The sequence below is a fragment of the Mauremys reevesii genome, linkage group 3 (assembly GCF_016161935.1).
Source record: "Mauremys reevesii isolate NIE-2019 linkage group 3, ASM1616193v1, whole genome shotgun sequence".
Lineage (NCBI taxonomy): Eukaryota > Metazoa > Chordata > Testudines > Geoemydidae > Mauremys > Mauremys reevesii.
In genome coordinates this window covers 193,150,486-193,294,664 of record NC_052625.1, presented here as the reverse complement: position 1 = coordinate 193,294,664, position 144,179 = coordinate 193,150,486, and the positions used below count along the sequence as shown (strand labels likewise).

The 144,179-nt window shown below is 46.7% G+C and overlaps 1 protein-coding gene and 2 long non-coding RNA genes across 3 annotated transcripts; 1 reads left to right on the top strand and 2 right to left on the bottom strand.

The window, feature by feature from the left end:
- Positions 1-14,199: 14,199 nt before the first annotated feature.
- Positions 14,200-16,540, bottom strand: LOC120402193. Its single transcript, XR_005597053.1, has 4 exons — positions 16,491-16,540; positions 15,846-15,982; positions 15,541-15,702; positions 14,200-14,338 (listed from the first exon to the last, which is right to left on the bottom strand). It is a non-coding gene; the product is annotated as an uncharacterized LOC120402193 (long non-coding RNA).
- Positions 16,541-46,453: 29,913 nt separating this feature from the next.
- LOC120402081 lies at positions 46,454-52,689 on the top strand. Its single transcript, XR_005596956.1, has 3 exons — positions 46,454-46,572; positions 51,611-51,759; positions 52,584-52,689. It is a non-coding gene; the product is annotated as an uncharacterized LOC120402081 (long non-coding RNA).
- Positions 52,690-70,157: 17,468 nt separating this feature from the next.
- TNFRSF21 (TNF receptor superfamily member 21) lies at positions 70,158-140,721 on the bottom strand. Its single transcript, XM_039532067.1, has 6 exons — positions 140,653-140,721; positions 114,748-115,402; positions 112,405-112,908; positions 93,316-93,581; positions 73,186-73,408; positions 70,158-71,632 (listed from the first exon to the last, which is right to left on the bottom strand). Exons 1-6 carry the CDS (start codon positions 140,704-140,706, stop codon positions 71,403-71,405), a joined length of 1,932 nt encoding a protein of 643 aa, XP_039388001.1. The 5' UTR covers positions 140,707-140,721; the 3' UTR covers positions 70,158-71,402.
- Positions 140,722-144,179: the final 3,458 nt, after the last annotated feature.

Sequence of the window (144,179 nt, the reverse complement as noted above, 5' to 3'; positions counted from 1 at the left end):
CGGGAGTTAGGGGCCCATAATCCCCAAGGGTCATGTGGGGGTCACATGCCCCACCCTCCAGGTTTGCTGCTCACTTGGACTGAGCATGCTCAGTAACACTGCTGAAGCTGGCTGCCCTCACTCTGCCCCCCAGTTCTCGGCAGGCATGGGTCATCTCTGCCCACAGCAAATGCAGGAAGGTTACTGCCAAAGTCTGAAGAGGCTGAACTGTACCATATCAGACCACAGACCCACAATCAGCAGACGTGTTTTTACTGGCAGAAAGTCAGTAAGGAAATAGCGGCCATTTCCTGAAATGTGTCAGTGTCGGTTTCTAATGCCATTTCTGCTGCACTGTTTCGGGTTGACCGGGGGAAGTCACTTCACTGCTCTGTGCTGCAGTGTCCCCATCTGTAAAATGGGGATAATGACACTGACCTTGAAAGGTCTGAGGCCTTTTGCTGCAGCCATATTAGGAGAGCAGCAGCCATGAGCCAAGCAGCAGAAAGTCACATTCTCAGATTCCTTCTAAACTATATCAAAACAATGCAATACCGGCCTGTTAAGAAGACGCTCCACCTAACAGTACCCACCATCACCAGATAAGCAAGGAATCTCTTAAGATGTTTAAAGAAAACTTGCATCCAGACTTGCATCCGAAGAAGTGGGTATTCACCCACGAAAGCTCATGCTGCAAAACGTCTGTTAGTCTATAAGGTGCCACAGGATTCTTTGCTGCTTCTACAGAACCAGACTAACACGGCTACACCTCTGATACTAAAGAAAACTTGGTTTGATGGCCTGCTGGCTGGCACAGAATCACTTAACAGTTGTGCTTGTAAAATCAATACTTTTATTGTTTTGCCTTTATTCTTCCTGCTTCTCTGTTGATCATCTGTATGGTCTCGGTCTGCTTCTTTGATTGTTAGTTATGCAAATCAATTAAGGTGGAGGGGTATGATTGGTTAAAGAATTTTGCAATATGTTAGGATTGGCCAAAGAATTATTTTGGAATATTTTAGTAAAATGATTGGTTAAGATATAGCTAAGCAGGACTCAAATTTCACTATCTAAACTGGGGTCCAAAAAGGAGACCCAACGGGGGAAGAAGAAGGAAAGACCTGAAGGAAGAAGAACTCAGCCCCCAAGACGCAGCCTAAAATCAGAACTGCTAAGACTCCTCTGCAAGACCGTGATATGCAGCAACCAGAACCCAGACAAGACCAACCTCTGGCGAACAGGGAAAGTTCGCCTGCGTGAGCAGGCTTGACGAGCATAGCATTGTATGCTCAGTGTGTGTATTTTGCTTGGTAATTAATAAATAGAGGATAAGGATATTACTGTGTAAGGCTCTTTCACTGGTAAAAAGATCCTGCAAACCTGTAGAAGAGTACACCCTGAAGGAGCCCATGGAAGGGTAAGGGTGGGTACTTAAATGAACCCGATTGCACCCTGAGCCCTAGGAATTTGGTATGGGTGGCCCTGAGCCCTAGGAACTGGGAAAGGGTGGGGGTGCCTAAGTCAATCAGGTTACGCCTTGAGCCCTAGAAACTGGGTAAAGGAGGGTGCCCTGGAACGTGGGGGTAACAACCTTTGTAAAGTGCTTTGAGGTCTGCTGATGCTAAGCACTAGATAAGAGCTAGGGATTTTATTACTGCTACTTGGGGGAATCCGCATGATATCCTGTCACATGACCTGGGTAGAGGATGAGCAAGCCATGACTCCAGACAAGTGCCACTACGGAAGCAGGGTTGGAAAGAGTTACTAGAGTGCAGCAGATGCCACTCAAGAATACGTAGCCTGGTGCCTGGGTTTTGTAGGCCCAACAAAACTTGTCATGCAAATGGCCTCCTGTATGCAGCTCTCTACAGCAGTTCCCAGTGATGGTTTGGATGATGTTTTTCAGTGGGAAAATCCTCTTATTCTACAGAGCCACACTTGCTGCTAAGAGTTTGTGATTAGTCAAAAACCCACTTGCCGAGCAATGTTGGATAGCAACCATTAGCAAAACCCATGTTTATGGGCAATTCATGAATGGACAAAAACGAACAAATAAGTTGTCTGCAACAAATACTATCAGAGATTCGGAAGCCGGTGATCTGGTCTCTTACATGGCTCATGCCATAGAATTTCCATCAGAGATTCCATCACTGAGCCCAAAAATTTGTGATTGAGCAAGAGCATTCCTTGCAGCAAGACATTCAGTCCTGATTAAAGAATCCACGTAATGGAACATTTACCACATCCCTTGGAAGCCTGCTCCAATGGTTGGTGACACTCACTGTTAATCATTTGCATCTTATTTCCGGTTGGAACTTTGTGGATTTCAATATGGCCATGTCCAGCAACAATGCGATAGTTATGTTGTTCCTATTTTGTCTCCTATTTCATGTTTACACCTGTTCATGTTTAATATTGACACTTGCATATGGGTAAGACTTAGACAGAGCTATACCTGGGATGAATTTGAGCCACAGAGGGTCTGTCTACACTGCAATTAGACACTCGTGGCTGGCTCTTGTCAGCTGACTTGGGCTTGTGGGGCTCAGGGGTTGTTTAATTGCAGTGAAGATGTTCCCTCTTGGGCTGTAGCCTGGGCTCTGGTATCCTCCCAACTCATAGGGTCCTAGAGCCTGGGTCCACCCTGAGCCTGAACATCTCCACTGCAATTAAACAGCCCCTTAGCTTGAGCTCCATGAGCCTGAGTCAGCTGGTACAGGCCAGCTCTGCATTTTTAATTGCAGGGTAGACAGACCCCAGTCTTCCTTTCTCAGGCATATCTGAAATCAGCTTTAGAACCACTGCTGGAAAAGCGTGCGTTCTTGGAATGACTTTACACCATTGTGAGGGGAAAAAAGTAGCAGTAGTCTTTCAAGCTCCATCCACAAACCAGATTCCACCCACTTGAGACATCAGAATGAGACACCATTCACACTAGATGTTGAAGATCTTTCAATGATCCTCCTCCCCCTCTTTTTGGGCACTAGTTTTGATCAGCAGAGAAATCGTTAACAGTGTTGACAGTTCAGTCATCACCAGTGGGCATCTGAGTTAACCTCCCTGAGATGAAAAGGGGTAGTTCTCAGCTCTCACTGATTCTTTATACATTTACTGAGAGCTATCTGCAAACTCAGGGCTTGTCTACACATGGAAAATTAATCCAAATTATCTAAAGGTGTGAATTAAAAGTGGGTTTGTTACGCTGCATTAAAGCCTTCATTTGGTTTCCCTTAATGCACTTTAATTCTGAATGAGTGTCCACACAGGGGCTTAATGCAGTTTAACGAATCCACTTTAAATTCACACTTTAAAATTTATACCTTTCGGTAATTTGGATTAACTTTCTTGAGTGTCCCCATGTAGCCGAGCACTTAAACCAGACATCACTGCATCAGTAGCACTGGATTAATGTTCTGAAGGTTTTCTTGGCATTAAGACTAGAGAATTACTTTAAAAGAAAATAAAAAATAAAAGCTTAGATTCTGGAGCAGAAAAGCAGGTCAGGCTATGCCACACTCTACTGTCAACTGAAGCTGTCCCATAAACCTGTTTATTCAGATGTAAAATGCTATAGGACCTGTCTAAGCAAATGCTATGTTGAAGTGCACAGATAAGATCTAAACAACTGACACTACCAGTAAAATAAGCAGGCAACTCTGGCATTCAGAAATACATCCAGGAAGTTGGCAACGTTTACAGCACCAAAAAATTAATCAGTATGTTTTTATGGCTCCAGCCTCTTCTGATAAGTGGAACAGTCATGTGGGCTGTTTCCAATTATTTTAGCACAAGTAAAAAGTCTGATTTTTGCTCAGCAATGGATTTCAGGTCTTTGCACTGGAATTGCTATTCTGCATTCATTTGCTCTTGCATATTGGCTATTTGAAGGGTGGTTCTGCTCTGATTTTGTGGCTTTGCAATATTGGCCCTGCGGCCTTTGATGTTTATTGCCTCTTACTGGCTTCAGAAAAAAAAATCTGCTCAGTTCACAAGCTCCGAGAAGTTTGGGTTTGGTCTAATTGCCAGCTCTGTAAACTCTGTCTGGAATTCTGAAATGACCTGAGTCTTCCTGGACTCTCAGTAAAACACTGAACACATCTAGATGCCCCAAAAGTACACCAATAGTTTAATGATAATTATAGTGATTTGCATTTGCACAGCACCCTTCATCTCTGCATATCGATGTACTCTACAAACTAATTTACCCTGACAAGAAGTTAGGTAAGCGAGACAGCATCACATCATCCTCCACTGAAATGCAGCTCTCTCTGAGGCAGAACACAGCATTCAACTATTAAATCATTTGCTGCTTAACAGTGCACAGAAACACTAACCTTTGGCTTGCTCATTTATGACAAGTGATGCAGCAGATGACATAAGAAGATGTAAGGGGTAAATTGGCATTCTGTCATAATCTCTGATGGAAGACTACCCGTAATACTGTTACTCCTCCCTCTAACACCAGCATCCCATTCTGACACCAATGATGCCCCTCTGCCAATCAGTAGCAGATATCCAAGGCCTTCCCAGGGGAGGAGAAATCAGTGATACAGAGTCTGGTTATTCTCTACATGTAATTTGGTTAATATAGATACACACACACACACGTATCAGTCCTGGAACAGGTGGTCACAAAACAATGTAGGGCAGCCTGTTTTTAGGTTTCAGAGCAGTAGCCGTGTTAATCTGTATCAGCAAAAACAATGAGGAGTCCTTGTTAGTCTCTAAGGTGCCAGAAGGACTCCTCGTTGTTTTTGCTGTTCTTTTAGGAACCCCAGCCTAACACCAATGCTTTGTTCCCTTGGAGCAACTCTCCCTTAAAAAATTATTCTAATCAGAGACCAGGGCAGAAAGCAAACTCTCCTGCTCATACAGCTCCCTCTACCCAGAACTTGCATAACAAAACAGTGTGTCTTCCTAAGGCTGAACACTTGCTCACATGCTAAGAAAAAGAACTTAGAAGACTATGTATAACAGTGACACCTGCCGCAATATGGCACCATGGCTATGAGCTCCTCTAAAGTCTATTATACTAAATTGATTCTTTATCTAACACACACACCACTATATGCCCTAATTTGCATGTGCCGCTGCTGCAGTTACAGTAATGGTGTGTGCAAACGACCTGATTACACATCTAATAGCTCAATGACACGTGCAGATACAAATTTCACATGCGACGGTCGTAGTTGGGTGTACAAAGAAGTATGCAATTGCCAGTGCATGATTGTCCTAAGTATGCAGGTTCCAGTGCTTTGTCTAGTCACGTTTCAAAACACTCAAGTAATGGGACTTCCACTACTCCATTTGGGATACTATTCCCATGTTTAACATGGTGTCTCCCAAGCCGTGGTTTGTCGACCATCAGTGAGCTGAGCAGCACCTACTGGTGGTCCACAGAGAGCTTGCTGTCCACATGGTGCCGGCTCCTCTTTGCTTTCAATTGCAACGTCCAACGCAAACAGCTAAAATTAAATGTTTTGCAATTTTCCTCTGCCACCTAGTGTCATTTTTCCATGGGGCTGCAAACGGAAGGTGGGCCATGTGATTGCAAAGGGGATGAACGGTGAGGCTCATGCAGTGGTGAAACCGCCAGTTCCTGGCTCGCCATGGACTGTGTGTGTGACCTCAGGCAAGCCACTTGGGGTTGGTCTACACTGCCATTAAACACCTGCGGCTCGCTCATGCCAGCTGACTCGGAATCACAGGCCTCAGGCGAAGAGGCTGTTTAATTGGGGTGTAGATATTTGGGCGTGGGCTGCAGCCCGAGCTCTGGGACCCTCCCACCTTGCAGGGTCCTAGAACCTGGACTCCAGCCTGAACCTGAATGTCTGCACCTAATCTTTCTGTGCCTCAGGTTCCCAGTCTGTGAAATGGGCAATAGTACTTCCCTTCTCCTGCCCTTGGTCGGTCTTGTCTATTCAGATTCTCAGCTCTTTGAGGCAAAGACTGCTTCTCACTAGGAATATGCCCAGTTGTAGCATAATTATGATTTGTCAGGTTTATTACAGTGGTGCCGAGGTGCAAGGAATTCGTGCAGCCTGCAAGTGAATGAGGACAGCTTCCCCCCATTGGTCGTTGCCCACCAGAGGCTGCCCACGCTGACTATATAAGAACTTGGCAAGTACCAGTCAGTATCTGCCAAAGGCAACGGCTGCCTGGTTCCTTACCGCTAGCTGCTACGTAGTGCTCTCGGAATAAAGCCTGACGCAGCTTCAGCTGAACCTGAGTCTGTAGAGAGGGTTATGTGGTTCCAGGGCACGAGGGGCCACCTGAGGTCAGGACTCCATTGTGCCAGGCACTGCATAGAATAAGAGACATAGAATAAGAGACAGACCCTGGCCCGAATTACTTAGAATCTATACAGACAAGACAGATGAAAAGTGAGGGGAAGCAGAGAGATCAGTGTGGGCAGCAAATGGCCATGTGAGTTGTGTGATTTTTTTTTTTGCTTTTGACTAGCTATAAAACTTCTTTCGGTGTGGTTATGTTAGGAGGGGATTAGCTAGCTGGAAAGACAAAGGCAAGGAGAGGGCTGGAGACCATGGGAGAGCGGAGTGGAGGTGTTTGCACAAAACAGCCAGTGAGCACCGGGGAGAGGAGGTTCACAGATTCATAGATACCAAGGCCAGAAGTGGCCTCAATGATCTAGTCTGACTTCCTGGATAACACAGGCAATAGAACTTCCCCAGATTAATTTTCCAGAGCAGATCTGTTAGAAAAACATCCAGTCTTGATTTAAAAATTGTCAGTGATGGAGAATCCACCATGCCCCTTGGGAAATGATTCCCATGGTTGAAAATGTACACCCTACTTCCAGTCTGAATTTGTCTAGCTTCAACCTCCAGCCATTGGCTTGTGTGATAGCTTCCTCTGTTCAGCATGCACAGTGCAGAAAGGAGCCCCACTGGCTCACTCAGGAGCTCTGGGCACGACTGTAATGCCAGTAGTAAGCAGCGAGCATGATAAATAGACCATTGCTCTGCTATTGTGTAATCTGCACTATGAAACATTTTGAGAATGATCTGGTCTAATAGCTCTCACTGGTGCAAATGTCTCTAATACAGACAGGACTTGAATGTCTTCTGTGTTGTATCTATCTGGGGACAGATCCTTGACTCCCCTCTGTCTGCTAGGGGCTGCCCAAAAGGTGGCATGGACAACTGTCAAGAAAATCCCTGCGTGGTTCCCAGACCATTTAGTTGTGTAGAGAATATGAGGGGTGTGGCTAAAGTGCATTCTGGGACATCCCAGCTACTGGACTGGCCCCTTGGGGGCTATTGCACCTGGGTGCAACTTTGAACAGCCCTGAGGTCACTCTAAATTGCACTGAGGGCTAAAACAGCCTCAGGATTGGAGTGAGGGAGTGTAAAGGTGGGCCCTTTTCTCCGTCTTGTGGTCTGTGCTATACACACCCAAGCCAGACCCCAAAATCTGGCCACCTGTGTTTGTTTTCATTAGAATCTTTCTCTCCCCCATCTGAGAACCTGTTTTCCCATAATCTCCCCCCTCCCCCGCGTCTACTCTCTGCTGTTTTCTCACAACTTTTCCATTGAATTATTTCACCTCTTGCTCCCTTTTTCCACAACTGTGCATGAGCAGAATGCAAATTTCATAACTTCCAAGTTGATCATTGGACAATGTGATACTTCAGTGCCTTCAAAATTAAGCGGGGGGAGGGGGGGCTATTCATCATCTTTATGTACGTTTTAATCAAGCTGATGCCCGTGTTTGATCCATGTCCTATAGGCAGGAGGGGACACCTAGTGGTACAAATGTACTATGCTAGAAAACGATAAACATGGATCACCATTTGCAGCTATTGGCTACTAGATCAGTGGTTCTCAAACTTTTTTCCTGGTGACCCCTTTCACATAGCAAGCCTCTGAGTGCGACCCCTCCCTTATGAATTAAACACACTTTTTAAATATATTTAGCACCATTATAAATGCTGGAGGCAAAGTGGGGTTTGGGGTGGAGGCTGACAGCTCACGACCCCCCCATGTAATAACCTCACAACCCCTTGAGGGGTCCCGACCCCCAGTTTGAGAACCCCTGTACTAGATCATTCTGAGCTCCATCTATTTTCACACTCACTGCAGTGGAGTCTACAACTCAGATCAGCACGTATTACAATTCAGAGAGAAGTTAAAATCTCTGGGAAAGTCTGCAAAGGAGAACTTGTTGAAGGCACAACACGACAGCAGAACTAGAACAAGGATGCCTATGTAACCAGCACTCCTCCTGGGTGTCGTGTTCTGTCCCATCTAGTGACACCAAGACCACTTAGCGAGATTAAGGAGTTTGCTCTATAGCCTTAGCTAACCGGCAGTTTGCTTTTAGCTCATGCGGTAGATGCTCATGAACTAAGCTCTAGAGGTCCCAGATTCGATCCTGCCCACCGATGACCAGAGTCTGTCGGTATTACACCTCTGTCTGAGAATTCCAATGGGAGGGACTGAAAACTTCTCCTGCTACCTCTCTAGAGCACTGCGGGGATACAAAAAATTGGATTCGCAGCCAGTCTGCATCTGCAAGAATCAACTTCTATCCCACCTGTAATCCGCACTCTGTCTCTTATCTGTATCAGCATCCGGGCTGCACCAGCATGCTACCTCACTCTGCCTCTCTGGAGGAGCGTCTATCTGTGTGCATGTGTGTACAGTATAAGAAAGCTATATGGCTTAATAAACGCACACACTATTATCATATTATACAACAGGCATCAGAACAAACAGTCTTTTACATACAAAATAATAAAATAAATGTCAAGTCAATGCTCAAAAGTCACAAACTGAACTATAAAATAAAAAGCCTAGTTTGCTTGTGACTTATAAAAAGTCATCACACACAGCGCTCAGCAATCTCAGGTTTTTTGCACCAGCCCTTTGGTTTAGGGTTGGTTTTCCCCTGTAGTAATTCGTGTGTTGAAGAAACTAGCCGTGTGCTTCCATCTTGGGGTTTGCAGTCTTTCCCCAACAGCTGGGATGTCAGGGGCTGAGAAGGGAGCCTTCGCCTCCTTGTCCTGTAACTATCGGTCGCCCTGCTCGATGGTTCCTGCTGCGGTTTGCAATATTCCATTGAGTTAAAGCCCCACTGAGGTCTCAATCAATAAAGCTGTGTGCTGCATGTGGTGCAATGTGTTACCGATGATGAGGAGGAAAAAAATGCCTTGAGTACTAATGCCCATGGTGTCACTAGCCTCTGTTTGCAGGAAGCTGGGAATAGGTGACTGGAGATGGACGATTTGATCATTACCTATTCTGTTCATTCCCTCTGAAGCACCTGGCACTGGCCACTGTTGGAAGACAGGATACTGGGCTAGATGGACCTTTGGTCTGACCCAGTGTGGCTGCTCTCCCATAGTTTCTCTGGCAGGCTGCGTGAGTGTTTTAATTGAGCACAGAGCCCCCCAGCCTACCTTAGGGGATTATCTGCAGTGCCCAGTGTGAGCTGCTGATAAAGAGGTAACTGAAGCCGATGATACTCTAAATTGCCCAGACAGTGCAAGGGACAGTGAGTCTGTTCTCCCTGTGGAAGCATGCAAGGGGAGGACTATTGCAGGGCTACAGGGCAGGGCAGGGCATCCTGCTAGCAAGGCTGTCGGGGGAAGGGGGGAGCAAGTAGCAACAGGTGCTCTGTGACTCCACCTCAGTTTCCCCACATGGGTGTAGGATTGGGGTGCAGGAGGGAGGGGGAAGGGGCTTTCCAGCCAGCCAGCCAGGGCTTGCCAGCACTGAGCTCCAGCACTCTTTCAGTACAAACTAAGCACCGCAGGGCTGTATAGAAATCCCTCTCCAGGGCATTTCATTTCCCTTAGGCTGACGTGGTACAGCTGCTCCATTAAATGGGTTTCTAGGTTGCAGGTTCCCAGTTGCAGAGCTGTGTCAAGATACCTCTCATTACGCGACGCTCGCTGCTTGTACTTCCACCTTCTCTGGAAGTAGGAGCTGGAAGGCGGGGAAGCAGCTGTCTGCAGCTATGGCTTCCTGACTGCAGAAACCACTGCCTCCCTCTCCAACTGACCTGTTATGGCAGCAATGGAGTCGGGAGAGGGTTCCTAAATTGCTTGGCTGCTGGAACTGCGGTGATTGGAGCATGGGGGATTTTGCTGCCTGTGTTGATCCATCTCTTCTCCTTTCTCTGTATACAGTGGGGGAGCGAATATTTAGTGTCTACGGGGAGAAGATGGACTTTGCTGTGTGTGTTGGTCTGTGTCACACTTCTCTCCCTTTGCGGGAGGGAAGCTTTGTGTCTCTTTGAAGTAGATGCAGGAATCTCATATCCGCAAGCAATCAGTGATCTGCAAACATGGTGAACAGTGCAACCATACCCACGGATGCGGCATAGCCACGGATGTAAAGCGGCTATCCGCAGATTTGCAGGGCTCCACCTATCTCCGAATCCAAGCTGTTGGCTCAGTAGCACGGGCCCTTTGAAATAGTGAGACAGGTTGGAATAGTAGATTACAAAGTTCACCAGCCCAGAAAGAGGAAAGACCAGGGGAGCTGGAGCTAGAGGTACTGGGGGTGAGGCATCACCCCCTGGCTTGAAGTGGTTTCCATCATATACAGGGTTTAGCTTTGTTCAATGGCTCTCAGCGCCCCCAGGCTACAAATTGTTCCAGCACCACTAGGAAAGCCACCCAGATATACCATATCACCTGCTTGAAGGCATGGAAAGAACGGGAGGGATGTCTGTTCCCTCCTGAGCCCAAACTCAGCCCCGATGGTTCCCCAATTGGGGACCATATCAGTCGGGGAAGGCTAACAACCCAAACAGGGGCAGCAGTTAAACAAACTCATCAGCACTTTCCCCTCTTGTTTTCAGCACCACCAGGCCAGACCCACCGAGTGTTCTAGCATATAGAAACCGAGCCCATCCAGAAAGGGCCAGCAGGCCTGTGACCGTTACCCAGAGAAATGTGGGAACTCTGCAACAAGAGTTACAGAACTGGGAAGAAGTGACCCGGGGAAAACATAGTTTGGGATGGCTCTATAACTGCACCGGATGCTTTGATAAACCCCAAGCAGCCCGGGGTCAGGTTCCAGCGGAGTTGGTGGGTCTACGTTCCCCAAACCTATCTCCCCGACCCCCAGTGACAGAACCTCTGGGGGAGCAATTGAAACATGCAGGGATGATTGCCAGGGCCCCCTCTAGCCTGACTTTTCTGGCAAAAAACATAAGGCCATAACCTGAACACTAGGCCAGCTTGTCATTGGACCTTCCTGCTACAGTCATAGACTCAAGATTCACCAGTGGATGTGGTAAACAAAATAACACAAGTATATAGGGACAAAATCCGCACAAACTGAGTTACACCTGGCAAGGGACATAAAAGGCACAATAGAAGCAGTTCTATAAATACATTAGGAGCAAGTGAAAGATTAAGAAAAGTGTAGGTCCACTACTTTGCAGGGAGCTAATAAGAGGTGACGTCAAGAAGGCTGCCCCAGACTTCACTAAACTAGTTAATAGTAACCAGATGCTTTGCACAATTCATATAACAAGGGGGAGAAAACACAAGCCAAAACAGGGAAAGACATTAAAGAGTATTTAGATAATTTACATGGATTCACACTTGCAGGGCCTGATGAAATTCACCCTAGGGTAAAGTTGTATTTACTTTGCATACAACAATAATTTAATTATATATTATAGACTTATTGAAAGAGGCCTTCTAAAAATGTTAAAATGTATCACTGGCATGTGAAACCTTAAATTAGAGTGAATAAATGAAGACCCGGCCCACCACTTCTGAAAGGTTGCTGACCCCTGGTCTAACCAGACACTGTGTCCCCCTAACCACACCAACATAAGCCCTATGCATCTTGTGGAGGTGGAGTTATTATGCTGGTGTACAGGGCACTTACATCAGTGGGAGCAAGACTGTAGTGTGTACACTGACATCATTAGGTTGACATAAGCTGCCTTCCATCAACCTAACTGTGTAATAGCAGCAAAGAGTCCTGTGGCACCTTATAGACTAACAGAAGTTTTGGAGCATGAGCTTTCATGGGTGAGAGCATGAGCTTTCATGGGTGAATACCCACTTCGTCGGATGTCACATGCATCCGATGAAGTGGGTATTCACCCATGAAAGCTCATGCTCCAAAACTTCTGTTAGTCTATAAGGTGCCACAGGACTCTTTGCTGCTTTTACAGATCCAGACTAACACGGCTACCCCTCTGATACTTAACTGTGTAGTGTAGATCAGGCTTGAGCCTCCACAGAGGAAGAAGCTGAGTGTCCAGCTAGCCTCCTTCCACTATGTCTTCTTCAAAGAACTGCTGTAATTGCCCTAGCAGAGCATATCCAGGTATCAGACCCCTTTGGCACATCTGTGTTCCTGGAAGGCTGGGATCGTCACTCTCCAGTCATGATGGAGCACAGCCAGCATGGTCACTCATCTTCCCAGTCTCCAGCCCCTGAACCTCCACAATGGCATGATCACTGCAAGATGCCGTTGGTGAAGACCAAAGTTCATGCTGGTGCCCAGCTCACAAGCAGACATCAGCTGCATGTCTTAGTCTAGAACTGTGCAAAATCTATACTGCAAAGCCCTGTGCACCACGTGGAACTTGGCTTTGTTACAAACTCAAAACTCTGCCAGGCTCACTGATAGGCTCCTGGGAAACATGAAAACCTCTTGAATGGAACTGAGTCCAATTTGCAGCCTAACCTGGGATGATTTACGGTTTTGACACAAAATTGGGGGAAACCCAAATCCAGCCTTTCCTGCTGTTCAGGGGTCTTTGGGGTGAGGGCTATTGGTTTGAGCCATATCTAACCAATTCTCAGAAGGTGTGAACCCAAGCAATTAGCACGCACATAAAGGGATCCCCTCAGCCTCCACCAGCTGGATCTGCTGAGTGCCATGCTCAGGGACATTTCGTCTTGACAAGGTACCATCCACTTGCACCAGCACCAAAGCAATGAGTTCCCCTCTCTTTCACCAGCGCTCATTCATATAAAACAACACCAGGCCAGAGATGCAGCCGCAGCATGTGTTTGAGTCTCTCATTTGTCACTGCCTGATTGGAGGAAGCCTTCTCCACTGCTGAACCTTTGGACGTAATTTTGGTTGATGGGAGTCTCAACCAAAATGCCAGATCCATTGTGGAGTGGTACTGAAATCAGAACCAGGATCCAGATCCAAATGTTACAGTTGGCCACTGTAGTAGTTACCACTGCAGTCAGAAGCTACTAGAACCATTTACCTTTATAATCCTGACCCAGGTGAGGTGACTGGAGCCAGGGAATAAAAGTCACTGCATACCTGATTTTCATTACAGCTGTTATTTCTGTAATTGTAATCACCTGGATCAAATCCCTGGATCAGAACAAATCCAGATCTAAATACTGTGTCTCTGGCCCAGGTCTGCTTAACATGAACACCCTAAGGATCACACAGGAGAATATAAGAACATCATTCCATCTGTGTGCATAACACTGTACAAAGACCAAGGGAATCTGAATGTTAAAATAACCATTTCGTGAGACAATGACTGAGGATGTGCAGAAGATAGAAGTTCCATTTTCCAAAGGGTTGCAGGGAATTTGGCTTTGTTTATGAATAGACACGAAAAACTGAAAATGTCTAAATTTTCCACAAAGAAAAACTCCCCTAAAAATAGAGTTGAGTCATTCCAAACATTTTCTTTCAATGTCAATTTTTTGTTTTTGTAATTATATTTGACTATAGAACACAAAATCAAACCAACTGCAAAATGAAAAAAGGGTTTCAAAACAAAAATCAAAACAATTTGTTCCAAAAATGTCAAAACAGGTGGTTTGACATTACTGGAACCTTTTCCCCCCGGTTTCCTCCAAAACAAAAATCCAACAAAATCAACAAAATGGAGCATTTCAGTTTCTCTGGACCAGCATCTTCTGATGCAATGTGGTTTCAGTGGAATTTGTCCAACCAGTTGTACAAACAAGTTCATCATTTTGAGAGGGAGTTTCATATTCTGAAGAAAGCTAGACACACAGGAATTGCGGTCCATTTAGTGCCATTTTTCAAGTGCAGTTGCATCCCAATGGAAGTGCCAGGATCCTCACTTACAACTGGATTAGAGAATATTCAGCAGGGAACAAATCTGTGCTAAGAGCACAGCTGTATTCCTAGGAGTCAGGTTATTTTCTGCTCAGTTACAGTACCTCACTATGGCAACATTTAAAGTGAAATCATTCTGGAACTCAGCAGATACCTGTATTTGTGTTTATTTCAACTGTTACTTACAAACAAACGCTAAAATTCAGATGAATAAATTCTGGACTGGCCTTTTGTTCCATCCCTTGTTTTCTTTCTGGTGCATTTGCTGTTCCGGTTTCAGCCTCCAGAGGGCAGTGATCCTTCAAAAAGATGGTACAGAAAGAAACAGCAGTGAAGCTGAAGCCAGATCTGTTGTTTACCAAGCAGCAGGGGAAAAAACAGGGAAGGGAATTCTCTGCAATTGTTCATTTTCTGTGATTATTCCTGTAACTAAATATTTGACCATCTCTCCTAGTCACACTATACCTGAGGCTAGTAAAATGGAGTAAGGATGAATCCCATCCAAGAACATGGAGAGAACATGAAATATTCCATCCTGATGATTTAGACATAGATCTACCCCATCTCCCTAGATAGCATCTTTTTTTTAAATGATAAGAGCACCATGTTCTAAAATCAGAAAGTAAACTTTTCATGCAAATTTCCTCAGCAGCTGATTTGCAAGCCAGAATTTGTGTATGTGATACTGTCAAGCCCAGCATGTTTCTTACACTCAAATTATTCTTTTTTTATTTAAACATACACAAACCATTCCTTTGTAAGCTGCTTCAGGAAAAAAGGGGCCTACTTCTCCATTGCCCTGTTCTTTGTGTCTTCAATTACACCAGCGCAAAGTGGGCATAAAATGCTACCAGATCAGAATGTGTGGGTGTAAATGTCCACCCAAGGTACATAGTCACAGAAAATCAGGCCTTAGGATTCCCGTAATTAAGGCCAAGACTTTCAATGGCTGTGGATGCCTCAATTTTGGATGCGCACATTTAAAAGACCTGATTTTTCAGACAATGCTGAGCACCTGCCCTCTGAAAATCAGGTCCCTTACTCAGATTGGGCATCCAAAAATTGAGGCATGCAAAAGCTTTGGTTACTTTGGAAAATTTTGGCTGGACATCCTCCTCCTTTCTACCAAATTCATTGCTGCAGAACCAGCCTCCACAATAGACTGGAATCTGCTCACAACACCGGCGTATTGTGTTCATTCTGTGCCTACTTTCATGCCACCTTTCATATTTGTAAAAGCCTCCCAATTAATGTTCCTCAAGCAGCTTCCTTCTCTTCTGTCCTAAAACTCTTCAAGCTCTGCCTGTTCCACAAAACACCTGAGCCATAATACCCTGCTCTGTTCTGCACCGGGCTGATTTACACTTTGAAGGCCTGATTCTAGGAGACGATGGGCACCCTCAGTTTCTGTGAAAATCAACAGGAGCTCAGCCTCTTCCAGGATCAGGCCTTTGGATGGATTGTTCAGTGTGTTTAACATATTGTCCAGGCCGATGCACACCTTTGGCCCTCTGTTAATAACAGCAACCACGGCGAAAGAGATGGAAGATGTCTGCATACAGGCCCGGGTGATTCTGGGTGCGCTTTGCAGAAGCAGCAATGTTTGAGGCGGGATTTGAAGAGAAGGCAGGAATCCTTCGCGCTGGGCTAAGGAGGGAGCACCCTGTGTAGGAGAAGGCATTCAGATGGGAGTGAGACCAGAAGTGAGGAAGGTTTTCTTTGGGGAATGAGGGAAGTGGTAGGAGTGGAAGAGGGAGATGGGAGAAGTAAGACATCCCTTTATAAATGGGGGAAATTAACACTTACATATAGATCCAGTGTTGAAGGGATGGGACCTGGGATCTTCAGCATTGAAAGCAGAAGGCAGCAGCACTTGAACCAAAGAAGTAACTCCGTCATCATGTGTAAACGGTAGGTTCTACACCATGGGGTGCTGCATTCCACTAGAGGGCGATATAATCACATGCACTAAGCCAATGTGCTACAAAAACATTCCCACCTGTCACTGAACTCTGTCAGCTAATTAAATCATTAATTTGAAGTTTTTATTGGGTCCCATTGTGTGCCCCCTGAGATTTTTGGTTGAATGATTGCCCTGATTCTGCCAAGACACTACTGTCCACTATAGAGTTCTGGAACTTTCCTCTAAAGTATCCGAGACAAGCTCCTGGACTATTCGGAGCACGGCTCTGATCCAGAACGGCAATTCCTCTGTGACTAATTCTACCAAAGTTGATGATCTACTATTACCACACAGCTAACTATGATTCAGGGTGATCACAGCTGGCAAAACTGAGCCCATTTGTTATTAACGGATATTCTCACAGCTTTTTACTCATGCTAGCACTAGTGGGACTACAGCACCATAGCTACAGAGCATGTCCGTGTAGTGGAGATGCAGCCTGCAGCAATGGAAGGGGTTTTGCCATCGCTGTAGGAATGTTTACTCACCTCCTTGAGTAAAGGTAATTAGATTGACGGAAGCAGCGACCTAAATGCACCTACACTGGCAGTTAGGTTGCCATAGTTACAGTGTTCAGGGGTGGGGTTCATACTTCTGAGCACTCTAGCTGTGTCAACCTAAATTTTCTGTGTGGACCGGACCTAAGAGAAAGGGAGTGGGGCTGTATTCCGCCACCATCGTCACCAGCAGAATTGTTTACTAATGGTCTACACTAAAAAGTTAGGTTGATGCAGCCATGTGAAAAATCCACAGCCCTGAGCAAAGTAGTTAAGCTGACCTAACCCCCGGTGTAGACAATGGTAGGTCAATGGAGGAATTATTTTGTCGACCTAGCTACTGTCGTTCGGGGAGGTGGATTACCTACACCGAGGGGAGAACGCCTCCTGTCACGGTAGGTGGCGTCTACATTGAAGTGCTACAGCAGCACAGCTATAGTGCTGAAATGGTGCCGCTGTAACATTTCAAGTGTAGACAAGCCCATAGGTCAGTGGTTCATGAACCCCTGGGGATTCGCGAAATGTTACAGGGGGTTCTCAGGAAAAAATTCCCTAATGGCGGACAGCGCTGTCCCTAGGGATCCTGGGAGCCCCTGGACCTCCAAGAGCTAAGCAGATCAAAGCAAGCATATCTATCACACTGAGGAGATTTAAACTTCAAGACTCCTTATAAGAAATGGAAAGGGAGGTGGATATTTTTTGCTGTTTTTAAAATTAAATAGGTAGCTAGTATTGTTTTTTTAAATTATTATGAAGAACAAGTTTAAGCTTTGTTGTAATGTGCATTGTTTGCCTGGACTGCTCAAGACCTGAATGCTTGTGCAGGAGGAACTCTTTGAGCTGACTTCTTAAATACCTTCATGATGTTTCACATCTGATACTCCTTGATGAAACATAGGAGCCTTGTCTTATAACAGACTTATTCAAAGTGATACAAGCTACAAAAGTGAGATCTTGGAAGAGTGTTGACATTTTCATAATGTAATAAAAATACTGTAATGATAAATAATACTAATAAATAGTGTGTAATATGCATGTCATAAAAACAAATTTTATATTTCCCAGATCACTGCTTTTATAATTTATACTCAGATAAAGGAGAAAATCCCTGGAAATATTCATTTTTAGGAGGGGGTTCACGAGACTGGACATTTTAGTGCAACGTGTTCACAGGTTGTTGAAGTTTGGGAACCACTGCCTTAGTGCCAATTACAGAAATATCAGTTACATTTGTGCAAATCCTTTGAAGGCAATGCAGTTGCATAGGTGGAACTGAGGACCCAATTCAGCCTGAAAAACCTGCAAATGAAACCAAACCAAACCAGTGATCACGCACAAGACGGAAAGAAGCCAGCTTGACAAATTCCAGATTGAGGCTATGTCTAGTCTACACACAGAAGTTGTACGACTTTTAACTATGCTGCAGCACATCTTCCATAGTGTGGAATGAGGGTGTACTGGTATCAATGATCTCTTGGAAGGGGAATAAGCTCTACTGGTATAAGAGACCTTGATACCACTATAATATCCACACTACAGCTCATACCAGTATAACTATAGTGGTAAAAAAAAAAAAAAAAAAAAATCACATCCTTAACTGATGTAGCCCTACCAGTACAAAATCAGTGTGTAGACCAGGCCTGAGTTTGGAGGTTTGGCAGAAGAAAGAAACACATCTTTTTAATTTAACGTGAGTGTATTTGATATTGAAATAATCAAAACACAGGAAACCAGGAACCCATATGGAATTTTTATAGAGTTGCTTTTCAGAGCAGACCTGTCATTTAAAGGGTTTTATACTGAACAAGGAAAACAAAAATATCAGGTGTTCTAGGGCAACCAGGTTGTTTTCCGAGCAAGCTTGCCTTTGGGGATTTTCTAAACACCGAGTGATCTGGGGGTTTTGTTTGTTTTCAGCCTTAATGTTGCATTAATACTTGCATTTTCCAGATTGCCAGGCCACTGAATCCCGAGAGGGCTATTGCACTTGGTGTGTGTAGTTTATGCAATAGTTAGACAGATTTCCAGCTTCCATTCTAAACCGTTTTCTCAGATGCTCAGATCTTTTAAAAAGACAAATCTCTTTGGGGTTGAAATTTTTGCATGTTTGATCTCATCCCAGTGCATGTGCGTGTAAACGCAGAGCAAACCACAACAGGTTTAATGGCCTGGTGAGCACAACAAAAATCCATACATTCCTACTATATGTTGTATCAGAAATTTTCCACTCAGATCAGTTGTCTGAAGCGAGGAACTTAAAATTTGTCTTATTTTGTAGAGCTCCTTGAGATATGAAATTCAAGACAACTTTGCTACATAGGCATTAGAAATTTTGTAATTAAAAAAATGCCTATCCAGGAAGAATAGGGGGGAGGGATAGCTCAGTGGTTTGAGCATTGGCCCGCTAAACCCAGGGCTGTGAGTTCTATCCTTGAGGAGGCCACTTAGAGGGGGGGCAAAAAAATTCTTGCTAGGTGTAGCAGGGGGGGCTGGACTAGATGACCTTTAAAGGTCCCTTCCAGTTCTAGCAGATTGGTATATCTCCAATTATTATAAGAATATGTAAAAGATGCTCTCACATAAGGATGGATTATCTATATGTAAACATTAATCATTTTAAAGCTGCTATACCAATTTCATTCCAATGTGGCTCTATTTTGTAAATCTCTTTGAGATTTATAATTCAATCCTATTTGGAAAAAAGTCATTTTAGATTTAGAGTCAACAGTGTTTAAATTCTACCATTTGAAACTTACTTTATTTTTTAGATCAGTTCAAAGACTTTGTCACTGTCTAGAGAACAGGACTTTATTCCCACTGATGAAATAGTGCCGGAGGGCATTAGAACAGGAGCTTGTCATCTAACTGGCTACGGAAACTGATTAAAGATCAAACTTTTCATAAAAACTAATTAACCAAATTTAGTGCTGGTCAAAGGGGCTGACAATGGAAAATTATGTCCTCTCTATTCACAGAACAGCTATGACATAGGTAACAGCAATGCAAGCTTCTCCACTCTGCCTAGCACTGCCAATCCTCCAGGCATAGGCACTGACTCTGTGGGTGCTCTGGGTCTGGAACTCCCATGGGGAAAAAATGGTGGGTGCTGAGCCTCCTATCAGCTTCCCCTCCCCCCCGAGCGCTTCCTGCCCACCAGCCAGCCCCACTGATCAGTGCCTCTCCCCTCTCTCCCTGTGCCTACAGCCCGCCACAATCAGCTGTTTTGCAGCATGCAGGGAGGCTGGGAGGAGCAAGGACTCAGCGCGCTCGGGGGTGGGGGTGGAACAGGGCAGGAAGAGGCGAGTGGGGGTGGGGCCTTGAGAGAAGGGGTGGAATGGGGGTGGGGCCTGGGGCAGAGCCAGGGGTCGAGCACCCCCTGACAGTTTGAAAAGTCGGCACCTGTGGCTCCAGGATTGTCCTAGAGTCACCAGAAATGAAAGATGAATCTTTGACTAAAGATTATGTCGTGTGATGAAACCTACAGGAAGACATCTGCCTCAACGATGTTCTTCAGACCTGATCTGCAGGGACCCCATTCAGGACTGTGCTTTGAGATGATCTTCATCTCCTCATAGAAATCTGTACAAGCATTAAGCTAGGTTTAATGAGTGCAGAATTCATTCCTCACTGTGCCAGAGGACTCAGCCTTATCTATCTTCAGACTTTGTATTGACACCGATCACCATGGTATCGGAGCACCTTCCATGTTAATAGACCATCATCATGAACTCCCTAATAGGTTTCATAACATCTTCAGATCTTCTCTCTTCCCGGGTTGGGGAAAGATTGTTGTTGTTTTTGCTCATTACATTCTTCATTCCAAAAGGTTTATAAGGCTGAAAACATGCTCCACAAAAAAGTTCCTGGCTAAAACAGCAAGTCCAGCTTTCATTAGCTTCAGGAGACTCTGTGCATTAGCTCACTGAAGAAAGCAACTCGTGTCTAAACGGGAGTCATAGTCCTCGTTTGTTATTGATGGTGGTGCAATAGTTCACAGTGAGTGAAAGTCTCTGCACAAATCATCAGGATCAAAGGGGACGTTAAAAATGTCACCTACCTTTGCTAGTTCATCACAGGATGACGCAGAAGTATCCTTGAGACATTTCCAGCTCACTACGGCTAATGATTTTCAAATCACAAACGTGCCAAGTGCCTGACTCATGTCAGACTGAAACCATTTACTGACGACAGGGCTTGTCTGTAATACAGTAAAGCTTCAGAGAATATTTTCCTAATTGCCTGCAAGAAACTGATCAAAAGTTCCTTCAGACCTTATTGAATCCAAACTGTGGGCTTTCTGTTCACAAGCTGAGCGCTGACAGCGGATGTCAAGCTATGTAAATTGGGTTGCAATAATCACGTCTATGTCTTAATTAGGGAATCTCTGGTGTTTGCTGTAGGTAATAAGGTCTCAGAGCAATTCCAGAACTTTGGGATCAATTTTAAATTTAAACCAAGGCTGCCAATGTGGTTTGACTAGGACTAGGGTTAAACTATATAGGATTATAGTGGTGACAAATGACTTTAGACCACAAAGCTTTTTGAAATCTACAAGCACTTAGAAGGCTGGTTATACTGGCTCTAGTACATATCTCTGTTCATTTTCAGAAGAATATTGAAATTGCGTCTTTAAATGTAAAACACTTGCCTGAAACCTCAGGATTAAAATTCTGGGATTTCAAGAGGGAAAGTTACCCTGGGATCCTGGATAATCATTCCCTTCTCTTAACACACTTGCTGGGGAATGACATGAATGAGTCACACCTATAGAACACACTGCCAGTTAGCACCGTGCTCAGTTTATCTTGTTGGTCAGAGAAACTCCAGCTGTCCCAAGCACATTTTTCTCTCTCTCAGCTGCATGTTTCCCAGCAAAGACCACATGCAAACCACTGCTACAAAAAAGGCTATAGCATCAACACCGAACACCTCCTAGTAGCACTGGAGAGCAAATTCATAGCATGATTGAAATGCTAGTGCATATGTAGCATTGCTTGAAAACTCACTGCAAACAATCAATGCAAGCTTCTCCTCGGCATCGTAACTCATGATCTTCCCCATGGGTGAAATGAATCATTTAAGTCCCACTTTTATGGCCGTCTGTCATATCCAGCAATGACATGATGGCATCTGGTGTGCTCCCTTGTGGTTTGATCTGCAAGGCTGGATAAACCTGTCACTGGGCCCTAGGCAAACATACACTTCTGGGCCCCTCTACTGGCTTGCTAAATTCGATGCGGCTGTGGTCTGGATTTATAATACACCTGCCTGGCACAGCTGCATTAGTGATCTATCAACCCAAGCAGTCCAGCTACCGCTGTAGGGATGTTGCTTAGTTAACCCTCTTTGATCTAGGTCAGTCAGTGATGGGCTCTCGCTGCACAGACACGGCCCTATTAACCCCTTCATATCTGGCCCCGGAAGTGTCCCTGCTGCTCCTCTCCTGGCCACCTCCCCCAGGCAAGCACTCACTGCAGCGCTCCCTGTGTGTCGCAGGTCTTGAGGCTGTCTCTGAGTGGAGTCCTGTGGGCAGAACGGAGGGGACGGGGCTGCTGGAAGTGGGGCAAGGAGGGCAGGCCCCCGGGGCACAGCCCTGCTGCTGGAGCCAGCCTCACAGCAGCAGTGAGGAAGAGGAAGGGTTGGCCAATGCATTGCCCACTCATGTTAAGCCCAGTCACCCCTCTGTGATCACAGGCACCAGGTTACAACTCCACTCACTCAAACTTGCCCTGCCCACCCCATCCGAGTCACAACCATCGGCACCAGGGATGCGGGGGAGCCAAAGGGCCAGTTCCCCTCACACACATACACTTTTTAAGCAGGGGGAGCCAGGCCACCCACCTTTGAGAACCTGAATTGAGCCAGGGCATGACAAGGGGGCAAGGGCGGGGCTCCCAGACCCATCCTCCCCGACCCCTGACCAGAGCTGGGTGGAGTAAGAGCAAAGCATCTTCCCTGCTGGCATGTCAGAAAGGCAGCCAGGCCAAATTTGAGTGAGTGGGGTTGTGACCAGGGCCGCCGGGACTGTAGAAATGAGGGGACCAACGGGCATTGCCAACCCTGTGCCACTCAGATGGGAGCCCCTCCCCATGAATTTGGGCCCTAGACACATACCTAGTTTGCCTCTGGGTTTATCTGGCCCCAGCAAAGAGATGCCCCAGGATTTGTGCTGGTTTGCTGCACAGGGCTGGATTTCATCCCATGTGCTTTATAGTGTTATGCAAGATGTGAGGATTGTACAAAGGCTTCATGGGCTTTGGCCGAACGACATAATTGCTGATCAACAGAGCTGCCCCTCCCATAATTAGAGGGTGCTTTGTCAGCAATAAATGCTTTAACATTAGTCATGTGTAAACCAGGCTCCACCAATGCATCCACCAAACAAATGCTCATTTATTTTGGGTGACTCATCAGCCAGGTTCACCCTAAGAAGCAAACAATCTCTCCTTTATGGTGCAATAGCTATGGAAAAAATCTCACTGCCAGAGGAGAGACTTGCGGTTACTTTTATTACTTGGCATCTATTTGCGCCTGCAAACAGGATCTTTCACTTCCCTTGCACCACCTGCTTTACTAAGCGAGGTGCAAGGTCTTTCTCAGTCACTCAGCTGCTCCCAGCCGGGCCCTCCCCCCCGCTACCCTAGCTCCCGCTACCCTCGCCCCACACCTCCAGTCCGAATCCTGTTGATTTTGGTGAAAGTCGGAACACTGGAAGAGCCTGATTTCCACTAAATCCATTGTGTGTGGGGGTGAGGGGCCCAGCTGGAGCTGGGGGTGAGGGCTTAGCATGAGGGAGGGGGTGAGGAGCTCAGCTGCAGAGTGCCTATCTGCAGTGGGGTGAGAGGCCTAGCCGAGAGGGCTTGCTGGAGCTGGGAGGGATGAGAAGTAGTCGGACTGAGGAGGAGCTGGCTGGGGAGGAGTGAGGGGGCCAGTTTGGGGGCAGGAGGGGATAGACTGGAGGTGGGCAGCAGGCCAGAGTTGGGGGACGAGGGCCCAGCTGGGGTGACCTGGCTGAAGTGGCTTCCAAATGCCTGATTGGCACTAAAATTGGGTCCACAGAGTGCCTATCCGGTGCTGCAGCCCCAGGAAGCTGCCTGGCGCTCGAACCCAAATCTCTAACTCTGCTCCCCTGCCCCAGGCTTCTGGGGGGCACTGCCTCAGCCTGAATCCCGAGGCACCAGATGGATTGGATGTGGTTTTTTAAAGTTACCGACTGGCAGAGAAATGCCGTCGAGGTGAGCGTAGGGCCTGGCTTCGCTCGGCCAGCTAGCAGTCTTAGCCTATGCTGTGGCTAAGCAGGAGACTGGAATTCCCAGAGCTGTCAGGTTCTGTGACGACTCCTTCTCCTGAGGGGACAGGCCTTTTGTTGGTCCGGTTGGTTCCACCCACCATCACAGGATTTGCACAAACCAGCACATGTCACCAGCACTACATCAATTTAAATTAAAAGAGAGAGAGGAACAGAGCACAGAGGGAATTATTCGGGGGACACTGCCATCATCCATGGCTGCACTTGCTTCTAAACCCACCAGGCCCAGATTTTCAAAAGCAATGAGTGATTTTGAGTGCCTCCATCCTGGGCTGGTCCGCCTGAGATCCCTTAATTGGGTCTTAGAGTAGCAGCCGGGTAGTCTAGATCTGCAAAAAGAACAGGACTCCTCATTGCACGTTAGAGACTAACAAATTTATTTGAGCATAAGAAAAGAAGCTTATGCTCAGATAAATTTGTTAGTCTCTAAGGTGCCACAAGTACTCCTGTTCTTTTTAATTGGGTCTTGTTTTTCAGAGGGCTGGTGAAATGTGAAACTCAAAAACAGAGTCACTTAAAAATCACAAGTCACATCGTTGTAGACCGGTGTGTTGTTTCTTTTATTTCACACCAGGGCTGATTAGCCATAGATTCTCATCCCCAGTGTGCAGATCTTCTGTCTGGCAAATAAACACTCAGCACAGCATGACAGCAGCTGGGGTTTTCTGTGTCTCTCCTAATGGCACTCCTGTAAGTTCCAGGCAGCTTCCTCTCCTCTGTTTTCTTTACAGTTTCCTGGAACTTCCCTGGTAATCACACTCCCATGCAGTTGTCTCATTCAGTGCCATGCCAGGTGTATTACTCCCAGAAGCAATCATTAACTAAGTGTTCTTCAGAAACTCTAATGTCCTTGTTTTGCTTTTACTTTCAAGATCACTACCTTGGTTCACTGCCTGGTTAACCCTCATGGGAGCTTCCTCAAAGGAATTGTTTTCCTATCCAAAACATTGAATAAAAGCCAGAGGTCCAAGTTCCCATCTGGTGTAAATCTGTAGAGTTGCACAGACGTCAGTGAACACTATCTGAGGATCTGGGTCAGATACTGGATTTTGCTGCATGTGCCATATATACTTATGTTTCAATTTACAAATCTGGCATCCTGTGCCAGTCCAGGGCCTCTGGAGTGCGTCTCAGATGCATCAGAGCAGGTGATCAGACATTCTGATCAAGCCAAATTCTGCATGGCCGTGCACATATGGTCTCCGCAGCATAAAAACACCTGAGCTGCTGGCATTATTTATCCCATGCCATGAGTGAGCACGGCCCTTTAAAGACTCATGTAGGAAGACAAGGGGCCCCATGGGCTGGGCTCCACAGCTGGACTACATCTCCGCTCTTCCAAAGGGCAGACCATGGTGCATCATCGGAGATGTAGTCTGACCCCGGGTCCAGCCTACAGAGCAGTGGTCCCATGGGCGCCATGGTGCCCGCCGGGGCATTTATGTGCGCCCGCCTAGTGCCCAGCAGGAGAGAGAAGCAACGGCCCTGCGCCTGCTGGGGACAGAGAACTCTGGGGTTGCAGGCATCGGTGTTCTCTGTCCCCAGCAGGTGCAAGGCCCACCTAGTGCCCAGCAGGGGAGAGAAGGAGGGCCCCGCGCCTGCTGGGGACAGAGTACTCTGGGGTTGCAGGCTGCGGGCGCCGGTGTTCTCTGTCCTCCCGGCTTCTCTCTGCACTGCCCAGAACTGGTGCCAAAAAAAAACCCCAAAACCAAAAACAACAACAAAAAAACGCTCTGACTCTGCAGAATGGACGGAATGCCGCCCCGTAGCATGTGCTGCCCCAGGCATGTGCTTGCTCCAATGGTGCCTGGAGCCGGCCCTGTATGTGAGTAATTGTTGGCGCCCGCCACACTCTTCTGAAAACATGAATGTGCTACTGGCCACAAAAAGGTTGGAGACCACTGCTATAGAGGAAAATGGGAGCACAAGACACTAAAACTACAATTCCCACAAGACACCAAAGCACCTCCCACAGGCAAGCCGCCGAAGGTGCCTGCCTGCCATGCTTGGGGCAGCAAAATACCTAGAGCCACCCCTGCTCACACTGGGAGTCTGTAGCAGAACGAGGAGAGGAGCTCAGGATTCTTGACTCCTAAGTCAGTACCGTAGCCACAAGACCACTCTCCCATTCAACTACAGTCAACTAATAGCTTCATAGGCTGGGTAAGGCCTTTATGCCTTACTAAGGGGGGCAGTGATGCTAAGAGGTTAGAGATTAAGGTGACCAGGGTTCTATTCCCAGCTTAACCTCTAGCCAGCTGTATGACATTGGGTAAGTCACTTCACTTCTCTGGGTCTCAGTTCTCCCATCTGTAGAATGGGAATAATGACAGCAGTCTCCTTTGTAAAACACTCTGAGTTCTAGCAATGATGAGAGCTAGGTATTATTATTGTTTATAAAAGGGAATGGGAAGACTAGGCCATAGAAAGTTCCCACCTACACATGAAAATATATTGAAAGGACGACAACCTCGCTCTTACTAAAGAGGTACAAGCACTGCGGAATCCAGTCTGTCAGATTAATATCTTGTCCAGGAACCTTCTGGTTTCCCCACTGAGGTCTGAAGGTTCTGGCAAAAGCCATTATGTGGGGAAGCTGGTTTGGAAAATAAAACACATTGTAATTAGTTCCTTTCGTATACAATTAAAATGAGGTTAATCAAATACATGCTGGAAACAGAGACTGAAATTGACATTTCAGCCACGAAGCCTTCTCAGGGTCATATGGAAAACAGGAGGAACCAGGCACCAGCGCTCACATTTTTTAAGTTATTTAGGCATTGTTGCACTCAGCACAGAAAGGCCTAAAGTCTAGATCCTCAAAGGTATGTCAGTGCCTAACTCCCATTAGGGATCTGGGTCTAAGTGACTAAGGCCTGGTCTACACTAGAAAATTAGGTCAGTTTAACTACGCTGGTCAGGGCCGGGAAAAATCCACACCCTTGAGCAGCGTTGTTAACCTATCCTACGTCCCCGTGTAGACAGCGCTAGCTTGATGGAAGAATTCTTCCATCGATCTATCTGCTACTTTTCGGGGAGGTAGATTACCTATGCGGCTGGCAGAACCCATCCTGTTGGCGTAGGTCAGGGGTGGGCAAACTTTTTGGCCTGAGGGCCACATTGGTGTTGTGGAACTGTATGGAGGGCCGGGTAGGGAAGGCTGTGCCTCCCCAAACAGCCTGGCCCCCACCCCTTATCCGCCCCCTCCCATTTCCCACCTCCTGACTGCCCTCCTCAGAACCCTCAACCCATCCAACTCCCCCTGCTCCTTGTCCCCTGACCGCCCCCTCCTGGGACCTCTGCACCCCAGGACCCCACCCGCTATTCAACTCGCCCTGCTCCCTGTCCCCTGACTTTCCTGATCCCTATCCACACCCCCAGACAGGCTCCCCCGGGACTCCCACACCTATCCAACCGCCCCCCACTCCCTGTCCCCTGACTGCCCTGACTCCTATCCACATCCCCTGCCCCCTGACAGCCCTCCTGGGACTCTCACACCTATCCAACCTCCCTGTTCCCTGTCCCCTAACTGCCCTGACCCCTATCCACATCCTAGCCCCCAGACAGGCTCCCCCGGGACTCCCACACCTATCCAACCTCCCTGCTCCCTGTCCCCTAACTGCCCTGACCCCTATCCACATCCTAGCCCCCAGACAGGCTCCCCCGGGACTCCCACACCTATCCAACCTCCCTGCTCCCTGTCCCCTAACTGCCCTGACCCCTATCCACATCCTAGCCCCCAGACAGGCTCCCCAGGGACTCCCACACCTATCCAACCGCCCCCCGCTCCCTGACTGCCCACCCAGAACCTCCACCCCATCCAATTGCCCCCTGCTCCCTGTCCCCTGACTGCCCCCTGGAACCTCCTGCCCCTTATCCAACCCCGCCCCACCCCCTTACCATGCTGCTCAGATCAGCTGGAGCTCGCAGCCCCGCTGCCCAGCCAGAGCCAGCCACGCCAACCGCGCTGCCCAGCAGGAGCGGCAGGCCAGAGAGCTGGTGGTGCGGCGAGGTGAGGCTGCGGGGGAGGGAGGACAGCGGGGGAGGGGCTGGAGATTAGCCTCCTCGGCCAGGAGCTCAGAGGCCAGGCAGCATGGTCCCGCGGGCCGGATGTGGCCCACAGGCCGTAGCTTGCCCACCTCTGGCGTAGGTAGTGTCTGCAATGAAAAGCTACAGCAGTGCAGCTGTGCCGCTGGAGCGTTTTAAGTGTAGACAAGCCCTTAGACAGCTACGTCCCATTTTCAAAGTGACTTAGGCACTTGGGCCTAAAAAAACCTTTAAAAATCTGGCCCTAACATCCTAGCCAACCTCAACCAGGAGTTCAAAATGACGTCACCACAAACTATTTCTTCACTGTGCATATAGTTTCCAAATGCTGCCCTGAAAAATATTGACTTCGTCCTACCATCTACAAAAGGCCAGGAATCCACACAGTCCCAGAGCTGGAGCGTTCCAGCCACCCTGCAGCATGGCCCAGTGGCTAGGGTACAGGGAGTTAGAGGACAGGCCTTCTTTTCCTAGGGCTCCCACTGATGCTGGGGGGCACTGATGCTCAGTTTCCTCATCTGTTCAAATGAGACTGGTGAGACACATCCTCCTTTATACAGCACTGTGAGGGCTCTGACTGTAAGATGCATTTGTCAAGCTCAACAAATTGCTACCTCAAAATATTTGTACTACTCAGAAAACTCCCTCTCTCAGTACTGGCCACTCCTGTGATAACCGGCGTTTTCCTTCTTGGCCTAGTTTCTGAAGTCATGTGATCTCATGAGAATCTCAGCTTCCAATGAAATAAAAATACTTTCTAGCACTTGGCGTTACAAAGAAAAACTTGGAGACATGACCTTTAAAGGTTCCAAACTCAGAAGGTCAATTACAAGGACCCAACGTATTTTTTTTTAAACTGCATGTTTTTTAACTGATCTTATGATTTAGGATGGGAACCAGCTCTTGATTTTGGGGTCAGCCATCCTGCAGTCTGACAAGTACATGGCTGTGATGTTAATCCCCTGAATCTATGCTGTAGAGCAGGGGAGCTTTTTAAGCTTCCTTGGCTGCAGCTGATGTTCCCCTTTGAAATGTTGGCGAGGCAAAGTGCGAAGCTAGTGGGAATGGTCTGAATTTGCTGTGATGCAAATGCAACAGTCTGGCAAACCCTTGTTCATTTGACCTGTCTGCGTCCCTCCCGGGGAATGTCCAGGGACCATGTGCATAGAAGTGGGAGTCAGAGGTTTATCTCATATTTTCCATCACAGAGGCTGTGCTATCTGGTGTTGAGCAGGTGCCTAAGATTAATCATCATAAAAAATGGACTAGCGTATTTTATGCTGAGTCATATAATGCCAGGGCAGGGAGCATCCAGGTTCACAGGGCTGGGGTGGGGAGTGCTTTGCTATAGAATCAGAGAATATAGGGGTTGGAAGGGACCTCAGGAGGTCATCTAGTCCAACCCCCTGCTCAAAGCTGGACCAATCCCCAACTAAATCATCCCAGCCAGGGCTTCGTCAAGCCTGACCTTAAAAACCCCTAAGGAAGGAGATTCTACCACCTCCCTAGGTAACCCATTCCAGTGCTTCACCATCCTTCTAGTGAAATAGTGTTTTCTAATATCCAACCTAGACCTCCCCCACTGCAACTTGAGACTATTACTCCCATCTCCCAGAACCATCTCCCACTGAGAAATTCTGCTCTCTGCCACCAGATATGAAAGGCGTTACTCACGCAGCTGTCTGGGGAGCAAATGACCAATATCTTATCAGGGCAGGCACTGTGGGCATTAAAGTAATTGAGTTCAGTGTTCACTGCTAGACAGAGCATGATGTGTTTTCTGGGGAAAGGCCAGTGAAGGGCCCTGTGCCAAATCTTTAATTATAATGGTGCAGGAGGGAGCGAGAGCAACTGCACATCCATTGCTCTGAAAAAAGCTTGCTGCACAAATTGAGGAGGGCTGTCAGATGCTGGCTTGGCTCAGTGCATGGGTTGACTGCCTGTTAGTGGAATGATTGATGAAAGGACTAAACAAGCCTGCAGAGAATCCAGCTCCTACGGGGAGGCATCTGAGGAGAACCGCTCGGCTCCTCCAGAAACAGCTTAGCATTGACACCTGACTCTGCAGATCTTTGCCTTCGCTAACAAACAAGCTGAGCTGCTGTGCAATTGACTGTTGCTCTCATTAATCCCCAGGAAATGGCCTGCATCACCCAGTGCTATTGCTTAATTAGAGAAGCCGATTGCTTTGCGTTACACAGGGAACATATATCACATAGCAATATTCCTTACATGGCAAATGGCCATTTAGTTGCCTGGTAAGCGCTGTTAATGTCATAACAAAACAGACATGCCCCAGACACCACACCATCTAGAATTGCTACCCAAGATCAAGATCCATAAACCTGGAAATCGACACCCCACCATCTCAAGCATTGGCAACAGCAGGATTGGATGGGCTGTCTGTCTGGGTCAGGCTCTCTGCTACCAGCCTATGTGCTAGCCAGCACTCCTCCACCACTGACCACTTCTTGACCACAACTGACATGTGATCATCCTTAAATCTTCCAGAGAAAACATCATATGATGGAACTATGGACTCACTTCTCCCACACAACATAGGACACAAAGATGGACTACACACCATCATCACACACAATATCCCCGATATCATCACGAACTGCTAAGACTTGTCTCACCCACAACTATTTATTTCACATTTGGTGACATATATATATCACACAATATATATCTGTATTGGGTGCACTCATGGGCCTAGTATGCCATGCCATCATGGCTACCTTATCTTAGAACTCCCTTAGCCGCTCCCTTTATCCCCGCTCCCCTTCTCGTTCCCTAATGCCCCTACTCTACATGACCATCATGGACTCATGGATCAGGAATCTGGACTCCATCAAAAATCAGCCAATTTCAATCCCACCATCCCACCACCACCATCCCACCATCAACCCCATTTCCCCAATCCACACAAGTGGTCCATTTCTGTCTAAATAAAACTGCATATATAATAACACACACCAATACCCGAACCCACTATATAACACTTACTTACTTCCACACTACCCCACTTCATCCACACCACACACCACATTCCATACAGCCTACAAGAGCTCTAAGATACAACATCATTTTGCTCAGCCCAGAGACAGAGACCTACACCTACTCTATCAAGCATTCTACTCTAAAATACCCACCTGCTGAAGTGAGTGAAAAACAGATTGAACAGAAAGAGACAGAGCCAGCAGAGTACCTAAGAAGGACAGACCTAAAAACAAAATAACAGAGAAAAAACAAAAAACCACTACCAACTAGCCCTCCCAACTAAAAAACTAAAACCATCATCATCCATAATTTATATATAAAGATAAAGATGACTCACACTCACACACAGGGAGACACAGACAGGCCCAGTATAGACAGCAGACTCCCTCCCAAAAGCAAAAACAATACAGCAAGCACACATACAACAACAACAAAAACCCAGGAAGGAACCCATCCTTGCAAAAGCCCGATGCCACTCTGTCCACATATCCCATTCAAGTGACACCACAGAGGACTAATCACATCAGGGGAGGGGGCACCTGCACATCTACCAACGTGATATATGCCATCATGTGCCAGCAATGCCCCTCTGCCATGTACATGGGCAAAACCGACATGAATCATCACATAACATTCAAAAACCAGTGAGAAACAACAACCTCTTCTACTCAACCTCACAGAGAGAAGGTGAAAATTTTTTTGCAAAAAAAAAAAAAAAACAGAAAAAAAAGAGAAACTGCTGAAAACTGATTAAATTATTAATACTAGATACAATTAACTGTGGCAAACAGAGACTGGGGGAATGGTTGATCATTACACTAATTGAAAATCTATTTCTATGTTAAAGTTCTCCTCACACCTCTATGGGCCATCTTAATTATCACTCAAAAAGTTTTTTTCCTCCTGCTGATGATAGCTCATCTCAATTGATTAGACTCTGACTCTGTTGGCATGGTACTTTTTCTTTTTTTGTTCTCTGTGTCTGTAAATCTCTCCTGTGTGTGTGTTGTGTTCCATTCAAAGAAGTGAGCTGCAGCTCAGCTAGCAGCATGCTAAAAAAAAAAAAATTTTTTTCTTGTTACAAAAAAAACGCCTCTGTTTTTTTGCAGATACAGACTAACACGGCTGTTACTCTGAAACCAACAATTACACAGGCTGTCTCCTACTATCAATTTTTAAGCGGCATCTCCCACAGATTTCAATGGGGAGTTCCAGTTAAAAATCCTTAGCACAGTAAGATCCCAGGTAGCAGGCTTATTGCTGACTTTTACATTGGAATGTAGCCATTGGACCAAACCAAGCCATAGTCCAGAATCCCATAACTGCCTGCTGAAGGATTTCTTGCACCCTCCTCTAAAGCATCTGGTACTAGTCATTGATGCAGAGAGAATATTAGACTATATGGGGGTATGATCCAGTATGGCAACACCTGCGTGTCAAACCTCCTCCTGACTTTTGGGCAGTTCAGATCAGGACTGAACTTTGCATCTGGCTCTTGTCTCTATTCCGAGCTGACCGAGATCCCAGACATGCACCGGACTAGACACTAGATTCTAATACTGCGGTTCAAACTTCTCTCTAGAACACTGTTACACGGGGAGCTGCCCCAAATAAATCACTTTCATTTTGCAAACTTGCCTAAGCTAGATCTGAAATTGTGCTGAGGAAGAGAGGAGGAGAGGGCGGGGGTCATCCCTATCTTCCAACTCTGCCCGGTGTTGAAGTCATCTCCATGTGGTTGCAAGATTCATGCATTCTCCAGGGGTGAAAGTGAGCCGGTACAGCATACCGGTAAAAAATGGCTGCCGGTACCGGCCCCGTACCCAGCTGATTTTAAAGTGCTGCCGGGGCAGCACTTTAAGAACCTGCTTTAACATCGCTGCCTCTTTTGTCCCCCTGCCCCCAGCCACTGATGGGGGGAGCAAAAGGAGCAGCTGCCCCAGGTTGGGTGATTTAAAAGGACCCTTTAAATCACGGCTGGCCCCCCGGGTGGTGTGGGCCAGGCAGCATGGAAGGGCTGGCTGGGGGACCCTGACCCCCAACCCCGCCCCTTCTACCCGGTGGCCCCAGACCAGTAAGTCTTCAGTGTTACTTTCACTCCTGGAATTCTCACACCTAGTTCCCCACCCTCAAAGTATTATTTGTGTTTACAGCTATACCCCAAAAGGGTGCAAATGCCACTTTGGAACAAACAAACCATAAACAAACACTTTGCTCCATTAGTAGCACCAGGTTAAGTAGAGAAAGCCAATGATTATATTACTGTACAATGTTTCTCTAAACAAAAGCTCACAGTTGTAATGATTATTGTATTGCCTGCGATATTTACATGGCTAGGATTTGTAAGCCTCTTAGAACTTCTTAAAGACCTCATTTAAAAAAAATCACCTTTAGATTTGGGGGAAAGTGAACTAAAACAGAGGCAAATCAACAAAATGTTTTGCTTCTTGCAAAACAGGCACTAAAAGTGGCCCTGCAAAAGCGCTGCCTGGATATATATTTGCAGAGCCCTAGCTGGAATGAATGACACTGGGAGCTAAATGGTATTTATGAAGGAAAATCCTATTGATTTTACCAGGTAGGAAAACATGACAAAGTTGAACTTGTTGACCAAGTTGGAAACTTCAACATAAAGGGCTCCATCCACCCAGCGTTCCTTACTCAGGTACAACACTCCAAGGCAGTCAATGAGGGCCTTTGTAAGGAGTGCAAGACTAGGCTCACAGGTGGAGCTGCTAAAGATCCTGCAATCTTTCTTTAATGAAAACTCAGTTCCAAACCACCTGTAGGTTCCCATGAAGTCATTAAAACTACCGCCAATAAATTAACTCTCATGAGCCCAAAAGAACTTAGAACTGGAATGAATAGCAAGAGGGAGAGATTTCTCTGCAGAAGATAGTGATTACAAGGAAGGATGATCTTGTAGCTAAAGTACAAGCCTCAGGATGGTCAGAAGATCTGGGCTCTGTAGCTAGGTGTGCTGCAGAATTTCATTGTGGGACTCAGGCCAACATTGTCAAGAGAGGACCCTGATTTGGTGTGTCTCCATTTTTCAGGGTGCACCTTAAGACACATTAAAGGACCACAAAGTAAAACTATTTCCCCATGTTTATTCCCCCCCCCCACCTACACTGTTCCTCACAACTTCTTGTCAGCTGCTGCAAATGGACCATTTTGATTACCACTACATAAAGTTTTTTTCTCTCCTGCTGGTAATAGCTCACCTTAACTGATCACTCTCGTTAGAGTGTGTATGGTAACACTCATTGTTTCATGTTCTCTCTGTGTGTGTATATATATATATATATATATATATATTTCTTCCTCCTGTATTTTCCACTGCATGCATCTGATGAAGTGGGCTGTAGCCCACAAAAGCTTATGCTCAAATAATTTGATTAGTCTCTAAGGTGCCACAAGTATTCCTGTTATTTTTGCGGGTACAGACTAACACGGCTGCTACTCTGAAACCTGTCATTAAAGGACCACTCCCCCAAATCCAATTGCAGTCAGGTAGGGACCATCGAATTGTGGAGGTAAATGCGTGGTTACGCAGGTGGTGTCAGAGAGAGGGCTTTGGATTCTTCCACCATGGGATGTTGTTCCAGGAGGTAGGATTGTAGGAAGAGATGGGATCCACCTAATGAAGAGAGAGAAGAGCATCTTTGTAGACAGGCTTGCTAACCTAGCGAGGAGGGCTTTAAGCTAGGTTTGCTGGGGGATGGTGACCTAAGCCTGGAGGGAAGTGGGATACCGAGAGGAAACACAAGGAAGAGGGTGCAACAGGGGAGGCCTCCTGATTCATACTGAGAAAGTAGGGCAATCAGCTAGTTATCTTAGGTGCCTGTACACAAATGCAAGAAGCCTGGGAAACAAGCAAGAAGAATTGGAAGGCCTGGCACAGTAAAGGAACTATGATGTGACTGGAGTAACAGAGACTTGGTGGAGTAACTCACATGACTAGAACACTGTCATGGATGGGTTTAAACTGTTCAGGAAGGACAGGCTGGGGAGAAAAGGTGGAGGAGTTGCACTGTATGTAAGAGAGCAGTATGATTGCTCAGCGCTCAACTGGAGAAAAACCTGTTGAGAGTCTTTGGGTTAAGTTTGGAGGCGAGAGCAACAAGGGTGATGTCGTGGTGAGCGTCTGCTATAGACCACCAGACCAGGAGGATGAGGTAGACGAGGCCTTCTGCGGAAAACTAACAGAAGTTTCCAGATCGCAGGCCCTGGTTCTCATGGGGGACTGACATCTGCTGGGAGAGCAATACAGCAGTGCACAGACAATCCAGGAAGTTTTTGGAGAGTGCGGGACAACTTCCTGGTGCAAGTGCTGGAGGAACCAACTAGGGGCCTTGCTCCTCTTGACCTGCTGCTCACAAACAGGGAAAAATTGGTATGAAAAGTAGAAGGGGTTGGCAACCTGGGCAAGAGTGACTGTGAGATGGTCGAGTTCAGGATCCTGACACAAGGAAGAAAGGAGAGCAGCAGAATACGGACCCTGGACTTCAGAAAAGCAGACTTTGACTCCCTCAGGGAACTGATGGGCAGGATCCTCTGGGAGGCTAATATGAGGGAGAAGCACTGGGCAGCACAGTATGGGGAGGAGGTGAGCAGACCTCAGTGGTGAAAGAACAGGTTAAGGACTATTCAGAATAGCTGGACATGCACAAGTCCATGGGGCCGGATCTAATGCAGCTGAGGGTTCTGAGGGAGTTGGCTGATATGATTGCAGAGCCACTAGCCATTATCTTTGAAAACTTGTAGTGATCAGGGGAGGTCCCGTATGATTGGACAAAGGCAAATATAGTGCCCATCTTTAAAAGAGGGAAGAAGGAGAATCCAGGGAACTACAGACCGGTCAGCCTCACTCAGTCCCTGGAAAAATCATGGAGCAGGTCCTCAAGGAATCCATTCTGAAGCACTTGGAGGAAAGGAAGGTGATCAGGAACAGTCAACATGGATTCACCAAGGGCAAGTCATGCCTGACCAACCTGATTGACTCCTATGATGAGATAACTGGCTCTGTGGATATGGAGAAAGTGGTGCATGTGATATATCTTGACTTTAGCAAAGCTTTTGATACTGTCTCCCACAGTATTCTTGCCAGCAAGTTACAAAAGTACTGTGTACAGATGTGGTCTCCTCACCTCAAAAAAGATATTCTAGCACTAGAAAAGGTTCAGAAAAGAGCAACTAAAATGATTAGGGGTTTAGAGAAGGTCCCATATGAGGAAAGATTAAAGAGGCTAGGACTCTTCAGTTTGGAAAAGAGAAGACTAAGGGGGGACATGATAGAGGTATATAAAATCATGAGTGATGTTGAGAAAGTGGATAAGGAAAAGTTATTTACTTATTCCCATAATACAAGAACTAGGGGTCACCAAATGAAATTAATAGGCAGCAGGTTTAAAACAAATAAAAGGAAGTTCTTCTTCACGCAGCGCAGTCAACTTGTGGAACTCCTTACCTGAGGAGGTTGTGAAGGCTAGGACTATAACAATGTTTAAAAGGGGACTGGATAAATTCATGGTGGCTAAGTCCATAAATGGCTATTAGCCAGGATGGGTAAGAATGGTGTCCCTAGCCTCTGTTCGTCAGAGGATGGAGATGGATGGCAGGAGAGAGATCATTTGATCATTGCCTGTTAGGTTCACTCCCTCAGGGGCACCTGGCATTGGCCACTGTCGGTAGACAGATACTGGGCTAGATGGACCTTTGGTCTGACCCAGTACGGCCTTTCTTATGTTCTTATGTTCTTATTGGATGAATGAACTATAAGCTGTCTAGATCGTCAGGCTCAATGGGTAGTGATCAATGGCTTGTTGTCTAATTGGCAGCCGGTATCAAGCGGAGTGCCCCGGGGGTTGGTCCTGGAGCCGGTTTTGTTCAACATCTTCATTAATTATATGGATGATGGGATGGACAGCACCCTCAGCAAGTTCACAGATGATACTAAGCTGTGGGGAGAGGTAGATACGCTGGAGGGTAGGAATAAAGTCCAGAGTGACCTAGACAAATTGGAGGATTGGATCAAAAGAAATCTGATGAGGTTCAACAAGGACAAGTGCAAAGTCCTGCACTTCAGATGGAAGAATCCCATGCATTGCTACAGACTGAGGACTGACTGGCTAAGCAGCAGTTCTGCAGAAAAGGATCTGGGGATTACAGTGGACGAGAAGCAGGATATGAGTCAACAGTGTGCCCTTGTTGCCAAGAAGGCTAACGGCATATTGGCCTGCATTAGTAGGAGCGTTGCCAGCAGATCGAGGGAAGTGATTATTCCCCTCTATTCAACACTGGTGAGGCCACATCTGGAGTACTGTGTCCAGTTTTGCCCCCCCCCCCCCACTGCAGAAAGGATGTGGACAAATTGGAGAGAGTCCAGCAGAGGGCAACTAAAATGATTAGGGGGCTGGGGCACATGACTTATAAGGAGAGGCTGAGGGAACTGGGCTTAATTAGTCTGTAAAAGAGAAGAGTGAGGGGGGATTTGATAGCAGCCTTCAACTACCTGAAAGGGGTTCCAAAGAAGATGGAGCTTGGCTGTTCTCAATGGTGGCAGATGACAGAACACGAAGCAATGGTCTCAAGTTGCAGTGGGGGAGGCATAGGTTGGATATTAGGAAAAACTATTTCACTAGGAGGGTGGTGAAGCACTGGAATTGGTTACCTAGGGAGGTGGTGGAATCTCCTTCCTTAGAGGTTTTTAAGGCCCAGCTTGACAAACCCCTGGCTGGGATGATTTAGTTGGTGTTGGTCCTGCTTTGTGCAGGGGGTTGGACTAAATGACCTCCTGAGGTCTCTTTCAACTCTATGATTCTATGATTCAATGGAGGCTGTAGGTGGAAACTGGGCCTTTCTAAAGGAAACTGACACAACCAAGATCAGCTGCCCCTTCTGAAAATTAGTCTCAACCACTCTGTGCCTGTTTCCCCACCTGCAAGCTTGGGATAACAAAACCTGCCTCCTTACAGGGGTATCAGGAGGTGTTTGTAAGCCCTCGGGAGAGCCTTGAGGGCAAGGTATTGCAGAGGTGGGATTTGCAGAATGGCTCAACATTGGCTTAACTCTGCTCCCATTGGTACCCAGGGGAGTTCAGACACGAGAAATCCAAAGTATTGTTATTGCTCTTACCTTTCTACATTGTCCGGGATCGGTCAAAGCACCCCGGCACCTCTTTCCTATCCTCAGTCGTATCACTGCCTGGGAACAAATCAATCATAGCCGTGAGTTGCCTTTGCTTAGTGACCCACGGATGGTTCAGAGTTCGGGGCAGTTCAGATACCTACTTGGAAGTTTATTATTAGTAAAAACTGGGCCAGACACCTCCAAAGCACACACCCTTCTGTGGGATTTCCAGCACTCCCTGCTTTTGGCTCAGCCTTTCTTCTGCTGCTTCCGTTCCTACAAGCAGGGCCGGTGCTACCATTTAGGTCAACTAAGCGGTTGCCTAGGGTGCCAACATTTGGGGGTGCCAAAAAGCAGCACCCCCAATTTTTTTTTAAAGTCTTTCAATGGCTGCTGTGCTGGGAGGGAGAGGGAGTCTGAGCCGCCGGCAGGCAGCCCAGGGGTTCCCCTGGGTCAGCGCACCGCCGCCGGCAGCCAGCCCAAGAGTTCCCCTGGGTCAGCGTGCTGCCAGCAGCCCAGGGGTTCGGGCTGCTGGCAGTGCGCTGACCCAAGGGAACCCCTGGGCTGCCTGCCGGCGGCTCAGACTCCCTCTTCCTCCCAGCGCAGCGGCCGCTCCATCCCATGCGATTCTTCTAATTGCCGGCGGTGCCGCCGGCGGCTGGGCAGAGCTCTGCTTAGCGCACATGACACGAGCCCGACAATGGGCGCGACAGCAGGGCTTCTGGAGCAGAGGTGAGCTGGGGTAGGGAGGTGCCGGACGGCTCCCTGGGGGTGGAGCTGCCGCGGGGGGGCGCCTCAGGGCAGGAGGGGGAGCTGCCATGGCGGGGGCGCCTCGGGGCGGAGCTGCCGCAGGGCTTGGGGGGGTGGGGCGCAAGGTGACAGTTTCACCTAGGGCGCGAAACTTCCTTGCACCGGCCCTGCCTACAAGAACCCAACAACTGCAAGAACATGGAAAATAACGGGGATAGCGCAAGACTGGGGCTGAGCAGGGTTTCTGCTCCAGGCACTGTTGCCCTCCTAGCCTTACTTAACATGTCAGATGCGCCTATTCCTCTTCTCTGCAGCAAACCATTCCTAGTTCACTCATATTGAACCTCCCAAGGTCTGAGGGCTTTACAGCAGAGGTGGGCAAACTACGGCCCGTGGGCCCCTTCTGCCAGCCCCTGAGCTCCTGCCCTGGGAGGCTAGCCCTCGGCCTCTCCCCTGCAGCCTCAGCTCGCCCCACCACCGGCACAATGCTCAGGGCGGCTGGACTGTGAGCTCCTGGGGCAGCGCAGCTGCAGAGCCGTGACCTGAGCCAATGCTCTGTGCTGCGCAGTGGTGTGGCTGGCTCCAGCCGGGCGGCGCGGCTGCCTGTCCTGCTGCTCTGGGCGGCATGGCTGTAGCGCTGCCAGCCACCGGTGCTCCAGGCAGCGCAGTAAGGGGGCAGGGAGCAGGGGGGGTTGGATAAAGGGCAGGGGAGTTCGGGGTCGTGGTCAGGGGGCAGGGGTGTGGATAGGGGTCAGGGCGGTCAGAGGGCGGGGAACAGGGTGGTTGAATGGGGGAGCAGTCAGGAAGGAGAGAGGGGGGTTGGAAGGGGCCCTCAGGCTAAAAAGTTTGTCCGCTCCACTTTACAGAATCGCAGTGCCGTGGATTTTAAGGCCAGAAGGGAACATTAGAACAGTGGTTCTGAGGGTTTTATTGACTTCAGTGGGAACTGGAGGGACTCGCATTTAAATCAATCAGCAGCACGTCAATATATTTGAGGATCTGGGCCCCGGTGCTTTATAATACCATCCCAAATACGAGAATTGATGTGGTTCTTTGCTTGATCATCAGATACCGCAGACAAACCAATTAATTGTTTTTTTTTAATAAAATAATGATCTCTGAACAACTGTTCCCTTCAGACCCGCAAAGAAAAATAGAAGTTTTCAAGGTTGGCCTATTTTAAAAGCTACTAAGGTTGACATGATCTCTAATATCTACAGCTTTGTTTTTCACCCCACCTTATCTCAGTCTCTTTTGGCACTTGTCATTTTGCACCCACGCTTAGCTACCTGAACCTACCTGCTTATCAGGTTGTTAGATGCTTCAACAACTAAGGCCTGGACCCTGCAAACAGCTGCACCAGGGAGGTGCTGGGCCCCAGCTGCCTGGAGCAGCTTGTAGGATCAGGGCTGTGGATTGATCCTGTAATTATTTGTTTCTGTAAAACTGCAGATGCCAAAGGGGATGCCAGGTTTTAAAAAACATCCCTTAATGTTCTGGGTCTGTGCTGTGCTCTGGGCTTTGTGTTTTTCATTTTAAATAATTGAATTTAGAAGAACAAAAAAAAAGACCAGTTAGGGAGGGGTGGGGGGAGTTGTTTGTTTGGGGGTGGGTGGTGGTTGTTTTTTTTCTTGAGAAGCCCTCCAGCAAACAATGAACTGCTGACAAGTGTGGCCTGAAAACATTTTTAACCACAGTACGTGACAACTGCACCAGCAAATCTGCTGCATTAAGGAGGATCCAATTTTAGTTGTGCTGCCCATTGCGGAGAACATTTTTGCAAGGCAGGAAGAGGGGGGGAAAGAGCAAGACAGAGCATGCTTTTAAAGTATCCCAAATGGTACAGAGCTTGGGGTGGGATCCATAAAGGTACCCAAGGTGTATGTCTACATAGCAATTAGACACTTGCAGCTGGCCCGTGCTCAGAGTCCCAGGGGCCTGGCTACGGAGCTGTTTAATTGTGGTACATGTTTGGGCTCAGACTGGAGCCTGGGCTCTAGAACAGGGGCGGGCAAACTCTTTGGCCTAAGGGCCGCATCCGGTTTCTGAAATTGTATGAAGGGCCGGTTAGAGAAGATTGTGCCTCCCCAAACAGCCAGGCGTGGCTCGGCCTTCTGACGGCCCCCGTGGGACTCCTGCCCCATCCAACCCCCTGGGGACTCCTGCCCCATCCAACCCCCCTGCTCTCTATTGCTCGCCCCTGGACTCTCCGCCCCATCCAACCCCCCCTCCTTCCTGACTGCCCCCCACTCCCAGACCCTGCCCCATCCAACCACCCCTTCTCCCTGACCGTCCCCAGACCCTCTGCCCCAGCTGCACCCCCACACCCCATCCAACCCCTCCTCTCCTTTCTGACTGCCCCCCCGACCCCTGCTCCCATTCAACCCCCCTGTTCCTTGCCCTCTGACCACCCCGACCCCATCCACACCCCTGTGACCACCACCCCGAACTCCCCTTCCCTCTATCCAACCCCCTGCCCCAGGACAGGCAGCTGCGTTGCGCAGCACAGAGCACTGGGTCAGGCCTGGCTCTGCAGCTGCCGGGGGAGGGGGGACAGCAGGGGAGGGGCTGGGGGAGCCTCCAGGGCCAGGAGCTCAGAGGCTGGACAGGATGGTCCCGTGGGCCAGATGTGGCCCGCAGGCCGTAGTTTGCCCACCTCTGCTCTAGGACCATGCGCGGGTCCCAGAGTTTGGGCTGCAGCCCGAGCCAAATGTCTACACTGCAATTAAACAGCCCCTTAGCCTGAGTCAGCTGGCCCAGGCCAGCCACAGGTGTCTAACTGCAGTGTAGACACACTGTAAGTCTTAGGTTTAAGCACCTAGGTCCTAGTTTTGGCTGTGGTCCAAAAATCTCCCGCTGAACCTTGTAGGTGCCCAAACTCACTCAGCGCCTGAGTTTCAGCCTCTGAGCATGAGCACTGCCTCCCTCTTGGTGTCCCGATGCCTAGCCCCAGACTGAATCACGAACCGGGGGAAGACAGGCATTCAGCTGCCTGTCTTATGTGCGGGGCAGGGCCGTCCTTAGGCCTAGGCAACGTAGGCAACTGCGTAGGGCACCTGAAAATTTGGGGGCACCACTGGGTCTTGGTGTCCACCCTCCTGGTTTTCCTATCCCTGTTCTGACCCTTCCTGCAGGCTCCCACAGCTGCTGCTGCAGCCTGGTGAGTCTTCCTTGGGAGGGAATCTAGTAGTTAAAAGTGAAAAAGCTTCCAGCCTGCCAGACCTATTAGCACAGCGGTTCTCATACTGGGGGTCGGGACCCCTCAGGGGTCGTGAAGTTATTACATGGGGGGTCACGAGCTGTCAGCCTCCACCCCCAAACCCCGCTTTGCCTCCAGCATTTATAATGGTGTTAACTATATAAAAATGTGTTTTTAATTTATAAGGAGGGGTCACACTCAGAAGCTTACTATGTGAATGGGGTCACCAGTACAGAATTTTGAGAGCCACTGTATCAGCACAACATTGAGACTGTTAAATAGCCATTCAAGGGGTAATGAAGCCATTTAACAGGCATTTGCCAAACCCAGGTATACACTGACAGGTTTCAGAGGGGTAGCCATGTTAGTCTTTTATCAGCAAAAACAACGAGGAGTCTTTGTGGCACCTTAGAGACTAACAAATTTATTTGGGCATAAGCTTTCGTGGGCTAGAACCGACTTCAACAAATGCCCACAAAAGTTTCTAGCCCAAATAAATTTGTTAGTCTGTAAGGTGCCACAAGGACTCCTCATTGTTTTTACAGGTATACACAGTCAGGTTTTGAATGTACTGACAAAAACAGTTGTGCATTACTGTAATATTTACTCAGAACATGTCAGTTTAAAATAGTTTAAAATTAGCTTTAAAAACATTTCATTGGTGAAGATTATAAAATCACAGCTCTAAAAAATCCTTGCATAGACTTTTAGATGCACAATCATCTTTAGCCTTAAATGCTTGGATCTTCAGACAGGTAGTTTTTTAAATAAATCCTTCAAAAAAAAAAAAAAGAACAAAAAAAATCTTGCTTCCAAAGTCTTCCTGTCCTTTCTCTCCATCTCTTTCTCCCTTCACCCTCTCTGCCCCCAGCCCCCCATTGAAAAAAGCCCTTAAAGGGACAACAGCCCTTCCCTTCCAGATAGCTGGACAAAGAGTTTCCCTTTCTTTACTTCTGACTATCCGATTAACTAGTTTTAAGAGAACCCTCCAGGAAAATCAATAACTTAGTAAGATATAAAATCCTTTGTTATACCTAAAATCTTTGGAAACATATTTTTTTAAAGTTGGTGAAATTTCATAAACATGTCTGTTGGTAGAGAGATCATATAAAGTAAATTAGTGTTCCCTTTTTCTAAAAGCAATGAACATTATTATGAACACACTAAACCTCTGTGACTGATAAATTTAAAATAATGTCTTCGTTTCAGTGAGTTAAATATGTAGTAATCTGGAATGATTACTTTATGAAGGCTTAAGAGTACATTTAAAATATAAAATCAGCTTAGAAATACTGATTAAGAAAATATAAAACAGAGAAGAGCTGCATCATGTATTCCATTATATTTAATGTTGTATTCAGCAGGACAGCTGACTCACCCTTACTACAAAGTTTTTGCAAATAAATCTCTGACAAACTTCAGGGCATATGAAAAAAACGGTGACTGACATTTTTTATTCCCAAATTTAGTGCTTTTAATTAGGTACCTTCTTCATGTCCATTCTGCGTGAGGGAGAGGGTACGGGGTCTCTGCAGGGAACTGTGACTCTCCGCCACCATGAGGCGGGTTGGGTGTCTCGTTATCCTTTGTTGTCTCGTCGTCCCTCCTCCCCCTCCCCCACCAGGCTGCAGTCGGGCGTAGGGCCCCATAAATCCTAAGGACGGCCCTGGCGGGGCCCAATCTGGTAGGCAGCTTCAGAGCACACCAACCAGATCAGGTCCCATTCGATTTCTGGCTGGAGACAGAGCCTGCCTTATAACTGTTAGCCCAGTGCTCCGAGCACTCACCTGAGATGTGGGAGACCCAGTCTCAACTCCCCCCTCTCTGCCACAGGGGGAAGAAAGGGTTTGAATAAGGGTCTCCTACCTCTCAGGAGAGACCTTTAACCAGAAAACTATGGGATGTTGCGGGGGGAGGGGCTCGATCGCTCCTGTTGTAGCTGTTCCATTATGGTTTAAATCATGAAATAGTCATTGAGCTAGAGAAAAAGAGCAAGAGAGTGGGAATGACTGTAGTCCAGTGGGTAGGGCAGTAAGGGCACCCCTCTGGGAGGGGGAGACCCAGGCCCCGTCCTCTGTTCCAATCATGCTTTCATTATGTATCCACAGCGAAATGGCTTCAACTGACGGAGGGGCCTGCCCCTCCCTCCCCAATTTTGTGTAGCATGAGGCAGGCACCGAACGCATTCCCTCAAGCACAGGCGCTGACTTTCTCATTTCCCCAAGGCTGCTCGACCCGCTTCACCCTAGCCCCTGCCCCCACTCTGCCTCTTCCTGCCCTGTTCTGCCCCCTCCCCCAAACACGTCCCGCCCTCGCTCCGCCCCTTCCCCCCAGCACCTCCTGCATGCTGCTAAACAGCTGATCCGTGGGGGGCGGGACGTGCTGGGGGGAGGGGCAGGAGCTGGCCCGTGGGGCTGCTGGTGGATGATGAGCATCCCCTATTTTTTTTCCATGGGTGCTCTGGGGCCTCAAGAAATGCCTAAGCCCCATGGAGTCAGGCAGCAGGTGCCTGTTCATGGGTTGCTATTCGTTAAGCAGAGCTAGGTGCCTATCTCAGAGAGGGGCGGGGCTTAGAACACACTCCTCTCATTGACCTCTTCCAGTGGCTCACTTAAGAGGTTCCCTTTTGTGATCCGATTCGAAGGCGCCTACCTCTCCTTGTGCATTGTCTAGGGAACCTACACACCTAAATGGGCTTTATGGATTGCAGAGTTGTGCCTGTGATTTTCTAGGTATCTCAGCATTGCAATGCCCTAGTCCCTTTGTGGATCTCACACTTAAAGCTTCCAGGGGGCTCAGTAACATCATGTATGCAGCCATAATTCTCCTTAGTAGCACATCTTTTCACTTGCTTAACGAGAGCAAAAATGAATAGTTAGCAGACTCATAATGGCAATCAAGGCTGAAAACAATCTAACGACCAGGCTATAAAATCAGTCAGGCTCGTTTTCTCCCTCTCCCCTGTTGGAGCTGTTCCACTTGGCATAAATAATTAAACAGTCACGGGTGTACAGCGAGAATCCACAGAGCAGGGACTCGAACCTGGGGGTCTGTCTGTACTGTAAGTGAGAGGTGGGACTGAAGCTCATGTAGACCTACCCAAAATGGAGCAGCAGGTGCTTCAGGGTGGGCTGTACAATCCCACCTGGAACACGGGGTAATTACTCCAGGAGGTAGCCTATGCTGAAGCATGTGCTGCTGCACTTTACCTACTCCACTATCTGAATTAAAGCTAGCTCTGGCATAACCACTCAAATTGCCCTCACACTCGATGAATGACTGCTGATACCCCGTGTCTCTGAAATCTTACATGACTTCCCTAACCACTGGGCTATTGGTTGGTCTCTTTCTCACACATATATATATAAAAAAAAAATCTCCTGGAGCTGAAAAAGCATTTTGATGAATCAGCATTTTCTGACAGACAAATGATTCATGGATAAATTCACAACCAGCTCTAGTCTGCGTCACAAAGCCTGTGGAGACCGGCTTAGGGCAAGTCAAGGATTGTGCAAGACAACCCTCAGACGGGCATAATGGGAGCTTGTGGTTCAGGAGCAAGGACCGTCAGCAGATCTGTGACAGGAAGTTGCATCTGCTAATGAAATTAGTGCCTCAGGAGCAGTGAATTCACCCGACATCGCAAAGGATATAAACTAGACAAGTGAAATGGCGAGGAACCACAGAGACGGGGAAAGGACAGTCACTGGCTAACTAATGAGCCTTATTCCTTAACATAATTTCATAATTTGACATTCTCCACCATGACTGTAAAATCAGCCCAGCATGGGCCAACCTACCTGGGACCTTCAACACTAAAGGAGTAAGGCCCAGACTCTCAAAGATATTTAGATGCTTTAGACCCCAACCTCTTGTATGGATCAGCCACTAGAAGGGGACAAAGGCCGGCATTGTCCTAGTGTGGGTCGCAGTGATCCATGATTTCCCTACATCATTCACTCCGACATTTCAGCAGCCCTAAGGACAGTGTGAGGAGAAGCCCGTGCTGTCTAACATTTGCTCCACTTTCTTCTGAGAAATACTTCTCTGGCCAATTCCCAGATCCTTCCCCCACTACTGGAGTGATCTTCCCTAGCGGGAGTGGGTCACTCAGGGTATGTCTACACTGCAGCTGGAAGGTGTGATTCCCACTGTGGGTAGACAGCCTCGTACTAGTTCAGCTCAAGCGAGGGAGCATGCTAAACATAGCAGGGTGGCTGTCTTGGCACTAGAAGTGGCTCTGTTGAAACCAATCTAGAGGAACGTCCCCATACTCACATCTGTCATTGGGGTTTGCTGTTAGCCCCTTAAAAAAACCAAACAACTAGGATGTGTGGGTGTTAACAACCAAGGTATTTATTAAACCATTGACAGTTCTAAACAAGGTAAACCAGAGGTAAAGCAAATGAATAGGAACACAGGTAAGGCATCTTACCTTATATCACAACAGGTGATATAAGGTAAGCAGAGGACCGGCAGTATGCTGACTGCGACTGAGGGTGAGTTCTCTCCCCTAGGACGGGACGTGGGTAAGAGGATGGAGGATCAATGGACCACTACAATGTCTTGCAGCTCTGGGGATACTCACGATGACAGGACAGCTCCGGACTCCATCCAGGAGAAGGAACCCGCAGGTAAGGAGTGGATCTGAGGATGAGGTGATGACAGCTCTACTCCAGCGATGACTTGGCTTGTAATGCTCCTGCGAGTTGTGGGTGTGTGTTTGTCCTCCGTGGAAGAGTGGCAGCTGGTGACACACTCTCTGCATGCAAGTGAGAATCACCCTCCCACAACCAGATGAAAGAGCGCATGCTCAGCGTACTCCTCTGAGGCAATCTAAAGAGCTGACGTGTCTGCTGTGCTGTCCAACAGTGGCAGCAGCAGCACCTCCAGACTCTGCCACTCAGAAGGGCAGCCCCTACCCTCTGCTGTGCAGGCCCTTATATGCTCTGCTGTTACTGGGCAGATCATGGCTTGCTTGGTTTCCCGCCTTTCGGTAGAAAGGGCAGGAAACTACACCTGGGAAGGGGGAAGACGGGCAACCAAGATGGATTCCCAGTTGTTGTTTGGGCATTTCAAGATGGCGCACCTAAGATGTTAAAGTCTTTCCCCTACAGGTCAGGCTAGCTGTCTGAGTCCACGTCTGCCTGACCCCCCAGGTCCCAGCGCAGGCAGTTAGCCTGACCTGCTGCCCATGCCGCAATGCCCACACTGCTGTTTTTCGTGCACTCGCTCCCGCTGAGCTAGCACAAGTCTGTCCGTCTGTGCAGGGACTGGCACCTCCAGATGCGGGGTAGAGGACACATACCCCAGAGCCCAGAAGCCAAATAAAGAGCCAGAGGGGACAAAAGGCCATTTGAGGAGGAGAAGCAGCAACAGCTGTAGGCTGAGGGAAACCCCAGAAGAATGGCATAAGACATATGTTTGCCTGCAACCAGGAACTAGCTGTCTGCATGCAGCTGTGAGCTCCTCACCGCTCCCGCCCGGTCTGGATAGCGGAGTTTCTTTACTGTATGAACATGAAACAAGCACTAAAATTCTTATAATGATCTTGTAAATTACTGACAAATACCAGCCTGGATGAAAACCAGTTTACACATTCAGGGCTCAGTCCTGCAAGTGCTAAGCATCCTGCATTCCACACACATCAATGTCACTAAAGCAAGGAAGACCAAGGAGGACAGAATAAGAGACATGAAGATAACAAACTGGGGACACTCAGGCCTAGATCCTCTAAGCTAGTTGGTGCCTAAATCTGATTGATTTCAATGGGAGTGGGGACCCAGATCCTTAAGCTCCTAACTTCCATTGAAGTCCGTGGGAGTTAGACACCTAAATAGCTTTGTGAATACCACCCTAGGTGCTAAACGATCTGGGTGGGCTTAAGTACCTTGTAAAATTAAGCCCTTAGTGTGGAATGGTTACATAACTGAAAGTCATTAGTACCTACCCAATAATGGCAATTGAAACTAATGACAATTATTTGCATTACAGTAGCACATAGCTACCCCAGTGGAGATCAGGACCCTAAAGTGCAGTGCATTGTACAAACACAGTAAGAGAGACCCTGCCCTGAAGTATCAGAGGGGTAGCCATGTTAGTCTGGATCTGTAAAAGCAACAAAGAATCCTGTGGCACCTTATAGACTAACAGACGTTTTGCAGCATGAGCTTTCGTGGGTGAATACCCACTTCTTCAGATGCAAGTCTGCCTTGAAGGGTTTACAATATAAACAGACAAAGAGCAGAAGAAAGGAAGTATAATTATCCCCATTTTACAGACAGGCAAGGAGGCAGAGAGAAATCAAGTGATTTTCCCAATTTCCCACAGGTGGGTTGTGGTGAACACTGATCTACCGACTCCCAGTCCAATGCCTTAAACGTAAGACCATCTTCCTCTGAACTACTACTGGCTTACTGATGGATTTTTAATACCAGTTGTTAGCCACAGGGTCTTGATAAAATTAACATCAAGTCAATGGCTCTCCAAATGTCCACAAGTATCCTGTTGAGAAGCTATTGTTTCTCTCTCCTTTTTGCTTAACTGATAATGCCTTGTATGGAAACAAATGCCCTTGTTAAGAATTCATCACCTCACCGCTGTTTTCCTGCTCGAAATCATAATCCTGTTTGTAACAACACAATTAGTTGCTGTGGAGATTATGACGATGTCATAGAGAACTATGACTTTGGGTGGGGAATAAGCAACAGATTTTCTCACCCCCCGCCCAACATCGTCTTCTTTATGCAAGTCTCCTGATTAATGAAGAATGAGGAAGGCCCCTCTGGATAACACAAGAAGCAGTAAGGGTATCTTAAAACCACAGTTTCCCATGGAACATCAGCAGCTGTTTTACTGATTGTGAAACTAACAGGTTTTTACATTGGCCTCTGGGTTCATAGGACACCAGTGAACATTAGACAACTCCAAAAAGCTACAGAACATGAGCTTGTCCAATAAAAGGTGTGTTCTCAGCTCTTTTATGCCTGCACATACGTAATGAACTTGGAGAGGGAGCTTTAATACAGGAAGTATAGTAGGACAGCGAATGATCCATACATCATCACAGAAGAAGTAAGCACACACTATTCACCGCAACCATCTTGAAATCAGAGACTGGGCCCCAAGCCCCAATCAGCAATCACTGTGCTTTGGTGCCACTTAGACCCAGACTGGAGCTTGTTTCTCTGGCCCATGTCTAATTGGAGATTTTTAATTGGAACAAGGTTATCACGGGGCAAGTGCCACTTAATTCAAGAGCATTCAGAGTCCCGGGGAATGAGGAGGAGGCAGCAGAGATGTTATGGTTTCAAGGAGAAAGTGGAAGAGTTCGCTGTTCAGCAGGGATGCTACTTGCTTCCCAAGACAGCCTGTGCCTTCATCTCTCTGTGATCCAGCCTCAGGCAGTTGTACCAGGCCAGAACTCCCACATGTTGCCACATTCCTTCCAGTCACGTTCACTCTATTCTTTCTACCAGGCCACGGATTTCATTATCCCCGTTAAACCCGTTTGCCATATCTCCAGTGACGGCACAAAGGAGGTCTGTTTTCAATCATTTATGCTCTTTGTTATGTAAGGCAAACACAAAAGAGAAGGAAAAAGACTTACTTTTGGTTCCAATTTGTAAATTCTCTCTGTTAGGGCTTTTGCTTAGGAGGTACAATTGACCCTGCCTAGTGGCAGTGCAGTCTAGTGGGTAGAGCACTGGACTGTGAGTTAGGAGATCTGGATTCTGTTCTATTCTATTCCCAGCTCAGTCACTGACCTGCTGGGTGACTTCAAGAAACTCACTTGACCTCTCTGTGTCTCTGTTCCCCTTCCCCTGTGTGTGTCTGTCTTATTTCGGTAGTGACGTCTTCAGGGTAAAGCGTGCCTCTCAATGTGTTTTCATACAGCGCCTGGCACAGAACTCTGAAGGCACACTATTAAAGTACACTTGTCTCCATAAGAGTTCAATCATTCCTGGTGATGTGTCTCTAAGTCCATACATGCGGATTTAGGTTCAGACAGCTTGACCATATTCTTCACATGCACAGAAAGTGTTTCCTTTACCTCTTGTCAAAAAAGACAGTTACCTTTTCCGTAACTGGTGTTCGAGATGTGTTGCTCATGTCTATTCCACAATAGGTGTGCGTGCTTGCCATGTGCACCAGTGCCAGAAGTTTTTCTCCTAGCAGTACCCATAGGGGAGTGCCCCTAGCGACCCCTGGAGTGGCACCTCCATGGTGCGGTATAATGGGCACTGCGCACTCCCCCTACCCTCAGTTCCTTCTTGCCAGACAACTCCGACAGAGGGGAAGTGGGGCGGGATGTGGAATAGACATGAGCAACACATCTCAAAGAACGCCAGTTACGGAAAAGGTAAGTGTTTTTTCTTCTTCGAGTGATTCAACACTAGGTGATTCCAAGCTATATCTTTGGAGGTGGGTAGGAGTTCACAAATTCTTGGGATGGAGCACAGCCCTGCCGAACCTGGCGTCTTCCCTTGTCTGGGAGACGATCACATAATGCGAGGTGAACATGTGAACCAAAGACCATGTGGCAGCCCTACAAATGTCCTGAATGGGAACATGGGCTAAAAAGGCAACCAACGAGGCTTGCACCCTAGTCGAGTGTACCCTCACAATTGACGGCGGAGGGAATCCTGCCAGGTCATAACAGATATGGATGCACGAGGTGATCCAGTTGGAGAGTGGAGATCGGCCGACCCCTCATGGGTTCGGCCGAGGCGATGAACAGCTGCGACGACTTCCTGAACGGTTTAGTCTGCTCCAAGTAAAAGGCCAGAGGCCGTCTCACATCCAGTGTGTGGAGGTGGCGCTCCTCACTGGACACATGAGGCTTGGGACAGAGGACTGGCAGGAAAATGTCCTGACCCATGTGGTAGGCGGAGATCACCTTCGGGAGGAATGAAGGATGTGGGCGGAGTTGGACCTTATCCTTATGGCACACTGTGTATGGGGGCTCGGAGGTCAGGGCCCTGAGTTCCGAGACCTGTCTAGCTGACATGATCACCACCAGGAAGGCTACCTTCTACGAGAGGTATGACCAGGAGCATGTAGCTAGCAGCTCAAAGTGGGGAGCCATCAACCAGGCCAGCACCAAGTTCAGGTCCCACTGAGGGACTGGGGGCCTAACGTACAGGAAGAGATGATCTAGTCTCTTAAGGAATAGGCCAGTCATAGCATGGGAGAATACTGTGTGCCCCTGCACCGGCGGGTGAAAGGCTGATATGGCCGCCAAGTGCACCTTGACAGATGAGGGCGCCAAGCCTTGGGCTCTAAGGTGAAGGATGGAGTCTAAAATGAGCTGGATCGGGGCAACCATGGGGGAAACGCCCCGCTCAGCCACCCACCAGGAAAACCGAGACCACTTTGCCAAGTAGGCTCGACGCGTGGAGGGTTTCCTGCTTTCCAACAGGATGCGCTGAACCCCTTCTGAGCACATCCTTTCCTCCCAGCCTAACCACTGAGCAGCCACGCCATGAGGTGGAGTGCTGCTAGTTTGGGATGGAGGAGGTGGCCCTGGTCCTGGGAGAGCAGGTCCGGGCAGGATGGTAATGGCCTTGGTGGGGCGACTGCCACGCTCATGAGGGTCCCATACCAATGTTGCCTGGGCTGTGCCGGGGCAATCAGGAGGACCCAGGCTCTGTCCGTCTTTATCTTTTCCAGGACCTTGCCCATCAGCAGGATTGGGGGAAGGCAGAGAGAAGCTGGCCCGACCAGGACAGGAGGAAGACATCAGAGATAGCACCCACTCCCAGCCTCCCACCCCCAGAGCAGAACTGGGGAAACCGCCAGTTCTGCCGAGTTGTGAACAGGTCCGCCTGGGGAGTTCCCCACTCTTGGAAAAGTCTGTGCACCACCTCTGGGTGTAGAGACCACTTGTGCTGAGAGAAGTCCCAGCTCAGGCAATCCTCCCGCGAGTTCCGGGTGCCCCGTCGGTGGTAGGCCTGTAGGCAAATGTTGTGGGCTATACACAAGTCCCACAGCCTGAGGGCTTCCTGGCAGAGGAGTGGGCCCCACGTTGCCTGTTGATGTAAAAGGTTGAGGTTGTGTTGTCCATGAGAACCCTGACCACTCTGCCCTCCAGGTGCGAGCAGAAGGCCATGCACACCAGCCGGACCGACCTGAGTTCCTTGACATTTATATATAGGGCAAGGTCCTGCGCAGACCACAGACCTTGGGTCTGAACATCCTCCACATGCTCTCCCCACCTCAGGTTAGATGCATCGGACACCAGCTCCACTGATGGGGGCCTGCCCCTGAACGGGACCCCATGGAGCATATTCCCTGGGGAGGACCAAGATTGTAGGGAAGCAATCACTGTCTTGGGCACAGTGAGGACCTTGTCCATCCTGTCTCTGGCCTGGGAAAACACCGAGGCCAACCAGAGCTGTAGGGGCCTCATCCTGAGTCTGGCGTGGCGAACCATGTATCTGCACACTGACATGTGACCCAGGAGCTGGAGATACACCCTGGCTGTGGTCACGGGAAACCTTATGACTATGTTGATGAGCCCTTTCAGGGTCTCGAATCTGCCCAGTGGGAGGGAGGCCCTGGCCGATATCGCATCCAGAACTGCCCTGATATAAACTATGCGCTGTACCGGGACTAACATGGACTTGGTGTCATTCACCAACAGGCCCAGGGTGGTGCACATGGACAGGAGGAGCACCACATGATCCCACACCTGCGACCGGGAGCTGCCCTTGACCAACCATCCAGATAGGGGAAGATCTGGACCTCACGACATCTGAGGTAGGCCGCCACCACAGATATGCGTTTTGGAACAGTGGACCGGCCAAACCGGAGGACTGTAAATTGGTGGTGCTCCTGCCCAACCATGAAATGGAGGATGCGTCTGTGCCCCTCAAAGATATGAATGTGGAAGTACGCATCCTGCGGATCGAGGGCGGCGTACCAGTCCTCGGCATCCAGGGAGGGGATGATGGAGGCCAGAAAAACCATGCGAAACTTGAGCTTTACCATGTACTGGTTCAGGCCTCGCGAGTCCAGGATGGGCCTGAGCCCCTCTTTGGCCTTTGGGATAAGGAAATAGCGGGAGTAGTACCCCTTGCATTTGAACTCCGCTGGTACCAATTCCACCGCTCCTAAGACAAGGAGCCGCCCCACCTCTTGCTTGAGCAGGACCTTGTGAGAGGGGTCCCCCAGGAGGGGCAGAGGCGGAGGGTGGTTGGGCGGAGTAGAGGTAAACTGAAAGGGATAGCCCCGGAAGACGGTGTTGAGGACCCAACGGTCTGAAGTCAGCCGCAATGACGCCGGGAGAAAAGCACACAACCGGTTGGAGAAGGGAAGCTTTATTGAGGGTGGATTCCTGGTATAAACTGGTAAGTCGCCCCCAGGCATCTCCTCAAAACTGACATTTACCCTTGGAGGACCCAGGCTGGGGAGCAGACTGGGACTGCCTCTGTGGGTATTTCTTATAGTCCTGTGACTTTTTATAAGGAGTCTCATATTTAGAGTGCGTGGCCTGGGTGGGATCCTGCTGAGGCTTAAACTTGGTCTTGTCCAGAGCTGGGACATAGAGGCCAAGTGTCTTAAGCATAGTATGGGAATCTTTCAGGCTGTGAAATTTCATGTCCATCTGTTCTGCAAACAGGGCCTTGCCATCAAATGGGAGGTCCTGCAATGAGTTCTGTGCTTCACTGGACAGTGCCGACAGCAGGAGCCATAACGCCCTCCTCATGGATACTGCAGAGACCATAGACCTTGCAGATGTATCTGCAACATCTGACGGTGCCTGCAGGGTTGCCCTGGCAGCCACTGTACTCTCCTCCACCAGAGCTTTGAACTCCTTCTTGTCACGCTCCTGGAGGGAGTCCTCGAATTTGGGTAGAGAGCCCCACAAATTGAACTCGTACCGACCCAGAAGAGCCTGATGGTTCGCCACCCTTAACTGGAAACCTGAGGACAAATAAACCTCTCTCAAATAAGTCCAGCCTCCTTGAGTCTTTATTTTTCAGAGTAGGGGCTGGTTGGCCCTGCCTCTCCCTGTGGTTGACTGACTTGACTACCAGGGAGTTGGGGACAGAGTGGGTGTACAGGTATTCATGCCCCTTGGCGGGCACAAAGTACTTCCATTCTGCCCTCTTAGAGATGGGGGGGGCAAGGAAGCTGGGGTTTGCCACAAGGCGTTTGAAATTTTTGCCACCCCTTTGTGGAGTGGGAGGGCCACCCTGCTCGGTACTGAGGCTGATAGGACGTTGAAGAGGGAGTCCGAGGGTTCGTCCACCTCCTTGGCCTGAAGGTTGAGACTTGAAGCCATGCTTTTCAATAGCTCCTGGTGGGCTTTAGAGTATTCCTGCGGGACAGATGGAGGAGGGCCCATAATCGCCTCATCAGGGGAGGATGAGAAAGTGGGTGCGGTACTCTGCGTACGCACTGGAACCGGAGGTCCCACCACTTGGTCACCCTCCAGGCACAGAACCGAAGAGGCGTGCCCCACCGACTCCTTTCTGGGAGGCTGGGAAAGGGAGGCCGACGGTGTCTGGAACCCCTGTCAGTTAGAACCCAGCCAGACGACCTGGTGGGGGTCGACGGTGACCGGCGTGGACTACACACGGAACAGTTGCTGAGCGACGAATGGTGTCAGAAACATTCCCTTGACTGTGAGTGGTACCGATTAGGAGGCGACTGCGGAGATCCAAGCAGTGGCTTGCCTCTGGACCGGGGAGCCAACGGTGGCAGTGCCCCTGGTACCGGCAGAGACAATGTCCCGGGCCACTTGCATGGCATCCAGTGTGGCACCTGGACATCTGGGGAAGCCTGCACTGAATGGGCCGGGCTCAACCTGAGTCGGAGGCCTGGAGGCCTACAGGGACCGAGAACTGCCCAACGTGGGTCTAGTCTCTCCCCCAGTCTTACTCCAGTGCCTTGGTGGAGAAGACTTCTTTTTAGTCTTCTTGGTGTGCCCCGTGGATGGGAAGCAGTGCCGACTGGTGGAAGGCACCGAAGGGTCACCGCGCACTGACGCTGCACTACCCGGTGCTGACTCGGAGTGGCGCACTGGAGTCGGGGTCAACACCGATTCCATCAGAATGGCTCAGAGCCAAATGTTCCTTTCTTTCTTGGTCTGAGGGTTGAAAGATCTGCAAATCTTGCAGCGATCGCTGAGATGGGTTTCCCCCAGACAGTGTAAACAGTCCGTGTGTGGATCACTGCAAGTGTCACACGACAAAGCCCAGGGCATGGGGCATGGCCTGACCTGGGTGCACTAAACTAAACTAACACTAATCTAAACTACTTCAACTACAAGTACTCCTAACTATGAATGAACAAGAGTTCAAGAGGAAAGCTGCAGACAAGTTGGAGCAGAGCAATTCCGATGCACCTTCACTAGTGGCGAGAAGGAACTGAGGGTGGGGAAGTGCGCAGTGTCCCTTATACCGCACCATGGAGGTCCACTCTAGGGGTTGCTAGGGGCACTCCCCAATAGGTACTGCTAGGGGAAAAACTTCCAGCACTGGTGCATGTGGCAAGCACGCACACCTGTTATGGAATACACATAAGCAATAACTCAAAGAAGAATAACTACTTGCTTGGCATTTCTCTTCCTGCTCAGCCTTCCTGGTTCAGAACCATGCTTCCTCTTTCCTGCTTAATTAGCATATCCACAATCTCTCTCTCTTACCAGTCTGATCTGCTCCTGTCGAGCTGAGTTTCATTTCCCTTGTAAAACCCTTGACAGTTAGGCCTGGTCTACACTGGGGGTGGGGGAGAAGGTCTTGATCTAAGATATGCAACTTCAGCTACGAGAATAGCATAGCTGAAGTTGACGTATCTTAGATCGACTTAGATTGATTTACTTCGCACCCTCGTGGTGTGGGATCAATGGCTGCCGCTCCTCCGTCGACTCCGCTTCCACCTCTCGCCCTGGTAGAGTTCCAGAGTCGACGGGGAGGGCGTTCGGACACGATACATCGATCCCCAATAGATCGATCACCTGCTGATAGTGTAGACAGGTAGTGTAGACATACTGGCAGGTAGTGTAGACATACCCTTAGTCAAGCAAGGACTTGTTAGAGTGCTTCCAATTTTGCCACCACGGAGGGCAAGGATGGGGCACCAAAACCCCTTGACTATGACAGAAGAGATTTTAGAAACCCAGGGCCTGATTTTCTGAGGTGCTGAGCACCCACAATGACAAGTGAAGCCAGATAGAGCTACAAGGGCTCGGCCATTCTGGACATCAGGCCCCAGGTATTAAGAATGCTCCATTTTAAAGAAGAACTGCAAAGCAAGCACGAGTTAAATCCAGGTTTTTCCACTATCAGCTGAAAGACTCATGTACCAGAGGGCATTCAGCAGAAAAATAAGTTTTAACTACCCCTTTTTAAAATCCCCTCAGAATTTCTGTTGGTATGGCCAAGGTCACTGTAACATTACAAGTAGCATGGGGTTCAATGGGAGATTACACATTTGGATGTCACACAAAGTACCAAGTTCACAAAGGGTTAAATCATTTACAAAAATGAAAGCTTATTTCTGTGTTGAATAGCCCCAGCCGCTTGGCCAGTGAGAACACGGAGTACAGAAAGCTGAGCTCCAGTTTTGCTGTGCACCGTGCCTTTAAGACATCGAAACATTAATCTGTTAGCTGAACACTGGCTTTATTGCCCATGTCTGAATGAAAGGGCAGCAATCAAGGCCCCAGGGAGCTGTTGATTATGATGAAAACAAACCGGTTACAGAGAACTCTAACGCTATTAAAACCACACAAATCACCACACTTCTCAGGCTAAACTGCTCCAAGCCAAACTTGGATCAATGAGGCCCATGGTTCTAAACTCTCAGACACATTTCAAATGTTATTTACCTTAAGATAGTGACTGGGATTGAAGATTGTTTTATTATATCATCCAGCCTAACCCCTTGGATCAGGTCTACCTCCTGCACCTTATGTACCATCTCTAAGGCCTGGTCTACACTGTGTGTGTGGGGGGGAAATCGATCTAAGATACACAACTTCAGCTATGTGAATAGCGTAACTGAAGTCAATGTATCTTAGATCGACTTAGAATTACTTCACGTCCTCGCAGCACGGGATCGATGGCTGTGGCTCCCCCGTTGACTTTGCTTCCGCCTCTCGCCAATCTGGAGTTCAGCAGTCGAGGGGAGAGCGATCGGGGATCGATTTATCGCATTCGCATCTACACTTCACGGGATAAATCGATCCCTGATAGATTGATCGCTACCCGCCGATCCGGTGTGTAGTGTAGACGTACCCTTAGACTATGTCTACAGTAGCGAACTTACAGCGGTACAGCTGTACCAGTGCAGCTGTGCTGCTCTAAGATCGCTCGTGTAGCCACTCCATGCTGACCGGAGAGAGCTCTCCTGTTGACATAGTAAACGAGCATTGGTAGCTATGTCAGCAGTAGAAGCTCACACCGACATAGCACTGTGCACAGGAGTGCCTATGCTGGTAAAAAAGACGGTTACTCACCTGTAGTAACTGTTGTTCTTCAAGAAGTGTTGCTCCAATCCATTCCAGTTAGCATCTCGAACTTTTTACCCTAGCAACACCTGGCGCCTGGAGTGGCGCCGCTATGGCGCTCAATATATACACCAGCCGGCCCGTCCGCTCCTCAGTTCCTTCTTGCGGCTACTCCGACAGTGGGGAAGGATTGAGCAACACATCTCGAAGAACAACAGTTACTACAGGTGAGTAACCGTCTTTTCTTCTTCGAGTGATTGCTCCAATGCATTCCAGTTAGGTGATTCCCAAGCCTTACCTAGGCGGTGGGGTCGGAGTGAGACGTGGCGGAGTGTAATACCTCGAGACTGCTGCACCAACGCGTAATGGGAGGCGAAGGTGTGGACCGAAGACCAGGTGGCCGCCGACAGATGTCCTGGATCGAACGTTGGCCAGGAAGGCAACCGATGAGGCGCCTGGTGGTACACGAGCCAGCTTATAGCAGGTCCTGATACACGCAGTGACCCAGGAGGAAATCCGTTGAGAGGATATTTCATGCGGTCGGCAACCGCTACAAACAGCTGGGGCGACGAAGAAGGCTTCGCCCGGCTCGATGTAGAAAAGCGCGCCTGCGGACGTCGAGGGTATGCAGCCGTTGCTCCCGAGGCGAGGCATGCGGCTTCAGGTAGAACACCGGGAGGAAGATCTCCTGGTTGAGATGGAAAGCTGACACTACCTTCGGGAGGAAGGCCGGATGAGGGCGAAGCTGCACCTTGTCCCCATGGAAGACCGTGTATGGCGGGTTGACCGTAAGAGCGCGAAGCTCAGAGACTCGTCTCGCTGATGTAATGGCGACGAGGAAGGCCGTCTTCCAAGAGAGGTAAAGCAGGGAGCACGTGGCTAAGGGCTCAAACGGAGGGCCCATCAACTTGGCCAGGACAAGATTCAAGTCCCAGGTAGGCCTTTGAGAAAGCGGGAAACCATCGGGTTCGAGAAGATGGACCGCCCTTCCACGGAGGGAAGGAAGGCCGATACCGCTGCCAGATGAACTCTGAGGGAGGAGACCGCCAGACCTTGCTCCTTAAGGTGCCAGAGATAGTCCAGAATGGTAGGGACCGTGACCAGAAATGGATTAAGACCTCGCTGATCACACCAGAGTGCAAATCTCTTCCACTTTGCCAGGTAAGTGGAGCGAGTGGAAGGCTTCCGGCTCTCGAGCAGGACTTGCTGAACTGCTGCAGAACAGCCCCTCTCCGCGCGGGTCAGCCACTCAGGTACCAAGCTGTCAGATGGAGGGACTGCAGGTTGGGATGGCGGAGTCTGCCGAAGTCTTGGGTGATGAGGTCCGGCCACAACGGGAGGGGGATGGGTTCCCGAACGGAGAGCTCGAGCAGCAGGGTGTACCAGTGCTGCCTCGGCCAGGCCGGCGCGATCAGAATGACGTGAGCTCTGTCCCTCCGAAGCTTCAGGAGCACTCGGTGCACGAGCGGGAACGGAGGGAAGGCGTAGAGGAGGCGATCCGTCCAGGGGTACAGGAAGGCGTCCGACAGGGAGCCCGGCGAGCGACCCTGGAATGAGCAAAACAGGTGGCACTTCCTGTTCTCCTTGGAGGCGAATAGGTCGACTTGGGGAAACCCCCACCTCCGGAAGATCATCTGGACGGAGGGACCACTCGTGGGAGAGGAACGACCTGCTGAGATGGTCGGCCAGCGTGTTCTGCACTCCCGGAAGAAAGGACGCTTCCAGGCGAATTGAGTGGGTGACGCAGAAGTCCCACAGGAGTATCGCTTCCTTGCACAGGGGGGAAGAGCGGGCTCCGCCCTGCTTGTTCACGTAGAACATCGCGGCGGTGTTGTCCGTGAACACTGTCGCGCAACGACCTTGCAGGTAGGTGCAGAAGGTGCGACAGGCCAGGCGGATGGCGCGCAGCTCACGAACATTGATGTGGAGGACCACTGGCCCTGCGTGTGGAGGTCGCCCAGGTGAGCCCCCCAACCGAGTGCTGAGGCGTCCGTGGTCAGAATGACGGACGGGCGAGGAGGGTGGAACGGAACTCCGGCACACACGACCTCTGGGTTGAGCCACCACTTGAGGGACTCGAGGGTCGTCCTGGTGACCGTGACCACCATGTCGATGGGGTCTCGATGCGGCCGATACACCGACGCGAGCCAGGACTGGAACGGACGAAGGTGGAGCCGCGCATACTCGGTGACATACGTACACGAGGCCATGTGGCCCAGGAGACGGAGGCAAGAGCGCACCGTCGTGGTAGGGAAGGCGGCGAGGTCCCGGATGATGGAGACCATCGTCTGGTGCCGAGCGCGAGGGAGACAGGCTCTGGCCACTGTGGAGTCGAGAACCGCTCCGATGAACTCCAGCCGCTGTGTCGGAATCAAAGTGGACTTCTCGGTGTTGATGAGAAGACCGAGCCGATGGAACAGAGATATGATTTGTGACATCTGATCCATCACCAGCTGTCGGGACTGGCCTCGAACCAGCCAGTCGTCGAGATACGGGTACACGTGCATCTGACGACGTCGGAGGGCTGCGGCAACGACCGCCATGCATTTGGTAAACACCCGCGGGGCGGTGGACAGCCCGAACGGCAGGACTGCGAACTGGTAGTGAGTGTCGTTGACCACAAACCGGAGGAAACGACGATGGGGAGGATATATCCTTCATGTCGAGGGCGGCAAACCAGTCTCCCGGATCCAGAGAGGGAATGATGGTCCCCAGGGTGACCATACGAAACTTGGGCTTGAGCAGGTATTTGTTCAGCTCGCGAAGGTCCAGGATAGGACGCAGCCCGCCTTTCGCCTTGGGGATGAGAAAGTAACGGGAGTAGAATCCCCTGCCCCGTCTGTCCTGAGGCACTACTTCTATGGCACCCACGCTCAACAGAGTCTGAACCTCCTGTAAGAGGACTTGCTCGTGAGAGGGGTCCCTGAAGAGGGACAGGGAGGGTGGGTGGGAAGGCGGGGGCGAAACAAATTGCAGGCGGTATCCCGACTGGACTGTGTGGAGCACCCAGCTGTCCGATGTTAATCGGGACCACGCCGAAAAGAAATGGGAAAGGCGGTTGTAAAACAGAGGGGAAGGATCCGGTAGGGAGAGTGATGGGCCGTCCTCGAGCGTCCCATCAAAAGGCCTGCTTTGCCCCCTGAGGGGCCTTTGAAGCGGCCTGGCCCTGGTTGCGTCGGTTGCCGGATGGACGACGGCGATTTTGGGCCGAACGTCGGCTGTTATACGGGCGATACCGAGACTGGTAGGCCGGTCGAGAGGGCTGCGGACGGAACGGCCTACGCTGCGTCGCTGGCGTATGCATGCCCAATGGATCCTAGAAGAGAACAGCCCCTTCGTATCAAAGGGAAGGTCCTGCAACGTGTATTGGACTTCCGGCGGCAGGGTGGACGACTGCAGCCAGGCAATATGCCTCATCGTGACCCCCGAGGCTAGGGTCCGCGCCCCCGAGTCTGCAGCGTCAAGGGCAGCTGAGATGGAGGATCTAGACGCCCTCCTTCCCTCCTTCAACATGGCCGTGAACTCCGGACGGGAGGCCGACGGTAGGAGCTCGGTAAATTTCGCCAGGCAGAATGTTGGCAAGGAGGACCATTTGGTTGGCAATCCTCATTTGCAGGCCCCTGCCGAATAGACCTTTGGCCTAGCAGGTCCATACGCGACTTGGGCGCGGCCGTTGACCGTGTCGCTCCCTGTCATTAACCGACTGTACTACCAGAGAGTCTGGGGTCGGATGCATGTACAAGTATTCATAGCCCGTGGGAGGGACAGAGTACTTCCACTCAACCCCGCGGGCTGTAGGGGGCACGGACGCTGGCGTCTGCCAGATCGTGGTGGCATTTTTCTGCACCGTCCGTACGAACGGAAGTGCCACCCGCACCGGCATGTCAGACTCGACCACATTGGTGATCGGGTCCTCATCCTCGCGCACCTCCTCTATGGGCAAGGCCATCGCCGTCGCCACCCGACGAAGGAGGTCTTGGTGAGCCCGCACGTCAATGGGGGGAGGCTCCTTAGCCGCTGCCCCGGCCACCGCCTCATCAGGCGAGGATGAAGAGGACAATCCCTGGACGGCTGTTTCCGAAGGCGGTTCCGCCACCTGCCCGTCGGAGGGTGCGGGTTGCGCGTGGCCCTGGGACTCTGATGGAACCGCGTCCGCCGCAGGTGGCGAAGGGGCCGGTCTGGATACCGTCGCCTCCGGGACTCTGCGCTCCGACGCGGGGGGCCGTGGTGGAAAAGGCGCCCCTTGGGCCTCGTACTGAGCCCATGGGACCCAGAAGCCCCACGGTTGAGTCCCTTGAGGATGGTCTCGTGGGGTGGGCGGCAGGAGTCCGTAAGCGTCCGCGCCGGAGGCAACCGACGCGGGTCGAGAAGGCCATGGCGGTGCCGAGGCGGATGCCGAGTGCGCTGCCGAATGGGGCAATCCGTCCCCGGGTGGCCGAGAAGGGCGGTACCGGAAGGCGATCGAATGGCGTCCGCCACGGGCGCCGGAGCTCGACCGCGCCGAGCTCGACCGGGATTGAGATCGACGCCGGAGTGCCACGTGAGTCGCGTGCCGAGCGATGCCGGACGGCGATCTACGATGGTGCGGACACGACAGTGACCGGGATCAGGCGAGGGGGACCTATACCGCACCGGCGAGCGGCGCCGAGATCGTGAGCGCCTGGATGGAGACCTGCCACAGGACCGGGAACGGGACCGGGACCGAGAGCGTCGTCCATGCTGGCCTTCCAGGGACGGTGGCCAGGTCATCCTAGCCGGCTTCCCCGCCAAAACCACGGCCTGCACCGGCGGTGCCGGGGGCCGGAGGCTTGGTGCCTCGATGAGGTGGATCAGGTCCCTTGCAGAGGCAAACGTCTCCGGCGTTGATGATAGCCGGGGCTCAACCGCGGACGGTACTGGGGAGCGTGGCGGTGCCGGACTCGACGGGCCTTGCGGCGCCGGAGTCAAGGGTCCGGGCACCACTGGGGCCGCCGGCTGAGTCACCGCTCTGGCAGAGTCCTCCGAGCGGACTTGAGCTAGCGCCTTCGCCAGCCTCTGCTTCTTCTGCGGCGAAAGAGAGCGGTGCCGGGACTTTCCAGCCGCCTTCTGCACCGGTGGGGCCGCAGAGGTGGAGCGGCTCGGTGCCGCCGGCGCGCTCTGCACCGAGGCAGTTAAGTGTGCCGCGCCGACGGTGCCGGTGGTTGAAGCGACGCTTCCATGAGGATCTGCTTAAGGCGGATATCTCTCTCCGCGTTTAAATGTGGAGCAGATCGAGCACTTGTCCGTTCTGTGCCCCTCGCCCAGGCAACGGAGACAGGCATCGTGCGGGTCCCCGCTTAAAGCCCGGTGCCTTGGGCATGAGCCCGCACCGGGTGAGGTAGAAAGGGGAAGACCCCCCCCTTTCACCTTATCTATATACACTATACTATACTATACTAACTACTAAAACTGTAAAACTAACTACAAAAACTAACTATATACAAGAGAGATGTAAACGCTAGGGATCGTGGAGAACGAAGAGCACTCCACAGTTCCAACTGGCCGTCACGGGCGGTAAGAAGGAACTGAGGAGCGGACGGGCCGGCTGGTGTATATATTGAGCGCCATGCGCGCGCCACCAGGGCGCCAGCCGGCCCGCCGGTGTTGCTAGGGTAAAAAGTTCCGAGATGCTAACTGGAATGCATTGGAGCAATCACTCGAAGAAGAACTTATGTTGATCAGGGATGTGGGTTTTTTCACCCCCCTGAGCTAGACAAGTTTTGCCGACATAAGTGGCAATGTAGAAATGGCCTTCCACTCCTCCCCTGAGCCCATGCTCCCCAGGCACTTTTTTGAACATCTTAGGCTTGGTCTACCCTGGGGGAGGGATCGATCTAAGTTACTTAACTTCAGCTACATGAATAACATAGCTGAAGTCGACATACTTAGATCTACTCACCGCGGTGTTTTCACTGTGGTGAGCCGACTGCTGCCGCTCCCCCGTCGACTCTGTCTGCGCCTCTCACGGTGGCAGAGTACAGGAGTCGACGGGAGAGCGTTTGGAGGTCGATTTATTGCGTCTAGACTAGATGCAATAAATCAAGCCCCACTGGATTGATCACTGCCCGCCAATCTGGCGGGTAGTATAGACATATCCTCAGTGATGCCTCATCGGTCACCCAGGTGTGGCCAGACAGCAGTGAAAAAGAAGGTGTTAGGGGGCTTATTCCTTCACCCTCTCACTTCCCTGGTCCTTCTCGCATGAACAGAGAGCAACAACACCCGAAGTCCAAAGGCGCAAACAATTCGATGTTTATTGTGGTGAACTTCCAGCCAGCATGATTCCAGTTCCCTTCCTTAGTGTCCTCCTTCCCAGCTCTGAGCCTTGTCTGTGTCCGTTTCTGTTCCCATTTCCCCCTTTAGCAAAACATGATTCCAATTCCCCCATCCCCAGTCCCTCTTCCCATTCCCCCCCGCACACTTCCTGATTGACTGCAGACTATATAGTAAAACCTGAGTTTTGCTTAGCTATACCTTAACCAATCATTTTACTGAAATTTAACTAACCAATCCTAACATACTGTAACATGGTTATTTAACCAATTATATCCCACCACCTTCATTGATTTACACCCAACAAAATTAATTATACAGCAGACAGAAACAATTACAGAACCAGACAGAGACCATGCAAATAAACATACAAAATAATACAGAAGTGAGGATTTTACAACTACATCTATACAGACATAAGGGTTTTCCAGCTGTCTATTGATAAGTGAGTTCTTGCCAGACAGGATGCTATCAAACTAAGTTTCCTTTTAGATCTTCTAGGCTCTTCCCTTTCTCTGGAGGTGATAGGATATCAGGACAGGATTGTATTCCTAACAGCCCAATAGCACCTTATTTCAATGTGACTAGTTTGGAATGTGAGGATGTGACCATACACTTCCCAGCTCATGGCTGCCTTTGCTGCTTAGCCGAAGAACCAGGCCTCAGACTGTCAGTTTGATTCTTTCTTTTATACCTCTATAACTAGCTAAGTGATAAGAATACACCTAAATTCTTAAAGTATAGGCCTTTGCAGACAGGCCTGAATATCTATATCCTAACAGAAGGCAACAGAGCTGGGTGAATGATTGTTTTTCCATTTTGCTTCCAGCTCTAGGGGAAAAAAAAACCAAAAACAAACAAATGTGGTTCCGGTTGAACTGAATCCCAAACATTGCACAAAGTTTTAGCAATTGAAATAAAAAATATCTGTTCCATTTGACTGGAAATGGATCTCCTCCCCCACCCCCTGTTATTTTTAAGTGGTTGAATTCACAAATGACGACAGCAGCAGCAGGATCCACCCACCTTGTGACTTTCAGCCCAGGGGTTAGGGCACTCACCTGAGATGTGGGAGATCCAAGTTCAAGTCCTTGCTCCAAGGATTTATTTATAAAAAGTGGAACAGCTCCAAGAGGAGAGTGAGAATGGGAAGTAGGCACCTAAATACCTTTGAAGATCTGGGCTCTAGTGGGATTTTCAAATGTGCCTGGACACTTAACTCCCTTTGCATCACTTACCTGCACCTTTAGGCACCTAGGTACCTTTAAAAATCTGGCAGCTAAATCACTTATATGTTTTTAAAGCTTTTACTCAATGATTATTAAGGCCTGGAGTGACTAAGGGAAAGTCTACACTAAAAAATAAAGTCCATTTAAGTTACGTTGACACAGCCACTGCAGTAAAATAAAATTGATTTTTCATGGCCGCACTAGGCTCCTTCCATCGGCAGTGCACACTCTCTCCAGGGGCGCTTCCACCACTTTAAATAGACAGCGTGGGGCATTGTTCACTGACAGCCTGGAGCTGCTGACAACTCCCAGCTGTCAGCCCCACTGGCATGGCTCCGGGTTGTCAGCCCCTGGATAGCCAGAACAGTCAATGCAGTGTCTACGCTGACACGGTGTGCCGCCCTAAGTACATCGACCTAAGCGCTATGCCTCTCGCAGAGGGGGAGTTATTAGGTCAGCGTAGTGGGCAAATTGCAGCAGCAGGCACGACATTGTAGTGTAGACGCTCACAGAGTTGGGCTGACGTAAGCTGCCTTACGTCGCCCTAACTCTGTAGCGTAGACCTGGCCTAAAGCAGAGAAGAAAATACAAGGGCAATAGTCGGACAAATTGTAAACAGATTTCATACGTGTGTGTGTGCAAATTCCCTCTTAAGAAGGTGAATGGAAAGCCTGGTACTGTAACTATGGAGAGAGGTTGTCACTACTAACCAGTTCTTGCATCACTAAGTTGTTAGACTGCTGTTGTTTGTGTTTCACCTTCCTGTTTGGTAGCAGTAACCCCGGAAACTCCCTCATTATGCCATCAACGGTAGCAATGATCAACAAGCAAGTGGAAAACCTGAGCAGAGCACCAATTCAATGGGATTAATTTAAACAGTCTCAGTAATCTGCCCAGAATGAGTTCCCCTCATTGCTGGTCAGCCTCACAGTAATTCAGGCCTTCCCTACTCCAACTTGCTATGGCCCTTCCACACCCTGGCAGCAGAATTTGTCTTTTAAAACCTTGCAGATGATACCCCAGTTCTTCTTCAGTTGCCCCAGAGTGGCTCATACAAAGCCAGGGGAGCTAGAAAGAAACAGAACAGAAAATGGCACATGACCAAGAAGCTAAGACTGGCCTTGAGAGAGTCATAAATGATGCACTTATCACAATGGCTAAAATTGGCACATCCTTTACCCCAGCTGTGAGCAGTGTCTGATACTAGCCCAATGGCATCTATTGCACTGCACGGAAGATTAATCTGAACCACAACTGAATGTAACTAGTTCCAATACTCATCTGATGTGGCCTGTTGGCCTGTATAAGGATGGTATCTGGGGTACCCTATTGTTCTATATGAGCTCATGGTTCAGAGATTCTTCTGGTGCTGCTTGACGAGAGATGGTCTTGTGACATCAGAGGCTCATCTCCAAGTGGATTATTCACACAAATACTGTCCATATATAGTTCTCCCTACACTCTGCACTCTATCCCAAGACTGTGGCATAGCTAATTCACAATCAGAGGATGCAAAACTATCTGGAGAGCAAAGTTTTCAAAAGCACCTAAGTGACTTTCAATGAGACTTTGGCTCTTCGGTCATTTAAAAAATGCAGCTCAGGCTTTGAAGTCACTTAGGCATTGTTAGAAATTTTACCCGAGATCAAATCCCAGCAAAACCAAACACCCCATTGATTGGCTGAGGCAGATGCGCTAAGTGCAACAGTACACAAGGCACCGCCATCTTCAGTGGGACTGTTGCAAAAGGCTAGTGTGGTACAAAAGGCCACTTGTCAATGTCCTTATCTGAGGCTTGAAACTAGGAGAGCAGTTTTCACTGACAAACAGTGAGGTTATCACCAGTTTGGAATCTCTTTCAACTGCAGCCTCCTAACCTGTTGAGCTGCCAACTCTGCTTGGTGTGATGCAATAACCCAGCCGCAATGTCACACAAGTATATAGCGTCGGCTGGCAAGAAGGCTGCAAAACCTTATCATGGGAGGTGAGCAGAGGATGATCCTGCTCACAGGCTGTTTGCTCTCTACAGTTGTAATTCTTAGTGTCTTGTTTACTGGACTAAGTGGAAAAGCAAAATACTTAGAGACCTTCTGATGGAAGGCTCTATACAGAAGCAAAGAGCTTCCCATAAATGCTTCTGGCAGCCCAAGTAAATACAAACAACCCCAATAGAGCTTGGGCTAGTGTGAAAGTGAAGGCATAGATCAGGGGTAGGCAACCTATGGCACGCGTGTTGAAGGCGGCACACAAGCTGATTTTCACTGGCACTCACACTGCCTGGGGTCCGGGCCACCGGTCCAGGGGGCTCTGCATTCAATTTTAAATGAAGCTTCTTAAACATTTTAAAAACCTTATTTACTTTATATACAACAATAGTTTGGTTATATATTATAGACTTATAGAAAGATCTTCTAAAAGCATTAAAATGTATTACTAGCACGTGAAACCTTAAAGTAGAGTGAATAAATGAAGACTCGGCACACCACTTCTGAAAGGTTGCCAACCCCTGATATAGCTCATACCCATCACCTAAACTGTGGAGTCAGTCTCTATGACAGTTATCTGGGGAAAGGGCCTAAGGAACTTGGAAAAACTAAGGGAACTTGATGGGAGGAAGGCAATAGGACTAACTTGAAAGCAAAGCTGTTGTGGGAGCTGCCTGAAACCTAAAGGCTGGATTTATTAGGAGGGTGATTTCCTACCCAAAGCAAGTGGTTCAAACATTCCAAACTAGATGTCTCAGATAAGGCTTTAGGCCTATTCCACCAATTCCCCTGAATCGGGCCCCACGCCTAAGAGGGCCCCACGCCCAGTGAGAATCCCTTCCCTGGCTAGAGGTGCCTTTTTAATTTTTACTCACTTGGCGGCGCTTCAGGTCTTCAGCGGCACTTTGGCGGCCGGTCCTTTGCTCGCTCTGGGTCTTCGGTGGCGGGTCCTTCAGTGCCGCCAAAGACCTGGAGTGAGTGAAGGACCCGCTGCCAAAGTGCCGCCAAAGACTTGGAGCACCGCCCGATGAGTACAAGCCCCACGTGTTTGGGGTTTTTTTGTTTTGTTTTTTTTATAGTCATCCCTGCTGGGGCCCCATCGAAACTGTTCGAATTGGGCACCGCACTTCCTAAAGCCGGCCCTGTTGGCCTGATTGACTCATTAAGTCTCACTGTACACAAACCTTCACAAAATACCACCACCACTGGCAGAGCAGTGTAGGGAGGTTTGCACTCACTGCGTGCGTTGTACCTGGTCTGTGGCTAGACAGAGGGCTTCAGTCTCCAAGGCCATCAATCCAGCACTAGAATGCACCTTATTCCCCCTCTCCTGCCCCCATAAGGTCCCCGAAAGATTCCTCATCAAGCTGGTAGCCACAGCTACAGAACTACATCACTGAGGTTGCAAACAGGGCATTCTCCCAACTGGTTTGTTAGCTTCTCTGAGGCAGAGCCCCCTACCTCTGCTGGGGGTGGTGTTCAGCACTGGAGCAGGTGTATCAATTACAAATTACACACCTATCAAGAGTGCATGCATGACTGACAAGCTGGCGCCTGGGCTGTTACTTCAAATAGGAAAAACAGTGGCACAATGTGTAGGCACACCAGGAATAATTACACTGTGCAGGCCTGGTGCTCTCTCAAATGCAACAGAGACTGGACAGCTAAACTAAGGCAATTCAAGATTGAAGGGTGAAAGGGGAGGAACACAATTTGAAATGGACACCTCTGTTCTGGCAAAACCAGCCCTGTTCAATTTGTACAGATGCAGATCAATGGGGAGGAGTAAGCCACAAAGCTCTCAGCAGCAGCAGTTTTCGGACAGCTGTTTTGCTAGTTCAGTTTTGTCTGAGCTTCACTGGTTTAACCACAGCTTTGACCACACAGGGCAGTGAAAGTTCAAAGTGAAACAGTGAACAGGTTTCTTTCCCATCTCCTTTGATGTCCAAATATCTGTACCTGAGTTCCAGGCCCCACAATAATTAGCTGCACCCCATGAAATGACAGCGTTCCAGCCAGGCAGCGTCGTTTATATGGATTTTGGGGGCTTCACTTTGTGCCTCCAGGTCATGAACGAATCAGTCCTACCCAATTGCTTGAGACCGTCTCTACAGACGAAGAGCTGGGGAGGTTTTAGTCTGAAGCACGGTGGTGTGATAAATTGAACACTGACAACCATAAGCACACGTTGGCCACTGACCCATCTCCCCACAACTTAACATTCCAAGTCTCCGATCAGCTCTAAGCTACTTTTAAAAGGCTGCCTAAAAAAAGGTTTCCACTTTGTTCCATTTCCCCAGAGAGCCTATACTGGTCGAGCTGGGAAATATCCAGTTCTGCACTTCGGACAGGCCTATGGCTCAGCAAGTTAGAAAAATAGGGCGGTTTATACCACTGGAAAGGAAAGATGCCCAGTTTTCCAGCATTCATCTTACTGTGGGAAAGTCCTCAGATAGTCTGCTTTCAAAGTACTCCATGTATATACTGAGCACCTAATTTAGGTGATAAAGTAAAATGGTGCTATAATTAAGATCTACTAAGTGTGTCTCCTCCAACTGAACCCTGGGTTCTCCTAGTACACCCCTACCTACCAAGGGGTCCATATACTAGAGTTCCTTAACATGGCTTGATTCAGCCTTTGAGAAATGTAGCCACCTACTAGCCAGAAGCCAACACGAAAAATAAACAGATACCCCTCAATTGTGGGAGGTAACACGGTGAGAAGTCTCCTGCAAATGTGCTGGGAACAAAGAGGATGCTACATTTTACCAAGGTCAGATGTGTTCACCTCTGCCTTTGTCGTTTACTACGTGCGCTGCACCAGACTCAGCCTTCTAGTGGTGGCAAGTTATGTTCAGTCTCAGGTAAACAGAGGTGCAGCAACATAACCTGGTGGCGTAGATCATCTTGGCAAGGTTCTTGTTCAAGAGGAAAGTGCGGTTTTCTGGCACAAGGCACCACGCCTCACATTTGTGGCAGTCCGCATATCCAAAACCATCAACACAAATGAAGAGAAAGTGTGAGCATTCTTGGGTATGAATTTAATGCAACAGTTTCACTTAAGACAATCACCCATTATGCCTAGATCACGTACGCAGAACTTCAAACCAGGCTACATTCTTAGAACTAGTTCAAACGCCCCAGATCAAAACTAGGGCTTATTGAAACATATTCCAATCACCTTATTTATAGCAGTGATTAGGAGACATCCCACCCACACAGCGAAGCATCGCAGAAGTTAACACAGAAGCACGTCAAGTAACAAACATCTAGTATTTATTAATAAATTAGTACACTGGAAGGCAATTTTTCCATATCAGAACCTCCCCTCCCCTCAACCTCACCCCATCCCAAGGTAGCAAATGCCATCCTCGTATTATAGTTCTTCAAACTGAGCATATTACAGACTGTTCATTACGGGAGCATAACACTTGCAAATATAATCAGACCATTCTTACAACACAGCCTTTCTAGTTTTTGCTTTTTTCTTGTTTTTTTTTTTTTTTTTAAATAAAAAGTGAAGTGTGATTTAAGAGACTGCTAAGACCAGGCAAGGTCTCTGGAACCTTACCTATTAGCCAACATCTGTATAAAAAAACCCCAAACAAACAAGAGACAACTGTAAAAGCATAGCTCAGGAAGTCTTATGATCACAAGGAGAGTGTCACCGCCAGGGCTCTCCCTCACCTTCCACAGTTCAGCACCAGTGCTGACTGAGATGATCTATATGGGGCCTGCTTATCTTCTAAGTTGCAAGGCAAAATACTCCTTGTTGCGTGTGGTACATTCAGCTGCAGGCCAAGTGACTGTTATAGTCTTGAAGGCTGGAGGAATTAAGCCATTTATTTTCTTTAAAACATTTCCACTTTAGCTTAAAGGAGCACAAGTAATCAAGCATTTTATGCATTGTCCAGGTGAAAACCATACAATAAATAACTGTGCTAGTAAAATCTCAGCAAGGAATATAAACTATACAATAGTACATTTTAAAAAAAAGTCAGCTCAAGAAAAAAATAAAAGCTAGCTGCATTAGAGAGTAACAGACAAAACTCAATTCTCATGTTTTCCCATTTTCCACCAAGGAGAAGAGGGGACAAGGGGAAAGAAAGGTTTGTGAAGAGGAAAGCTACTTTGGAATAAGACAGATTTGACAAAAACTAAAACGAGTTAAGAACTATTCCAGATTCAATGTGTAAGTTACACCAGATTCATGGTCTTTCGTTAATGAACTTTGTTTTAAAGTGCATAAAATGATTGACTGGAATGAAAACAGAAAAATAATTCAGAAGGGGACAGAGGGAACAAAGATTTTAATTCTGCAAGAAAGTTAAGCATGAAAGGGGCAATGTTTGCAAACTGCCCCTTCCAGAAATGAGAGAGAGACCTTGAAGAAAATACTGGCCATGTATTCTACAAAAAACCAGCCTGCATATTGTCACTTGTCTTTAATGAGTGCCAAGCTCATACTAGCAAGATTCAGAGTGTGCGGTGGCCAATGTCTACAATAGATCGGGAAGGTGACTATAGACAGAGTCCAGCAGTGTTTGGCTGGCTTCCTGGCTCTTGACTCCAGCAATTTCAAATAGCCTGTCCAGCTTATCCTCTGCCTGTGGAATCTCTTCAATCACATGGAGCTCCTCAGGAGTTAGGATGTGAAGCATGTCGTCAAAGATGGGCTGCAGGTCACAAGGGTCCAACCGCACCTGACGCAACACTGTGTCTTTCTTTTCTGTGAAGGGAAGGAGGGACTGATGGTTAAGGCACCATTTGTGGAGAAGCATTCTCCCAGAGAGGAGAAAACTAAAAAATAAATTCACACCTTGGAGACCTCACTCCCCGTTCCCTGTCTCTAGGGAGCAGGTCACAACTTGTGCAGAACATGAAAAACGTGGGTGGGTGTTAGTCATAGAAACTAGAGATGGAGAAAGCCTATTGAGTCACCCAATCCAAACCTCTGCCACAGCGGCATTGTTCCCTACAGCATATTTGCTAGTGCTGAATTACAAATGTTGAAAATCACCGGGAAAGAAGAGAGGCCAAAAGCCAGAGAGTGTTGCATTCTGTTGGTTTCATTTATTTTAATGGGTCAGATTACTTTGTGTACTCAACTGTAGATGACTTCAGTTAAGTTCTAATGAGTCATGCATCAAATTACAAGTGACCTTAAAGGATTTTTTTTTTTTTTTTAAAGAAAAAGAAAAGGAAAAATTACGACCTGGAATTCATGCAACCAGGAAGAGGCTCAAGCAAGAAAGTCTCCCTTCCTTGGGATCTTTCAGATGTCAGATCTCCTAATACTGACTAGGAAAAGAGGCAAATGCCGTGGGAATAAAAAAAGTCCAAGGGAAATCACTGTGTTGAAACCTAGTCTGTTTCGAAGACAGCAAATTTAAAATAAATTCGGGCACAATCCTGGCAATTCTTGTGGTTTTATAGCCATGTTTCCCCCCCATTTAAAAATCTCTCTCCCCTTATGTGTGAAAAACCTTTACAAAGGGAAGGAAATTCATTGACTGAATACCCAGGGAATACAGTCAAATCAACTGTAATGCTGGACCCAATGCAACATCAAATAGCATCAGTGGGAATTTATCCATTTCCTTTAATGAGAATATGATCAGGAGCCATGAAGACACTAAAAAGCAATCTCCAATCAGAGATCTTAGATGTTATGTATAGAAATCTTAGACAAAATTTAACAGAAGAGTGATTTTTAGGTTGAGTGTCCCTTTAAAGCAGGGGTTCTCAAACTGGGGGTCGGGACCCCTCAGGGGGTTGCACGGTTATTACATGGGGGTTGCGAGCTGTTAGCCTCAACCCCAAACCCTGCTTTGCCTCCAGCATTTATAATAATTGTGTTAAATAGATAAAAAAGTGTTTTTAATGTATGGGGTGGCGGGTTGCACTCAGAGGCTTGCTATGTGAAAGGGGTCACCAATACAAAAGTCTGAGAACCCCTGCTTTAAAGCACTTTGTCCTTCTACTCAGGTCTTTATACCAAGTCTACAACAAAGGTATCTGGTACCTGAATCCCCATATCAAGTGCCTATACTGTCAACTCATAATAGTCTCTCCAATTAATATTCAAATTGTGTTTATTCTAGTGACAACGTGCTCCCAATAACTTACTAATTTCTTCTCCACATATCCTGGCTACCTAGTTTTACTGGATGCAGCAGAGAAGCAGTCTCCCCTCCTATGGTCAGACGTTAGCACTTTCTGCCTTTTATATTGTTCTGAAAACACATTTAAACTTGCGGACTAGTGTGCTGACTTGGCTACCTTTGGTAATAAAAGAGCCTGTTCGGCTGAGTGGAGAGGAGCCGCTGGAAGTTGAATCACAGCGCAGAAGAGGTTCCGATTCATCGACGAAGAAGCCCTTGTTCTTCTCGCAAGGAGACGGTTCCACGGTGAGGATGGTGGCATCAGGTGGTTTCGGATTCGGACTGGCAATAGGACTGAGCGGGCTGGGACTCACAGGAAGGGCCAGTTTGTCAGGTTCTAGCTGTGAGGACAAAAGTTGATTATGATTTGTTAAGCAAAACCTAAAGCAAAGTAATTCACATCTCAACTTACCAAACAGGGACAGCAGCCAGGACATTAATATTGCAACTTTAGGTAGACTGTAGCCCCTTCTCAGTGAAATTAAGAGTAAATACTTAATAGTGCCACCTTTTAACAGAGTTCACAATATTCTGATCAACTTCTCCCCAAGGAAAACTGAAAGTGCTTAATGTGAATGTCCTGTTCTCAAAGAAATTTCTCTCCCCACAAACCTGCTGTCCCAACAAATAGGGAACAAAGCGGAGAGTTTGAAATGATGGAGTCTAAATTAGCTGTTATCACTCAAGAAAGATCTTGGAGTCATTGTGGATAGTTCTCTGAAAACATCCACTCAATATGCAGCAGTAGTCAAAAAGGCTAACAATGTTAGGAACCATTAGGAAAGGAATAGTAGTATGATATTGTCTGTCTTATCTACTATATAAACCCCTGGTATGCCCAGACCTTAAATACTACATCCAGTTCTGGTCACCCCATCTTCAAAAAGATATATTAGAATTGGAAAAGGTACAGAGAAGGGCAACAAAAATGATTAGGATATGGAACAGCTTCCGTATGAGGAGAGATTAAAAAGAGTGGGATTTTTCAGCTTGGAAAAGACAACTAGTGGGGGACATGACAGAAGTCTATGAAATGATGGTGTGGAAAAAGTGAGTAAGGAAGTGTTATTTACCCCTTCACATAACACAAGAACGAGGGGTCACCCAATGAAATTAACAAAACAAACAAAAGGAAGTACTTCTTCACACAATGCACAGTTAACGTGGAACTCGTTGCCAGGGGATGTTGTGAAGCCCAAAACTATAATGAGGTAAACACAAAACACCACAATGACATAAGTTCATGGAGGATAGGTCCATCAATGGCTATCAGCCAAGAGGGTCAGAGATGCAATCCCATGTCCTAGGTGTCCCTTGCCTCTGTTTGCCAGAAGCTGGGAATGGGCAACAGGATGGATGATGTGATGATTGCCTATTCTGTTCATTCCCTCTAAAGCTAGCCACTGTCGGAAGACAGGATACAAGACTAGATGGATCACTGGTCTGACTCAGTGTGGCAGTTCTTATGTGGTGGAAAACGTTACCAGGATTTGGTGTACTTACATGTGTATCCAAGAGAGATCCGTACTTGTGTTAGAAGAAATTACAAATATACTGGCCATTTAGTAACCCATATACCTATTCAAAGGTGAGTCACTATAGATTATCTTCATGTTCTTTTCATTCCTTTGAGAGATCTTAAAGCCAGAAGGAACCATTAAATTGTCTATAGTCTGAAGTCATCTAGAGCACAGGCCATTAAAATTCCACCCAGATCTCTCTTATTGAGCACAATAACTTCTATTTGGATAAGGCGCATCTTCCAGAAAGACATCCAGTCTTGGTCCAAAGACATCAACCTATGGAGAAGCCACCACTTCCTTGCGTAGGTCATTCCAATGCTTAATCAGCCTGACTGTGCTTATTTCTAATTTGAATGTCTGCTTCCAGCCATCAGTTCTTGTTATGCCCTTCGCTGCTAGATTAAAGAGGCCTTGAATAACCAGTATTTTCTCCCTGTAAAGATACTTATACACTAATCAAATCACCTCTCAATCTTTTTCATAAGCTAAATATATTGAGCGCCTTACATCACACCGTAAAGCATTTTATCAAGTCCTCAAATCATTTTTGTAGCTTTTTTTGTACACTCTCCAATTTATCAACATTTTCCTTTATCCCATTTTCTTTTATCTTAAGCTATAGGTACTGAGAGAGAGATTTAGGCAACAGCACTACTGAGAATATTTTAGGACTGTTAACATTCAGTTCTGTCTGTCTCAAGTCCCATATCCTTACTCATTTCACTTGGTAGCAGAAAGACCAATTTCCAGACGAAGCCAGTTTTATTTAACTTGTGTGCACTGATAGAGAATAGGGAGCATAATACCGCATGCAAGGCAATTTATATTCCATGGACTAACTAGATACACAAGCAATGAAGCCCGTTTAACTATTCCGCTAGATTAATAATAAAGGCTCAAAATGTAGATTTAGATGCCTATTAAGGTAACTTCTTAGCATTGCTAGCACAATAGCATTTCATAGCCATACCGGAACCCTACTCTCTAGTACACAAAGGAAGTATGTAACAATTTTTGCGTGTTGTGAGCTCATGCAGATTGTTTAATGCAGCCTAGTTCTGCTAGGCCTTTTAGGTGTTGTATTAAGTAAGAAGTTTGCTCTAGTCAGCCCTCTGCATATGCTGGAAATGGTAAAATGATGTTTCTGGTATTAGCTCTGCTGCCTGACCCCCTAAGACACATGACACCTGCAGTCACTCCCTCACATTCATACAAATGTCTTATGCACCTAATGGACAAAGAGGTATTTGTGTACACAGTGTGGTTCTCAGGAACTTTGCACTGATCTTTCATACTGTGAATCACATTAATGTAATTCTACATTCTGCATGTGCAAAGAATGTACCGCCTACAAATGTCCACTGGCCGCCCACCTCACTTCCATCAATTCAGGAAATTAACTTGTAAATCCTGTAATAAAAGGACGTCTTTCAGCAGGAGACAGAGGATTGTTCTACTTCAACATGTTTTATTAATATATTTACAGTGGTGGTTGGTTTTGGTTTTTTTAAAAGAGACTTTGTAATCGCTATTAAAATGCCATGCATGATTCTGCACTATTTGTTCTTAACTGAGAAAAGACCACCAGTGAGAATCAGTGTAGTAAACCTGGATGCTTCCAAACACAGCATCCTACAGGATAGGGATTTTACCTTTAAAAATAATTTGACACCAGGGCTAACTTCTAAAACGGTACACGTTCGATTTACCTGCTCAACACCCAGGTGCAAGCCTATTTTTACCCACAAGAGATGTCTGAAGAACAAGAGGCATGAAGAGACAAGACCGAAAGGATCAGAGATGTTGAATACTTAATACCTCCTAACACTTCTGTAACTAAATACCAAATAAATCACAAACAGTTGCTAAAGCATTCAAAAAGGGTGGTTTTCTAGAATGCAAAAATCCTCAGAGCCTGACCTGTTCTGAACACAGTTAGCTTATTAGGCAAAGTAAACAGGTTTCTGGAACATGTGTTAATGTTTAAACGATGAGGGAAAGAAAGCAGAGTGGAGTGACAGTGTTTAGAAGGAGAGTAAAACACTGCTTTGGAGAACTATTAATAGACTGACTAACTTAGATGAACCTGCTTGCAAGTCTTATTTTTAAAAGCACTAGTCTAGAAAGGTGCTGTCCACTTCCTGGCCTAAGCTGGGGTCATAGCATTGTATCCAGCTGAGTACTGCCCCACAAATAGCTATGTTTCAGAAGCGGGAAAAAGAATTCCCGTACTCAGTTTATCCAGTTCCATGGGCTCCTTGGAGAGTGAAGACGCTACTAGAATCTGTGGCCAGCTGATCATAAATAATCTCCTGGGTAAGACACTGGTCTGGGATTCTGGAGATCTAGATTCTATTCCCAGCTCTGCCCAGGCTTTCTGCGCAACCCTGGCCAAGACAGTTTCTATGCCTGGGCTATTCCATTTGTGGAAAAAGAGGGGGAGAATACAACCTACTCACCTTACAATCGGTTACAGTTTATGGATGCTTAGATAGAAGGCACTGTGGAACTCCTTGGTATTCTCATTCCCTTTTACCATTCTACAGGGGAGCCTTACATTACTCATTGCAGTAACGCTTTAATAATGAGAGAAGCAAATATCGTCTGTAAAGTGCAGAAGAGGCAAACAAGAGCAATCTCGCTGCATGGGGTATCACCATGTCTAATAACAAGCAACAGAGAGTCCTGTGGCACCTTATAGACTAACAGACGTATTGGAGCATGAGCTTTCGTGGGTGAATACCCACATCATGCGTCTGACGAAGTGGGTATTCACCCATGAAAGCTCATGCTCCAATACGTCTGTTAGCCTATAAGGTGCTACAGGACTTTGTAGCTTTTTACAGATCCAGACTAACACGGCTACCCCTCTGATACATGTCTAATAAGAGAGGCATTCACTACCCCGACGCGCACAGTTACCTCACCAAGCAGTTACACATTTGTTTTTCATACTGAAACCAATTAACCGCCTTGACGAATCAGTAACCCTCTGCAACGAAACATGATTAAATTGCACCATTTTTTCTTCAGTTACTGCAGCTAGAAGTTTGCATTGCACAAAACTATCTTCCACTTTTCTGCTATTTCAGGCTCTTTAACTTCCAAGCTCCAAAGACTTTAGTGACTGCACCACCCGCTATGTCTGTTCAGTCCCTAAACGTAACGTGGCAATGGGAACTGGCACCAAGGCAAAACAGACAACTTCAAGCTCATTGTCCCAGACACGATGGGATTAGTTCCTAGCTGGGAACAGAGAGGCAACAATTTTTTAAAATTCCCTAGAAGGCACTTAAAATGGCCTGCTGAAATACACAAGACTTGTTGCCTAAAGGCAGCTGTGAGGGCCTTCTTAAATGACCTTCAGCCAAACGACCATCTGCTGACAGCATCCCTACAGCCTATGTTTTTACAGCTGGTTCTTTATTTTGGCTGAAAATGTTTGCATTGGCTTTATTACACTGCAGTATTGGATAGTCTTCACTATCAAAGATCAGTTCAGCTGGCTGATAAGTTATGTATTAACATCTGTGAACAATACAAATGTACTTATGCTCATTCATTTATAGCCCCTTCTAGAGCACTCATCGTGGTACCTGAGCGATTCAGCCAGCAGCGTCTGAAGTTCAGTGATCTTAAATACAGAGGGAAGGAAGACCTATGTCTGAACCACCTCTACACTGAACTGTAAAACCAGAGGAGGAACATGGAGGACTTTACCTGAACATCCTTGCCCACCCTCCCATCTACCTGTACCATTACGCAAGTTGTGGGCAATATCCAGATGAAATTGACAATTCTTTCCCATTCATGATGGCTGCCAGATCTTGTTGGCTTATTAACGATATCCCAGAATTGATCATATTGGCACATCACCGGCATCTCCAGAGTCACAGAAGACTTAGATTTGCTAGGCAGGGAATTTAACAAACGGTGCTGGACTTCTACTCATTTTAGCTTTGCATCGTCCCTTTGGATTATTCCTTAAATTTAGCAGTAGCTTTTAGAAGCACATGGTGGGACAGTCAAATTCACCTGACGAGTGCAAGAAAAGCAACTACTTCAGGGCTCTTAACTCTAGCTGGAAAGATCATCAGGTCCGCCTCATGCAATGAACCTTTCAGTTTTCTGTGCATGCCCGCAAACTGCCACGGTCTCTTACATCAATGGTTATTCTATTACAGCCAGGGCCATATGACTCATTGAATACCTTACTTCATAAAAATGGAGGGCTCTGGAAGTTAAGAAAAACACTGAGCTCAGCTAAATTCAATTCACGCTTGTACAAAGCTGCAATTCATACTGGGATGTCCGAGGACTCAAGTGAACTCCAATGTGCATTTGCAGCCCCCTCATGGAAGGGAACAGGCAAGGAACACGTTTTGACACAATAGCTGTTTGGATTTTTCCCCGTAAAAGACACGTGTTGCACTCTCTGCATTCCCTCGGCGCGAGTCTAGGTGTGGGCGCTTCGTTAAGGAACGCATCAAGACTCTCTCTTCACCTTACAGAGATCTTCAGACAGCATAATGGGTTTAAAATTTATATGCAGCTCATGAACAAGCACTAACAGATGAATCTGTCTCACTGGAACCAGATCAGCACTTGCATTGTTTTTGTTATTAAACTAAACAGTACAGCAGACTAGACATGCTTCAGCAGGCGCTCATTGCAAGCAGGGATGATCTTACCGGAAGGAACAGAAGGCACAGCAGGTGGGAGGAACAAGACACTGTGCACTGCCAGCGAGACTACAATGAATAATCTCTCAAAGCACTTAACTCCCATTAAAGCTAATAAGCCCTCCATGTACACATGAGGAAGATGCACCCCAATACATTGTGGGCATATTCAACTGGCACCAGATGGGCTGTTTTACAATCAGACCGCTAAATTAAAGTTTCCAGATTATCTGCACCAGTGGAGGAAGTTAGGTGGGGTCACTTAATGTCCACAGCTTGGCAGTTTTGATCACTGTTTAAGGTGTAGGGGGTGGGAGTATACACTGGATTAAGTTCCTGCACAGAATTTCAAAGGAGGAAGACATTTAAATTGTGATTCTCTTCCCAACCCTCTTCAGCGCTCCAAGCTCATTTTTATCAGTAGGGGAACTTCACACCACCCCCTCCAAGCTAGTTTTATTAAGGGAAGATATTTTATTTTATTTCTGAAAGGTCTTTTTAATTTAAAGTCAGTTAACTGCTACCATTAACTGGTCAGCCAGCTGAAAGAGAGAGAGTTCTGCTGTGGCTACTGAAAGACAAACAATTGGCTTCTCCCTCTTAATACACTTCCACAATTTTTCTGGCTCGAAATTCAGAGACTGGCCATTTTGAAAGAAATTAAAAGCGCCAGGAAGACTCATACAAAATCTTCACCTCTCTCCTGCACATAAGAGCCAGAAAGATGACAGATTGTGTGCGCAATGCCAAACACCCTCGCTCTTAGTTCTCCAGCTCAATACCCTCCTTCCCTCAAAAAAAGCCACTTAAAAATCCACGTTTTCCCCACCACCTCTGATTTCTGAGCGTGTCCAGTCTGGGTGGCCACTGCTGAAATGTTAAGCTCTCTGGGGCAAGGGCTGTATTTGTGCCCTGCAGAATGCCAAGAACATGGTTAACATCAATAATGATGTTTATTGGGAGACGTCTTCCTGAAGTGTGCATGCAGGACTCAGTTTTAATGGTATTAAGTTTAATGAGGCGCCAGCCATAATTAAGAGTGTTTGTTCCGATACTTTGTCACTAGTGTAGACTAGACACACCATGGTTCTATCACCGGATTAGGGATTGTCATAGTACAGGTCAAAATCTTGGGGTTTGTCTACATTACAAACAGACTCAAATCAGAGCAGCTGGTTACAATACTGGTTGTATCCTAATAGCCTTGAACTTGCCAAAGATTTTGTAAAAAGATTACATGGGCACTACAGGCATCAACCACACCAACCAGTGTAGATCCAGAGGAGGATTAGTTCGAAATCTAGGCTAACTACGTTTCCCTAACATGTTTGGAGAACAGCACTGTCACACCCACAATGCATGTTCTCCCTCAGTTCATACCAAGTCCTTCAAGGTCTTGCACTCCCACCCCTAATAATTCACTGGAAGGTATATCCGTGTTCAGACAGATCACATAAACAGATTCCCCAAACCCCAACTGATCAACCATAATCTCACACACTCTTATCTCATCTAGTTTGATGCAAGTTTTCCCTAAAGAGCCGCCTTAATCTAAATTTAGGTCTCTTTACACTCCACTTGGGTACAATGGGTGGTTAAATAAACTGCATTCCTGAAATTCAGGGGAAAAAATATGTTTTCATGTACCCTTCTTATTTAATTGGCTGCCTTTGCATTTCAGATACTCACTACACCCGTGGCCCTAAAACTTGTTTTACTGGTGATCCCTTTCACATTGCAAGCCTCTGTGTATGACCCCCCCTTATAAATTAAAAACACTTTTTTATATATTTAACACCATTATAAATGCTGGAGGCAAAGTGGGGTTTGTGGTGGAGATTGACAGCTCGCAACCCCCCATGTAATAACCTCGCAATCCCCCGAGGGGTCCCGACCCCCAGTTTGAGAACCCCCACACGACACAGACTGACATCTGTGTCCTGTTTAATTCCTTCCCATCTCGAAGGGGGGTTGCAAGTGAGGAATTTAGCTGTAAACCCCCTTATAAAAGTGCCCAGTTCTGTTTTGCTAAAAGGGGAAATTAAGTAAATCATTCATGAACCAGGAGTCTGAAACAGCAAAAGATTTCGGCTACGTTTGAAAAGAGCTGCTGAAAAGATCCAGACCAAAGGGTTTTGAGCTCTGATAACAGGAAGTAACAGAACTGAATCTCGGAACAGCTATAGGCCATTTGCAATACTGCTTCATATGGAACTTTCACATCCTCTTTTCCTTCACCATCCCCCAGGTGGGGAAAGCTGCAGAGAGACTGAATGTCACATAGTGTGTCAAGTGCTGAGTCAGCAACAGAATCTAGAGCCCTGATACTGGGAAGATTCAGGAATACCTTTAGATTGATGCACTGAACTCCCCTGCACTAGCCACCCCCTTTAAAACAATTGCACTTGGGATAAGAAGTAGCATGGGCCTCAGCTGACATGAGTAGCAAAATTTGCAGATGATACAAAATTACTAAAGATAGTTAAGACCCAGTCTGCCTGGGTAGAACTACAAAAGGATCCCTCAAAACTTGGTGACTGTGCAACAAAATGGCAAATAATTTAATGTTGATAAACGCAAAGTAATGCACATTGGGAAGCATAATCCTAACTATATCTATCTATATATAAAATGATGGGGTCTAAATTAGCTGTTACCACTCAAGAAAGATTTTGGAGTTATTGAGGATAGTTCTCTGAAAACATCCACTCTGTGCAGCGGCAGTCAAAAAAGCGAACAGAGTGCTGGGAATCATTAAGAAAGGGATAGAAAATAGGACAGAAAATATCATGTTGCCTCTATAGAAATCCATGGTACGCCCACATCTCGAATAGTGTGTGCAGATGTGGTTGCCCAACTTCAAAAAAGATATATTAGAATTTGAAAAGTTATGGCTGCCATATAAGGAAAGATTAATAAGACTGGGACTTTTCAGCTTGGAAAAGAGACAGCTAAGGGGAGATATGATTGAGGTCTATAAAATCATGACTGGTGTGAACAAGGAAGTGTTATTTACTTCTTCTCATAACACAAGAACTAGGGGTCACCCAATGAAATTAATGGGCAGCAGGTTTAAAACAAATAAAAGGAAGTATTTCTTCACACAACACACAGTCAACCTGTGGAACTCCTTGTCACAGGATGCTGTGAAGTCCAAGACTATAACAGGGTTAAAAAAAAAACAAAAAAAAAACTAGATGAGTTCATGGAGGATAGATCCATCAATGGCTATTAGCCAGGATGGGCAGGGATGGTGTCCTTAGCGTCTGTTTGCCAGAAGCTGGGAATGGACGACAGGGGATGATCACTTGATGATTACCTGTTCTGTTCATTCCCTCTGGGACACCTGATATTGGCCACTGTTGAAAGACAGTATACTGGGCTAGATGGACCGTTGGTCTTACCCAGTATGGCCGTTCTTATGTTCTTAGGAGTTAAACACAAATATTGCTGTCATGAGGATGTCTAAAGTCCGGGCTCTAAAATACTTCAGCTGTACCCAGTAAAGTCACAAAAAGTTAATTTAGGGATAACAGTAATAAAAGTAACAAAAAACCCTAGTGCATAAGAGCACCTATAGTGTTCTGGCACTGTTGTTATTTTAGTAAACCAGACATGTTATGCAACACTGCTAGTTACAGTTAGCTACATTCTGCAGCTGGTGTGAAGCTATTTAGGGTCATGTTGCAAGACAAACTATACTGGCCTATTATCTTTAAGCTGCTAAACTGATCACTGCAATTGACCTTATGCCCAAACAGAACCAAGTACAGCTTAAGGTAGGGACACAAATGTTGAGCTTCTACAACCATCCCAAGAATGGAGATTTGAAAGTTATTAGTAATCACAAAGCAAAGCCCTTTGGGCAGAATGCTACTGGGATTCTGGGAAGAGCTAATACTCTACAAAGTGTTTGGATGAAAATAGGCGATAGAACCCAGCGTATGGAAAACAGCCATTAAGTTTTCCCCAACAGGACAAGCCTGGAAAGAAGACATTTTGCAGAACGTGCTCTCTTTCTTGCAAACATTGTTCAAATTGGGTGTGTGGCTTTTCCAGCTCATCACGGAGGCCAGAGCACATTAGGATCTGTACGTGTTAGCACACCTCAAAGTTCTTCCCAGAGCTGTTCTGATCTTTGCTTATTTTCACAGCAGTCACTGATCCAGAAGACAAAGTGAGCCAGAGGGCTAATCTAGTTTTAACCTAAATTCACTAAGTGTGATGTAAGACTGGCATAACCGTACAGAGTAACAACCCAGCAAGCATTCAGCAGAGAAATTCTCTTGCTATAGGCCATGCTGCTCTCTACAGATGAATGGATTTAAATTAATTCCGTGCTTATGCATTTGTAGTAGTAGTAGTGAATATTTAGATTATGGTAGTGCCCAAAGACTCCTATCAAGAGTGGGGCCCCTGTTGTGCTGGACAAATCCCAGAAAGAATCCTTGCCTTGACGGCAAAACAGATAAAGGGTAGGGGAGGCAGACAACTAAGCGAATGAGAGCTGGGGAGGACGGTCCAGTGATCAGGGTACTAGTCTGGCATTCTGGAAACCAGACTTCAATTTGCAGGTCCTGGATAACCTTGGACAAAAAGTCTCTTAATTCCTCAGTACCCATTTACGAAATGGAAATAAGAACTTTCCCCACCTCACCAGTGTGTTGCGAGGATAACTCCATTAAAGATGGTGACATGCTCAGTTAGTACAGTGATGGAGGCCACGTCAGTCCCCGAGGTTTAGCATGCTTTATTACATGGGTTCGTAGTGGGGATTTTTAATTTGTGGATACAAATGGGCATAGGAAAAGGAAAGAAGGGGAAGAGGAACAGTCACAGCTAGTCACCCATCCAGCCACAGTCAGTGAGCTGGGTTTGTAGGCACTGTGGCAAAGGAGTCTTATGGATGCACTGGAAGAAGGATGGACAAATAAGAGCAACAGAGTTCAGCTTACAGGTTAATTCTCAAGTCTCTAACATACTCTGCTGTGCCCCAGGCACGGAAGCATGCTAGGTGTACACCACTGATTTGAGAGCAGAGCAGAGCATGGCCAGAACAAGCTAAGGGATGGAATGAGAGTCTCTGCAGTAGGGCCACCCATAGCTAGATATTCTGTGGCAGTACAGCTGCTATTCATCTGAAGGGTGACTCCATAAGAAGCCAGTTTGATGGTCTCAATGGTGGGTACTCATCCAGTGAGAACTGGATTAACTGGCAACTTTTTTGGAAGCCCTGAAACCACGGCTTTGAGGAAGAGCTAGTTACAGGTGCAAAGAAATGAATGGTTTCTCATACCTGAAAAGCTTGTATGAGAAGGTTAATGCTTCAGAAGTGTTCATTGCCAGGCACTGTACTATGTACACAGCTAACTCTGCTTCTTAAAATGAACTGAGAATTTTTAAGGAACAAGCCAGCTTCATCCCAGTGGCAGCTACTGGGAAAGCTAAGGGAGGCAAGTCCTACAGTCCAGATACACCACCAGCAGCAGCACAAGCGTCTCACATTATCTCTGCATCTCAACCCTGCTCTGGGATACCTCTAGGGGAGAAAACAATCCAGACTCCACCCCAGTTTGTTGTGTCTGCAACCCATCCCTTAAGGTTTGGTGTAAGTAATGGGGACATTCTCTAGTTTAGATAAGATTCATGTACATGTCCCAGAATCCAGAAGGACACTTTCCCCTCACCTGTCTTCTGTGCTTCTCCAGTCATCTCCCCAAGGCTCTCTTCTCCCCACATAGCCCCTTCCTTATCTCCATCTTGACATAAATTCCAGAAACTCATTTAGAGGATACTTTTGAGGTAAGCGTGTTCAGGCACAGTAGTAACCTGCAGAAATGTACCAGGCTCCAATCTCAAATCCATACCCTTGGGGCCCTTTTAGCGTTCATTTAACATACTGGGTGTTGCCTCAGCATGTTAACTAGCCCCGTACATTCAGCGGATGGATTGCTGTGGGGAACATTTACCAGTAGAGACACAACAACATCTGTACAAAAAAGAAGTTGGCCCAGCCTAAGATTTCCTCACCCATCCTGTCTTGCTGATATCCTGGGACCAACGCGGCTACAATTACACTGCAATCTCCAAAAAGGGAATTCCAGTGTAGTTAGCCTGATAAAAATTAACCCCTTTGCTGGAGCTCTTGTAAGTGCCACTCAAAAGACAGACCATGACTTGCCACAGAGCAGCAGGGAAAAAGGGTCTGGTCTGACATCACACCAGTGAGTGAACTGGAATGGTATGTCATAAGCCGCATGGTACCAGTGATAGGGCCATATCCAGTCTCCACCCTAAAGGACGCTGCTGTTGTACAGGTGAAACACACTGCTGGGGATGCCCAGAGCTGTGAGCCACCGTGTTACCTCTCTGCCTAGACAAGGGTGAGTTTTACTGGCAACTAGATTGTGTGTCAGCTCCCTGCCGCACCAGCCTATCTTCCTTGCCAGCAAACTCCTCAAGGCTCTCCCGGCCCAAACATCGCCTGGCAAGTAACAATCAGTGAACTCTAGCTCCTGAATCCCTCAGACATTATTTCTCTACTATGTACAGCCCCTACCATGGTGCATTCACAGAAGATATTAGGTTTGTTGCTCTGTTAAAGAGTCAATACATCACAACTAATTTAACTGTGGTGGATATAACCTTCCCTTCAAAGATGGTTTACAGTAAAAGTAAAACAGGTTCATTAAAAAAAAAAAAAAGAGCAGAGATTAAGTGATAGCAAGCAAAAGAGATAAACGGTAGAGATGATTACACGCAAATAAAAGTGAAAACGCACATCTTTCAGAAAGGGGGACAACACAAAAATGAGGAAGTTACTTAAAACAGAAATTAAAGGGTACAGTGCAAAAAGTGAAATCCCTGCAAGCTGCATGGAAATTTTAAAGACCTCATAATAGAGGCTCAACCTAAATGTATACCCCAAATTAAAAAACATAATACAATCAAAAAAGGTGCCACCGTGGCTAAACAACAAAGTTAAAAACCAATGAGACACAAAAAGGCATTCTTTAAAAAGTGGAAGTTAAATCCTAGTGAGAAAAATAGAAAGGAGCATAAACTCTGGCAAATGAATTTGTAAAAATATAATCAGGAAGTGCAAAAAAGAATTTGAAGAACAGTAAGCCAAACACTCAAAAAGTAATAGTATTTTTTTTTTAAATACATCAGAAGCAGGAAGCTTGCTAAACAACCAATGAGGGTACTGGACGATCAAGATGCTAAAGGAGCACTCACGGACGATAAGGACATTAGGTAGAAGCTAAATGAATTCTTTGCATCTGTCTTCACGGCTGAGGATGTAAGGGAAATTCTCAAACCTGAGCCACTCTTTTTAAATAACAAATCTGAGGAACCAAGTATCAGAGGGGTAGCTGTGTTAGTCTGTATCCAGAAAAACAATGGAGGAGTCCAGTGGCATCTTAAAGACTAACAGATTTATTTGGGCATAAGCTTTTGTGGGTAAAAACTCCACTTCTTCAGATGCATGGAGTGAAAATTACAGACGCAGCTACCTTACAAGTGGAGAACCAGTGGTGACAAGGCCAATTCAATCAGGGTGGATGTGGTCCACTCCCAATAATTGATGAGGAGGTGTCAATACCAGGAGAGGGAAAGTTGCTTTTGTAGTGAGCCAGCTACTCCCAGTCCCTATTGAAGTCCAAATTAATGGTGTTAATTTTCTGTCTCTTGAATTCAGGAACATGATAACACCCACTGGTTTAGCTCGATGGCTTTGTATACTGCTAGTGTGTAAACTGAGGCAAACCCACATTCCTTTGTCTAGGGGAGACCTGTTTATCACCTCTATCTAGGCCAGGCTATCTTGTCTTAAACATGTTCTAGCAACATCATACAGAGAAATTAAGAACTTCATATATAAGGCTAACACAAGCACTTCACATTATTCTAATGTTACAGGCTTTCCTACGACACCTCTCGAGGCATATTTTGTGCAAAATATCATTGCAGTAGTATGTAGCCTGTGAATACAGGGGTGCCTAGAGTCACAATAGGGGGCTGTTGGAAGATGCTGATTAGCAATCTGTTTAAGATAAACTGAAATAAAAGTGTTCACAGAGGGAGCTGCACCAGCCGAATTTTTTTTTTTTAAAATGAACCATTATAGCTGCACTGATTGAACTCCTGTAGGCAAGCCTCATGCAGCTTGCTGAAGAGATTAGTGACCTAATTTCACTACTTTCCAGGAAAGCAAACCAATGCCACTGCTAGAAAGTGATCGTTAGAGGCTTGAGGATAGACTGCCAGCCTCCAGATGCCATATGATGTTTGGAAACAGAACACAGCACTTTTTAAAAAGGAATATCTTTCAGAGCTGCTGCTTGGAGATTTTAGCTTGAATAATGTTTTGATATATGACAAGCTTGTTAAGTATATTCCTTGGGATTTTCACAGTATTCTGTTCCATGGCAGTTAAACCCCTTTCCAGCCCCTATGCCATTTCCATTCTTTCCAAGGTAGAATAGCTACGCAAAGAAACAGTGCTGTCAGGCCTGCTATCTTCCACCAACAGGGTGACTGGAGGCATTTCCACAGTCCTTATCAAGCTGCATTGCTTCCCAGGCAACAAGCAGGCTAGTTTCCGGAATACATCCTTTCCCTACCACAGAAAGGCATATGCAGATGACTAGGCAGGGAAGCAAGGTTTTGCTACTCACTTTTTAAGATGAAATGCATGCAAAGACGTGTATGCCTTTCTATTACCAATCCACTTAGCTTTAGGCCAAGTCCCACTCACTGGGCATGTGTAATCCCATTGAGGTTACATGTGGGAGTGGTAGGCTCCAACTCCATGGGTGCTTCGGGGCTGGAGCACCCACTGGAAAAAATGGTGGGTGCTGAGAATCCACTGGGCTCCAACTCCATGGGTGCTTCGGGGCTGGAGCACCCACTGGAAAAAATGGTGGGTGCTGAGAATCCACTGACACCCTCCCCCTCCTCATTCCCAGCGCCTTCCACCATCAGCTGTTCTGCAGCATGTGGGAAGTGCTGGAAAGAGTGAGGGCAGGCGTGCTCGGGGGGAGGAATGGGGCGGGCCCTGGGGCAGAGCCAGGAGTCAAGCACGCCCCAGCACAGTAGAAAGTTGGCACCTCTGGTGGGTGTAGAACAAGCAGGACCCCACCCATGACATCCTGTAAAGGCAAAGCGTGGTCTAGTCAGTTTGCACGTTACCGGAGGCAGTGTTTGTGCAGTGCGTAGAACAACAGAGCTCTGAGCCCAACGGGCACATTTGGATGCCTCCAAAACAGAACTAATAATGGCCAGAATGTTAAGGCCTGGAGCTTAGATTTTTGAAGCCACGTGTGAGAACCTGATGCCCAATTCCCATTTACAAGAAGTGGGCACCCAAATCTCTTGGGCAGCTGTGGCTGTCTCAGCCTGGATCCTTTAAGTTATTGGGTGATTTTAGGTTTGGAAACTACAGTAGAAACAGCTTGATTTTTAAAGGTGCTTAGCAGCTACAGTTTCTCCAAATTGGGAGCTGAAGGGAGCTCAGCACTGTAAACACTCCGGTCTCAAGTGTCCAAAATTAGCAGACCACGGAAACTGAGGCTTTTAAAGCCTCACCATCTGTAAAAAGGTGAGGATTCTTGTTTACTTTCAAAAGCTTGTTCTGGAAGATTAAGCACGCAGTATAATGCATGAAATTGCATGATATGCCACATCTACCGTTAATTAAAAACGTGTTTAATCCACCACATGGTTGTCTGCCCTCACATTGCTCTCTGTGGATAAGTTTACCAGATGAGGGATTTATGGTAGAGCAGTGGCTCTCAACCTTTTCAGACTGCTGTACCCCTTTCAGGAATCTGATTTGCCGTGTGTACCCCAAGTTTCACCTCCTCACTTTAAAATGACTTGCTTACAACATCAGACATAAAAATGCAAAAGTGTTAGACAAACTATTACTGAAAAATCGCTGAGTTTCTCATTGTTACCATATAATTATAAATTGATTGGAATATAAACATTGTACTTACATTTCAGTGTATAGCATATAGAGCATAAACAAGTTATTGTGTTGTATTTTAGTTTGTACTGACTTTGCTTGTGCTTTTTATGTAGCCTATAGTAAAACTAGGCAAGTATCTAGATGAGTTGATGTAACCGCTGGAAGACCCCTGTGTACTCACAGGGATACGTGTACCCCTGGTTGAGAACCACTGGAGTAGAGGACTTGTGGTGAGTTTCATGGTCCGCAGAGAAAGTGACAAATAATCATCTTGTCTCAGACCCCACTCAAAGTCAACCTGGGTTTGATTTACCGCAAAGGCAATGGAGCCTTCTGAACCGGTTTTGTACTGGACATGGAATTTGTGCTGCAGACAGTCCACTATGTGAATGTGGGCAGCCACAAACCATGACACATTGTTGAGAACTCAGATAACAAAATGACTCAACTTCCTGGAGGTCTTCACACCTTGAACATCACTGATAAGAATGTGGAGGCTTGGCCTGACTGGTTTGCATATGCTAAATAAAGTCAGTGTTTGGAATCACACTGAATAGGGATGAGAGAAAGATCAAGGCAAATATCGTGAGCAACTCTTGGGATGCCAAATTACCCTAATCTGGAGGTTACCAGTGAGAGCTGTGCTTGGAAGCCTCCACTCCACCCATCAGTGCATCCACGTTACCCTGACATCCATGCTCCTAAAATTCAGATCACAAATCCCACCAGTTCCTATTTCCTACCAGTGAATAAGTATCGCCCAGGATTCTGCAAGATTTATTCCTGCACTATTTTTAGTAAATCCCTAAATTCTAAAGACTCCAGCCACCTGCCCAAAATGAGTCAGGGAACAAAAAAAAAAGTTTCTACATTATCCAACTGGATACCATCCCGCTATACAAAAGCTCAGAATAAGACACTGAACTAGCACCATACTCCAGAGATGAACACAATCTGGTTATAAACAGCTCAGGAGCAGCAATTCTCACTTGTGTTCAAACAGTGCCCATTCCCCATAACGTTAGTTTCTGAGAACAAGCTCTTAGTCTGTCATGTTCTTACAGTAAAGAGGTCACTTTGGCAGTGCTTTTTGAAAGACGGTATTAAGGCCTAGTCTACGCTAGGAGGGTTTGCTATACCAGGAAAAGCATATTTCTGTTGGTATAACTGGGTCTATGCTAGGGCTTTTACCAGTATACAAATATCAAAAGAGTCATATCCTTAACCAATATTACTGTACCAGCAAATGTTTCAAGTATAGACCTGGCCTACGGCTACTGAAGAGTTCCCAATGATACAGACCTACTAAGTTTCCTTCGCTGGGAAGCTCATGGATTAGTTTTTAAAAGATGACTTGCAATGTTTAAAATTGCATTTGTACTCTACTCCCTTTTTTATTTTTAGGAGATATATACAGGTGAGTTAGTGTTGTTCTGTGCATGTGTGGTCTTAAGAATTCTCTTTTAAATCTTTGAAATACAAGGAACGTCCAGTCTAGTCTTGCTGGAGGTCTCAGATAACGAATATTGTGGACTTCCATGTTTTAAAAGGGAAAGAGCCCATTTGGTTCCTCTCCATTATGGGCATTAGCAGGCACTAGAGTTCACCAAGGGTCCATCTAAAGCTGCTTTTTGCTAACTACAAATTTCTGCCCCTTAATCACTTGGCTCTCAGTGTTGTCTCTTGTGATGTTCTAGTTTTCCGGCTGAAATCTTCCCTGATAGACAAGACCTGTATTTCTACTGTAAACACGTGAAAAAGTGTTCTCGTTTTCTTTCCACGTTATAAAGCAGCAGCAGAAGGCACAAGCCTATTTCCCCTTTAGAAAGGAACCTTGGAGGTTTTCTCTCGCCTAGGATTTAAAAAGGTGGGTTAGAACATTTTAGCTGACACATTCTGAACACCTTTAAATCCTAGTTGAGACACAACTTTTAGGCAGCTTTTTAAAATCTCTCTCCCATGAAAGATTTTGCAGTGCTCCTAAGCAATAAGTGTCTCTATTTTTTGACCTCAAAGTGAGACAGCCCTATACAGTGCAAGCACATGCTCTCTGCATTGCAGTGGGTTTTGCAGAAATCCATTTCCTCACCAAGGTCTAGTTTTTGGAATTCAGCACATGTGCGTTGCAGAACTGGGGCCACTGTTGCTCATTAAACCCAGCAGAGAGGAAGGTCTCACACACAAAAACCTTACACACATGGTTGTAACTATAGGCAGTGGAGATTACAACTGAACCAAGCCTGTAGTGTACTAATGTATCTATCCCCTGCTTGTTTTTATAAGTCCTCTTACAGGAAATGTGATGGTCAAACCTGATATGGACATATCTTTTGTGCAAGCAAGCATCAAGCAGTTATTCAGGATATTTACCTCTCAATGTACTGTCTTGCCAGGCTATAAAAACCCTAGTCCCTGAGAATTATTTCAAACAGTGAAGATAAGAATTTAGGACAGGACAGGAGAAAAAATGTACAGTACCCAATGGTTTTAATTAAGTTGTTGAGGCATCACAGTCAGTAAGTCCTTCAAACACTGACTCTCTCTCTGTTCTTGGGCAATCTCTTAATTTTTCTAATTGGATACTGATGACAAATCCAAACCAAATGTCATTTTATCTGATCTCCTAATTCAGGATTTATCATAGATATTCAATGTCAAAATGTAACCAGACAAAAACCATAGTTTACTACATACTCAAGGAGACATGGAAAGTCAGTTTGATATGCTACACACGCAACAGAAATTTCACGCATGCATACCACAGAGAAAAAAATATATACATTTAAAGTATGTCGGGACTTGATTTTACATATAATTATGTCTTATGCTTTGCATTCAGGGTTTTAAATCTTGGATGCAAGAAGTCTTGGAGAACAGCATGAAGACCAGACAGGCAGTTATATACTTTGGGCTATTTAGATTAAATTAGAATAGAAGCTGTTGCACTGAACACTGCAAGACAAAGCTATTCATTATTTAAACATGGAACAAGCAGCTGTGTTCCATGCACAAATGACTCTGGTAGGGTTACAGCTAGGAAGCTCTATACACTTAAGTATCTCTCTTGAAAATTAACTTAAAGCCTAAGCACAAAGTCATGACTACAAAGTGTAAAAGACCCACTAATACGACACACAGTTGCAAGATCAAGCACTCAAACATCAGGGAGCACCCAATTTTGAGGCTGCTCCAGCAAGGGTAGCTCTTAATGCATACCACAAAGGTATGCATGCTGTTTGCAGTTTACCTTTAATGTGAGAGCTGGCACCTCCATATGCAAAATCCTGGAATAGTTTTAAGAGCTATTTAACCATGAGGCAATCTGAATGACATACAAAACAGTAATAGCAGGCAGCACCACAGGAAAGAGAAATGCTGACGTTGAAAGTCTAAGGAGATCTTCCCCTCACCCCCAAGCACCTCCCTAACAAGGGTTCAGGTATGAGTTCATAAAGACAAGTACCGTTCCTCATGAGCAAAGCCGCACGAGAACTCTGCTCCAGCAAAGCTCAACCGCGCAGAGCAGAAGCCTGAACATAAGCCCCTTTGCAGTTTAGGGCCCCCACAGAAAGGCTGCACTAACGGAAGCTGCCCTAGGGGATGTTAACCTTCAGTTAACCTGGAACCTAAACAAGTTCACACTGAAGTAATTGGCAAGATGGCCATGGCAGCTGACCAGAACCCTGGGGTTGCACTGTGTACCAGTTCTAGAGCTCACAAGATGCTTTGAAATAACCTGTAGGCTTGGTATCATTCATTTCTTTGGGACTTGTTTTCATGTATAGTGCTATAGTGAAGACGCTACTTCGCCGATGAGAGCGCTTCTCCCATTGGTGTAGTTAATCCACCTCCCTGAGAAGCCCTCCAGTCTACACAGGGGGTTAGGTCAGTATAACTGCATTGCACAGAGGTGTGTATTTTTCACATCCCTGCGTGATGTACTTATACCGACATAGGTCTGTCGTGTAGACCTGGCCTTGGAAGGCTAGACTAGTGCATGTTTCTGTGACGAAGACTGTAATGAAAAAAATAAAACAAGCTGCCTCTGCAATCAACATACACTTTACCTGGGTTGTGTCTTCCATCAGGCCTCTGATCTTCTCCACGACATCATTACGTCTGTGCTGCCGCAGTGCGCTGATGAGCTGAGCGAGACTGGCTTCAGGGCCTCGGATGGTCCAGTGCTGTAAGGCGGCATAGGCCCTTTCATGGTCTGCCGTGTACCCATTGGAGAAAGCCGCCATCTCACGGTCACTTGCATTGCTCAGGAATTGGTAGATATCTTTCCACTGGCTTCCAACCTGGGCTGCTACGAGCTTTAGAATGTCAATGCCTGTCAGACAGAAGAGGTGGAGATGAAACACAGCAGTTTCCAGCCTTTAACAGTTAAATATCAAACTATTTATGTTTTGTACTAGCAGAAGGGTGGGTCTCTTCCAGCTAAGAGCTACATTTAACACCTTTTTAGGTCTTGCATTAGCAATAAAGGAGGTTTATAATACTGGGCGGCATGCTACTTCCCAGTGGTTTGCTTGAACAACTCACCTTTGACACTTTGTTGGTGTCACTAGGCATAACCCTAGGTAACTCAGGAGGGTGGAAAGCCATAAGTGTCAATAAAGCCTTCTGTAATGTCTGACCAAAGTGCTTCCATGTTTATGTTTGAACTTTAATCAACCTAGCAGGCCAGTAACCGAGAATGGAATGTACAACAGCTAGCTCATGGTACTGCCAGGAGATAATGCTGGCTGGGGCAGAATAACGGATCCAGGAAAGTAAAACAAGATAACTGTTCGCAGAAGAGTTACTAACGAGCTAAAGTGGTTTTTGCCAAGTATGACTTAACTGCTTAATGTAATTGTTGCATGGGAATGAAAGGTGGGGAGAGAGGAGTGTGGGGGTGATGGGAATGCTAGCTGAAATCATGTATAAGAAGAAAACAGGATTTGAGATTGCTATGTCTCCCTTGCACCTTATTTGGGCTCAAATAAACTTGGTTTGCTCCTCCACGCTGGTGTGTTAATTAGTGCGACACACACCAGGCAACGAACCCCTGTTGCTGTCCTTGGGCCTCTGTGCTGGCAACAACTTGTTAAGTAAGTAAAGGGTGTAAAATACTCTCTGATGCAGAGACATCTTCTAAAATTAGCTACTGTGTTTGAGCAGTGGCTGATATTTAAAAGCTTCCTCATTGGTGGTTTCATTACATTATGATACCTGGCCACTAGCCCTTCACTTGCTGGTTTGATTTGGGGCAGGGGATGTTACACATTTCAGAGTGGATTCTGGTGAGAGGGGCACTTGTTATCCGGCCCTCTGCACTGCAATCTTATCTAGTTCATCCAGTAGTGATGAAATCCAGTTATGCATTGCATCAGCAGTGCTACTCAGCTGAAAGTGTCTATGGGTTGCTCTGGTGTGAAGAGATCCCTAGTAAAGAAGAGCGATTGAAGTTTTCTACAGCCCTGCACAAAAGCTGTGACCCAACTACTGACTTGGGTGCGTTAGGGAAAATGATGTCACCTGAACTTTTCTTCACAAGTAACAGTCGCTTTCCCAAAATATTAAAACCCCATAACAGTGAGAGACTGTGCTAGTTACAACCATGTGTAAACTTCTGCTACACTGTGGAGACACTTGAAAGACTTGTGAAATACTTGAGGTTTAGGAGGCAAAAAGCACAACTCTGTTGTTACATGAAATACTTTACATAAAGTGATCCAAGTTTTCTATTAAAAAGTCTCTCCCTCCCTCCCGCCTTCCACCCACCATGTCTCTCAAACCACTGAGCACAAGAGACTGTTACAAAACTATCAACACAATATCCTCTCACTGTGAAACTTCAGAAGGGATATAATTAAAAGCCAAGTTCATCCATGTGGGGAGAAGGAATCAGCAAGTACAAACCTTCAGATACAAGTTACAAGACATTCTTTTGGAGCAAGAAAGGTTTTGTTTTGTTTTTTAGGCAAGTAAGCTCAGGAAAAAGCCACCTTAAGCAGCCACACAAGGGATCTACACAACTGGTTTTCATACAAGCAGTTCTCAAGTTTTCACAGGGTGGGTCACATCTTGGGTTTCCTCATGAGCGGCTGCCCTTTCATTTCATGATCACACAGATCACTTCCCCACCCATTTGCAGTCACATAACATCTTTGGGGCAACTAAAGCAATAGCTTACAGAGAAATACTGAGAAGGTCTGGAATCTTTCCCAGTGAGATCAGATTTAACAGCCTTGGTAACAATTTTTAGACTAAGCAAAAACCCTAGTTAGTGCATTTCTACACTCAGGACTGAAAATTCAAGCCACAAATTATGTAGTCAAATTATGTTAGCAACACATAAACCCATACATTTCTTAACCAGTATAAAAGTGAAATGGGCTTAAGAGACCATTCTACATAAACTGGTGAAAATTCACATTTAAATTATACCCTAGCCTAACAGAGCAGTTTTCAATATTTCAAGAAACAGGCACCATCTGTATTAAGCCAGTCTAAACTGGCATGTGACCCACTTTCCATTAATCATAGATACTGCCACCTCACATTTTAAATACCACACACTTATTCATATTCTCTCCCACAATAGTCAAATAGGGGAAAGATCCAGTATTATAAAATTTATGGGTGCCAAATTTAGTTTACTATAAATTGGATTAAGATCTAGAGGTTGTCCCCCAACACTGGACCTAGAATTCTCTTTGCAAAGTCTACTACATAATGTTTATGTACCATTTAGAAACTGGCCCCTCCCCTGGAACAATCACTATTTTAGTGGTAAAATCCTGGTGCTGCAATCCCTCACTCACACCAACACACTCAGATGCTAAAGAGACCCTACGAGCACCTGTTCAGTGGTGAAATACTTGCACAAGTCTTTACACCATCTTTGCCAGCCCTACATTAACAAAACCCACATGGACACGACCCACTGTAGCTACAGGCAACCCCTGCAGTGGCACACAGTGTAGCATACATACAGACGCTGCCATGTTCCTGATGAAACATTAGAGACGCTGGCATGATTTTCATAAACCAATACCAGGGCGGGGTAGAGCAGCTGTGCTTGTAGGAGCTACAGAAACCCACACTGGCTAGAAGCAGCCACCTTTGCAACAGCAGGGTTTAAATAAGGCCATTTAAGCAAGTGCAAGCAGTCACCAACTATTTAATGATTTAAAATTTAGAGGCACAAAGGAAAGGTTAAAGGTATAGTTGACGAGTTTCTAATCTGCCAAGGTGTGCTCCCCCAGGCCCTGCCCCCACTCCACCCCTCCCCCAAGACTCCACCCCCACCCTGCTTCTTCCCATCCCCACCAAGTTCCGCCCCCTCCTCTGAGCGCACTGCACCCTCACTCCTTCCCAGTCCCCCCCAGCGCCTCCTGACACCGCGAAACAGCTGATCAACGGCAGGCGCTCAAAAGGAGATGGCGGCACTGATGGGGGGGGGGGGGCTGCTGGCAGGCAGGAGGCACTGGGGGGAGGTTGTAGTAGGGGGGCTGCCGGTGGGTGCTCAGCACCCAGCATTTTTTCCCCCCCGGGTATTCCAACCCCATAGCACCCATGGAGTTGGCACCTACGGTTAAAGACCATATTTAGAAGTGTGAAGTGTTGTTGTAGCCGTGTTGGTCCAAGGATATTAGAGAGACAAGATGGGTGAGGTATGTTTTATACGCCCAACTTCTGTTGGTGAGAAACAAAAGCTTTCCAACTTGTACAGATCAGACCAGCTTTGTGTAAGCTTGAAATCTTGTCTCTCTCACCAACAGAAATAGGGACTATAAAAGATAATACCTCACCCACCTCTTCCTCTTTAATATTTAGAATGTGTCACAGCACCATGTTCTAAAAGCTACGCGCCAGTGAGCTGCTTCTTAAACTTATTATTAGGGCTGTCAAATGATTAAATATATAATCATAATTAACCGTAAGATTTAAAAAATAGCCATGATTAATCACAGTTTTAATCACACTATTAAACAATAGAATATTAATTTAAATTTATTATGGATGGTTTTCTACATTTTCCAATATATTGGTTTTAGTTACAACACAGAATACAAAGTGTACAGTGCTCACTTTGTATTATTTTTTTATTACAAATATATGCACTGTAAAAAAGAAAACAAAAGAAATAGCATTTTTCAATTCACCTCATACCAGTACTATAGTGCGATCTCCATCGTGAAAGTGCAACTTACAAATGTAGAACTATTGTCTTTTACATCACTGCACTCAAAAACAAAACAATGTAAAACTTTAGAGCTTACAAGTCAAAGCACGAAGGGGCATACGAATGTTTAGCATACCTGACACGTAAATACCTTGCAATGCCAGCTACAACAGTGCCATGCGAATGCCTGTTCTCACTTTCAGGTGAGATAAGTAAGAAGTGGACAGCATTATCTCCCATAAATGTAAACAAAGTTGTTTGTCTTAGTGATTGGCTGAATGAGAAGTAGGTCTGAGTGGACTAGTATGAGTTGAATTGAAAAATAATTTGCTTTGCATTAATCACATGCATTAACTGCAATTAATTGTCAGCCCTATTTATTATAAGACCAACAATCAGCAAGATAGAAGGACTATTTCCATTTCTCTTGCCTCTACATAAGTGATGCTAGGAGGATTTGCTTTACCATCACCTTGGAGAAGTTGCACAGTTTGTTGCTCAAAATAACCCAGAGACATGAAGTGTCATGTTCGCAATCACTAGAGAAGAGTTCTGACAAACATTGTTGTACTTTAGAACTGTGTCCCATTATCCAAGTCACTATTTGTTTTTTTAAATGGTGGTGCTATGCAATTTCAGTTGCCAGACCGTACGTGGCACTTACAGGAATTGAGAAGCCAGGACAACCAAGTTAACAACTCCAAAATAACTAACTTTTCCAGTTAAGCGGAAGATCCGGTACCTCCTAATTTGGGATTAATAAATATACGATCACTACCATATTTACAACATGAAAACAAAACCTTTAACCACTAGTTGGCTTTATCTTTCTCGTCCTGCCCAGGTAACACATCCTCATGGAATAACCTTACACACAGCAAACTCCAGGGGCATCCAACCCATCTATAGCTGGAGATAAGTCTTCCTTAATGCTTTTGGTTAAAAACAAAAAACAAACAAACCAGCAAGATATCAGGTTCAGAGGGAAAATAGTCTGTTTTAGAGGTTTAAGCAGAGGAAAGTCTCTTAGAGATCACTGAAAGCAACAATCAGTGCCAAGTACTGTGAATTCTTGTACTTTAGCCATGCCACTCAAGATCGCAAAGCTCCAGGATATGGCTAAAGTCACTCAGACATGTTTTAATCCTATTTTAATCTACTGTTCTCAAACAGGGCTAAGATTTTGACATGGTTATTTTTAGTAAAAGTCACGGACTGGTCACGGGCAATAAACAAAAATTCACAGAAGCCGTGACCGGTCTGTGACCTTTGCTGCTGCAGCTCCATGGCTTCCCCTGCCACTGTGGTGGCTGGGAGTTGTGGGATTCCCCCTCTGCCCACAGTGGCTGGGAGCTGCAGGGTGACCATATTTCCCGAAGAGAAAATGGGACACCCCAAGCTGCTTGCCCGAGGTGTCCCCCTCCCCCTGCGTGAGGCTATTGCCTGTCACTGGAACCTTGAGTGGAGGGGACCCCTCAGGTGTCTCTCTCCTATCCTAGAATCCTGAAGGGGGGCCCTGTCACCGGTGTTGCCTGTCGCTGGAACCCTGCCAGGGCCCCACTGGCTGCCAGCTCAAGAGTCCTGCAACCCTTGGGACTGAAACAGAGAATGCCACAGAGGTCTCTCAAAGTCACCGATTCCGTGACTTCCATGATCACCGTGACATAAACGCAGCCTTAGTCATAAATAAAGGAAAAGCCCACACAACATTAGGATAAAATCTTTTCAAAACTTTTGGGACACAGTTTTCAACCCTGCTAAAAACAAATATAAGAGCCATTGTTATAAAAAGACACCATTAGCCTCAGAGGTGTTCCACCGCTACAGACCAGAAAGGATCAGCTAGCTGTTATGGCACTAACCTAGGACTCAGGAGAGTTGGGTTCAAGTTCCCGCTCTGATAAGGACTTCCTGGATAACCCTGGACAAGTCACTTGGGAACTGAGGCCCAGTTCCCATCTGCAAAATGGGGATTGTAGCATTTCCCTAAGCCACACAAGATGAGAGAGGAAACTAACTAGAAGATAAGGTGCTCAGATACTATGGCAATGAGGGCCATATAAGAATTTAAGATGACCTCAGACTGTTTAGCTGTACCAGCTGTAGACAAGTACTCCAAGTGCCACAGAATGAGGAATAAGTGCCCCAATTGCAACCAATATTAAACTTGGTGGAAGCTTTGCTAACAGCCTGCTGCTGTAAAAGGGAGTCATCCACACAAGTAATGAAACATAATTGACATTTTATTGACCTGGAGTATTAGCTCTAGGGGTTCACATGTTAAAGCAGTACTCTGTTCTGATCTACCTGTGCCTATCCAGGCATATCAACTTCAAACCTCATTTTCTCACACGAGGAGGTGTGGGGCAGATCTCAGCTGGTGCCAGTTTACACAAAGCGATGCTATTTAGCTATTGTGTTCTTGAACAAGACTTTGCTAGGTTGAACATTTTGTACATTCACACTGATGTTCACAAGGTTAGTAAGCTTAATCACACAGTTTGATAGCGCTATATTAGTAACTCTATAAGCTATGCATGCTTATATCCTCTGGAGATGTCATTAACCTCTCAGATTAGGCTACAGCACCCTGTGCAGGGTTTAATGGTGTATAAAGCCTTTAGGAACAATTGTTCCACTGAAGAGCAAGTTGTGAAATTTCAGCCTTATGCGATACCCAAAGGCTTAGACATTGTGATTAAAAGCAAGTTTTGAAATCTTAGATCACCCACATGCACTATATTGTGTGAACAAACAAGGGAAAAAAAGACAGACAGAAAGTACTAATTTGGCTTCAGTCAGCTAGAAGACCATTACGCCCACTGTTCTGAAAAATAAGATTAAAACTATTACATAACAAGTTACTGGTGCATGCTGCCAAGTTGAGATAAATATTATTTGAGCCATTTAGTGCAACTTAATTCACTTGTTTTTTTAAAAAAAAAGTTGTTAATGCTCATAAGCCCAATCGTACCATCTTCATATTTCCAGAAAACGTACAAAATTAGCACTAAGCATAGAGGGTTATAGCTTCCTGTTTTAATAAGAACATGTAATAAACAGTGATATTATTAGAACTGCTCATTCAAATGTTCACTCAGGTTTTGGATAGTAAAGAGTTTCCTACAGTGGTTACATACTAAAGACATAATTGAAGGTAGAATTCTGGTGTCTAACCCTGCATGCACCTTTTTCTGAAGAATTAGTTGCTACACTAGCATGTCCGTCTAGGTGTGACCATCAGGAACAACATTCATCAGGTCCTTTCACTACCTTACAATCACTGACCCAGTTTTCAAACTGGGGTAACATTAGATTTAGTACTCTACATGGATGCCAGGCACCTGCAGCACCCACTGAATGCAATAGGATGGAGGGTGCTAAGCACTTTCGAGGTTTGCAATAAGAACTTTGACGCACACTATTTAGCACTGACGCGATTAGGCTGGCCACAGGTTTTAACTCTTACCTAAGGCTAAACTAGCTATGTGTTTGCTAATAGTTTATTTAGGATTTCATCACTTCCCTCCCACTCCTTCTCCCAAGCCAAGCCCAATCATAGAATATCAGGGTTGGAAGAGACCTCAGGAGGTCATCTAGTCCAACCCCCTGCTCAGAGCAGAACCAATCCCCAGACAGATTTTTGCCCCAGATGGCCCCCTCAAGGATTCAACTCTCAACCCTGGGTTTAGCAGGCCAATGCTCGAACCACTGAGCTATCCCTCCCATCAATGCCTTTGCCCTTCCCCCTTGCTGCTATCTTCTTCACAATGAGGTGAGAGGCAACAGAGTACAAGCTCTTTATTCTGTGGCAGATACCAGAGCACGTCACCCCAATCAATTCCTCTTTTAGTTTAGTTTCACGCTTATAGGAAGAAATTGGAACTAAAGCTGCATGGCCTTTATCGTGAAACCTAAGGCCATGCAAAATACCCCACTAGTCTTGGGTTCAGACCTGGAAACTAAGCTTGAAGTGTTCTCTCTAAACATTTTCAGATCCACGACCTTTTGCATCCTCTGGAGAAGCGCACAGGTTATTTTTCTAAGGAGTCAAAGGGATTTAGAAATGGATCTTCCACTAAAAATTGAGCGGAGTTTTGCAATGAAAAATGCCAAATAATCGCAAGGTATTTCAGAGTTGGGAGGTCCCGAATCCTACAAAATGGGGCTTTTCAAGCAAGGCAGTTAAATTAGTATTTCATTGTTGTGACTGAATCGGAGCTGATCCAATAAAAGATATTACCTCGCCCACCAAAACAACAGGAGGACTTGTGGCACCTTAGAGACTAACAAATTTATTTGAGCATAAAGCTTTTGTGGGCTACAGCCCCTCTTCATAGCTGCATAGAATGGGACATATAGTAAGAAGATATATATACACATACAGAGAACATGAAAAAGTGGAAGTAGCCATGACAACTGTATGAGGCTAATTAATTAAGATGAGCTGTTAGCAGCAGGAGAAAAAAAAACTTTTGTAGTGATAATTCCATGGCTGGGTCATTACACATATTGAATCTATTTCCCCATGTTAAGTATCCTCAGACCTTCTTGTCAACTGTCTAAAATGGGTCATCTTGATTATCACTACAAAAGTTTTTTTCCTCCAATTAAGACCAATTAAGTATGTTTCAGCCATGGGCTGCATTGAAACAAAATACAAGTTTAATTTAAGGAGAATGCTGAGCACACCAGAGTAAGGTAAGACTTGCAAAGATGTCTGGAGCAGCTGGAAAAATTTCCAGTTCACTATTCAAAGGTAAACAAACAAAGGAAAGACAGGTCAACCCGGTGAGACAGTGCTTACAGGCAAGCTACCTGAAGGGGAGTGCTGCTTTAGACAGAATGTAGAATCACCAAAACCAGGCACTGGATGGCTGGAAAATAACTTGTAGTTGTGTCAGAATCTCTTTTCAACTCTGCATCATTCTATAGTGTCTTTTAATTAAATACGTTTGCAATGTTATTGTTGCTGTGTTGGTCTCCGGATATTAGAGAGAGAAGGTGGGTGAGGTATCAGAGTAGCAGCTGTCTTAGTCTGTATCCACAAAAAGAACAGGAGTACTTGTGGCACCTTAGAGACTAAAATTTATTTGAGCATAAGCTTTTGTGGGCTACAGCCCACTTCATCAGATGCATAGAATGGAACATATAGTAAGAAGATATATATATGCAGAATGCCTTTGTGTTTTAATGACTCTCTTGATCTATTCTTGGACAAATCTTATCTGTCTCCCATAAGTCTGGTTTTTCAGGTTGGAAGTCAACAGCGCCCTTTGTTGATTGTTCATGCTCAAGGCCAGCTGTACCACTGCAGCGTTTAATGTAGACCAGTGGTTCTCTACCTATTTATCATTGTGGGCTGCATATGTGGTCCATAATGTGTTACCGTAGATTGCAGTTTGAGAACCACAGCACCCTCCCCCAAGACCTCTATGCCCAGCACCCCTTGCCCAGAGACCACTTCACAGAATGGGGGCAGGGAGCGGAGCCCTGGGTGCAGGGCTCAACAGCCCAACCCAGGACCCCGCCAGGCTGCCAGAAACCTGGACCCCAGGCAGTATAACTATGTAGTTCAAGGGTGTGGAATATCCACACCCCTGATTGACACAGGCTATGTCTACACCACGCATCCCAAGCCGCTACAGCCGTGCCGCTAAAAGGTGTGCAGTGTAGCCACTCTTTGTTGGCAGGAGAGAGAGCTCTCCCACTAATCAAATAAATCTAGCTCCAAAGAGAGGGGGAAGCTTTGTTGGCAGGAGAGCGTCTCTCACCAACAAAGTGCTGTCCACACTGGTGCTTTTCGTTGATAAAACTTTGTCAGTCAGGGGTGTGTTTTTTTCCACACCTGAGCGACAAAAGTGTTACCAATGAAAGTGCAGTGTAGACAAAGCTAGAGTTATACAGACATAAGTCTGTAGTGTAGACCAGGGCTCAGGCACTTTCATTTTGGAAAGAGCTGCAGTAATACGAGATCAATTGTCTTTACATACATGCACCCATTCACGTCCACTGTAGGAAGTACAAAATGTTTACTTCTACATAGCTAAGCATTGCACTCAGTATTATAAGAACGCCCTACAAGAGTCAGCAGGCAGTCTACGCACAGCAGAGCTTTGTTTTTCCATTCCTGTGGAGACACGATTTTGGTGTTTTTAATGTTCTTTTCACACTGTTCAGGGCTGAGCTGTTCCTGTGACCTCAGTCTTGCCACAGGCCCTTCTTTCAACAGACAGGCCTACATCTGCCCTTCCCTCAGAATAAAATCCATTTTTCAGCCCACTTGAGACTGGACTGCCAGGTTACAGCCCCTGGTTTTCCCCAATAGGCACTATTCCTTCACCTACTCCTTTCCTCCCCACCACCCCCAAATATCCCGTGGATTCGCACGGAACACAGTTGCAAGCCTGAGCACTTATTTAAAATAGTGTTTTAACTATGACAGCACATCGAAAATTTACATTCACACCAAGCCATAATGTGTTAAATCCAAGCCACTTCCCTGGGCACCACAGACAGCATGTGTGTTTTAACAGGGGAACTGAAAATCCCAAACATTTTTACACTCCAAGTACAAAAAACAAAACAAAACAAACCTGTTGAGGTGGAATTTTCACATTTGAACTAGTTTGGCTTTTGAGCCAAACTCTCTCCTCTGCTCCCCTCCACCCTCCGCACCCCAAAGAAGTTTCAGTTCTCAAAGGACAAACCGGGGGGAAGTTACAGGTGAACAAAATCCTGAGTTGAAACCCTGGGATGGGAGTACAGGTGAAAGGATTTGGACCCAGACAGTGCAGATGGCTGTGTGCCAACAAGATTTTACTTTGGAAAAAAGTTTTGCTATTAAACCTTCATATAGATTCATGATGTGCTGCCTGAGAGCATTATTAATTCACTAAGCCACTGAAGGAATTTCTCTTCTCAACCAAAAAAGCCTTGTAGGATGGGAAAGGGACTCATTTAAGATGCACATGGGAATTGTTCAGTAAGATGGGAAGTAATAACTTCCCTTATGACCAGTCAAGGAAAAAGTGTACAGTCAATCATTGTGTGGTTAAGATTCATTGTACCCGAGGACACACAAGAGTGCAAGAATCAGTGGGGCTGTAACTGCATTTCAGCCACTGTTCAGCATCCCTGACCCCTCCGCACCACATTATCCACCACTGTCAGTGAATACTTAAGAATTATGCTTCCTCTATACTTTTCTCTGAAAAAAAACCCTGTGTAGTCCACATCAGTTAGTGTATAGGACTGACTTATCTAGTCATCCAGCTGGTTTTCATTGGTGCAGAAGCAAGTGCATATCCACCCACACAATACAAGCACCTTATGGAATTTTTACAGCTTGCACAGAATTAATCTTCACTGTAATTCTGGGCTATGGACTGGTAACTCAGGAGCTCAAACATGCCAACAGCAAATGCAGTATGAATCTACACACAGAACACAAAGGGACACTGCCAGGCCTGGGCTTTAAACTCCCCCATCACAGCAACAAGTCGCCCCAAGACCACCACTCTGGATGAAGGGAAAAAAGCTTGGGGGGAAATTTTGGGCTAACTCAGCAGTGGCTATCAAATGGACAATCCCACCTCTACAAGAGAAATTAAACTCCTCTCTCCACTTACCTGTCAGCTCCTGCCCTGTTTCAATTTATGTGGGAGGCGAGATTCCTCTCAGATCTACCAGACTCCAGGTATAACATCTCCCTCTCTAGCCCACAGCTATTATCTTACCATGATGTGGCAAATCAAAGTAAAGCACATCCTCTCTCAAGGAGCTAGCTGAGTGCCTGCATGGCTAACACCTTAGAGAGGATGCTTCCAACGGGTGGGGCTGAGTTTTTTTTAAATAAAGACCTGAGCTCACACAATACATGGATGCTGACCATGTTAAGTCACCCCATTGTCAGCCAAAATTTGGGGCTGTTTCTTTTGAAGAGTTCCTTCTGAAACCAGATGATTAGAAGAATCTGCCAGTGCTCAGTGGCAAATGGGATCTGCACATACTGCAGTACAGACAGATGTGTTGCACAGCAGGACCTGCTAAGTAACTAAGAACCAGTCTTGAGACATGCCAATAACAGTGCTTGAGAGCAAGGATTCCATGACATATGGAATCAACCCCACATCTTTCTGATTATGTTTAAACTTTCTCCAAAGAAAACTGCCAACTTTTTTCTTCTGTTTACACTGTCTAAGTCTGAATCCCAGAGGAAAACTAAGAGAAGCAACTCCTGGATGTTCCCTTCAGCATTTAGAGGCTATGCAGTTCAGGCAATGAATGTGGCAAAGGAAAGCGTAAGTGTATGCATGTGGTATTCAGTACATTTACATTCAAGAAAAGAGATCCCTCCCCACCTTTAAATACAGCCCATCCACATCCAATTTAACTAGATACTGTGCTCCTGAATTCAGGATTGCCCTAAAGTATACATAAACCACATCATTAAGGAACCAGTTTGGAAGGAGGTTACATATCCAACTATTTTGTACCCTAAGGAAGAAAAGGAGACTGCCATTTTGTAAACTACAGCTACTCTTTCAAAGGGCAACTCCATCTATGGTTATAATATTCAGCCATTCACATAAAGGTGGATTTAGTGTAGTCTGTATGGAAAGTTAGCAAATAATGCTAAAACGCTTGCCCTAATGCAACAGAGACAACAGGAGTGTTTTAAGGTCAAGAACATGACAGTGCAGCTGCATTGATACTGTTTGGATGCATGAAACACATACTTGCTTGTTTCTGTGTTTTCAAGTTCCATATCACTATTCCTCCTCCAGTAAGCTAGCAGGCTGCTAGAAATTTCATGTAAGCTGGGCCACAGGGTAGAAGATGAAAGGCTTTTGGGGAAAGAGGACCCTTTGCTTTCCTCGTTTCAACATTAAATGTAGTCCACTGTTTCAAACTAACCTTTCAAAGGTTACGTGTTGCTGTAGGAGGTTTACTGGTAAAATGCATACAAGAGTATTCCCTCAAAAACACACACTCCTATGGCACTGAACTGACTTCTTCCCTGGCTTGAAGAGATTGCAATTTTAACAGTCTTGGGGAGGAAAACGTAATAAAAGCAGAGCGATTGACCACCGTATGTGGCACACATCTGGTAAGATCCAAGGGCTCTGTGTTTGGACTATAGTGTAAGGTTAATTAAGGAAATGAGGCCAGGCAACACAGTAAGGGATAACTGCTAGCAAGTGATGTAAGGTTACCCAGGAGACAAGAGGCTGTACTGCTTGCCATATAACTGCTGAGATGCCAGACACCCACGGTATGTCTACCCTGCTGCTGGGAGCGCGCCCAACAGCCCAGGTAGACACATGCCTAAACTACCATGCTAAAAATAGCAGTGTGGATGTTACGGTATAGCCAGCCAAGTATGGATGCGAGGGAGAGGGGAGGGGTTTGGCAGACTTGTACTTGGGCAGCTAGCCTGGGCAGCGACACACACACCGCACTATCTTTAGCACGCTAGCTCACACAAAGCTAGCGTGTCTGTCGACCATCCCGGCCACGAGAGACGTTCCCAACGGCAGTACGGACACACCACTAGTGTCAGCTGAAGACTGAGGGAAGTTCTCTTGATGCGCAGCATTTACAGCTGAAGAGGCAGAGTCCAGTTTCTTAAAATGGAAACAAGAGCACGATTCCTGCATGGTTAGTGCAAGGTTGAGGTACTTTCAATGACCACAAGTGAGGCGATACTATCCAAGCAGGAAATGAAAAATTTTACAGCACAAGTCAAGGGACACTTCAGCTAAAGCAAACTGGGTGTTGGGACCCTTCAGGGGGTCGCAAGGTCATTAAATGGGGGGGTCATGAGCTGTCAACCTCCACCCCAAACCCTGCTTGCCCCCAGGGTTTAGAATGGTGTTAAATATATTAAAAAGCCTTAATTTATGGAGGCAGCCGCACTCAGAGGCTTGTGATGTGAAAGGGGTCGCCATTAAAAAAGGCTGAGACCCACTGAGCTAAAGCACAAGTAGGAGAACCAGAATGGAGAGAACCCGGGATTTCATAGAGCTATGATTTCATTACTCATCTAGTTTAAAGAAAGACAGCCAAAGCTTTGCAGACCAGAGAGACATCTGCAAATCATTAAGTTGTAGTTGCCAGAGTAGCAACTGCTTTCAAAGCAGCTCTCCGTTTCTCTCGTCTATTTTGGCAGGTAGACAGAAATTAATCCCTGTTCTCAGATACTGCCTGCCAGAGACATATTGAGATTTACATGTATCCACAAAGGGCTGTTCCTTCACAGACATAACTTCAAGTGCTATATTTTGCCATTTGTGTCTATGCCCTTTAGTGAGCTGCTCCAGAAAGTCTGTCAGCAGGTCTCTGAAGAGTATAACCTCGCTCTTGTACAAGAGACCATCGGGTCACTCAAAAAAAAAAAAAATCCAGATACCTCCCATACAGTTTGTGGTTCATCTGGTCCCTTTAATACCCCACCAACAAAACATATGGTAACTGCAAGAAAAGATTACGGCTTTACGTATGTGCACTGGCACTTGTTCAGTGGCCAAATCCCACTTATTCACATGAGTAGCCACAGAAGTCAATGTGACCGAGTCAACAGCCAGAATTAAGCCTTGTAATTCTATTAATTCAGATGACCAACCTGTCGGGTAAGCTCAGTGACAAGTGTCGCACTAGCATGGCTTGAAACCAAAACATTAGTATGACTGACTGATGTTTACAGCTAAGATGCTAACTATTCATAGTAGCGTTTCCACTAGCAACCTAATTAGTCCGAAATATACTGTTACCTGAATTTTACAGGTAAGCTCCTCCAGGCAGGGCCTGTACCTTTATCATCCTGGTAAGGCACCAAACAAACCACTGGGGATGTATACAGCAAAATCAAGCCAGCAATAGAGTTTATGCACTTGCTGCCCCTCTGTTAAGCCCGGGCCCAAATCTAAGGGATGAGAATGATTTCCCCCTTCACAGAACACTTTTGGACCCAGGAAGAAGAGTGTATTTTGAAGAGACAGTAAAAGCAATTTTACTTTGATGGCAAAAAAGGCATAATATGCCCTGATTTTACTTAGTCTGTATATCTGACTTTTAAAAGCCAATGACAAATCTACAATGGCATAAAAATCCCCGTGCAAAGCGCACTTTTAATTAGGCATGTTGACATGCACTGACAATAGCAGTTTATATTTGTATCACTCTTCAAAATGTTGACAAGATAAGAAAAGAACATAAGAACGGCCGTACCAGGTCAGACCAAAGGTCCATCTAGCCCAGTATCTGTCTACCGACAGTGGCCAATGCCAGGTGCCCCAGAGGGAGTGAACCTAACAGGCAACGATCAAGTGATCTCTCTCCTGCCATCCATCTCCATCCTCTGACGAACAGAGGCTAGGGACACTATTCTTTACCCATCCTGCTAACAGCCATTTATGGACTTAGCCACCATGAATTTATCCAGTTCCCTTTTAAACATTGTTATAGTCCTAGCTTCACAACCTCCTCAGGTAAGGAGTTCCACAAGTTGACTGTGCACTGTGTGAAGAAGAACTTCCTTTTATTTGTTTTAAACCTGCTGCCTATTAATTTCATTTGGTGACCCCTAGTTCTTGTATTATGGGAATAAGCAAATAACTTTTCCTTATCCACTTTCTCCACATCACTCATGATTTTGTATACCTCTATCATATCCCCCCTTAGTCTCCTCTTTTCCAAGTACATTTTAAGTACAGGTGTGATCTGATTAGGCAACTATGGAGAAATGGCACTTACTCAGATCTGATCCCTTTCCAGCCTGCTTACACGGGGAACAGATCTCACGCCAAAGCACTGTCAAGCCAGCAGAGCGATGAACAAGCAAGCAGGATGCTATTCTGGCTCACTATATCAAAGGAAACGCTATCCAAGTCTGAACTACAGAAATGTTATTCCTGGTTTGTGCTACCCCAGGAAGAACCCAGCTTGACTTTCAGATCCCAGCTTGAGTTTGCAGGGCTGGCAATTAAGAAAAAAAACATTTATACTTGATAGTGGTTCACATGAGATAATAATTAAAAATATGGAATGCCAATATACCAGATCACCCACTGTTACGACTGTGGGGCAGCTGGGCCAAATCTGAGTGGCACTGAAACCTTGTGTGGCTGGTCCCAATCCCCAGAGTGGGTAGCACAGGCCCAGCCCTCTGGGACAGGAGCTACTGCTGTGGGGTGGGCTAACTTTCCAATCCCCTCCCTCCAAGGGCCTCCCCTCCGCACCAGGCCAGGATTAGGGTTGCGATGCCGGGGTGGATGGAGCATATATACAATTGTGGATTGCAAAAAACACAAAATGCAGTTGGAGCGTCATCTTAGTAAAAAGTTTGGGAAACACTGATCTAATGATCTGAGCACAGAACCGGGAGCCAGGAATAGGAGAGTTCTTTCCAGGCCTCGCTCTGATACTAACCAGCTGCCAGGCGTTGGGCAAACAAAACCATCTGCCTGTCTCCTTGTATCTGTTCCCTAAAATGGAGAGTACTTAACTCTGAAGGGACTTGTAAGGATAAAGACTTTAAAGAACACTTCATTGTCTAAGTGCTGGAAAAAGCACCCTGCAGTAATTGGATTAAAAGGATTTTTTAAAAGACAGCTGCTAACAAAGCTACTGAATCTTATACAACTCTTTTCTTACCATTTTAATGAAGCCCCTGAGTTGGAGTGTTGCACATCTAATTTATCCTTATTTATAGAACCTACTATGGCAGTTTCTCCATAGCACCGAAGTCTCAATACTCCTGTGACGTAGGGAAGCGCTATAATTAAAGAAACTGAGGCATGATTAAGCAGTTGGCCCAAGATCAGACAGGAAACAGAACCCTGGGCTCTTATGTCTGTCTTGTTCCATAATCAGAAGGCAATCTGTCTTCCCTTGCGCAGAGAATTGGATTTAACTTTGTATAACTGGTTTTAAGATCTGCAGCTAAAGACTGTGTATATAGTATCTAGACTCTCTTGGTGCAGTCTAGATATTGATCTATTTTGATTTTTTCCCCACAATACTCCTTTAATCTTTGCAAGTACATCAATCCCTATCATCCACCACTCCAAAAACAGCACAGCTTGCAAAACCCTTGACAAAAATAGAGAAGTGACGCATATCTTGTGTGGTCCAGATCTTGCAAACGTCAAGTTCTGCAATGAATTTTACAAAGCAAAATTGTAGCTTTGTATAACACACAACATGGCTTCACAAGACTTAGACCATCACAACGCTCAACACAATTCAGATTATTAAAACAATCTTATTGTCTGGGACAACCAAGGTTTATAAACTAGTGAAAAGCAACTGTTAGCCAGACAGACTTTAACTTTAGCTAACCTTGAGGTGCAGTGACCTACTGTCATGCCCATCTTGAGGCTGAAAATGGGAACAAAAGCTCTCTGCCTCACTCTTCTGCCACTCAGCGCTGTTTACAAGAAATGGAAGACCCATACCTGTGGCTTGTTACTTTGAGGTACCAGTGAAGGCATCTATCCTTGTCACTTGGGCCTCACCCTCATGCACTCCTCCTAAAATGCTGTCTATGCTTCCCTACAAGATGTAGCATGGGATGCACCTGCTGTTACTCTTGAAATACCAAATAAAATAAGGAGAGATAGGAGGCTACTTTTCAGCCTCTTGTGTTTTAATGGCAGATCAGCAGCTGACCACTGAGGGACAGAATCACAAGTTAGTTTTAGAAAAACCCTATACTGGATCCAAAAAAAAAAAAAATCTGGCCAGACACCCAATTCTGATATGTGGAAAGGACTAGTTATGTGAACTTGGAAAAGTTATTTTTCAGTCCTGGTCCAGCTGAGACTGGACAATCTATAGTTTCATCATTAACCTTCTCTTTTACCAGGCCTTTCATGGAATAACTGATGCTTCTTCCCAGACACAGAAGAAGATCAAAAGTGATGGGGCATTTAACACTGGCAAAATTTATGAATAGAGTGATGGTACTGCAAATAAAGACTATATCTGCTTCCTTCCCTTCTATCAGCCATTGAGCTGTCTGATTTCAAGTAGCATGGGGGTGGCTGTATTTAATGGGACCTGAAGGGGCTGAGTGAGCTAGAGTCCCCCTCTTCCCTCCCAGCATGCTCGGCCCGTTCCCGGCTCTTTCCACCACGTTTCTGTGATGCCTGTTATATCAATATCTTCATTTAATACCAGGCACTCAAATTCACTCATCTTAGTATTTAAACTTCTAGCATTTGAATACAAGCATATGAGTGGAGTCGTGCAAATCCATGGATCGGATGCAGAAACAAATTTTGAATCTGTGCAGGGCTCTAAATATAGGATCTCAAAGGCAGGAAAGTAGTTGTCCGCAGCTCATAGCCTATGAGGCTGCTTCCCTGCCTTTGAGATCCTATATTCCTTCTCCTTCCCCCTCTCCCCCCATACAGAGGGAGAGAAGGTGATAGATCAAGACAGGCAGCAAAATCCCTCATGCTCCTATCACTGCAGTTTAGGCAGCCAAACAATTTAGGAAACCTCTCCTGACTTCAATGCCGTACCAGGTAAGTTGGAGAATGAGGCAGCTGCTTCTGCAAAGTAAGTCAGGAAGCCATACTCAGAAGCAGTCAAAGGATGGGTGACACAGAAGATGTTTCCTCTCCCTCCATTTCTGGAGAAACAGAAGACCGAGTGGAGAAAATGGAAGGGAAGCAGACAGAGGGGGAAGAAGCTGGAGGGAAAAGTGTAACCAAAGAAGGAATATTTAGTGAGGATCAGGAATGTGGGCTGAAGATTTGGCTTGCTGTTGATGGACACAGTAGGGTAGAAACTTATGACTGACTCACTGAACATGATGGTTGCAGATCAATGGCATCTGCAACCAATATTTTTAACAGGGAAGAGGCCTTGAGGAGTTCTGCAAGTAATTAATGGAGAAAGCAAGGGACATTATTCCCTGTATAACTGCTGCATTCCACCTGCAGTTAATTTCTCGGTTGCTATTACTCACCATGCCCATTGCAGTAGTAGATCCACTTCTCTCTGTTCTGGGTTGGAGTAACAGATTTTGTCAGAGCAGCCTTTTCCACAATAGCACTGGGATCTTGCCGAGGACCCTTCTTCAGAGTCCGTGAGCTTTTCCGAATGCTGCACACAACTATAACCACGAGAACTAGCAGCAGAAACAGGACAATCATCCATGGTAAGTGTTCATTGATATCAAAATGCTTGTAGGCGTTCTGGCGTGGTGGTCCTCTCCTGGGGGGCACATAGGGGATGCTCGACTTTTCACCGCTTGTCATCTCCAATGCTGGCTGCAGTTTCGGAACTGACTGGCTGTGTTTGTGGTAATAATTTTGCTGGTGATTGGTAGCCCTGGAGTTTGAGATAGTCACGTTGACACCATCCGTCTCATTATCTGAGGTTTCATTGTAAATGTCTGTTGGGTCGATTGTGCCGTTGTACACATTTGGTCTATGAGAGGCAGCAAAGCTGGAAACTGAAGCGTTGACACCTGTGAACAACAGAGAAATTGAGGACCATGGGGGGGGGGGGGCGCGAGCGGGGAGAGGGTGTTTCTTTTTTTTAAATCTTAAGCCACACAAAGACCCCACAATTGGAATAGTCATAGCATGCTTCCTTTCAAAGTGCAAAAACACAGACTTTGAGGGGCTTCTACTTGTCTAGGACATTGAGATTCAGTTTTAACCACATAAGAAATAAGACCACCACAAAGTTTGTGTCTTACACACCAATCCGCTCACCTTCTCTCCAATTACTTTGGCTTACTTTGTTAGACATTGGATTTGTGGCAACTCCTCATTAAAGACTGCTGGGTGATTAGAGGGATGTTGTCAATTTATATTCAGCCCAAGTTTCAGACTGTTTTTTAGAAACGAAACCATGCAGCTTTTACAGAGTTCAAGGTCAACAGGAAAGCTTCTAAACCACTAATGTGCTCTCCCATAACGTTTGTAACCCAAATATTGCAGTAGTTAAAATTAAGCTGAAACCAACTTAACTGATTTTGGTAAGAGAAATGCAGAAAGTAAAACAACATAAGTAGCTGCAGGAAAATTATCCATTTCAGGAGCCTAGTTGTTCTTATGAGAGGCTTGAGGTTCCTTGTCCACAAAGTATGACTTTTAAATTGAGTATGTTCCTTTTAGGTGTATTTTCCTTACCCATCTCTCAGTTATTTTTATATCATGAATAGATTTATGCATTAGTGGTAGCTCTCAAGTTTTAGTCAATGTTATGACTTAAAAGCCTTGTAAAAGAAGAGCAAAGACTAGCATAGCAGGGACTGTAGAGTACTCACAAGGCTAGTATTCCTGAGATTGTTTCTATTCCCACTCCTGCCAGTGACTGGCTGTAACTTTTTGTAGTCATTTAAACTCAGCCTCAGTTTGTCTGCAAACTGGTTATGAATCTTGTCCACACATGAGAGCTACAAATTAAAATCTTAGTAATTACTAAAGATTCAACCAGAGAGAAAAAGTAAACATAATGGACGAGGTTTGAGTGTGACAAGAAATTTGGAGTGCCTCAGTATGAGAATGCCCAATTTCAGACCCGTTAATGAGGCCTAATTCAGGCAGCACTGAGCACCTACCCTCTAAATATCAGGTCCCTTTAAGACATCTCAAATTGAGCACCCCAACCACTGACACCCCAAAAAATAATCGCTTCTGAAAAGTCTCAGCTAAACGCATTCCGAGTTTAGTTTTTTTGTATACTGCTCAGCTTTATTCTGCTAAGTCACAGAGGAATTCTTTTGTATGTAGTCAAATGAGAACTATTTGATAGAGATTGGGAGCATTTTCTATTTTTGATCATGTTAAAGCAAGTAGAGTTGGTACAAATTGTACATTTTCCCCCACCAGCAATGGCTTGTGGAAACCTTAAATATAAAAAATAAGATTTAATATAAGGATGTTTCACTCCAGATTTAATAGAAATGCCCAAACAGCTCATCTTAAGGTAAGCCACCCTGGTACATATAAAAATACTACTGGAGATGAGCTAGTTTCTAGGGAGTTACAGTTTCAAGCTTCCAACTCTCCTGCAGAAACCGCTGTTGGAACAAGGTCCTCCCTGTTCTAGCATGTTGGTTTAGTACAGATGGGAGTGAACTGCTTTTTAAGTGTGTTCCCAAACTGTGTTACAGCCTTAGAGAGCAGCAGTGCAGTTTGAGCCCAACAACGGTGCAAGAGCAAATGCCCTTTTTAACAGCATCAAGGAGCCCAGAGTTTTGCAATTCGGTTCCCACAACTGAATACTAGATTCTTGCTTCAGTGCAGCAACATAACAGGCTTAAGTTACAGCTATATTTTTAGTGGGAAAAATCTACCTTCGGGAAGAAAAGTGGTAGACGGAACTTCATAGTTTATATCATCCTCTTCTGGGCTCAGTGAAGACATAACTGTGTTAGGAAGCGATGATGGGAACCCACAGACGTTATCGCTTTCCTTAGTTCCTTCCTTTATCACCGCCATATTCTTCCCCAAGCAGTTAGTGAATGTTTTGCATCTCATCACACTGGAAGGCACATCAGAAAAGGTACCACGAGGGCATGGTTTACATCTAACGTCTTCGGTCTCCGTTCCTTTCTTCCGCACACCCCAGCCAACTGGGCAGACTGAATAAGGGAGGCAGGTATCATTAAACTGAAAGGTACCAGACGGGCAAGTGCACTCGCGGTCAGTCAAGGCAGTACAGTGTGTTTTCTCAACCACTGGCAGTTCACAAGGTTTTCGACAGACGTGGCATCGCTCTATACCATTCTCATGCTTAGTAAAGGTCCCATCTGCACAAGGGCTACACTCTCTTAAGGTTGCCTTTGTACAGTGCTTAGACACATAGGTTCCTGCTGGACATTTGTCACAGATCAGCTCTTCGTTAGTGGCACGGTCTAGGTGGTGATATTTGCCAGAGGAGAGGCTTATGGCATTCTGTTCAGAAGTCAGCTTTGACTGAGCACCAGAGGTGCCAAGAAACACAAGTACCTGAAAGAGAGAAATAGGCACGATATTAATAATTAAAAAGTAACAGTGAGCCCTGTATCAGCTCTATCCCTTCAACCAACCAGTATTTGGTTAACCTTGGAGAGTCATCCAAGGTAACTTCCTGCTTCTTGTACAGTTCTCCCAGCTGTCCCCCAACAACGTAGGGCAGACCAGAGAGGTGGAATAAACCAGGATAAAGTTCTAGTATTCAGGGGAGAAGTGGCCAGTGTGGCTATGGGCTTAGCAGAAGGGGATGCAGAGGAGAGAATGGATTCTGAAGATGTATAGGATTTAGCCGATGCCTGAATGCAACAAGGAGTGGACTATAGTCATTTTGATGCTTATAGCACCTTACATTTAGTCTGTCTGAACAGCACAGCGGGAGCACTGCTTCCTGTCCTTGAAGGGATTACAACTAGCTCGACAGAAGAGGGATTCCATCAACACAGCAAACTGAGGGTGGGTGGGGGTGTTCCTACACGGACAGAAAAACTCTTCTGTCAGCATGCACTGTGTCTACACTCTACAGGATGATGCCGACATAGCTCTGCTGACAGAGACATGCGGGTGTAGTCTCTGAAGAACCGATATAACTTAAATTTAAACAAACTGAATGCCTCTCTACTGGGGGACTATAGCAGATGCTGAGGAAATTGTGCTACGATACAGGTGAGCCCCAGACATAGGGATGGAGAAGTTTACAAAGTGATCAGCAATTGGGCCAGAGATTTACATTCATTCATATGCAAGACAGGCAGAACTCCACACTAACATGTTTTATAACTGGATGTTATTACGCTTTTCACACTATAGAATAAGACTCATGCTAGATAATATGGTTTTGTTTACATATGCCACTATATTAGTGTTTTAGCCCCATAATCTACTATGTTAGAGGCATTTCATTAAGATATTGACTTTCAGACCGTCTCAAATGCATTGTTGAGATGAAATTTTTTTTGTTTTTTTTGTTTTTTTAAAACGAAGTCGAAATGTTAGGTCTTATTTCATTATTCACATCCTATCTCTTGCTGTAACCCAGTTCTACTGCATATCGGATATAGGTTCAATTTCTCATTCCAGTTCTTTGGGCTGACGTCCAAGTTTTTAAAGCACTGACCTGCCGTGCAGCAAACTAGGACTTGATTCTGGCTAAACTGGGATTGTGAATCATTTTTCAATAGCTAATTTCACTTTGTGTCCAGGATTTCTTCCTCTACCCACCCCTATTTGGCTGCCCCAGTTTTCACTCTTCAAGTGCAGGCGAGTGTACCAAGTCTCCTATAGATTTCACATAAAAGGTGCCAACAGGCTAAAAAATCCAATTAGAACTGAAATAATATCAGCGGGGAAGGCTGCTGTAGCACCATATCCCACCACAGGGTATCATGTGATATGTGCAGAGTTCTAGAGGACAACTTTCACAGATTTATTTATCAAACTTCTCCATTTTGTAACTAAGTCAAAATTACTTTAGAATAGTGGTTTTCAACCTTTTTCAATTTGCTGACCCCTAAAAAATTTCAAATGGAGGTGCGGACCTCTTTGGAAATCTTAGTGATAGTTTGCAGAGCTCCAGGGGTCTGCAGACCACAGGTTGAAAGCCACTGTTTTATGGTAACAACCACCTTTTGTGGACCCCTTAGACATAGTCTGCAGACCTCCAGGGGTTGGCAGACCACATGCTGAAAACCCCCTCCAGAGGTCTGTGTCAGAAATCAAATTTGGGAGTTCAGTTATTACATTGGTGAAGATTTAATTAAATACTGAAAGGACTACTGGGATTGAGACTAATAAAACCTATGTATTTTCATCTAACAGCTGGGGAAATATATCACTGCTGTACTATATTGTTACTTGCTCTGCTACCTATTCTGGGAAATCAGCCAAGGAGAATATTAAAAAACCCAACAAACATGACTCTGCAAAAAGGATACCAGTGGAAGAGCAAATGACACTGCATCATTTTTGGTGCAGACTCTAGCCTTCTGGAAACCTGTATGCTCAGTCTAGCACATTTACATTTCTCCTGTTAAATAATTTATGGCCAAGGATTTGTACAAAACACATTTTATAAAGGAGCAATTACTTGTGTTCAGAATTTGACAAGGTTGCTTCAGCTGACATGCCAATTATCGTACATCAAACAATTGTTCTGACAGTAAATAAAGGATTGCATAAAATGTTTCTCCCCCTCCTCAGCACAGAAATAAATATATAAATAAAAATCTCTTGCTACAGATTGGGAAACTTCACGCTTGGGCCAACCTAGCTCCGTAGCTCAGGAGTGTGAAAAACCTCCCACTCTGAAAGATGTACTTAAGCCGACGTAAACCCTGGTATAAATACCACTAGGTCAATAGAAGAATTCCTCTGTCAATTTAACTACCACCTCTCGAGGGGGTGGATTAATGACCATGACAGAAAAAACCCCTCCTTTTGCTGTACAAGTATCTACACTACACTGACACAGTTGCAGGTAAACCCTCAATCAGGACAATTCACATGTGTGTGTGGGCATCAAAGAGATGTTAAAATGGCTAGGCCAGTGATTCTCAAAGTTTTGTACTGGGGACCCCTTTCACATAGCAAGCAACCCCCCTTATATATTAAAGAACACTTTTTTATATATTCAACACCATTATAAAATGTTGGCTGCAAAGCAGGGTTTGGGGTGGAGGTTGACAGCTCGCGACCCCCCATGTAATAACCTCATGACCCCGAGGGGTCCCAACCCCCAGTTTGAGAACCCCTGGGCTAGGCCCATTCATTTGTGTTCATAAGAGATCAAGGAAGAGGCTGTACATATGTTTTCCTCTGTCTATATCCTGTAGCTCTAATCTTAAGATCAAAGATGTGTATATACTGCATGAATCTAATGAATATTACCTACATTGTCTTCAGCTTATCTATCCCTGTTATGAACGATCAGCAACTGCCTTTTGTAAATCGGTGCAGCTGGATTATCTTCGTATGCACAGGAAATAGAATGTTAACTTCAAAGGGTGGGCCTTGTGCACTCAACAATGAGGAATCCGGACACATGCTGTGCTCAAAACGCCTGGCAGCCTGTTTCAGCTATAAAAGGAAAACTGTGGGCTTGATCTTGCCATCTCTGGTCTGCTGAACTTTACCAAGGAAAGTCTGAGCCACTGGATGGAGAGCCCCAAGTAATTACTTGGGATGCTCTGAAAGATCCATGGAAAACGCAACATCTAAGCTGTCATTTGGACTTGGACTCCAATCTTTTGATGAACCAGAGAGACTTATTACAAACCAGCAGATTTAACATCTCCGTTATTATCCTGATTTACACATTCTGAAATCAACTGTAACGTATAGGATTCATTTTAACCTCTTAATAACGGTCTTCCTTTAGCTTGTACACATCTACCCCGATATAACGCAGTCCTTGGGAGCCAAAAAAATCTCACCGCCTTATAGGTGAGACCGTGTTATATCAGGTTTGGTCCCGTACACCAGGCCGGACTGGACCAGCTTCCTCGGTGGTGATTTAAAGGGCCCAGTGCTCCAGCCGCTGCGGGGAGCCCCAGGCCCTTTAAATCACTACCGGAACTCTAGCCCTTTAAATCACCACCCGAGCCCAGCTGCCAGAGCCCCAGCATGGATTTAAAGGGCCTGGTGCTCCAGCTGCTGTGGGGAGCCCTGGTCCCTTTAAATCACTGCCAGCAGGGCTTGGGTGGAGATTTAAAGGGCCCAGGGTTCCCCACAGCAGCCAGAGCCCTGGGCCCTTTAAATCACAGACGGAGCTCCGGCAACAGGGCTCAGGCGGTGATTTAAAGGGCCCGGGGCTCCACACGAATTCGGATATAACGCGGTAAAGCAGCGGGGCTCGGGTGGCGCTTTAAAGGGCCCGGGGCTCCCCACTGCTTTACCGCGCTATATCCAAATTCGTGTTATATTGGGACATATTCTGTAGGGGTAGAGGTGTAGTTACTGGCTACCAGCACGCTTTTTGGGTAAGATCTGAAGTATATTTTGATCTGGGGAGTGGGTCTGGCTCTTTGGAACTGGAAGAACCGAATATATGTGATTCTTAGTTTTAATAATCATTTATCACAGAAGTCTGGTTTGTCTGGACAGTACATAAGAGGCTAGAGGGCCTGAAGAAGACTGTCTGTGGCTTCATAATAACCAGTACAGTATTTTGGAAGCACACATTTGTTATTGGCTTGGTGAAATCTTAAGATAGAATGTACCACCAGTTTGGGGAACATGCCCTGTATTTTGGCAGTCTGACAAGAGACTGGCACTCTTAGCTATGTTCCATACCGAGCAGCATGACAGAAGGTCTCCCCTCTCCCCCTGTTTGATTGCCACTGCAAACAATGGGGAGTGGTCCCAAAATGGCAGCTTTGCAGAACTGAGCCTAAAGATTGTAAGCATCCATGTCAGGAGGGGCATCAAAAGCACAATCATATTCCAAACAGATGTGTTTTATTTTAAAAAAAGCTTCTTGTAGTTTTTCCAAGGGTTAAGGGGCACTTCAGGTTTACCAGATTTTCAGCTCAGTCTCAGGACAGCAGGTTTATAAAATCTCTATCACTAAGATTTGTATTGCTTTAGTTAAGGCTACAATTCCCGTTTTAAGGAGGGACTCTGTCAACGTTTATCTGAAGTTGCTGTGCCTCCTACAGTAACATTAGTGAATCTCTTTGGTTTTACTTTGTGTGTTTGACAGCGCTTTTCAATATAGTTAGTTTCACTCTCTGTCTCTCTCCCTGCTGTTCAGTGAGCTTCTCCTTTGCTGAAAGTACCGTAGAAACAGAGACGACGAAAAAACCCTTAGAAGTTTTTTGGGGATTTTTTTAGAAGGTTCTCAAGACAGAGTTTAGCAGGAGAGATCAGAAATCATTTTTAAAGAAGTCAATTTTCAGAAATTTTGAATCATCACAGAATCAGAAGGGGCCGCAAGGTCCTCTAGTCCAGTGTCCCTTTAATATACTGAAACCGATCACCATTTGCTGACAGCTAAAAAAGGCACAAGAGTTTGAGTCCACTTGAATCGAATCTCTTCGGTTGTTGTCAGACTGCACAGATGCCAAATACAAATTTTGATCATCATCAATAAATATGCTCAAGTTGATTTTTTTTCCCCCCCAATAGCAGTGTATAGTGAGCTTTTAGCTCATATGCCATTTTGATTCTTCCATAGCTTTAATTCCTTTTAATAAGCAGAAGTGTTAAAGCAGTAACAATAAGAGACAAGAATTTCAGAGTTAAGGCTGACTTGAGGCTGTAATTGTCATACCACAATAAAGACGAGGCAAAAGCAGAACATACCTCTAAACAGTCCTGGGACTGTCCAGCTTTGACCTCCCCACCCCAAACTCCTCATTCCTGGTTCAAGTGGCTCTTGGCCCATGGAGCTGCAATGCTTGAAGTGGGGAGCGAGACCAACCTGGCTCCTACTGGTCACAGCATCACTGAGATTTGGCCCAGGCGCTCCACCCTTAAGTTGCAATGCCACCCCATGTGCTGGGGTCAGGTTGCAGCCTCTGGAGCCAAGCCCGGCCAGCCTGCCCCACTGCAGGGTGGGATGGCTCTCTCTCTCTCCAACCCCTCCCGGTCCTCAGGGCAAGACCCATCCCACTTTAGCCAGTGGAAACGTTAGGAGACATGGCACAAGTAGTCCAGGACAAGTGGAGTACCACACTTCACCTGAGGTCATACCTACACAGGGAAAATGCTGTGTTAACATACAATGTTCAACTGACCTTTAGAATCAGATTAGGGTTGGAAGGGACCTCAGAAGGTCATCTAGTCCAACCCCCTGCTCAAAGCAGGACCAATTCCCAGACAGATTTTTACCCGTTCCCTAAACGGCCCCCTCAAGGATTGAACTCACAACCCTGGGTTTAGCAGGCCAATGCTCAAACCACTGAGCTATCCCCCGCCTCCAAGGCTGAGACAATACAAGCCTTGGGTTACCTAAAGCTTTATTTTGTGTTTCAACATTAAAGGCAACTTTTGTATTCTTATTTCAGCCTAGAGCCACCTCAAAAACCAGGAGAGATCAACTAGTGTGAGCACAAGAGACTAACAGGACACTTAAAATTTGTTTCACAATATGTATATAAAGTAGGGCTGTCGATTAATCGCAGTTAACTCAAGCGATTAACTCAAAAAAATTAATCATGACAAAATTAATCGCAGTTCTAATTACACTGTTAAACAATAGACTACCAATTAAAATGTATTAAATATTTTGGGATGTTTTTCTAGATTTTCAAATACATTGATTTCAATTAAACACAGAATATAAAAGTGTACACTGCTCACTTTATATTACTTTTGATTATCGTTTTTACAGTGCAAATATTTGTAAACAAGAAACAGTATTTTTCAATTCACCTCCTACAAGTACTGTAGAGCAATCTCTTTATTGTGAAAGTGCAACTTACAAATGTACATTTATTTTTGTTATATAACTGCATTCAAAAACAAAAAACACAAAACGTTAGAGCCTACAAGTCCACTCAGTCCACCCAGTCCTACTTCTCATTCAGCCAATCGCTAAGACAAACAAGTTTGTTTACATTTACGAAAGATAACGCGGTCAACTTCCTATTTACAATGTCACCATTCTAGAGGACATGCTTCCATGCTGATGGCATTTGTTTAAAAAAAAAAGTTAACTAAACTTGTGACTGAACTCCTTGGGGGAGAATTGTATGCAGGTAAAAAAAACAGAGCAGGAGACATTCTGCCATATATTTCATATAAAAGCAATCTCGGATGATGACTCAGCACATGTTCATATTCAGAACACTATCGCTGCAGATTTGACAAAATGCAAAGAAGGTACCAATGTGAGATTTTTAAAGATAGCTACAGCACTCGACCCAAGGTTTAAGATTCTGAAGTGCCTTGCAAAATCTGAATGGGACGAGGTGTGGAGCATGCTTTCAGAAGTCGTAAAAGAGCAACACTCTGATGCTGAAACTACAGAACCCGAACCACCAAAAGAGAAAATCAACCTTCTGAAGGGGCATACGTATGTTTAGCATATCTGGCACATAAATACCTTGCAATGCTGGCTATGACAGTGCCATGAGAACACCTGTTCTCACTGTCAGGTGACACTGTGAACAAGAAGCGGGCAGCATTATCTCCTGCAAATGTAAACAAACTTGTTGGTCAGAGCGATTGGCTGAACAAGAAATAGGACTGAGTGGACTTTTAGGCTCTAAAGTTTTGCGTTGTTTTGTTTTTGAATGCAGGTTTTTTTGTACCTAATTCTACATTTGCAAGTTCAACTTTCACTATAAGGCGATTGCACTACAGTACTTGTAATGGGGAAACTGAAAAGTAGTTTCTTTTGTTTTTTATAGTGCAAATATTTGTAATAAAAATATAAAGTGAGCACTGTACACTTTTATTCTGTGTTATAATTGAAATCAATATATTTGAAAATGTAGAAAACTTTCAAAAATATTTCTAAATTGTATTTTATTATTGTTTAATCACAGCTTAATTTCTTTAATTGCACGCTTAATCCCGCTTAATTTTTTTTAATCGCTTGACAGCCCTAATCTAAAGCCATTAACATCTGAACCCTGTCAACTAGATCAGAAGAGACTATTAAGTGGCAAAAGACTTTATTAAAAGGCAGAGTTAAGGTTACTTGGTGACAGCGCAAGTCGTTCCAGAACATCGAGTTCAGACGAACTCAAACTTCTGAAAATGAGTTAAGGTAAACACCCCTACATCCTTAACACTAGCCCCCTAGAGCTGGCATCTACTCCAGATGCAGTCACTGTGTTAAGTGTAGTTGTATTGAATGGTAGAGGAATTAGCTGGGGTGGTTTGGAAGAGCTGTGACTGTGACGTGAGGCAATCTCCTAGTGAGGTGGGATATGAGACTAGCCCGTGGATTTAATAATGGGTAGGGGAGGTATAGGGTTAGATGGTGTCCCATGTGCAAGCTGTGTGAAAGTGCTGTAAAAGGCGATGAAATGGTTGTTAAATCTGCAAGCATGGTATTCTGACGGGGGAGTAGGCTCAGTATTTGAATGTAGGGCATGGGCAGGTAGCACCTGTCCATTGGTGACGAGAGAGAGAGAGAGAGAGAGAGAGATGGGCACATGGGACAATGCTCAAGGAGAGCAGTGAGGGGTGTGTAGGCCTACATCTTAACTCCCTATTTCCTGGTTTTCATCCCTTTCCAGTGGCCCATATGGCTGCTTTGAGATTCCCCTCTGGTCCTCTCCCTCCTGTACATTTTGTTGTGATGGAATGGGGACAAGTCATGCCCTGAAATGTCTGCAACACGTAGGTGTTAAAAGGGATGGTGAGAGGCAGATTTTCCCCAAAAGGTCCCAGTTGATTCTCAGATTTCTGCCCAAGCTGGGTTTCAGCCTTCAAGGTTGCAGGCTCAGAGGTGTTAAGTGGCAGGGAGTGGGGCTCAGACACCCCCAGAAGGGCAAGGCCCCCCACATACCAGCTCATATTGGCCAGTACGAGGGGCTCCGACCTCCCAGATCCTGGCACACGCGCACACAGATTCAGACAAGACGCCAGCTGGGCTTGAGTGATCCAGCTGGTGTATAACTCTGCAGGCTAAGCATCCTGTTAACTCCTCAGCCTGCACAGGCTTAGCGTAAGCTATTAGAAGTGACAACAGGCTCACGAACACGTTCCCATGCCCAACCAGAGAAGCAAACGCTTTCAAATAATGTTTTAATTTGACTTCCCCCACAGGGCTGGTGGGTGCCCTGCACTCTGTTGGGGTAACCGTCAAGTGTCTGAGATCCTGGTGCAATGATCTGAGCCTTGGTTTGGTTTCTAGCTGTGAGCAAAAATAAAGAAAAAAAAAATGGTTATTTTTAGGGGCTGTTTCTTTGGAACCCCTGGGTCAAGTAGCCCCAAACTTGGATCACTAACAAAACCCTGTTTGCTATGAGACCACTCAGATTGCCTTGAAATTTGGTAATCATCTAGATTTTAGAGCACTTAGAAGAGTGCACTGACTAGCATATAAACAGAAAGCTGGTCTTCATGTTAACTAGAGCAGAGCAATTGCTCTACTGTGACAGTGGACTTGCTTAACTTTAAGTCGGGCAATGGAGCACTCCTGTTTCCCCAGATCAAGAGGGAGAAGTTGTGGAATTATATACTATCCCTAGTAGTGCCAGCTAGTTCATTTTTTTACCAACGTATGAGTGCTCCTCTCGTGGCACATTCAGTCTGGTACAGTGGATAAAACACTAGATTGGAGTCCAGGGTCTCTTCTTGGCTCTGCCATCCCTTGCCCAAAGTGACCCCTCACCTCTGTGTCCCCTACCACTCTTATCTTGACTAAGGCCTGGTCTACACTGTACAGCGCTAGGTCAAACAGAATTCTCCTGGCAACTTAGCTACCTCCTCTGGGGGAGGTAGAGCAGATACCCCGACAGCAGAACCCCTCCCATCAGCATAGGTAGTGTCTTCACTGAAGTGCTAGAGCAGTACCGTTGCAGCATTTTAAGTGTGGACAAGCCCTAATCTTTAGTGGGGGGGACTGTCCCCTATGCTACAGAACAGTGGGGCCCAGGTCTCAACTGAGGTCTCTGGGTATTACTATAATACAAATAATTGGGATATGTTAGTAACAATTATTTTCAGCTTGAAGCCTTTGCATAGACAATTACACTTCTAGGGGAAGAAGGAAGCAGCCCCTGCGTACAGCATTTTTTAATCCACATTTAATCTATAAATTAAAATAGAGCTAGTAAGTATTAGCAGGGAAAGCATACCGCCACTGATATTCTGATATGTTGAGCGCTTGTACCAATTTGCCAGACTGAAAACTCAGCTGTATCAGACACTGCCTAGTCTCCCATTCACCTGTAAATGCACTGACTAGCATGGAGATAAGAGCTCTGAATAGCCCACACGCCCAGCCAGTTAGAGGTCGGTCGGTGTGTACCAGAGGGAGTGCAGGCCACCAGTCACAAAGCCTGAGGTAATGGTTTGGAAGCCAGGGCTGTACAGGGTGTCCAAACGTTATTCAGTTTTGTTCTCCACCCCGGCCCCCAGCGCACAAAGCTAACAATGCTTGCGTCGCTTAGCTTGTGAAAGATTCAAGGGACGACAATGCGACAACCAGGAACTACAAAAGGACATTAGTTAAAAATTAAGTCAGTGTTGATAACAGATTCCTCATTCTCATGACTTTGCTTAGTAATGTCAAAACTCAGACTGAAGTAGCTGACCAAGCTAATACTTCTAGTATCAACAGCTGCAGGAGCACGGGCAGCGGGTAGAGTCCCCGTTCAGGGAGGCTAGCCTCAGCTCCGCCCCTTCCACCCCTCCCTGCGGCAGGAGCCCCATACCCCTGCCTCCCTCATGGCTGGAACCCTCAGGCTGCCCCTCCCTGGGGGAGCCCCAGGCCCCCCACCCCACTACCTGCCTGGAGTCGTCCTGGGCCAGCTGCAGCCATGCCGCACCTCCTCTCCCCAGACTCCAAGCCACCTGGGGAAAAGCATCTCTGTTTGATATGCCCCATGCAGGTCTCAGCCAGCTGATGAAGCGGTATGTGCTACTCAGCTTCTCGGGTTCACCAGTAATCTCCCTGGAGTCCAGAGGACGCTGAATAGCACATACCGTCTTCTCAGCCACCCCGGAACCTGCATGGGGTATAATAAATCAAAACCAACTCCCCCCGCAAAACCCTGCAACTGGAGGGTCCGGCAGTAGCACCTATTATATCCACTGCCCATGCGCAGGAGCATAGGAATAATTAACTGAAACATGAAGCATAATCCGATTCGTTACTCAAATACTAAAGAGTGAATTGTGTGAGAAAAAATGAGGGGAAAAGACACCTCTAGTCAGTATATCGGATTTCAAGTTGTTGCTACAGCACTGTTCTTAATGCCCAATATGCCCACTGAAGTTGCCATCAGCAGTGGAGAAAAGCACTCTGCATCCAGCGTGAATAAGAGTTGACACCCCAGTTCTTTCCACCACAAAAAGAGCTGGTTTACATTTGGAAGAGCAGTTCTTGTTCAGTCATAATGCAGTGTGCCAAAACATCTCTCACATCAAAAGATGCACTTCCATGAGTTTCCAGTCCATTCAGATGTTTTAAGGGTTTAAACACCAAGGCAGTAGAGACATTTTGGATGCTACAAGGGAGCTTTAACTAGGACAAATTGGGAAAGAGGGAGACTCAGGCTGGCTATCAAAACATTTCCATCAGCTCTGGCCATGCTACCCCCTATTTGATTCCCTTCACTAGCTCCTGTTTCTTTCCACAGGAAAGTCAAACTTGCCACCCTCACCTTCATTCCACTGTACAATTCTGCCCTTCTCTACCAACTTCCTCCCTCCCATGCCCTCTGCTCAGCTCACTTCTTTCCTGGTTTCCTCTCCCACTATGGAGTGTTGCACTGATTCCTATGTAGGCCTTCTACTGCTGCTCTCTTGCCTGATTCTGAAAAAGCGCAGGCAACGTAATAAAGCTCGCCAGTCAGAAACCCTAAGAGCTAGCAGTAGAACTGAAATGGCCACGTCCATTACTCATCTGAGCTACCAGAGCTTCCTGATGCTTGTTGTCAACCTCAATCTTCCTTCCTCTTCAACTCCATGCGGTGTTTGTTACCCCAGGTGTTTTCTTTGTCTCAAATTCGGGCCCAGTTCTGCCAACTGAGCACAGTACTTGCCGTAACAAGCAATCCCACTGTGGCTACTTATGGCAGTAAACACTAAACCCAACAGTAAGTGTTTTACAAGACTGGGCCTCAAAAAGCTCTCCAGGTCAGAGATACCATATCTATTGCTATACTCATTCCTCCTACAACTCTGTCATGGTTTGTCCAATTTAGGACCTGATTCACTCCTTGCCCAAGTGAATCTGCTCGTTGCGCCAATGGAAATTTTGGCTGGGAAAGTGGCTTGGGACCCTTAGATTCTACAACCTCCTCGTGTCATCTTATTTCTGTAATGTCACATACACACTCAAAGTTACTAAGGCTATGGCTACACTTGCACTTCAAAGCGCTGCGTGTAGTCAAAGCACCAGCGCTGGGAGAGAGCTCTCCCAGCGCTGTGCGTACTCCACCTCCCTGTGGGGAATAATGTACAGCGCTGGGAGCCGCGCTCCCAGCGCTGGGGCTGTGACCACACTGGCGCTTTGCAGCGCCGCAATTTGCAGCGCTGGAGAGGGTGTGCTTTCACACCCTGCTGCAGTGCTGCAAATTTGCAAGTGTAGCCATGGCCTGAGGGAAGATCAAGGCACTGGTAAACTTAGGAAAGCACACGGACAAAAAAAATCTGAGTGTGGGGCACGACAGTAAGTTGGTAGAAACAAGAGCTGACGCGTAGGCAAGGACCGAGTTATAGTTAGCAGTGAACTTTGATGCTACAGCTGTTAGTCTGTGGAATTGCCTCTGGAAGGAAATGGCAAAATCTCACCACCTGGCACACAACTGAACTGGACATCACACTAGTAAACGTGTAATGGGGAAAATTGTGTACAAGCAGAGTCAATTGTCTAGTTCACTAAGTAAAGTGAGTTTTCACTTGTTAAGCAAGCCATTAAGCAGTTTCATTTATGCAAGGATGATCCACTATAATTCATTTTCACTTGTGCTGAAAAGTTTTGTTTAAATCAAGCATAAGTTTTGTCACCTGTATTGAAGTGGTGACGCACCCCAAATACATGTTTTCCCTTCAGTTATGTATGACAATTATTTTGGACACTCTTCCTCTTCCCAGCTGCTAGTGGTTTTAGCTTTCCTAACTACACCTGCTTTCCTTTAGATTATGGGTCTGTAAAAAGCCACCTGTGCAGAGGACAGGATACCTTCTATCCCGGAGAGTAAAATCTCCAGGTCTGTTTCTATTCTCTCTTCCACCCCCAAGAGACAGTGGAGCAAGGCAACTAAGATAGTCCGGGTCTTAAACAGAAAAGACAGAAGAAAATATGCTGCAAGTTATTTATTTTAACTTGAGTTTAATGATGGAGAGGTTCTTAAGGAAGGCAAATGAGTTCTCATTTGTAGAAGTGTTGAAAATATTCTAATTAGGTTTGATCTTTTTAAGGGAATACGTGAATTTTGCTCTAACCTACCAATAGCCTTTTTTAGGCCTGCATAGAATAATGAAATTTAAGGAATATGCAACCAAATTGTTCCATACTAATAAGCTGAAATAGTAGCAAGGCCTCATTCAGTCCCCACCTAAAGAAACAATGTGTGACATGAACAAGCTATAGGAAAAGCTGTGATGGTCAGTTCCTACCCTAGTACACATGGGAGAAATGAAACAAATGTTAAGTGTACAGAGGACTACACATTTCTGTAGCACTTTATGAAGAGCAGGCACTGATCCTGTCCCACCATAAATGGCAACACTCTAGCTGACCTCAATAGGAACAGGCTCCCAAGACCACTAACCAACAACAACAAGCAGCACCCTCAAGTCCCCCTCCTTGCCTTGATAAGAGAAGTAATGCAACAAGTGGGAGAATTCAAGCAAAAGAGTGTGAAAATTGAAGTAAAGGTAGATTAGGCTCCTTTAAAACTCACTGCTTTCAGCAATCTGAAAGAGTCACTGCCTGCTGCATGTTAAATGACACTTAACGAATGACCCAAGGTAAAGTTATGAACACAAGAAGGTTACATAACATAATTATTGACTGATCAGATAGCCAGCTGTAGCTTCAGAACCACTAACCAACTTTTACTATTGGTACAAACAGTGCAACTATGAACAGGCATTTTATTTTTATATGTGAATCAGTGTAAGTGAATTTATTCTTGAATGCAAGCCTCCAAGAAGGTGATATGGATCATTAACCGTTTAGTCTGTCAGATCAATTAAGTTATCAAGTGATAGCCAGGGAAACACTGTCAGTAAGTTTCAGAGCCTGGGGAACATAGTTTGTTCTCTGTAGTTTTTGCTGTTGAATACAGTGGTGTTTGGCTCAATCATCTGTTATGATTGAGAATGAGGCCCTGATACAGACCATATTTTGGCAATTTATGAACCTAATCTGACCTATTTTCTGAAAATCTTTAACATGGTGTAAAAATTAGTGTTCTTATATCTGAAGAAGTAATTCATTTGGTTTTCCATTTAACACCTTTATGACTTTAGTTTATTTTTCTTTATCCAGGGATTCTCATAGGGCCAGCAGTGACTTGCCAAGACCCACCCTGATCCAGAGAACAAACACATTCCTTAGCTATACAGTTCACTTGAGTACATAATTTATTTACCATCCACCTGGATTATGCTGACATACGAACTTACTGGTGTCTCCTGGGAAGGGAAATGGGGCAGTCTGTGTGTTAAAGCCTTACCTGCAGTAGAGGTAAACATTCAAATGAACTCTGTGCTCAGGCTACAGAACATTTCAATGTTAATATAAGACAGCCAAGAGCATTTAGATGTGGTGAGCTTTCACTTCTCTCTCACCGCAAGGATTGCAGCAAAAACTCACATTTCCCCTGTAAGGTGCTGAATACACAGTGCCATAGCAACAGCAATGCTCAGAAGGAGGGAGCTCTCACTCTGCCAACCTCAGAAGATTTCTTAAGTCTAGACAGCAAAATTGCTTCCTTATGAATCCAGATTAAAATCAGAAATTCAAATCTCTCACTTGGGTTTATAATACATGCTATTGCAAGTCACCTCCTAAAGCCTTGCACTGATCAACCCTGCAAGAGCCAAGCACAAGATGCAGCCCTGTTAAATATCTTCAAGATGAGGCTGGCAAATAGGGAGGAGGATTCCTGGAATGGTGGGGGATTCATTATTCTGACTTCTATTAAATTTCCCATAATCCCAGTTGGGAGTTTATTTCTGATGCAATTAGTTGTACAGTAACTGCCACATTTGTGGGTTAAGGGGATGACATCTATCAGAGATGGCGGAGCTCTAAACAACTCTTTTCTTGCCCGTGCAGGATTGTCCCCTGCCTACGCTATCTAGTCTAATATCTTAGAAGTTCAGTTGTTAAAGTCATGAGTCTTGTGGCTGCCACCCCTTCCCTTGGGGTTGGGGAGACAATTCCATGGCCTGTGGCCTAACACCTCTCGCTGTCAGGAAGGATTCTCGCTATTCCACCTAGAGGGACCCCCACGCCCACGCCACCCCCACTGCCGGGGTGCCTCCTGCTGGGCAGTGGGAGATACCAGCTAGGATCCTGCCCAGGGAGATGGGGAAGAGGAGGCAGAGTCCAGGGGATGCAAGAGGAAGCTCCATCTCAATCCTCTTGGCTGGGGCCGAGGGACTGCTGAAGCCGCCCCCTGGCTCTGGACACCTGCCCGCGGGTGGGAGCCGGGCCGATGGAGGGAGAAGCGGGGGGCGGTGCCCGCTCGGGGCGGGGGGTTCCCGGGGTCTCGCCGCAGCAACGGCGGCAGCATCGCGCCATGACTCACTGCAGCGACAACAACCGGCTGCGCCGCGGGCGAGCACCGCGCAGAGCCGAGTCGCAGCAGCCGGGCCAGCCCGGACAAAGGGGCCCGCGCGCTGCGGCAGGGGGCCGCGGCCCAGCCCACATCGCCCCCCTCCCGCCCCCAGCCTCTCGGGCAGCGGGCGCCTGGTCCTCCGCGAGCGATGCCCAGCCCGTCCCTGAGCCTGCACGAGCAGCGCCACGGTGCCCTGCCCCCCAACCCGCCATGCACAGCCCGTGTGCACCAGCCCCTCACTCACCCCCAGCCCGGGCCCTAGCGATCCCAGCCCCCCATCAGCAGCCCCAGCCCAGGTCCTAGCGATCCGAGCCCCGGCTCCCCATCGGCAGCCCCCTACTCCACTTAGTCCCATACAAAGCCAACCCCATGCCCTAGCGCCCCCTGGTATCCCCATCAGCAGCCCCATCCCCCCCAAACTCTTCCCCATGTGCCATAGTCCCCTCAGCAGCCCCCATCCTCTAGCGCCCTCGTTCATCAGCACCCACCCCACCCATCAAAACCCTTGCCCTTCCCCATGTGCCCTAGCCCCCCCATTCCATGCCATGTGCCCTCGCCCCATCCATCCTCATCCCTCATGTGCCCTACCCCCCTTTCTATGCCATATGCTCTAGCCCCTGTATCCTTATCCCCCATGTGCCCTAGCCCCCCAATCCATCCCATATGCTCTAGCCCCCATTTATCCTTATCTCTCCCCATGTGCCCTACCCCCCCATCCATCCTCCCCATGCCATGTGCCCTAGCCCGCAGCACTCACAATGAGAAGGCTGGAGATGGCTGCGTCTCCCCGGCCGGCCTGGGGAAGGCGGCGGCGGCGGCGCGGCTGCTCGCAGAAGCCCCCATGGCTGGCGGCGGCGGCGGTGAGGCTGGCTGCGGGCTGTCACAGCGCCTTGGAGCCGGCCGGCAGCGAGAGAGCGGGGCGCGCCTGGCCCGGCGCCGCGGCGTGCACGGCGGAGGAGCAGCCCATCTAGGCGCGGCGTCCTGGGCTGGCTGGGGGCGCTCAGCGGCGGCGGCCGCTGCTGCTCGGCTGCGCGGCGCTCCGGCCCTCCGGCCCCAGCAGCGCGGGCTGCAGGCAGCGAGGGAGCAGGGCGAGGCGCCTGCTTCTTCCCATCGCTACCGCGGGGCTGTGCCAGCCTCGCCGGCCGGCTTCAAACTCCCAGCGCGCGGCAGGGCGGAGCGAGTGGGAGCCGCGCGAGGGAGAGGCGTGGCACGCACGTGAGGCGGAAAGGGGCGGTGCCTCCCTTTGTTGCGTCACGCGGGGGGGGGGGCAGCGCCCCCCACCGTTCTGTCTGGGAATGGCATTTTGACCCTCCCCCACCCATGGGGCTGGAGGAGCCAAGGGAAAATACCTGACCTCAAGCCTACTGCAGGCCATGGGCATCTTTTCTATTGGAGAGTCTGACCCCCTGCCAAGATGCAGGATTTGTGGTGTCTAAACCATCAAAGACTGATGGCCGTCCAGCCTTCTGTTTGGACCCTCCTTTGCCGGAGGTTGTCAAAACTCCCTAGGCAGTCTGTTCCATTGTCCTATTTTTACTGTTAGGAAGCTTTTCCTGAGATTGAAGCTAAATCTGTTATGCTGTAGTTTGAGCCCGTTGCCTCTTGTCCTGCCCTCTGTGGCAAAAGAGAAAAGTTTTCTTCCCTTTTTTTTGAATGTCCATCTATCTGTCGATCTCTATCAATGCCAGGTGTGTGCCAGACCAGAGAGAAGACAGAAGGATCAAATGAATCTCTCTCTCTCTCTCCTCCATCTCCATCCCATCCTGACACAGACAGGGGGGGGGGGGGGACCACCATTCCCTAATGGCCATTTATGGACTTAGCCACTAGCCACCATTATCCAGTCCCCTTCCTTTTAAACATCGTTATAGTCCACCCACCTCCTCCCAGGTAAGGAGTTCCACAAGTTGAGTGACTGTGCATGAAGAAAGAGAACTTCCTTTTTTTATTAAAACCTGCCCCTGCTATTTAATTTTCATTTGGACCCCCCTATCTGTGTATATAATAAGTAAATAACTTTTCCTTATCCACTTTCTCAACATCACTCATGATTTTATATACCTCTATCATGTCCCCCCCTTAGTCTTCCCTTTTGGTGGACTTTCAAGTATTTGAAGACTCCTATCGTGTCCTCCCAGCATGAACAGAGTCCTTTTACTGTTCCCTTACAAAAATTCCCCTGTTTCAACCAGGTGACCATGAATGATATCACTCTCCTGAGGCTAACACAGAAAGATATAAACCAAATGTTGCTTGAATGCGATCAAAACCCAGGACCATCCGCTGCCATGCTTTGTGCTGCAATGATTCCAGTCTACTTGCTACTGGCTTGGTGTGGTAAAGTGTTCTACCGTGGAGGATGAAATAAGGCAGCCTCCCCGAGAAAGCTTCTGCAATGGCTTTCAGAGTACCTCCAGGAAAGCTTCATGGAGATGTCCCTGGAAGATTCCCGCTCCATTCTCAGACACATTAACAGACTTTTCAAGTAGCTGTACTGGCCGCGAATGCATCCCACGTCTTCAGGGCAAATCAAACATTAAACACTATTGCTTTTAAACCCCATACTGTAGTTACAAATGTGCACTCACCAGAGGTGCCTTCTCCGCCTTCAGGGTTGGGGATCCCACCTTGGGAGAGTATTGGCTCCAGGGTGATGAAAAGGTCCTGGCTGCCGGGGAGAACAGATTCACCGCTTGCCTACTGTGCATCTCCTCCTCCTCCTCTTCCTCATCCACAAAATCCTCCTCTGTGTTGCATGCAGGGGCGGCTCTAGGAATTCCACCGCCCCAAGCAGGGCGGCGCGCCGCGGAGCGCCCTCTGGCGGTCTCCGGTCCCGCGGCTCCGATGGACCTCCTGCAGATGTGCCTGCAGAGGGTCCGCTGGTCTCGCGGCTCCGGTGGACCTCCCGCAGGCATGCCTGCGGATGCGCCACCAGAGCCGCGGGACCAGCGGACCCTCCGCAGGCATTTCTGCGGGAGGTCCACCGGAGCCGCGGGACCAGCGAACCCTCCGCAGTCATGCCTGCGGAAGGTCCGCCGGAGCCGCCTGCCGCCCTCCCGGCAAAATGCCGCCCCAAGCGCGTGCTTGGCGTGCTGGGGTCTGGAGCCGGCCCTGGTTGCATGAGACTCCCCCCTTGCAGGTGTCCACGGACAGTGGTGGGGTGGTGGTAAGGTCCCCCCCCCCACAGAATGCCATGCAGCTGATCATAGAAGCAGGATGTATAGAGCTCTGACCCAGAGCGACCATTTGCCTCCTTTGTCTTTTGGTAGGTTTGCCTGAGCATCTTGACTTTCACGCTGCATTGCTGTGTGTCCCTGTTGTAGCCTCTGTCCATCATGCCCTGTGTGATTTTGGCATGATGGACAGATCTTCTTTTTGATCGGAGTTCTGCGTGCACAGATTCTTCTCCCCATACAGAAATCAGATCCAGTGTCTCCCGTTTGTTCCACGCTGGAGCTCGTTTGCAATTCTGGGAGGACTGCATGTCACCTGTGCTGCTGAGCTCGCCACGTTGACCAAACAGGAAATGAAATTAAAAAGTTCCCGGGCCTTTTCCTGTGTACCTGGCTAGTGCATCGGAGTTGAAAGTGCTGTCCAGAGCGGTCACACTGGAACACTCTGGGATAGCTCCCGGAGGCCAATAACGTTGATATGCTTCCGCACTACCCCAAATTCAGCCCAGCAAGGTCGATTTTAGTGCTACTCCTCTCGCCGGGGAGGAGTACAGAAGTCGATTTTAAGAGCCCTTTAGTCGACGGAACAGGGTTGCTTGTGTAAAATCGACCTAATGTGGCTAAATTCGACCTAACCCTGTAGTGTAGACCAGGGCTCAGGAAGTATACATGGGAATAGCACAAGTAGGGACAAAAATCAGGAAAGCCAGGGAAAGAATGAGTTACAGTTAGCAAGGAATGTTAGAAACAACAAGAAGGGGTTCTTTAACTGTGTCAGACAAAAAAAGAAAGGGATTGTATGGGTCCACTGCTCAATGGAGAAGGTAAGCTGGTAACAGAAGATAAGAAGGTGGAACTGCTCACTGCCTACTTTGCTTCAGTTTTATCACAAAAAATAATATGTGAGCAGATGATGAGTAAAGTTATCATAGACAAAGAGGAAGGGATGCAGATCAGGATAAGTAAAGAATGCATCAGAGATCTTCTGACCAATTTGAATGAATTCTAGGTGGCAGGGCCTGATGCTATTCACCCAAGGTACTGAAGAAATTAGCTGAAGAAATCTTGGAGCCACTGGCCATAATACTTGTAAACTCATGGATGACATGGGAGAGGTCCCAGAAGACTGGAGAAGGGTGAATGTAGTGCCCATCTTTAAAAGGGGGTAAAAGGAGGAGCTGGGGAGTTATAGACCAGTCAGCTTGACTTTGAAACCTGGAAAGCTACTAGAGCTATGTATAAAACATTCGATTTGCAGATACCTGGAGGACGAAGACGTAATTACTAGCAGTCAGCATGGATTACTAAGAATAAATCACGCCAAACCAGCTTACTTTCCTTCTTTGACAAGGTAACTGGTTTTATGGATAGGGAGGATGTGTAGACATAATATACCTAGACTTCAGCAAGGTTTTTGACACAGTGCCACATGACATTTGATAAGTATGCTGAAGAAATGTGGGCTCAGTGGAACTAACATTAAGTGAATACATAATTGGTTCAACAAGCACAGAGAAAGAGTAACTATTAATGGAATGATGTCAGATTGGAGGGGAGGAGCCTCAAGGTGGGTTCCACAGGCATCTGTTCTGGGTCCACTGTTGTTTAACATCTTTGTTAATGACCTGGATGTCGGAAGAGAGAGCAAACTGATCAAATCTACAGGTGACACAACACTTTGGTGATAGAGTTAAGATTCAGAGGGATCTTGATAAATCAGAGAACTGGGCTATAGACAACAAAATGAGTTTAAACAAAGACAAAAGTAAGGTGCTACACTTAGGGAAGAAAAACCAAATGAACAACTACAGAATGGGGGATAACTAGCTTGGCAGCAGCACTGCTGAGAAGGATCTGGGAGTAGTGGAATATCAACCTCAACATGAGTCAGCAATGCAATGCTGTTGCAAAAAACAAACAAACCCTGCAAATGCAATTTTAGGTTGCATTAACAGAGGCATAGCATGCAAGTCATAGGAGGGGATAGTACTGCTCTACTCAGTGCTAGTTAGGCCTCAGCTGGAGTGCTGTGCCCAATTTTGGTCACCAAGGTATAGAAAGGATGTAGAGAAGCTGGAAAGGATCCAGAGGCAAGTGACAAAGGGATGAATTCCAAGCCATATGAGCGAAGGCTGAAGAAACTAGGTATGCTTAGTTTGGAAAAGAGATTAAGGGAGGACACGATAGGAGTCTTCAAATACTTGAAAGTCCACCATTAAAAAAAAAGGGGAGAAAACTTTTCTCTTTTGCCACAGAGAGCAGGACAAGAGGCAACGGGCTCAAACTACAGCATAGCAGATTTAGATTCAATCTCAGGAAAAGCTTCCTAACGGTAAAAATAGTAGGACAGTGGAACAGACTGCCTAGGGAGTTTTGACAACCTCCAGCAAAGGAGCTTTCAAAAAGAAGGCTGGATGGCCATCTGTCTTTGATGGTTTAGACACAACAAATCCTGCATCTTGGCAGGGGGTTAGACTAGGTGACTATTACAGTCCCTTCTAACCCTATGATTTTATGACCATTCCCCTGTTTACATAGGCATACCCTTACTATCATAAGTAGCCCCATGGTCACATAAACCCCACCACTGAAATTCAGCTACCTGTGCAGTGAAAGGCAGCAGACATCAAGTGCACAGCTTCTGGCAGGTAGAAAGATATTTGGGCTAAGAACATTCACTGGGGAAATCCTTACATTTTAGTCATTGCACCATGAGATCTCTAATATGCACACAGCACAGTGTGGCCTAAGCTTTTCAACGACTCTAGCTATATCTCCTTCTGCAGGCTGAAGGGCTGTGTTAAATCTGCTCTGAGCTGAACCTGTGTGTTTGCAAGAGTCCAGTTATTGTGACCTGAGGTGTAGACCATTAATCTAGTCCCTCTCTCCAAAGAGAATGTTAAAGAAAACAAAACCTAAGGGTCAAATACTGGAGTCTTTCCTCAGTTCTTACTCTGAAAAAACTCCTAATAAAGTCAATGGGAGCTTTCCCTGAATAAGTGTAACCCGCCGGTGAATGTGTGTTCCAGGTCTCCTTTTGCCTGACACACGGAGAAAAGGAGTTGTTTCAGGCGTCAATTTTTACAATTTAGCCTGAAATATTTCTAGCTCAGGGTCCCTGCTAGCCTGCATAAAATCAGTCGGCTGCAGCCAAAACACCATCTTTTTTAACTAACAGCCCAGTATTATGTGCACCTTCTCATCACACAAAAGGCCAATAAATCTCCATTAGAAACACAGTCTATGCACCTGTATTCTTGTCACCTGTATTTTACAGAGTGTGTGTTCTTGGAATCTGAATGTACTGGCCTTTTCCCACAATGCAAAGCTGTTTGTATGCATAGGAGCTACTCCATCATCTGTACATGAAAGAAACTGGCAGTTCCTGCTATTTTCCACAATGCCCTGCTAATTTCAGACCTTAGGATCTCTTACATGGTATCCCTAAACTGGGAGAGTCCCATAGTAGAAATGGACCAGGGAGGCAGCCACTTTCATGGGTACATAAGGCCTGTCATGAGAAAGGAAGGGCTGACATATAGCCCTGGAAGAGCCCCTGCTGCTGCTACATGCTGTCACAAAGATGGAACAGCAGTCTCCACTCCAGCAGCGGTTGCACATGTTGCCAAAGGGATGGAGCAGAGGTCTTGGTGGAACATGAAAAGCAAACCCCTACTGCTGCCTGCGTGGCTGCTGGCTCTGACCAGATATCTGAGATAGCCCTTCCCTGTGTGACTTGTCTGCTCTGCTCCCCAGCCCCTTGGCTTCCCAGCAGAGGAGCCCGCAGGGTCTCAAGATCCACTTTTTGTCCGGGCTCAGGCCTGCGATGCTGGAGTTTCCCACTGGGGACTAGTCCAGGGCTGGATGGCCTGCTGGGCCCTTCCTGTCTGATTGCTGGTTCCCCTGGTTGGGCTCTCCCTTGAGTCGAGTGGCCTCCTTGGTCTCAGGCAGTTGCTCGTGTGAGGCAGTCAGCGCCATCTCTGCTGCTAAATAATTCTCCGTCAGCTGGAGCGCATTGGCTACGAACTCTGGCCAGCATTCGAGCTCTCAGTCCCTACCCCCAGCCGGAAGTATGTGAGCAAGCTGCTCCACCACGCTGAGCTCAGACCTCCTAACTCCAGCCTGAGTCTCCTGCTTTAACAACTTCCAGCACACGTCTCTTCATTTCTGGGTGACCATGTGGGGCCAGGCTCCCTGGGGGGTTTTCTCCCCATGAAACCTTGGTGAGAAGGGCTCCACCATGATGCTGAGGTAGTCAAGTATGACTGCTTTCACCTGCACATAGTTGGGCAAACACTGCATCCAGCCCCCAGTATGAGGTCTGTACTGGCCCCATCACGTGTGATACCAGCATGGTGGCCCACTGGTCAGGGGACCACGAGGCTACCATCACCACTTACTCAACCATCAAGAACGCCTCTGGGTTGTCCTCAGGACCCATCTTTGTGACTTTCACTGGCACTGATGGGGTGCCTGGGCCTACAGCTCCCGCAGGGGAACAGATCACAGAATATCAGGGTTGGAAGGGACCTCAGGAGGTCATCTAGTCCAACCCCCTGCTCAAAGCAGTACCAATCCTCAGATTTTTACCCCAGTTCCCTAAATGGCCCCCTCAAGGATTGAACTCACAACCCTAGGTTTAGCAGGCCAATGCTCAAACCACTGAGCTATCCGTCCCCCGCCCCGAAGTACCGGGGAGCATCAGGATTAGGCTTTCCCTTCCCTCAAGGAGGGATCTTCAGGCAGTTCCTGCCTTCCCTCAGCCCTTTCCTCAGGCCTTCAACTAAGTGTTGAAGGTTTGTTCTCTCCCCTGGTCTGCCCACAAGTGAGCTGTTCTGCTCCCTTTTAACACCTCCTCCAGCCTGCGCATGTCTTCCAGGTGTGGCAGGGCGGGGCTGGCTGAGCTCAGAGCATCTGCTTAGCCCCGTGTTGTTCAGTGTAAGATCTGCATATCCCATCACAAGTGGATATATTTCAACATATTAGCAGCTTGATGTTTCTGACCTACTCAGTCAGCTGTGGCTTGGTAACCGAAATCACCATTGTCATTTTTAGGCTTTGTAGTCAACATTCTCCCACTGAGATGAATGAGTTCACACCTCTTCTGCTGCCGTGGTTCTAGCCCAGTGATACTCAGACTGAGGCTCCCGAGCCTCGCGTGGCTCTTCAATGTGTTTCCTGCGGCTCTTTGCAGCACAGGATATGAAACCACTGTGTGATTTAATTATGAACCAATCTAAGGCTATGTCTACACTTGCAGAGTTTTTGCGCTGTCGGTTTCAACGCTGATAGTGAACCGGTGAAAGAAAAGCGCTGGTTTGTGTATTCACTTCCACAGGCATCAGAGAGTGTTTCCATTTGCAGCACTTCCATTGCCCATGAGAGCAGTGCACTGAGGGCAGCTATCCCACAGTGCAGCTCTCTCCATTTTGACAATAGGTGTTGTAGGAAGGGTTGGGGTGATCGCGGGGCATCCTGGGTCCTTGCGCAGCCTCCTCTCCCCAAACACTGATCAGCTCCAGTAGCTCAGCATTGCTCCAAGCAGGGGATGGTTGACTCCCTGGAACAGGCATTGCCACCTGGCCAGATGATAAGTCAGCACTTGCCAAGAAAATAGGAAGGGGAGTTTCAAAGTTCCCCGGGCTTTACAGGGGGAGGGGTGGATGGCTGTTTACCTGGTGTCAGAGCAGCAGAGCTTCACCGCAAAAAGTCATTGGCAAGTATAGATGCTCCCACAGTTTTTGCGCCAAAAAGGGACTTTTTCAGCTTTAAATAGAAAGTGTAGACATGCCCTAAGTTATTAACCAATCAGGATGCTTTTACTATGTTATTAACCAACTATAGTTGATAAAAATAATAATACTTGGTCAGTCATTTTGCTGTGAGAAATACTATAAAAATGTTTCCCCGTCATATTAAAGTGAATATATAGCACTCTTGGAAATGAAACAATGAATTCACACTACTGTGGCTCTTTTGGGTAATGTTGATCGCTAATTTGGTTCCTGAACCACTGAGGTCTGAGTATCACTGTTCTAGTCTCTCTGCCTCTAGAATCAAGACAGCCCAGGCTACATTTCACAGGTTCTCTCTGCAACAAAAGAGATTTGAAAACTAATGACCAGATTTTCAGAGATTTTGAGCAGCCATAGCTGCCATTCCGCTTAGATTCTGCACAGAGCTGTGGTAGTTCTTATGGGAATTCATGCAGGAACCTTAAATAACCTCAGGAATTAGCAGATTTCAATGGTAACTGCTCACAGTTCTCTTTGGCACTGATCTGCCAGTCACAAACGATACCTAATGCTGCTGCTCAAAATTCAAGAGCCAACAAATAAAATCACAAATTCGGATAAACTTTTGGGCCACGTTCTTCAGCAGAAGAAAACCAGTGTACTCCCTGGCTGGTACAGTCACCAGACAAGGAGCCAGCCAGAGTGCAGCTGAAATGAAAGAAGATTTGAAATGTCTCATTGAAACTCATAGGAAAAACCTTGATCTTGTACATTGTTTAAAAACACTACAAGATGCAAGCCCCAGACAAGTAGATAACACCCCACCTTATGCCACGCAGCCCAGAGTTTGTAACCAGCTGAGAAGCCAGTACAGGCCTAAGACACTAGAAGATGCTTATGTTTCTAGAGTATCTATTTACCTTAGACACTATTAATCCTTTCAGCAGCACAGCAAGTACACACCCCTTGGTCATATCTGGAGCACCCAGCAGAAGATGAATGGTTAAGACATCCAAATTTCTGCTGAAGAAACCTGGGTTCTGTCTGTTACAGCTCCATTTTGTTTCTTAAAGCTGTCCCCTTACTCCATTTTGTTCTTGTTCTCCTCTGTGGCCGCCCCTCCCTGGCTGCTAAGTTGTTTACCAGGGCCTCTGCCCTTCTCAAAGGGAGGGCCCCTTAAGTTGTTTAACAAAAGCCATTGCCCTTCTCAAAGGGATGGCCACTTATGCTAAGTGGGACCACTGCCCTGTTCAAAGGGTTAGTCCTGTTATCACCTTGTTAAAACCTGGGCTTGGTGTAGGGTAGGCTCTGTCCAAAGCTGCAAGACCTATTGTGTTTTTAAGATCCTGGGCATGAGTCATACCTCTGGGCTCAGGACTAGTCCAAACATGTCTTGGTGGCTGCCTGCAGTTTTTTTTCTCTGCCTTCTCTCCTACCTGTAAGAGGGGGAGCCAATCAGAGTTACTGGCGGGAAGCTGCCAGGGTTTGCCTTTATAAACAGACATTTTTTGAACAGACTTCAGAAAGGTTCTTGCATTGCTGCCTGGTCTGATCAACCAGGGGTTCTGGGGGTCCTTTCTCCGCTCTCGTTTTATTTTTGAGCGTACCCCCGTTTTTGACCCCCCCGAACAACGAATTTTGCCTGGAGATCTCCTGATTATTGTGAACGAATTGAGCCCTCTCTGCATCCTCTGATGCTGCTGCTGTGCCTGCTTCTGCCCCTGCTGCTGCTGCCTTGTGGGATGGTAAGAATCCCTCTGTGAAAGTTTCTATACTTTTATTTTATTATTTTAGCTGCTGGCTCTGTCTCCCCAGCACACAGACTCAAGCTAAACCTTGGTCTGTGTCCTAAAACCTCTCTTACCACCCCCACCCCCATCCTGGCTGCTGGCTCTGTCTCCCCAGCACACAGACTCAAGCTAAACCTTGGTCTGTGTTTTAAAACCTCTCTCTTAAACCCCGTGGCACTCTGCCACTGAAAATAAGTTTGTGCTGCTGCTAAGTTCTGCTCCTGTGGGCTTTGCCTTGGACTGTTTTCAGCTCTATCCACTGCTGCAGTCACCCCTCCCCACCCCTTTGGAGCTGTGTCCTGGACACACACCACTCAGCCCTCTGGAACTATCCTTAGCATAAGGTGCACCCATTAAGTTAAGTTTAGCATTATACTTTGTAAGTTAGGCTTAGAGAATTGTTGCATTGTGTTTTAATTTGTGTAGTCTTGATTAAGTTAGCTCATAGATAAGATTTTGCTGTGTTCTGTATAATTGTAATTGTCTGTCTTCCCACTGCAAACACCCCCCCCAGCTTCTCTGTGTCTTTCTACCTTGTTACACTCTCTCTGCTGCTTAAGCTTGCAACCTGTTTGCTCTGTCTCACTAAGATTAAATCTCTAGCATAAAACCCCATTGGTTACTTTCTTCCTTTCTGGTACCCCTCACATTCTACATTTACACCACTGTGACACATTTTTACCTGGAATTGTTTGTTATTTAACACATTTTATCCATAACTGTTAGTTGGTTATATGCTGCTGTGACACACCTTTTTACATAGAAATCGCTAGCTACCTGTTACATTCATACCTCAGTGTTAACTGATTACCCACTGTATTGTATCCTACTGTGTTGTACCCCACTATTGAAACCCCCTTACTGTTTACCAAAAAAGAAACCCCTGCCCAATTGTCTGCCTTAACAACCCATACCCCTCACTATTGAATTTTCCCTGTTTTTGCATTTTCTTAATAAAGTTTATTTTGCACCCCACCCGTGTGGTAATTGCTCCCCAAGATCCCATATACCTGCTGGCAGGGACAGGTTCAAATACTGTCTTATGTCACAACCAAGATGGGTTTGATGATCTTCACTACTAAAACCCTTTGGCTCTGGACTTCTTTGACTTGAATAAAGGACCAAAGCACAGCTTAAGACAAAGCTGTTTCAGAACTTGCACACAGCTATCTTAGGAAATGAAGAGAGCAGCAACAGATGACAACATTAGGTGCACAAGGATGAATTTGATCGAGTGCCTGTGGTGACAGTCTGCAAAATAAGAGAAGGAACTATGACTGCACAACAAGGACTCCTGTAGCTTCTGCTCCATCCCGTGGCAATAAAAAAAAGGGATAAGTTTGAAAACTGATGTGTCAAATCCTTTTGAGTTAAGTGGCCAGCTGTACGGAGGGTTTCCATTCTCTCCCCCAGCAGCAGCACAATAATGCAAATATTCCAAATTGGAACAGTTTACCTCTGTCTGAAAGCAATGGCTACCTAAAAGCTGCCTTCATGGTCAATTCAGCAGAAGTAGAACTAGCCCAGCCAAAGGCGACCCAGGCCCTATCCACAGTGGGTCTCAAATTGAGTACAGGAGCTCAGTCAAGTTCTGCTATCAACTCCAGCCATGCACAAATGAGGCTCCACAAGTGTAATTTGGGACAGAATTTGGCCTGTTGGGTTTTAAATTAGCTGACAGATAATAGGCTAGATTCACCCTGCTTTAGCTCGGCTGCTGCTGCGAACCAGGATGCAGGGCCCGGTAGTGGCTTAGAATGGTTCCTCCCTATCTGAGAGAGGCCACTCCACCTCTCTGCGCCACCTAGCAGCACATACCATGCTAGTCCCCTGTCATTTGGCTAAGTGCCAGCAAAGAGTCCAGGGCCCTGGCCCTGTGGGATGGGGCAGGGAAATTGTCAGTCTACAGCCCAGCTCTCTGGCTAGAGCAGACAGCAAACACAGTCAGGCTCAAGCCCTCTGGGTGGGGCAGAGCAGGAGCAGTCTATAACCCATCTTGCTGGCTGGGGCAGACAGCAAACACAGACAGGCCAACCAGCCTAAGGTGGGTAGGCTGCCACCTCAGGGGTGGGTTTGGCAGCAGAGGGACCAGGGACCACTGGGTCCCAGCCCAGGGCCCTATCAGTGGCGAGTGATCCCACCACTGGGTCAGCAGGTCTGACTGAAACATGCTGACTCTGGTTTCAGCAACACAATCAGACGAATATCTGGTTTCTGTGGGCTATCTACTACCCCTACCTGAACTATGGCCAAGTTATAAGCCTGTCAAAAACTGCAGTTTGCACATGCTCAGAGACGTGTTAGAATTTTTGGAGAATTCATCTGCCAAACTCTATCTCCCCTGGGCATGGGCTGAGCAGGACTTACCCTGCAGCTGCTGCTCTGGGCAGCTCTGGCACTAGGCACAGGAACTGAGAGTAGAGACATTGTCTCTCTTGTGCTCCCAATGCTCCCCCTGTTGGAGCCTAAGCAGCCAGAAGTAGAACCAGAAGGAGGAAACAGCCTGACTGGAATGCAGAGGAGATAAGAACTGGACCTGGATGAGGGGCATGCAGCAGAGGGAATAGACTGGGACAAGGATCTGGTGGGGTGACACCTCAGGCAGGGAAAGAAACAGAGGAGGAGGAGGTGTAATTGGGTCTTAGCTGACCTGGAAT

Coding starts and splice junctions, on each gene's coding strand:
- TNFRSF21 (XM_039532067.1), bottom strand. CDS start 140,706: ATGACCAAGGGGTGTGTACTTGCTGTGCTGCTGAAAGGATTAATAGTG. Junction 112,909..114,747: donor TACCACTTTTCTTCCCGAAG/GTAGATTTTTCC, acceptor TGTTGTTCACAG/GTGTCAACGCTTCAGTTTCC. Junction 71,633..73,185: donor AGGCTCTTTTATTACCAAAG/GTAGCCAAGTCA, acceptor TTCCCTTCACAG/AAAAGAAAGACACAGTGTTG.